This window comes from Saimiri boliviensis, chromosome 1 (assembly GCF_048565385.1).
Source record: "Saimiri boliviensis isolate mSaiBol1 chromosome 1, mSaiBol1.pri, whole genome shotgun sequence".
Taxonomy (NCBI): Eukaryota; Metazoa; Chordata; class Mammalia; order Primates; family Cebidae; genus Saimiri; species Saimiri boliviensis.
In genome coordinates this window covers 164,177,411-164,321,589 of record NC_133449.1, presented here as the reverse complement: position 1 = coordinate 164,321,589, position 144,179 = coordinate 164,177,411, and the positions used below count along the sequence as shown (strand labels likewise).

The 144,179-nt window shown below is 40.2% G+C and overlaps 2 protein-coding genes, 1 non-coding gene and 2 pseudogenes across 3 annotated transcripts; 2 read left to right on the top strand and 3 right to left on the bottom strand.

Annotated features, from left to right (window-relative positions):
• Positions 1-4,604: 4,604 nt before the first annotated feature.
• On the top strand, positions 4,605-12,740 carry LECT2 (leukocyte cell derived chemotaxin 2). The gene is made up of 4 exons (XM_003933965.4): positions 4,605-4,855; positions 6,364-6,460; positions 8,249-8,394; positions 12,157-12,740. The coding sequence occupies exons 1-4, from the start codon at positions 4,810-4,812 to the stop codon at positions 12,321-12,323; spliced, it is 456 nt and encodes a 151-aa protein (XP_003934014.1). The 5' UTR covers positions 4,605-4,809; the 3' UTR covers positions 12,324-12,740.
• A 16,511-nt stretch (positions 12,741-29,251) lies between these two features.
• LOC101040694 (protein CBFA2T3 pseudogene) lies at positions 29,252-31,880 on the bottom strand (annotated as a pseudogene).
• A 7,626-nt stretch (positions 31,881-39,506) lies between these two features.
• Positions 39,507-43,583, top strand: LOC101050990 (cAMP-dependent protein kinase catalytic subunit gamma-like; annotated as a pseudogene).
• A 19,941-nt stretch (positions 43,584-63,524) lies between these two features.
• Positions 63,525-138,314, bottom strand: LARS1 (leucyl-tRNA synthetase 1). The gene is made up of 32 exons (XM_039475920.2): positions 138,158-138,314; positions 131,813-131,931; positions 126,994-127,081; positions 125,620-125,700; positions 121,771-121,908; positions 117,607-117,768; positions 111,777-111,889; positions 110,931-110,994; positions 109,564-109,631; positions 109,236-109,461; positions 104,682-104,769; positions 104,523-104,599; positions 103,647-103,700; positions 101,823-101,963; positions 99,221-99,298; positions 94,219-94,304; positions 94,067-94,132; positions 93,872-93,954; positions 93,016-93,154; positions 92,455-92,667; positions 89,758-89,815; positions 86,494-86,557; positions 84,554-84,737; positions 82,992-83,082; positions 81,372-81,512; positions 80,342-80,482; positions 80,047-80,157; positions 77,470-77,580; positions 74,773-74,877; positions 72,436-72,531; positions 70,127-70,259; positions 63,525-63,924 (listed from the first exon to the last, which is right to left on the bottom strand). The coding sequence occupies exons 1-32, from the start codon at positions 138,161-138,163 to the stop codon at positions 63,719-63,721; spliced, it is 3,531 nt and encodes a 1,176-aa protein (XP_039331854.1). The 5' UTR covers positions 138,164-138,314; the 3' UTR covers positions 63,525-63,718.
• On the bottom strand, positions 91,109-91,215 carry LOC120365592 (U6 spliceosomal RNA). Its single transcript, XR_005580483.1, has one exon. It is a non-coding gene; the product is annotated as a U6 spliceosomal RNA (small nuclear RNA).
• Positions 138,315-144,179: the final 5,865 nt, after the last annotated feature.

The following is a 144,179-nucleotide window of genomic DNA, read 5'->3' as shown; positions in this document are numbered from 1 at the left end:
TGTTTAAAATTACACAGAATAATTTTTCTTTTCTTTCTTTCTTTCTTTTTTTTTTTTTTTTTTTTTTTTTTGAGTCCGAGTTTCGCTCTTGTTACCCAGGCTGGAGTGCAATGGCGCAATCTCGGCTCACCGCAACCTCCGCCTCCTGGGTTCAGGCAATTCTCCGGTGTCAGTCTCCTAAGTAGCTAGGACTACAGGCATGCGCCACCACGCCCAGCTAATTTTTGTATTTTTAGTAGAGACGGGGTTTCACCATGTTGACCAGGATGGTCTCGATGTCTTGACCTCCTGATCCACCCGCCTCGGCCTCCCAAAGTGCTGGGATTATAGGCGTGACCCACCGCGCCCGGCCCAATATTTTCTGGTATCATCACAAGTGTTAAAATTGTCCCTATTCTCTGTTTCTTTCTGTGTAAGATTTCTTCATTTGATTCATACTCCAAGTAAAGTCCATATACGGCATTTTGTTGATAAATCCTATAAATCTCCTTTAATCCGTAGATCGCCCCTCTCTTTTTTCCTTTCCTCAGAATTTATATGTTGAAGAAACCAGGTTCTTTATCCAGTAGAACTTCCTACAGCCTGCATTTGGCTGACTGCATTCCTGTGGTACATTTGACACGTGTGCCTATGCTGTATACTTCCTGTAAACAGGTCGTTAGAGCTGATGGCCTTATAAGACCTGAGCCTGATTTTTTGACAAGAATACTTTAGAGGTTATGTTGTCCATTTCCAACAGGAAGTGTAAAATGTCTGATATACTCTCTCCTTCTCTCTCTTCATAATAGTAAGATTGATTAGGTATCAGCAGCCAGATCCATCCATAACAAAGTTTCTCATTAGCTTTTCAGCATTGATGACTCTTGCTCAGATCCTATCCCATTATGGGCTTCAAAACAGGCTCCTGCCGTCTTTTCTGCAGTTTACAGGATGGCACTGGCTTCACAGAGGAAGATGCATTGGGAATAGCTAATACAGAAGGCAGGGAAAACAGGAGGAAAGCAGGCCACAGGCAGGACAGCAATCACATTGCTGGATCAAAGGTCTTGTGCATTTAGAAATTTGAGGGGTGTTGCAAAATTGTGCTCTAAAGAGGTTAAACAAACTTAACACTTTTCAATAAATGCCTGTTTCTACATACCCTTTGCCAGTTTGATAGGTGAAAAACTGCGCCTCGTTCTGGTTTACAATTGTTAATTTTAAGTGCAGTGGACCATATTTTCAAATATATATTGGTAATCTGTATTTTTTCTTTTGTGAAAGTCTGTTGCTATTTTTTGCCCATGTTTTTTTATCATTTGTTTACACCTTTTATTTTTTAAAGAATTCTTTGTATATTAAAGTGGTGAGTTCCTTATCTGTTGTATCATATGTGTTACAGATATTTTTCCCAGATTATTGTCTTTTGACTCTGATCAGGATACTGTTTGCTTTGTAGAAGATTTTTTATTGTTACAATGCATTTATCACATATTTCCTTCATAGCTTCGGGGTTTTTTAACATTCTTTGAAAGTCTAACTGATGACCATTAAAAATCATTCACCAGCCGGGCGCGGTGGCTCAAGCCTGTAATCCCAGCACTTTGGGAGGCTGAGGCGGGTGGATCACGAGGTCGAGAGATCGAGACCATCCTGGTCAACATTGTGAAACCCCGTCTCTACTAAAAATACAAAAAAAAAACTAGCTGGGCGTGGTGGCGCGTGCCTGTAATCCCAGCTACTTAGGAGGCTGAGGCAGGAGAATTGCCTGAGCCCAGGAGGCGGAGGTTGCGGTGAGCCGAGATCGCGCCATTGCACTCCAGCCTGGGTATCAAGAGCGAAACTCCGTCTCAAAAAAAAAAAAAAAAAAAAAAAAAATCATTCACGATTTCTCCTAGTATTTCTATGGTTTCAACTCTTTTCTTTTCTTTCTTTCCTCCTTCTCCCCTTTTGTATACAAATGTTTGGTTCACTTCTATATGGATTGAACCTTTATTTATTTATTTTGAGACTGGGTCTCACTCTCTCATTCAGGGTGGAGTGCAGTGGCATGATTATAGCTCACTGTAACTTCAGACTCCTGGGTTCAAATATTCCTTCTGCCTCAGCCACCCAAGTAGCTGGGACCACAGACACATGCACCATGTCTGGCTAATTTTTAAAATTTTTTGTAGAGGTAGGATTTTGCTATGTTGCCCTGGCTTACCTCAAACTCCTGGCCTCAAGCAATCCTCCTGCATTGGCTTCACAAAGCACTAGAATTACAGGCATGAGCCACCAGGCCTAGATTGAACTTTTATTTCTTGCCAGATGTTGTCTCAATACTGTTAATTGAACAACTTACACTTTCTCTAATCATTTAAAGTAGTGCTTCTATTGTGTACTACATGCTGAATATATTTGTGTCTATTTCTGAATCCCCTGTTTTGTTCCACTTATCTATTCTTTTAGTACATTGACTCAGATCCATGGTGTATTCAATGCTGGCATTCTGCATTGTACACATTAGATGCATCCTTGAAAGGTTGCATGTGAAGCAAAAACAATTGGGTCCATAATCACATTGGCATCCTTTAGTTATTGTTATGTAACATACCACCCCAAAACGCAGTGGCTTCCAGTGATAGCCAGTTACTCCCACACATTCATAGGGTGTGCTAGGCTGGGTTCTGCGGGGGCGATCATGCTCTGCATGGCGTCCATTCCCTTCCTAGGGCAGCAGGATCATCTGCTTCACGGTGATGCAAAACAGGAAAGAGTGTGCAAAGACTAAGGTCCCAGAGGACCCAGGCTTTCCCCACCCACTGCCACTTCTTTCTCATCTTAGTGGTCAAAGTCACACAGCTAAACCCAAAATCAAGGGTGAGGAAAGTTCCCTTTGCCCCCATGAGACATGGAAAAGGTGTCGATGAAGAGAAGGTGAAGAACTGGGACCACAATCCCAATCTCCCACAGCTACTGACCCATAATTTAAATGGGGAGGCTTCCATAGAAAACACCAGGGCCTTGTCTAATATTAAGCTAAAAAAGAGCTGCTAACATATATTTGAAACACACTGAAAATTTAAGTACCTAGAAAAGTACTAACATAACATCCATGTGTCTATCTGTAATAGTTAACAAATTAATATTTTTGCATATTTGCTTGTGATCTTTTTTTAAGAAATAAAATGTTTGAGAGTTTATGTACTCTGTATACCCTTCCATAGTTTTCTCTCACTATGCAGAAGTAATTACTATCTTAAAGGTAGTCTATGCACATTTTTATTATATACACAGCATTCATGAAGATTAATACACTTGTTTTCAAATTTTAAATATTATAAATGGTATGATACTCTATATTAATTCTAAAAGTAGCTTTCAAATTCAACAGTATATCTGGAGATCTAGCTGTATTAATACATATAGATTGTCTTCTTTTAAATTGTTATATTTTACTCCATTGTATGACTTTATTAGTCTGTTCCTGCATGGCTGTAAATAAATACTTGGTCGTGCGGTGGCTCATGCCTGTAATCCCAGCACTTTGGGAGGCCAAGGCAGGTGGATCATAAGTTCAGGAGTTCAAGACCAGCCTGACTAATATGGTGAAACCCTGTCTCTACTGAAAAAAAAAAAAAATTAGCCGGGCATGCTGGCGGGCACCTGTAGTCCCAGCTACTTGGGAGGCTGAAGCAGGAGAATTGCTGGAACCCACGAGGCAGAGGTTGCAGTGAGCCAAGATCACACCACTGCATTCCAGCCTGGGCGACAGAGAAAAACAAGAAGAAGGAGAAGGAGAAGGAGAAGAAAAGAAGAAGAAAGAGAGAAAAAGGAAATACTGTTCTGCAGGTTGTGGAGAAATCGTGAATCATGGCAACCTCTTGGGAGGTCTTAGGAAACTGATAATCACGGCAGAAGCTGAAGGGGAAGCAGGCAGTTCTTGCATGGCTGAAGCAGGAGGAAGTGAGAACAGGGGAGATGCTACACACTTTTAAACAACCAGATCTCACCATAACTCACTCACTCACTATAATAACAGCACTAAGGGGATGACACTAATGTATTCATGAGAACTCTGGCCCCATAATCTAATCACCTCTCACCAGGCCCCACCTCCAACACTGGGGATACCAACTCAACATGAGGTTTGGGTGGGGACACAGATCCAAACCATATCAATGACTGTACCATAATTCATCTTTTTTCTTTTACTGATGGATGCTTTGAATGGTGTTAACTTACCATTATCCTTAACAAGAAAACATTTAAAAATCACATTTAAGGTAAATACATGCAATTTTGTAACAATATTAAAGTTATTTGCAAATATTACACCGATGAAATATAACTAAACTGATAATCCTAAAACACCTAAGGGATATATTAAGGAATATGTTATGAAGGGCCACACATTATTAATAATCAATTTTCTTCCAAAATATGTCCTATTGAAGAAATAAAAGATCTACCAGCAGACAGTACTAAACATTCCATCATTCACACGAATATTCTCCTACAAGCCACAGCCCAGAAGACTGTCAGTACACACCTAGCCTTATCGTTTTCTGTTAATATTTAGTCAGTGCTTCCAATATAATTGGCTGCTTCTTCAGATCAAAGGCTTTTACATAGGTCCCGCATGCAAATCAAATAGCTATCCGTGGAATATTAAAACTTGACTTGCTCCATTCTCTTATACTTTTTGTGTCTCACGCTAAAGAAACGAGAGATGCAGAATTCTAAGGCTAAATAGCTAGGAAGTACTCATTCAAACTTGAATATTCTTCAAAAAGAGTGTGGGGGCAATTCTAATCGGAGGAAGAAACATAAGGGAAGTCGACCTAGATGTTTTCCACCAGAGCCCTCCTTTTGGCTGGTCTGATTTCCACCGGTAAGTCGAAAGTGCAATTTTAGAATGTTTGTTAACTTTTAAAAACTGATTTCAGGGGGAGATTAAAAAGTCATTAATAGCACAATCACAACAGATACATGTATTTGGCTTTTAAAAATGAGATTGAAATGATACATGGTCCTGAGGATGTTCTAAATAATTTACAATGAAATGTTCTTGTACTTTAATGAGGGAAGCATAGGAGTGGGTTGAGAAGACATGACAAAGCCTTTCAATCTTGGTCTGGGACTTACTGAAACAAAACTAGATAATAAAAAGTTGACATAAGAATTTGATTCTGATTTTGATCACAATCAAATTCTGATATGGATATCTAATACAGAGACTAGTGTGGATTAGGACAAAGGGAATGCTCCCTTAATACTCATAGAAGGAGAAAAAAGTGAATCAATTACTACACCGTCTGATATTTGCCTCAATTCCCAAGGATAAATATTAGTTTCCAAAGTGATGGGATTATATCTTGATCAAGGTGCTGACTTGGAGCTTGGCTACAAGGCATAAAAGTTTTGAACCCACCTTTTAAAAGTATTTTAAAGAATAGGCTTTAACGGCCGTGTTCCGTAGTTTCTCTTCACAGCATATGTATTAACAAAGAGTAAAATGTCTTTAAATAAAATCAGTAGTCAAATTACCAGGCTGTTGCTCTTGCTTGTTTGTTTCAAAGTGCAAGGCTGAGTGTGCTCACTGTATCTCTCTGTGAATGTTAACACCGGAAACCCAGGACGTTTAATTCAATTGAACACTTGTCAAGTGCTTGCTATACTAAAGAGACATTTTGCCTAAAACAAAGTTTGCACCAAGTCCACTGAGAAAGCAGCCTCTCCTCCAAGTTTCATAATTTTTCATATAATTGGTTCTACTCCTTTTCCCACCTTCTCTCCTCACCTCAGTCTAGGCTAACTTGGATTGACATTTCAGAATATTTCTAAGAATCTCCCTCTTCTATGTTTGCAACTATGAAAGAGAGTTATGTAGTGTTAAACAAACTTGTCTAGTTCAGAGTTTATTTCTCCTTTAATTCTAACATTTGGTAGGATTTGATTAGTAGAACTAACCATTTCAACATTACTTTAGAACTTCTCAAATTATTTTCTGAGCCATGCTGTTTTATTGTTTTTGCTTAATCTAACAATAGTGATCCCCATGCCAGTAATGAGCAAAGAAAAATAGAAAAGCACCACTGATACCATTTACTAATGGATCTGAAGCAAAGTATATTGATGGAGACTAACGCTTATAAAGAAATACATTCACTGATATGCTAACGTCACGAAGCAGGATTCTGTAGCCAGGGAAAAAGCCAATTTTACATCTGAATCAGGATATAAAATTCTGGAAGGACAACCTACCCACAGACTACAGAAAGTTCCAGGAAAGTTACAGTGAAAACAGAATTGTCAGGATCCAGTGTGTGACTAATATGGCAAATGGAGATTATAAATGTCTGAGGCCAGGAGCTCTGCTCTCACATTTCTCCTTTGTAGCACTGGCCGGGCCATGGGCTAATATATGTGCTGGCAAGTCTTCCAACGAGATCCGGACGTGTGATCGCCATGGCTGTGGACAGTACTCTGCTCAAAGGTATGGGGTTGCACAACCATCCAACTCTTTGGTCCCTAAATCTTTTTTTTTCTTTTTAATTTTTTTAGATGGAGTCTCACTCTGTTACCCAGTCAGTCGCCCAGGTTGGAATGCAATTGTGCCATCCGAGCTCACTGCAACCTCCGCCTCCTGGGTTCAAGTGATTCTCCTGCCTCAGCCTCCTGAGTAGCTGGGATTACAGGTGCTCGCCACCACGCATGGCCAATTTTTGTACTTTAAGTGTAGACGAGATTTCACCATGTTGGTCAGGCTGGTCTCAAACTCCTGACCTTATGATCTGCCTGCCTCAGCCTCGCAAAGTGCTGGGATTACAGGTGTGAGCCAACACACCTGGCCCCAACCTCTTTTTTTAGTCTCCTTGCCCAGCGTTGTCTGCCTCAAAGGCTTACAATTCTGACGGTATGAAAAACCAGAGATGTAACCAGTTACATCACTGTCTTTGGAGCAGCTTCCAAGAACTCTGCTTCAAGTATGGGCTGTGAACTGGGATCCAAACATGGAGGAAGGAAAAGAGCAGGGAGCAAACACATTTTCCTTCTGAATGTCTTCACACATTGACTTATCTCGCCTGGTTTTTCCAAAGGGGAATCAAACACGACTATACCATTTTAGAGATGAGGAACCTGAACTGAGTGCCAAAAGGGTAAGGGACATGCCAAGCACTGTTGGAGATGGTGAAGGCTGCTGGACCTGAACTCAGGTTTTTGGTTCCTCTTCCTACCGAACCACAGTGTTACTGGCCCAGGCTCTGGAGGTTGAATATTAGAAGCTGACCCTAAGCAGGTGAAAGAGCACCACTATCTCTTCCAGACAATGAAGTTCACACTTGTGAATTTTCAGTTATACCCAATATCACCTTGGGGGTCCCACTCTGATGAAATAGCCATGTGTCAGTCATTTCAACGATCTCCATCCTAACTAGCGGGGAGCTCTCACATATACAGATACTACTTACAAAGCAACCTCAAATACTGAAACAGGACTAAGAGAAGGGAAATATGGGAAAATGTCCCCTTAATCGCCAAAATTTAGACTCAGCTCATACCGTAAAGTGTACGCACTTAACTGATACGGTAACCTCTTGGCTCTTGTCTTGAGCCTGCTCAATGTTGCTCTGTACATAATTGTAGCAATCCTGGTGAAGCTGGTTGTTCAGGTGGCAGCCTATTAGAAGGGAGGAGAGGCTGGTGAGAGCAGGCATAGTGATAGCAGCACGAAGCAAGAGCTGGGGGCTTGCTAAGACAAACTCAAGACACATCACAATCTGGAGTTGTTTTGTTTGGGCTCCATGCACTTTAATAAACCCAGGAGGTATCACTCATTGTATTAAAATACCATATGTAGTAAGTGCTGTTTACAATCACTTTTCTAGATCACTGAGAGAAAAATAAGACTAGGGCAACATGCGTTACGTTCTCGTAAAAAGACAGCTGTTTTCAAAGTGGGCTTGAAGAAGTCAAGATCTAGGCATCTAGAAAATGCGCTTACATGGACTGCCTCATTCCCCCCAGATGCCATACAGTAATAGTCGCTAATATTTATTTAAGGCTTACTGTGTACCAATTACCATTTTAAATACTTTCATCTTTGCAACATGGTTAGTAGCACCTGCAGAAGGTATTGGGCTAAACAGAGTGAGAGATACTGGGATATCCCAACTAGTTCTGGCAGTTTCAAGTTGTCGTAGCTGGTTTGGGATCAGAGGGCTAACACCATGTTCCTGGGCCATACAGCTCCCCAGTCTGTTCATTCTTATTTACATCCTAGAAGTCAGAGGCCTCACCAGGGTGTGGACGTCTTGTGCTCTGCTGGATCTACTGTGTACGCACCATTCACCGGAATGATTATGGGCCAGGAGAAACCTTATCAAAACAAAAATGCTATCAATAATGGTGTTCAAATATCTGGAAGAGGTAAGACAGGTAGAGTCTACACCTAGGGTGGCTACTGGAGATGCTGATGCTTATTTGTTTAATGCAGGTCCCATACACAGAGATTTTGTTTTTCTCTCAAAATGATAAAACCTAGAACAGAAACGATATAGACTATACCAAACTAGCTGATGCATTTTTTAAAAACTTTTATTTTAGGTTCAGGGCTACATGTGCACATTTGTAATACAGGTCAGCTGCATGTCACAGGGCTTTGGTATGCAGATTATTTTCTCATCCAGGTAATAAGCGTAGTAGCCCATAGGTAGTTTTTTATGATCCTCTCCTGCTGATGCAATTTCGAGGTCTTTGCACCACTTTCCCTGAAAACTTCTGCTTCATGCACACACTCCATGAAACTCTACAGCCAACTGGAGGCATTCCTTCCTGTGGCCCATGTGGTTTTGCTTAACAATCTATAAACAAAGCCACTTTCAGCAATGCTAACCATAATGGATAGATACTTCCATCTACTCAAATCCCACAAATCATAAATGCTGGCGTTTCTGCAAGAGTTGAAAGTGAAATATTTTTGAAAGCTACTAAGTTTTAGGTAAAGCTAGGTCTCCTGGTACTCCAGGTATTGGCTTTGTTATTTGATTGTTTCAATTGCAGCAAGGTATAAAATACACACATAAAAGTGCACAACACATCCATGTACAACTCCATGAACTTCATAAAGTGAATACATCTGTGTAACCAGCACCCAGCTCAAAAAAAAGAACATCACCAGCATCCCAGAGATCCCTTGTGATACCGTTTAGACATTATTCCCAGCAAGGTAATCACTATCCCAAGTTCTAAAACCATGTATTAGTTCTGCCTGTTTCTAAAAGTGGTATAAATAGAATTAAACAGCGTGCCTTCATTTTGTGTGCCTTCTTTCATTCCACATCATGATTGTGTAATTTATGTTTTTATATCCACATTCTTTCGGTTACATGATATTCCATTATATGCATATACTTTCATCTATGTATCCATTCTTCCTTAGATGGACCTTTGGGTAGTTTCCGGTTTTAGGTGATTGTAAAATTGCTGCTCTGAACCTTCTTATACCTTTTAATGAACATATATGGGCATTCCTATTGGGAGTGAGTCCAGAGGAGACCTGCCTCACCAAGGCTGTGAGAGGTGTCTTGTGAGGGAACCCACATCCTTGAGGAGCTACGCACTGGTTGTCCCCTGTGGGCCCAATGTCACAAGAGAAACTTCAGCCATTGAACTGGGTCCTCTGAAGTGGCCCTTAACAGGCAATGCCAAGGTCACCGAGAGCAGAAGCAGTAATTGGATTCATCTAAACCTTAGAAATTTGCGACATTGGCTAGCAATCACTGCGACCCTGGAACTGAATAGATGAGCAGCCAACTAAAGACTTACTGGACTTGTATGAATGGAAATGCTCTAGGTCTGATGAACAAAATGCTGACTTCAGTCATCACAATAAGGGGTTGCAATCCCCAGTAAATTCCCAGGCTTGAGTCGGTTCACAGTCCCAGAGCCTCTTGAGTGAAAGGGAGGCTCAGTCCTTTTGAGTAAGGGTCCTGCCATGCAGCCAAAGATTTATAATGTAAACCTTACTTCTAGCTATCCCCAAAGGGACCTGTAATGGTTTAGCGGAATGACAGCACATTGGGGAAGAAATTATTAGGTTCTTCAGAGATTATTGGATACTTGCTCAAAACTGACACTAACTCCAGGAGATCTAAAAGGCCACTGTGGTTCACCAGACTAGGGACTTATAGTCAGGTGGTCAATGTAGCTTTTCAGCAGGGTCCAGCTTATAGTAAGCCCAGTGCAGCCTCAAATCTACCAAGAGGTTATTTCCCCAGTTCCGGAATGCAAAATTGGAATAGACTTTCTTCTTCTTTCAGGTTGCCTTGGCAATTCTTGGTCATTTGCATTTCCAAATAAATTACAGAATCTGTTCGCTAAATTCCACCAAAAATCCTGACAGGGCTTTGACTGAATCTGCAGTAAATATACAGATCAAATTGATAATCGTTATTTTTAAAGCAGTGAGTCCTCCAGTCAATGAACATCTTATATACTCCATTTACTTAGGTCTTCCTTCACTGTTACATTAATGGTTGTTGTCGTTTTCCATGTAGAAGTCTTGCACATCTTTTGTTTAATATATATTCGTGAAACCTACCTGATGGAGTTTTCCCTCTTCTACAGTGCAGCCATCCAGTGGAAATATAATGCAAATCATACATAGAATTTTAAATTTTCTAGTAGCCATAATAAAGCGGTAAAAAGACACATGGTATTTTAATATTTTATTTAACTCTAGTTTTCAAAATATTATATCAATATGTAACTTTTGAGCTATTTTACATTTTTAAATACTAAGTCTTCAAAATCCATTGTATACTTTGCCATTAAAGCACATCTCAATTCAGATTAACTACCTTTCAAGTGCTGAATAACCACACGTGGCTAGTGGCAACCATATTGGACAGCATAATTTTACAGTCTTATTTTTATGCCCACTTGACTGGTGTGCAGCGCCAGTAGTGTATTTAAGTCTCCTATTATTGGTGAGTTTCTATCCATGTCTCCTGGCGTCTTGTGGTCTCTGCTTTACACAGACGACTTGTGTTATTTAGTGTATGGATACCTGTAACTGCTATATCTTCATTGTGAGTTGCGGCATTTACCCTCTTACATTCTCTTCCTTTGTCTTGTTTCAGTGCCTTTTGGCCTGAATTCCAGTCTCTGGTAACAGGACGATAGCCCTTGTTTTCTTATTGCTTGGCAAATCTTTGTCCAGTTCTTCACTTTCATCTTTTTCAATCGCTGTGTTTTATTCTGTACAACATAAAACTGGGGTTTGCTTTTTAACCCAACAGGAAATTTTTTTAATAGATAAGATAAGCCTATTCACATGACTAATATGTTTGTACCCAATACCATCATTTTATTATAATTATTGTATTAGATTCTATTTCTCTACTTTGTACCCAGTGCCATTATTTTATTTTATAATTATTGCATTATACTCTGTTTCTCTACTTGGGTCTTTGCCTTTTTAGTTCTTTTGATATTTTGCAAGATTTGTATTTTTGTTCCAGTTATTTTCATTTCTCTTTATTTTAAATGTCCAATCATTTTATTAGAATATGTCTTGGAGCTGGCATTGCGCAGGGTTCACTTTTTTGTTTTTGTTTTTTGTTTTTTGTTTTTTGAGATAGAGTCTGGGTCTGTCACATAGGCTGGAGTGCCATGGCACAATCTTGGCTCACTGCAACATCCATCTCTGGTGTTCAAGCAATTCTCCTGCCTCAGCCTCCTCAGCAGCTGGGATTACAGGTGCCTGCCACCATGCCCAGCCAGTTTTTTTCTTTTTCTGTACTTTGAGTAGAGACAGCATTTCACCATGTCAGCCAGGCTGGTCTCGAACTCCTAACCTCATGATCTGCCCGCCTTGGCCTCCCGAAGGTGTTGGGATTGCGGGCATGAGCCTGGCCTTAAGGATTCATTCACCTTTTCTAACTACCTAGTATTTTCCCACTATTATTCTTCAATGTCTTTATTAATGTTTCATTTGAATCTATTCTTCCTTTGGCATCTTGTAATTTAGTCTGCCTTTGTAATATCGTTCTGTCATTTTCATCTATTCCTCTCCTGAGTTCATTCAACTTTATTTCTTTTTTTATTTTTTGTACATTTGTTATTTTTAAAACTTTAGATACAAGGTTACTGAAGCCCAGATAAATAATTATACTTATTTTCTTTTAGGTTTTTGTGTCAAAATGCTCCACATTAAGCCAATTAAGTATAAAGGTCCTATTAAGAAGGGAGAGAAACTCGGAACTCTACTGCCCTTGCAGAAAGTTTATCCTGGCATACAATCACATGTGCACATTGAAAACTGTGACTTGAGTGATCCTACTGCATACCTGTAAATGGAAGGCAAATGGTCAGATCTTCAGAATAAAAAATCATCTTCTTAAAAACCTGGGTGCATATCCTGCTCCTCAAGAAATTGGTGTTCACAAAGGATAAAAGCTTGAAGGGATGGATACTCCATTTTTCATGATGTGATTATAATACTTTGAATGCCTGTATCAAAACGTTTCATGTACCTCATAAATATATATACCTATGTACCCACACAATTTTTTAATTAAAAAAAGAATTCGAGTTTATAGAAACATGATAAATTCAAGAAAGAAACATTTTAACTCATTGTCACTCTGTTGTTCAAGAGAACTGCTTTCTTCAGGGTCTTTGATCTTTCTGTCACCTATGGAATATGGGTGGTTTTGTTTTTTAGATTTCTCAGTCCCGAAGATCTAAGATAAATAAACAAGGAAACTTAAGCTGGGCCAGGCTGCATTTCTGACACCTTTAAAACTAGCGACCTTTCTGCTTGAAAATGAAAAGCCTATGGTGCAAGAACAGCAAGTGGTTTACAATGCTAGATGTAGTATACATTTAATACATATTCAGTGAATAAGTTGAGTTTAGGTGGTAGACTCTCAGCAATATCCTCAGGTTTGTCATATTGGCTGGAGAGAGAGCTGCTTTCACGGATAATACAGGATTTGCTGGTATTTCCAGCCACACTCACCCACGTGGTTACGAATGATGGCAGGCCAAGAAAACATTCCATATTTCAACAGGGCTGCACTCCAAGAAGGACTAGAATGAGAATGAGGCCTACCTTTATCTGAAGTGTCTCATGGAACCGGGCCTGCCATCTAGCCATATGCATATTACAGCTGCTTATTTCTATACATAGTTGTATTATATCTATGTTACTCTCTTAGTTATATCGACAACAGGTACTAAGAGGAAACAAGACCATACAAATGTCAAAGGGACCAGAAATAATTCTGGCTCCTCAGAGTTTAGCCAGTCAGTAAGAAATGAATAAGTTGAACTAATCACTCAGGAAACTTTCTTCATGAATTTCTCCTTAAATTTGTTTGGAATGAAGAAAATGACAGCAGAGTGATTACATTCTTATGTGTAGATTGTTAAACATAATTAACTGAAACGTATTATTAGAGAAATGGTTGCATTTGTGCATCAGGACATATGTATAAGAATGTTCATGATATCACTATTTTTCATAGCAAAACCTTCAACAACCTAAAAGCCCATCAATAGTGAAATCAATAAGTAATGTCAAAGTTATAGAATGTAATAGTCGACAACAGTCAGGATAAATGAACTCCAGGTAACCATAACAACCTGAATGAATCACAGCAATGTAACTTTAAGTTTAAAAAGTCCAAAGAGGGCAGGACATGGTGGCTCATGCCTGTAATCCCAGCACTTTAAGGGCTGAGGCGGGTGGATCACGAGGTCAAGAGATCAAGACCATCCCGGCCAACATGGTGAAACCCCGTCTCTATTAAAAATACAAAAATTAGCTGGGCGTGGTGGCAGAAGCTTGTAGTCCCAGCTACTCGGGAGGCTGAGGAAGGAGAATTGCTTGAACCTGGGAGGCGGAGGTTGCAGTGAGCCGAGATCACGCCACTGCACTCTAGCCTGGTGCCTGGCAACAGAGCAAGACTCTGTCTCAAAAAAAAAAAAAAAAAGTCCGAAAGATCACATAATACATGATACTCTTTTTATAAAGTTAAAACAGTTAAAATTAAAAAACAACAATACTTTCAGCCTTTTCAATCTCTGTGTTTTATTATACAGCATGAAATTGGGGTTTGCTTTGAAACCCAATAAGATATTTTTAATAGACAAGCCCATTCACATTAACAGATATGACTCATATATTTGTCCCGAATACCTTTACCTTTTTATATAATAAACTTATATAAAACTTTATATAATATATAAATTTTATATAATAAAATTATATAAAAAGGGAAGCAAGAAAATAATGAACCCTAACTAATTCATGACTAGATGGAGGGGGCCACATAGAAAGATTTAAATCACTATCAATGCTGTAGTTTTGCAGTTGGGAAGTAATTGCATGGGTAGTTATTCTTTTTTTTTTTTTCTTTTTTTTTTTTTTTTGAGACGGAGTTTCACTCTTGTTACCCAGGCTGGAGTGCAATGGCGCAATCTCGGCTCACCACAACCTCCGCCGCCTCCTGGGTTCAGGCAATTCTCCTGCCTCAGCCTCCTGAGTAGCTGGGATTACAGGCATGTGCCACCATGCCCAGCTAATTTTTTTTTTTTTTTTTTTTTTTTTGGTATTTTTAGTAGAGACGGGGTTTCACCATATTGACCAGGATGGTCTCGATCTCTTGACCTCGTGATCCACCCGCCTCGGCCTCCCAAAGTGCTGGGATTACAGGCTTTAGCCACCGTGCCCGGCCTAGTTATTCTTATGAATAACATATCACAGAAGCAACAGGACTTGCAGGTGGGTGGCCAGGAAGAGAGTGAACGATGACTCTCAGATAGTTGAGAATTCTATGTCACACAATTCGCACCTTCTTATATCTATTAGGTTGGTGCAAACGTAATCGCGGTTTTTGCCGTTACTTTCAATGGCAAAGTATATCTCGCACTGTCTGATTTGAATAGGCATCTCCCTGGTACCAAATAACTTTAGGTTGTTTCCAGAAATTTACTTTCAGAAAATAAATGCCGTACTCCACGGAGGACACCCAAAAAAGGAAATAGCACATCAGCTCTTCAAGGCAATTTTAAAAGAAGCTCTAAAATATTTGCACAATAAAATCTATGCTTAGTTTTCCAAGTAATAATCCTTCCAATTATTAGGAGGCAAAACACAGGTGGATATGGATACTGCTTTAAAAACTAGACTCGTGACCTGGAATGGAGAAATTCTCAAGGTAGAGCAGGAACGCTGCCTTCCCCTCAGCATTCTCACATCTGCTCAATGGAAATGGAAACTTCGGGCCAAAGGACTTCTCTCTCAGGAAGAACTGGAATACAGCGCCCTCTAGTGCAACAAATCCCTGTGGGGTTTTTTTGGTTTTTGTTTGTTTGTTTTGTTTTTTTACCCTCTGTCTTTAAGGTTTAGATGCCAAACGTTTGGCTTAAGTATAAAAATATTACAAAGGTTTGAATGACAGAGGAGTAATAGTATGAAGAAACTTACTTTTTGTTAGTAACCGTGATGATAATACATACTTTAAAAATCGTGGTGTCAGATATTCTGTCGGGTTTGATAGCTACACATTAATAACGTGAATAAAATCAAGATTTACTTTGAAAAATGTTTTGAATTATCTGCAAGAGATAAATTTAACAGACGAAAAAGGAGAGAGGTGGCCAATTTAAGAGACCAGGCGACAAAGGGAAGAATCCTTGCATCCATTTGACAACATTTATCACACTCTGTGGCATGTTACAGCAATCACACACCTGTTTCCTCTGTGCTATGTTATTCATAATAATAAGTACCCATAGAAAATCGGCTTCCCTCCTGACTAACCTCTCCCATATTCTGTATAATACTAATGAGGCCGGCAAGGATCACACGGAAGGAAAAACAAAAAATAGGAGCATCTTATTTTTGTATTTCTTCAGTCCAAGCTACAATAAGACCTTTCCTCCATTCTCTCCCTTTACCAAATTTTTGCCCACAAAATTATTATAATTTCTCCAGGATCCTCTAACAAATGCAAATGTTTTTAACATGAAAAAGTTTGCTCACAGAACTCAAATATTCTTCAAAGACTAAAGTTTGAAATCCATCTGATGTCAAACTCCTTTATCTAGAATCCACTAGTTTTAAGCAAAGTACTTTTAATATACTTCCAAAGTAAATAGAGACATTTTCACTAGATGAAACATTAAAATGATAAGTTCTTATCTTGCTTTGGGCTGTTGTCGTCCCCTATGACATTTTACGCTTCCATTTACTTACCCAGTAAGTCAGGCCTACCAGAGAAATGTACATGAGTGCATGAACTTAGAGTACTCTGAGTTTTGCTCTAGGATTCATTATAGTGCTCAGTTCACTAGGTTCAACTACTGGGCCACTAAAAAGCATGATTTAGAGCAGCAACTTCTCATACTATGCAGAAGAGGCCAATGGTACTCATCATCTCTCCATGCTAGTCTGCAATGGGGAGAAACTCACCGCATCTTCCCTTCTCTAGCCCCTCTCTGGTTTGCTCTATTATGCTCAGTGCAAATTCCACTGGCATTCTATCACCTGACCATCCCAGTAGGCAGACTCCCAACCCCTCCAAGAATGTGTCATGATAGAGTGATCCCAAGTGAGACCAGAGGCTTATCCCTTCAGAATGCCCACCACTGCTCTGATCCCCAACTCCGACTCTGTTAAGCTATTTTTGTTGGTCCTCTGTCTTAATCAGCATTTTTTTTTTTTCCTTTGTGCCGGAGTCTCACTCTGTTGCCCAGGCTGGAGTACAGTGGCGTGATCTCAGCTCACTTCGACCTCCGCTTCCCAGGTTAAAGCTACTCTCCTGCCTCAGCCTCCTGAATAGCAGGCGTCTGCCACCACACCTGGCTAATTTTTTGTATTTTTAGTAGAGATGGGGTTTCACCATATTGGCCAAGCTGGTCTCAAACTCCTGACCGTGTGATCCACCCACCTTGGCCTCCCAAAGTGCTGAGATTACAGGCGTGAGCCACCACACCCAGCCCCTAATCAGGTTTTAAATCCCCTATTATATGTTGCTTTTGTATCCTCCTGAAATCTTAAAGTATAAATTATATAATCTGCAATTATTATATCATCCAGTCCTCAAAAAACTGTATTTTTTTAAACAGTAAAATCAGCTTCACTAGCATTTATGGAGTAGTTACTAACACAGCAATACTATTCTGAGAGGAAACACAGGTAGACACGAGCAGCCTTAGAGCTTACAGTGAGAAGTAACATGATACAGTGGTGAGAATGTACGCACAAATATAGTCTCTCTAAATACAGGGATATAAAAGTGCTATTCTTTAAACTGTCATTTACACATCACATTGTATTCTAATTGCTTAATAGGTAAAAATACTTAAATGTTTTTTCTAATATCCCAAACTGGAAAGTGATGAACATATTTAATTCTCTCTCTTTTCATTTTACTTGATTTCTTAGACAATTCAGATACTGTGGGGGAACATAGGGGAACAAGCTTGAAAACCAAAGTACTTACGTAAAATTTATTGAGTGCTCACTATGTGCTAACTACTAGCATGATAGATTCTGGGGATAAAACAGTGAGCAAAAACCAGCAGGGATCTTGCGCTGATGGAGTTCACAGTGCAATGGAACAAACCGGTAATAATCAGACCAGTCAATGATGAATTATCACAGGAATAAGTGCTACACAGAAGAGCTGGGGTGCTGAGTGCACAGCACAGAGGGCACAATGTGGACCTGGCCTGTGAGCAGGGAATGGACCGGGCATCCAGGAGGGCTTCCATGATTAAGGACACACAGCTACAGGAAAAATCTGAGGAGCACAGAGTACGTCAGGCAGAGAGAGGTAGGGGCAAATTCCTTGTGACTAGAGGGTGCAAGACAGTTCCAAGGAACTGAGAGGAAGTGGGAACCACAGGGCAAGGGACAGCTTGATGGGAAATGAGGCAAAAGAAGCAGGGAGGGACCAGATCTGGCAGGACCTTGTGGGTTGTGGTTAAGGATAGATCTTTACCCTCAAGACAATAAGCAGCCACTAAGGAGTTCTGCCTGTGTTGCTAATTAAATTCTAAGACCACTTATGCAGAGCATCTGGCGTAGTCCCAGATCCGTAGCAGTAGGCAGCGATTCCTGATTCCCTCCCAAAGGCATCCCGCAACATTTACTGCTTTATCCAAATAGTCTACCAATTAGCAATCAAAATGAGTATCTCTCATATTTTCACATCAGTATCACTGTGAAATAAATTAGTATGTTTGAGTCTTAATGCAATGTCCATTATCTATCAATATGCAAATACAATCAGCCTTTGATATCCAAAGGTTCTACCTCTGAAACCAAAAGCAGATCAAAATGCGGAATTCAATGGATGTGAAACCTGTGGATAGAGGGCTGATGTTTTGTACATATGGGTTCCAAAGAGCAACTGCAGGACTTGAGTCTGTGCAAATTTGATATCTGTGGGGGTCTGAGGACCAATTTCCCATAGAAACCAAAGCACAACTATATATACAAAAAGCAATTGTAGTTTTATTCTCTAGAAATGAACATTCTGGAAATGAAAGTAAGAAAACTATTTCATTTATAACAGCATCAAAAAGAACAAAATAATAATAATAACTCCAAGAAGTGAAGCACAAGATATATTCTGAAAACAATAAGATTATTGGAAGAAATTTAAAAGAACCTAAACAAACAGAAGTACACCACGTGTTCTTTAATATGGGAAGAACTTAGTATTATCAAGATGGCAATACCTAAAATTCATTGAAAACCTTAATATAATCAAGATGGCAGTATTCCCTAAGTTGATCTGCAGATTCAATTCAGTTTCTATCACAATTCAAGTTGCTTTTGTTCCCAGAAACCAACAAGCTGGCTCTAAAATTCATATGGAAATAGAAAGGATTCAGAATAACCAGAGCCATTTTGTAAAAAGAAGAGCAAAGTGGAGTACTCCCACTTCTAGATTTCAAACCTTACTACAAATCAACAGCAATGAAGACTGTATGTACTGGCATGGAACAGACGTATAGGTCAGTGAACCAGAATTGAGAATCCAGATATTAATTAATTTTTGACAAGGGTGCCAAGAAAATTTAATGGGAGAAAGAGTTTTTTATTTTTTTAATCAACAAAAATTTATTTCATTAAGCATGAAATTACATTAACATTTGCCTACAATCACAGCAAGTAAGAAAACAAATACTTTCAGCTTTCTTGCTGTAGTACCGAATGTTCAGTGGCAGGCTCACTAGAAGGCGGAGTCAACCCTGACGGGGACTCGAGATCAGTCACGACTACTTGGGGGGAGAACACAAAGACCACCAGCTTTCTTGCTGTGCTGCCAGATGTTCTGTGGCAGGCAAACTGAAGGTGGAGTCAACCCTGACGGGGACTTGAGATCAGTCACAACTACTTGGTAGGAGAATGCAAAGACCACCTGCTTTCTTGTCATGATGTCAGATGTTCAGTGGCAGGCTCACTTGAAGGCAGAATTAACCATGACAGGGGCTCGAGGTCAGTCCCAAGTACTTGGGAGGAGACCACCAACACCGCCAACTTTATTGCTGTGATGCTGGATGGTCAGTGGCAGGCTCACCTGAAGGCGGAATTAATCGTGATGGTGTCTTGAGATTAGTCACAACTACTTGCGAGGAGAACACAAAGATCACCACCTTTCTTGTTGTGCTGCTGGATGTTCAGTGGCAGGCTCACTTGAAGGCGGAGTCATCCCGACGGGGACTTGAGATCAGTCACAAATACTTGGGAGGAGAATATAGAGACTGCCAGCTTTCTTGTTATGGTGTCAGACGTTAATTGAGTGACAGGCTCACTTCAAGGCAAAGTGAACCATGATGGGAACTACAGATCTGTGCAAAGTACTTGGGAGGAGAACATAAGGACCACCAGCGTTCTTGCTGTGGTGCCAGAGGTTCAGGAGAAGGCTCACTTGAAGGTGAAATGAACCCTGAGGGGTACTCAAGATCAGTTACAATTACTTGGGAGGAGAACACAAAGACCACCAGCTTTCTTCATGTGGTGCTGCATGTTCAGTGGCAGGCTCACTTGAAGGTGGAGTCAACCCTGACGGGGACTAGAGAACAGTCAAAACTACTTGGGAGCTGAACCCAAAGATTGCCAGCTTCCTTGCTGTGATAATGGATGTTCAGTGGCAGGCTCACTTGAAGTTGGAGTCAACTCTGATTGGGACTCGAGATCAGTCACAACTACTTGGGAGGAGAACAGAAAGACGTCCAACTTTTTTGTTGTAGTGCCGGATATTCAATGGCAGGCTCACTTGATGGCAAAGTCAACCCTTAAGGGAACTTGAGATCAGTCACACTACTTAAGAGGAGAACACAAAGACTGCCAGCTTTCTTGCTGTGGTGTCAGATGTGCATTCAGTGGCAAGCTCACTTGAAGGCAGAGTCAACCCTTATGGGGACTCGAGATCAGTCACGACTGCTTAGTAGGAGAACACAAAGACCACCAGCTTTTTTGCTGTGGTGCTGGATGTTCAGTGGCAGGCTCACTTGAAGGCAGAGTCACTCCTGACTGGGACTTGAGATCAGGAACAAATACCAGGGATGAGAATATAAATACTGCCATCTTTCCGCTGTGGTGAAGGATGTTCAGTGGCAGGCTCATTGGAAGGCAGAGTCAACCCTGACGGGGACTCGAGATCAGTCACAGCTACTTGGGAGGAGAACACAAAGACTGCCAGCTCTCGTGCTGTGTTGCCAGATGTTCAGTGGCAGGCTCATTTGAATGTGAAATCAACCTTGACGGGGACTCAAGATCAGTCAGAACTACTTGGGAGGAGAACACAAAGACCACCAGCTTTATTGCTGTAGTGCCGGATGTTCAGTGGCAGCCTCAAACAAAGTTTTGCTTAATGGATAATTAAAGGACTAGAATGTTTTTGTCCAAAATTAATGAGGGCCTTAGGATTCAGTGGCAGGAATGGTGGATTCAGAATTAGAACTTCTCAGTTCTATGGTCATTTCCTAGGTATAAGATTTGGCTCCCTCTCCCTTGACTCTGTAAATTGGAGATAAGTATGCCTGCTTACCTAAACCTTCTTCTGAGGGTTTTTGCACAATCACCTTCAGTTATGCATAAGAAAGAATTATAGAATTTTTGAGGGCTCTGCAAACCGCACCACCTCTGTGTTAGCTCTCCACTTACTCTGTGTGAGTAAGGACCAGGATTTGTGGGAACCACAGTTAATGGGTTGTACTATGGTCAACAACACTAATCAACTGACAGAAACCATTACTGAGAAAACATTTACTGAGCATTCGTTTTATATCAGCCACTTTACTAGGTGACAAAGAACAAAAGAGATTATGGCATAAAAAAAATCAATGAAGGCCGGGCGCGGTGGCTCAAGCTTGTAATCCCAGCACTTTGGGAGGCCGAGGCGGGTGGATCATGAGGTCGAGAGATCGAGACCATCCTGGTCAACATGGTGAAACCCCGTCTCTACTAAAAATACAAAAAATTAGCTGGGCATGGTGGCACGTGCCTGTAATCCCAGCTACTCAGGAGGCTGAGCCAGGAGAATTGCCTGAACCCAGGAGGCGGAGGTTGCAGTGAGCCGAGATCGCACCATTGCACTCCAGCCTGGGTAACAAGAGTGAAACTCCATCTCAAAAAAAAAAAAAAAAAAAAAAAAAATCAATGAAAGTATGCTATGGAAGCTGCTTTCCTACTGGGCACCTTGATAGGTCCTAGGCACAAAACAGTGAAAGAGAGCCCCGTGTGGTATATATAACCTACTAGAAGACAAGCAAACAGAAAATTTAAACATACTGAGGAGGAAAAACACAACACATCAAGGGACACTTGATTTAATCTAGCGATCCAGGATGTATCACTATAGACAGTGATACCTAAAGAAAGTTGTTTTAGTTTCCTATGGTTGCTCTAACAAAGTCACACAAATAGGGTAGCTTAAAACAACAGTAAGTTCAGAATGCCAGACATTCAAAATCAGTGCATACACAGATTGTTTCTTCCGGAGCCTCTGAGGAAAGGCTGTTCCATGCCTTTTTCCCCGCTTCTCTGGGTTCTGGGCAATCCTTGCTTGGGGTTGCTTGGCTTGCAAATGCATCACGCTAGTCTCTGACTCTCTCTTTCACATTACCTTTTCCACTGTATCTCTCTATTTCCATTTATGTCTCCTATAAGGACACTGTCATTGGATTTAACCCCATCTTCATCCAATATAATCTCTGTATCTACTTTAATTACTTCTGCAAAGACCTTATTTCCAAGTAAGGTCATATTCTGAAGTTCCAGATGGACATAAATTTTGGGGAGGCATTATTCAACCACCCCAAAGGAGAAGGAATCATTTAAAAGGTGATTTTGACACTTTTTGACAGAAAGAAGACTCTTGTCAATTAACCTGAGGGATTCAGACTTTCTTCTGAGAGTAACAGAAAACAGTGAAGTGTGATTCAAGCAAAGGATTGACATGATGAGATTCTTTAAGCAAAATTATCCTGGCCTTGGGCAGAGGACCGGGTGTGAAGAGATTACAGGGCAAGAGTCCAGTTGGAGGCTGCTGTTGGTGTGAAGTGAGAGAAGGTGATGATTTGAGTCACAGGAGTGGCAGTGGAGGGAGAAAAAAGTAGCAGACTTGAGGAAAGAAAGATTTCATCAGTAAGGACTTGCAGGAGTTAAGGGAAAGGCGTAGAGTTATAGATTGTTATACAACCTATTTTTTGACAATTATTTTTCTTTGTCTTAATAGCTGGCTATATTTCCCATTGACTACAGTGATTTTCCTCAGAGATACAATTGCTTATTAGAAAAAAGTGACAGCACTGGGACAATTTATTTGAATACTGCTGGGTTAATTAGAATTACTTTGTCTTCAAGTAACCATAATTGAATTTGAAGTAATGTAAAAAATAAATAAATAATGGGATGTGTCTACTCACCTCCCAGGAAGTGAGATATAGGCTTGACTAGGTCTAATAATTCAAATGCCATCATCATAATTATTTTTCTTTCCCTTAACTCTACTTTTTTCTCCTGCTAGTGGGAACAAAGGATACTGTAGTTCTAGCTCACATCAACTGTAGACTCAAAATCTCCCAGAAGAGAGTCTCCCCAACTAACTTTGTTCAGTGTCTTGGAGAAAAATCGAATTGTTCCAGCTTGGATCTTCTTTCTACCCCCAAACCAATCCCTGTTCTGCAGTGAAAGGAATACTCTGTTAAGCCTAGATCATGAGTCTAAGTTTTTAAGTGAATAAGCTTCATCTGAGCCTCATGGACTAAGCAGATTACTACAAAATTAGTAAAAGAATCTTCCTCAAAAGGCTGTGAAATGCGTAAAAATAAAACTAAAGGACATTTAACACACACACCTACACTGCAATGGTGTCAAGCAATCATTTTAAGACAGGGAAAAGATAAGACTATGAATTCATAATCTATTACATCAGTTTGTGCTATTTCCTAATTCATCCATCTGTCCATTCATCTATTTATCCATTCACAACATGTTTATGAAGCACTAGCCATTTAAAAAGGGCCAAGAAAATCAACGCAGAATAACATGATATTTGTCTTCAAGTTCCTTATGATCAGAAAGGAAAACAGATGCTTCATAACTTCTAGGCAAGCCTGAATAAAGTACCTAACAATGGTAGAAATAACAAACTTTCAAAACATGAAATATGAGATAAATATTCCATTTGGAAGTTCGAGAGCAATGTTGTGGGGGAAAACAAGACATTTCAATGGGGAATTAAAAAACATAAAGAAGATTTTAATAACTACAAGACTGTTCCAAACTGAGGGAATAGTAGGAATAAAAGCCTAGAGTGTGTTAACTTGCTTAGTGGTTGAAGAAAATGATAAGAGACTGTATGGCCAAATGCAGAATGTCTAGAGGACTAAGAGAAAGGAATATGACCAGAAAGGTAGTTGCTTGGAGAAAAACTACGGAGGATCTTGGAATGCAGAGCACAGAATATCAACTATTTTTTTAATAACTATTTTGGAGCCAGTACAGTTTGCTGGTAAGAAGTTGAATAATCTTTGAAATAATCTGTGTTTCAAAAGTTAACTCAGAGAAAAATAGCTTGCACTTTTGGGTGCTGTGCTCCCCAAAGTCAGTTCAACTATTTTGACCTTTCCATTAAGCTTTTACATTTCTGGAAATCTGGAAAGAAATTTGGTATTTTTATATACTTAAAAACCACTTTATCTGAAGAAAAGAGATCTTCAGTAGCTGAGCACTTTAGTAGTAAAAGTTACAACTGCAGTCTGTCCTAGAGAGGAAGCCAGACCTCTGCAACTGCCTGGCCTACACTGCTTCAATGTAGTCAAGACACGAAGTTGCAGCAAAGTCATGAAATGGAGTCACAAACACATTCACGTTCGTACCTAGTGCCATTGGGGAAAATTTCCAGACCCTTTTAGCACTCTCAGAGCTTTTGTTCGATAGAAAATAAAACTGCAGGCCAGGCGCGGTGGCTCAAGCCTCGTAATCCCAGCACTTTGGGAGGCCGAGGCGGGTGGATCAGGAGGTCAAGACATCGAGACCATCCTGGTCAACATGGTGAAACCCCGTCTCTACTAAAAATACAAAAAATTAGCTGGGCATGTTGGCGCGTGCCTGTAATCCCAGCTACTCAGGAGGCTGAGGCAGGAGAATTGCCTGAACCCAGGAGGCGGAGGTTGCGGTGAGCCGAGATCGCGCCATTGCACTCCAGCCTGGGTAACAAGAGCGAAACTCTGTCTAAAAAAAAAAAGAAAGAAAGAAAGAAAAAAGAAAAGAAAACTGCATTTTATCAGTTAGTTTGTGAATATATGTTTGTTCCATTTCCACCTCTGTTAAACATGCCCTCATTCTCAGTCTCTTTGTCAAGAGAAGAGAAAAATGTAAGGAATTTGTGCTGGGGGATATGGGGGTAGTAATCTTAAAACAACTGCACTTTAAAAGAAAGTGAGAAAATGTTTATCTTCCGATTTTACTTTTTTTCTTTTGAGGACAAGCGTTCAAAGACATCAGCATACAGTTGTGAGTTGATATACACCATGCGGGAAAGAAAGTCAATGAACCACAAAGTCATGGAGAATGGCATTTCTCCATCTGCACTGGTGATAATGCATTTCATATAACCACACCACCCCTTCCGTGAAGACACAAGCAGCCCCCACATGTGATGGGATCCTTTTGGTTGGCAAGTGGGATGTGAGTGAGAAGCCCTTTGAATATAAGGCATCAGTTCTCACTTTGGAAGGTCTGGCTTACACAGCCACCCCAGCCAATCCCACACATTCTCACGATCACCATAAGGAGAAATTCATAGAGTGTTAAAATAAGAAGAAACTTTGTAGACCACCCATGTTTTTTTTTTTTCATGGAGAAAATGAAATCATTGAAAGATGTCATTTATTATATGTATATAGGTGAAGATTTATGACAGAACTACAAATTCTGAAATATATAATGTCTTGTATGTGATAGCACTGTATAATCTAGGAAGCATCTTCATGCCCAGTCTCACCTCCAGTTCTCATAGCAAGTCACTGAAATGTGACTTATTCCCACTTTACAGATAAGAAAATCGAGGCTTAGGGGGGCTAAGGTAACTTCTCTAGAACAAAAGAGACAGCAAAAATTGAGGTGAAATTGAAATTGTGATATTCTGAATAATAAACCACAGCTCTTACCTTTATATTGTATTACCTCTCAAAAAATTTCACCAGATTATCCCTTGTTTGGTGTTTGTTATTATAAGACATTCCAAAAAATAGTTTCCTAAGATTTCCTTGAGTTTCTAGGAAAGCAGCAGCACGGAGTTTCCAGTGAGTGCAAAACTGCATGGGAGTAAACATAAAATAGCTGTTAGTACTGTTTCTATAACAGAATGAGGATAATACAAATGGGGACAGCAGACAAAGACACATTAAATAAACAAAGAACAATTCAAAGTGGGCCACAGCTAACTGCTAAGTGGTTATGGCAATATTTGATATAAAAATTAATAGAAAGGAGTAATGATTAAACCTAAAGAAATCAGGAAAGGCTCACAATGATTCTAAGAGAAGGATAAAAAGCTAGGACCTCTGTAGCATGCAAACCTTAGCACAAGAACCCAGCACTACCAGCCTGTGACTTTTGGTAAGCCATTTAAATCCTCCAAACCTCCATTTCCTCATCCATAAAATGTGATAACTCCTATATCTGAGGGCTGTGGTGAGGACCGAATGGAATAAAATATGAAACCCTTAGCATAAGACTTGAAACAGAAATATTTCTATAAGGCTTTAATAGGCATGTGGAATTGAGACCGACCTGGCTGGAAGGGGAAGACATTAGGAGCAGCTTCCACTTGGCTCATGTGCTGATGAAGCGAGAACACAGCTGTGACCTCTGTGCCTGGCTTTGGCATGCTGCTCAGCCGGCTGCAGTTTGCTTGAGCTGACTTTGGCTGTCTTGCAGGAAACTAACAGACAGGTGTGAAAAGCTCTAGGCTAATTGTCACGCCAAAGCTGTCAATATTTGCAAATGAGTGCTTTTAGAGCTTAGGAAAAGCTCAACCCTGGATTTATAAAGGAAAACAATGGAATGCTCTGAAACCAAACATCACTACTTCTGAGGCAGTGATGGCTAGACACAGGAAGTAATCTGGCTCCTATGAGAATGCCAAAAATTTTCCTGGTGACATGAACAAACCTCCAGGACAGATTCTTTGTTTTCTTGCAAGTGATCACTTAGAAAGCCTTCTTGGTCATACTAGTGCAGTTAAAAGACCTATTTGATATTAGTTAATTCTACCATGGATAGAGGTAATGAAATAGAAAAACTACAGACAATGACGGTAAGTGCTTGGTTTAGTAACACGTATTTCAGGCGTCCCCAAACTACGGCCCCCACATGCGGCCCCCTGAAGCCATTTATCTGGCCCCCCACTGCACTTCAGGAAGGGGCACCTCTTTCATTGGTGGTCAGTGAGAGGAGCACAGTATGTGGTGGCCCTCCAACGGTCTGAGGTACAGTGAACTGGTCCCCTGTGTAAAAAGTTTGGGGACGCCTGATGTATTTTACTGAGGAACAGTACAACTCTGGAAAAAAAAAAAAAAAAAAAACTGAAGAGGTATGGAAAGAGGCTGGAGGGTGTGTTAGACTTCTGGGCTGCCATAACAAAAACATCACCAAGTGGGTGACAAACAACAGAAATTTATTTTCCCACAGTTCTTTGTGCTAGAACCCTAAAATCTAGATGTCAGGGTTGGTTTCCTCTGAAGTATCTTTCCTTGGCTGTTTTTATATTCACATGGTGTTCTCCTTCCATGTCTGTCTGGGTCCAAAATCCTCTACTTGCAAGAACATCCATCATATTGGGTGATGGCCCACATTAATGATCTCATTTCAATAGAATTACCTCTTTAAAGATCCTATATCCAAATACAGCCACATATTGAGGGACTAGGGATTGAGACTTCAACACAGGAATTTGGGGAAGATGCAATCCAACCCATAGCAAGCACACTAACAAAAAAATGCAGATTTCTTTACAGATCAGAAAACGAAGTTGGGGGTCCATTTTTTGGTTGAAGAGACAAAATGAGAGAACGAGAAGAAGGCATCATCAACAGGATGGCAATCCAGAGCCACAGTGAGCATCCAGAAGGAGTTTCCTGTGACAGATGACAGATGACAAGTTCAGGCAGTAGTCATGTATAGTTTTGAGTCAAATTGTTCTCATCTCAAGTAACATGGCTTTATATATCTTCAATTTTCAAGTAAAGTTTACTATCCTGCTGCAACTTGGTTTCAGTCTCTTGTTACCACTATGTTGAAAATAAAGGTAAGTGCTATGTCAACATTTTAAGCAAAACAAAGAGGAAAGAGTTAAATGACAAGGAGAACTAGAGACAAGCATCCAAAAATGGTAGGGTGAGGAGTTAGAAGTAACAATTCAGAGCGAGAATGATAGAAGTCAACCAGGACATGTGAGCACGCTTTGGAAATATTTAGATATGTTCCCAGGGGTTGGAATTTTTGTAGTCATGCAGAATGAGGTTGACTTCTTCCATTTTGTATGAAGTCGACCTGTTTAAAAGGTCCTAAGGGAGAAACTATGATTTCTCTAGAAATATGTAAAAGAGGGTGGAAGATTTAAAAATGTAGACGTTGACACATCAGTTAAATAGCTTTTTGTTGCTATTGTCTTTACTTTCAACGTTGAGCTCTTGCACAATGCTTCCAGCTTCCAAAAATGCTTTTCTTTAAGCCAATACTTTCAGAAGATATTCATTTGGAATTGTTTTGGGTAGTACAGCAGAGCTCCCCTCTAACTAGGAATAGAGTAGAACATGTGTGGGCAAAATCAGGAAATCCTACCTTGAGCCACAGGGTAGATGAGTCTAAAAGGTTTTTACAATAAGGACAGGAAGGCAAACTCAAACTGTGAGCAGGTAAGTCCTCTACTCAAAAATTCCATGACGGCTCAGTTCATTATCATGGAATTCAGTCTCCTCATCATAGCCTACAAACCCTCACCTGGTCTGTCTCAACCACTGCTGCAACCTCGTTCTGCACCACCCTTTCCTTCTTCACACTGTGCCGTCTACACTGGCCTTCCTTCTCCCCTTTCAACATGCCAAGTTTACTTCTGCCTTAGGGCCTTCGTCTAGGGGTCCATTCTATGCTTCTTTTTCTTTCTGCAGATCTTCGCACAACTTCTCCTTCTTGTCATTCAAATCTCAACTCAAATACTCCCTTCTTACATGTGTCTTTTATGATTAAGGAAGCCACCCTCCTATCTCATTCTTCTTAATGATTAATTACTATCTTATTTATTCATGTATTTGTTGTTTATTATCCTTTGGAATAGAGGCTTCTTGAGGGAAATCACCTTATTTTCTTGTTCTCTGCTATGTTCCCATCAGGGAAACCTTTGTTCAATGAATAAACGAATGAGTGACTATCACCTTTATCCATGATCAAGGACATAGCATCCATACATGCACAAACCTTCTCATGCAAATTGGAGAACCAGATGTTCAAATCATTCATCTTTAGCTAAAAGTTTAATCTCTTTCTTACTAATCTTTTTATTCACATTACTTCTCCTCCAGCCCCCAAACACAGCTTCAAAATAATTTACAAATCATTGAATCACCTGACTTGGAAGAGCAATTAAAGGATACAGTGCAGTTATCCTACTAGGTCTTTTATATGCCATTGCATTGTTTCTAGTAAGAGGTTTGGTTTTTTTTTGTTTGTTTTTTTTTGGGGGGGGGGGGATTTTGATTTCTTGTGTTTGCTTTTTTGGATTTCCTTTGGAGCAGAGGTCTGTCCGGTATCCTTGGCTGGCTAGCCAGCAAAGTAGTTCACAAGCATGCTTCCTTTGCTTTTATAAAAAACTTTTTGGATTTTTACTTAAAGCCAAAGAGTTTAACATTACAGGGAAAAAAAAAAATCTGAAACCAGTAATGCTTCTTGAATCAGAAACTGAAAGCTTTCTTTCCGTCTTCCAGGATCTGCCTCAGGCCCCTGGGGGAGGGGCCCAGCTGACGCTCAGATCTCTTGCTATAAAATCGGTTTTCTTTCCCCCTTTTCCATCAGGAGAGGGAGTGCCCCCACAGTTTTCTTTGTCCATTTTTGAGTAGTTCTTTTGCCAACAAACGAAACTCCCCAAAATTCTTTGCTGAAAATGTAAGCCACCAATTAGAACTTATCATTGAAGAGAAAGTGTGTGATAGTCACAGAGAAAGAGGGGAAAAGATAGAGAAGGGGGGGGTGGGGAGAGGGAAAAAGGAAGAGAAAGAGGCGGGCAGAGCCAACGCTCCTGCGGCAACGCTCTGCCATCTAAAGCTCAGTCGAGGCTTCTGAGGCTGCCTGAGGAGAGAGGCGGCCAGGAGGTCTGTGCGTGGAATCATCAGGTAGCTGAGGCAGGTGCACTGAATGCAGTTCTGTTGATTCTGTCTTCTTTTGGAGAGGGGCAGTAGCATCACTGACTCTAATTGGTCGGCTCCCCGGGGCCGGGCAGGGCGCAGCGTCTGGCGGGCCGGGCATCGGGCATCTGGAGGGCCCAAAGCTGGGTGGGGTCAGCAGGGTACTGTGTCCAGCAGATCGGGGGCCGTTCGGGTCAGCGGGGCACGGCGTCCAGCGGGCCAGGCAGGCTGGGGCAGCCGGGGCGAGAAGGTCCCCCGCAGAGCCGGCTTCGCTGGGGCTGGCAGCACCCATGGGCAGGGAGGGGTCCAGGCCGTTGGCGGTGTCGGGCGGTCTGGGAACTGGATCGGCCGCCAAGGCCGCAGGGCTCTGCAGGCTCTGGCCGCACGCGTGGTGGTGCTTCTCCCAGTCCGGATGCTGGCACAAGGACCCGCAGTAGCGCGCTGCGTTGCAGCCGCTGCACGTCTCGCTGGCCTTCCACTCACAGTTCCAGCAGCTCTCGCTGGAGTCCTCCTGCTGGTTGACTACAGTCAGCGCGTCCTCGGAGGCCTGCCGCTTGGCCTTGGCCAGGGCCCGCTCCGTCTTGGCGCGCCGGGTGGTGATGAGCTCGTGCGCTTTGCGCTCTGCGTCCGATACGGCTTTCTGCAGCTCTGACCTCGCCTGGGCTTCACCTCATTCACCGCCTCTTCCTCTTTCCTCCAGATGTCCTCAGGCAGGTAGCCGGTGAGGGTCCTCGGCAGGAACTCCCGGGGGATGTCTAGCAAGACCCTTCAGGGCCGGCAGAGCTGCTGCGGGGCCGGGCGGTGGCGGGAGTGGGGCCCTTCTTCACGTCCTCTGCATCGCTGTGGCGCCGCTCGCAGTGGTTGAGCTCCTCGCGGTCAGCCTGCTGGCACCTGCGCAGCACCGTGAGCGAGCGCCGCGTCTTCTCCGTCATGTCCATGATGCAGTTCAGGAGGTTGTTGAGGTGCTTCGACTCTTCCGCCCACTCACGCTCTGTGAGCTTGTGTTCGATCACTTCCTCCTGCCGGGACCCAGGCACCGCGAGCGGCCGCTGGCGCTCCCGCAGCTCCTGGGGGTCCGGGTGGCGGTAGGGCTCTCGGAAGTGGTGGGCCACGGCCGTGTCTTCCAGGCGGTAGTGCGGCGGCAGCGTGGGCTGTGCCAGCCGGTTGCTGGGGCTATAGCTCTGGGCAGGGTTCAGGGTGCATGGCCGTTTGCTGAGGGGCTCGGGGTGCAGCGGGTCACGGTCCGACCCATTCTCTTTGGGCCTGTCGGGCGTCCTCCTCTTGCCGTTCTCGTTGACTTCCAGCAGCAGCTCTGAGGAGTCGACGGGGGAGGAGGCACTGGCGTCCAGCAGGAGCTGCTCGTGCTGGGCCAGGTCCCGGGCAGGCGTCTGCTTGGCCAGCTGGGCACAGTGCAGGAGCTCCCGCTGTAGCAAGGGCAGGCGTGCCTTCAGGAAAGGAATGACGAACGGCCGCAGAGGGAAGTTGGTGGCCTCCTGAAGCTTGCAATGAAACTCCTCGATCGTCAGCGTCGAGTTCACCAGGCCCAGCACCAGCGTGCTCACGCGCTCCCCGATCTCCGGGGAGATGTCGCTGCCAAACTGCTGCAGGGTGGTGAGGAAGCGCTTGAGCTTGCTGAGCTGCCGGGCCCCGCAGGCTGGGGGCAGGTGCTGTGTGGACAGGGAGGCTGTGGACGAGGTGGCCGGGCCAATGCTGAAGCCGTTGGGTGTGGACGGTGCACCGATGGCTGTCGGCGAGGGGCTCCTGCCGTTCATCAAGAGACAGACCATAGACTATTTTAAGCAGCCATGAAAACGGCGGTAGGACAGCGCTGCAGGCCGGTCCTCTAGATGTGTGTGTGACATGAAGGAGGGGCGGGAGGGGGAGGTGGCTCCCTGGGACGTGGCAGGCGGTGGGGGCTGCATACTGGGGGATGTGGACCGAGGCTGTGTCTTCACCTCCGCTGGGGAGTCCAGCATCGCTGAGGCCTTAGCCTTCCTGTCCACTGGGGCTGTCTTGCGCCTCTTTCTCTCTTGTGGACGCTCCAGGTGAGCTCCAGGAGGGCTGGGCTTTTCTGCCTGATCAGCCAGTGCCTGCCACACCCCACACCAGAGGCGCTCAGCAAACACCTGCTGCGTGGTGACCGAGAAAACCCGGAGAAGCACAGCCCACTGACGACCGACAGGCCCAGCCGAGGTGTCCTCCGGAGACACTATCATCCGAAGGTCTGGGCAGGGGCCTCCGGAAGTGCTGCGGGGTTTTTTAGTGTCTATGGGAATACTTCTAGTAAAGGACAACACCCCCACCAAAAACGTGTCCAATTTATCAGCTAAAAACTTCCAGTGTTAGAGTAGTTACAAATAGAAAAAATAAAATTTCATTTTATTCTTTCCTTTTATTTAGTTTTTCACTCAACATTTATTTATTTATTTATTATGTAAGCACCTCCTGGCAAAGAAATACTTTATTGTAGGTGCTACAACATAGCAGTGGGTAAGAAAAGCAGCATCTTCCTTTAGAGTGTTCAGGAAGCTGGGAAAATAGACACTGTGTACATAATTCCAGGAAAAGCACGGGAAAAGGAGTAGAGAGGAAATAGCTGGAGAGGAAGGGAGGAGCTTGCATGAAGCCCAGGGGATAAGTATGGGTCAGATGGCACAAGGAGGAACACCAAGGAAGTGCTTGAAGAAGAAAGGGCAGTTCCAACCAAAGGATAAACATATCCGGAGTTTCCAGAACTAGAGGAAGGAAACTAAGTATGCGGCCAAGGCTGCAGCATGAAGTTATCTAGCCGCATGAGTGTTCACCTCCTCAAAGAACCCCGCTACAGGAGAAGCAAAGACTAAGGGGCAAAGCAGTGGGACTGGAAGCGGGGAAAGAATAGAATCAGCCGGGCGCGGTGGCTCAAGCCTGTAATCCCAGCACTTTGGGAGGCCGAGGCGGGCAGATCACAAGGTCAAGAGATTGAGACCATCCTCGTCAACATGGTGAAACCCCGTCTCTACTAAAAATACAAAAAATTAGCTGGGCATGGTGGGGCGTGCCTGTAATCCCAGCTACTCGGAAGGCTGAGGCAGGAGAATTGCCTGAACCCAGGAGGCGGAGGTTGCAGTGAGCCAAGATCGTCCCATTGCACTCCAGCCTGGGTAACAAGAGCAAAACTCCGTCTCAAAAAAAAAAAAAAAAAAAAAAAAAAAGAATTATTCAGGTCTAGGTAGGCCACCTAAGACTCTGAACTCTATTTAAAGTGATGTGAAGTTATTGAAGCGTTTTAAGCAAGGGAAAGACATGAATTGGAGGGAAGCAAAAGTGAACTGGGGAGACCACTTATGAGGCTGTGGTAGTGGTCCAGCAAGAGACAAAAATGGCATACACTAGAGCGGAGGGGAGTTGAGATGAAGAGAAATAGACTTAAGAGATATTTGGGAGGTAGAACCTGCTTGTTGATACTAGCTCCCTTTACTCTATTATACAACACAAGTAGCTCCACGTGCCCACCTGACCACACTCAGCCTTTTGAAGAAAGACAGTGTCATTCTTTTTTTTTTTTTTTTTTTTGAGACGGAGTTTCGCTCTTGTTACCCAGGCTGGAGTGCAATGGCGCGATCTCGGCTCACCGCAACCTCCGCCTCCTGGGTTCAGGCAATTCTCCTGTCTCAGCCTCCTGAGTAGCTGGGATTACAGGCACGCGCCACCATGCCCAGCTAATTTTTTGTATTTTTAGTAGAGACGGGGTTTCACCCTGTTGACCAGGATGGTCTCGATCTCTCGACCTCGTGATCCACCCGCCTCGGCCTCCCAAAGTGCTGGGATTACAGGCTTGAGCCACCGCGCCCGGCCAAGACAGTGTCATTCTTATCTGCTCTCCTAACTTTGACTTATCCAAGTAGCAAAGCCATGGCTATTTCAGTGGTCATCTATTGACTACGGACTGACATCCTCTACCATTCTAGTTATTTTAGTCCAAATATACACTCTCTCAATATGCATTGGTGGTATATCTCATGATGCCTCCAAGTATGTATATATCAACCCTCAGGTGGTAAAAAAAAAAAAAAAAAAAAAAAGAAAAGAAAAGGAAAAAAAAAAGCAAAAGAATGATAGCTGGGAGAAGCAAATTCAGAAGACTAGAAAAATAAGAGAAATAATTATTTGGTTCTGAAATCTTCAAGAACCAATCATATTCCATTAGACTTCAAGACTTGTTTTGGGAATCAAATGTACAGTAAACTTCTTTGCATAATATGATATGACAGAAGAATAACCAATAGATTTTGATACTAAAAACAACTTTAGAAACAGTACTCAGTGAAGTGAAAATTATTCCTGTCTTAAAAGATGGGCCTATTTTTCTTGTGATCACAGAAGGGGGTGATTGCTGGAGCAGAAACACAGCCAGGTCCATCAGAAATACCGGTCACAGGAACACATTTATTTTGAACCAGCATATTCTGTTGACATCTCCCCAGAAGAAAGTACAAGAAACTGACATTAGCTTTAGATCTAAGTTGAGATGGCAGCATGAAATCATATGGACATTCGGATGTTATCTTCCCCAAAGAGTTTCATTTTATATAAATTGCAGGAAACCTGACACACATATTAAAATTTACTATGGTTGAATGAGAGCCAGGGGAAAAAAAAAAAAAAAAGAAAGGAAAAAAATGTTGCTTCTAGTAATAACATCCATTAACACCTGATACATGTTTTGTTCTCTTAGGGGCATTTCATGACATAGATTTTCACATCCAACCAAAATGTTTTATTTTCAATGGAAAAACAGCAGATGTATTCAACCACAGAAGATTTGGCTTAAGTAAATGAAAATCCTGTTTCTCTCTCTGTTTCTCTCTCTCTCTCTCTCTCTCTCTCTCTCTCTCTCTCTCTCTCTGTGTGTGTGTGTGTGTGTGTGTGTGTGTGTGTGTGTGTCTTCTCTTAGAGTTCACCTTTATCATCATCAGTCCAATGCAGTCAGTCATTCATGTGTAACATTTATGAAAGTGTCTACCTTGAGCAAGAGCCTTCAAACCCAATGCCTGTTCAATGAGAATATCTCAGGACACCTGAGGAAAAACCCTTTGAGCTCTTCAAGCTCATTTGTCTGTCACAGCCCACAGTGTTTCCAAACACACTGCAGGAGTGAAAAGCTTAAAACTTGCTATTCTAGGTTGCTTTGCATGGTCATTTCTAACTTTGACCTAAGATTCCATGTGTAGATGTTAAAAATAAAACTTTGGGAGAATGCTTACTCATACATTACTGCAGAAAACATAAACTAGTACATCCTCTACCAGTTTATGGCTGGTAGAAAAACTTGAAAAGTTATTAAAAGCTTTAAAAATGCCCAAAGTCCATTTGTCCAATAAGATCACTCCTAGAAAGCTATCCTATGGAAATATTCAGAGACTAGAATTATATGTATGAAGATAAATGTAACCATCAGTTACAAAATATGATCAGTAGAAGAGTAATAAATTTAAATATTTATTTAACTATTTATTTAACTTCTTCATTGATGCATTGATATGCACCTCATAAAAAAGATATTTTCAAAGGCCCATCCTACGAGGTTTGGGCTTAAATGAAGAGAAGACATGCAACTATGGACATTGATGTCCATTTTATATTTTTAAATTATATATGTAAGTATAACAACATATATAATATATAGCAAAGTCGAAATCTGATTCACCTTGCCTAACCCAGCACCTAAAAGAAAGAATAGTAGATACCCACTAAATACTTGATGAATGTATGCATGAATGAATGAATGAAATACTCTATTATACAAAGAGCTACACTTGCAGGTTAGAGTCAATTCTCTATTGCTGTGTAAAAAAGAATCTATAAACTTAATGGTTTAAAAGAACAATTATCTCACATTTGCTGTGGGTCAGAAATCCAAGCATGAATGTGCTAGATCCTCTGGCCCATGGTCTCTTTAACGTGGCTGCAATTAAGATCTTAGCTGGGGCCAGGTCCAGCGGCTCACGTCTGTAATCCCAGTACTTTAGGAGACTAAGGCAGGTAGATCACCTGAGGTTGGGAGTTCGAGACCAGCCTAACCAACATGGAGAAACCTCATCTCTACCAAAAATACAAAATTAGCCGGGCGTGACGGCGCATGTGTGTAATCCCAGCTACTCGGGAGGCTGAAGCAGGAGAATCGCTTGAACTTGGGAGGCAGAGGTTGTGGTGAGCTGAGATCGTGCCATTGCACTCCAGCCTGGGCAACAAGAGTGAAACCCCATCTCAAAAAAAAAACAAACAAACAAACAAAAAAGATGTTAGTTGGGGCTATAGTTACATTGAGGCTCAAATGAGATAAATCTACTTCTGAGCTGACTCACAATGTTGATGGCTGGATTCAATTCCTCCCTAGTTATGGCCTGAGACTGGCTTTTGTTTATCAGCACAAAGATATGTCTTCATATGTCAGTTCACAATATGGCAATTTGCTTCTATGAAAGAGAGCGAGAGAGCAAGAGTGAGAGCGAGCAAGAGACCGAGAGAGAGAGAGACAGAGGTATGCAAGCCATCCTTTTTATAATCTAATCTCAGAAGTGATATTGTATCACTTTTGCCAAATTTTGTTCCTTAGAAATAATTCACTAGGTCTATCCCACACTACAGGGGAAAAGATTATGTAATGTCCCTTATGAGTGAAACAAACAATAAAGACATTGGAATTTTTTATCAAAGCAAGGTTATTTCTCATTAGGGTTATCCGAGAGGACTTCATGGACTTGGCATTGAAACTGAGATTTTAAGAATGGCTTGCATTTATGAGTTTGACTCTTTTAGATTCCTCATGTAAGTGAGATCATGCAGTTCTCATCTTTCTGTGTCTGGCTTATTTCGGTTTGCATAATGTCCTCCAGGTTCATCCATGTTATCCCAGATGGCAGGATATTCTTTTTTTAAGGCTAAATAGTATTCCATTGTGTTTGTAGGCATATATATACATACTTTCCACAGTTTATTCTTTCATCTGTTGACAGACATTAGGGTTGTTTCCACGTCTTGGCTATTGTGAATAATATTGTTATAAACATGGGAGGCGCAAATATCTCTTTGAGATATTGACTTTATTTTTTTAGATATATACTCAGAAGTGAGATTGCTGGATCATATGGTAGCTCTGTTTTTAATTTTTTGAGGAATCTCCATACTGTTTTCCATAAATATCTATACCAATTTACATTCCCGACAACTGTGTGTTCCTTTTTCTCATATCCTTCCCAACAATTGTTATCTTTTGTTGAACTCATAAAAGCAGAGAGGAGAATGGTGGTTGCCAGGGGCTGGGAGTGGGGAAATTAGGAACGTTGGTCAAAGAGTACAAAGGTTCAGTTATACAAGATGAATGAGTTCTGGAGATCTAAGCTATAGCATGGTGACTATGGTTAATAATATTATATTGTATACTTAAAATTTGCTAAGAGAGTTGATCTTAAGTGTTCTTATCACACTTCACAACATCATAATTATGTGACATGATTAATATAATAATTAGCTTAATTGTGGCAATTCATTTTACAATGTATATGTATATCAAAATGTCAAATTGCATACCTTAAATATTGACAATTTTTATTTTTCAATTGTACCTCAATAAAGCTGAGGAGAAAAAGAATGGCTTGTACTTAGGCAGAGAAAGAACAAAAGGAGGATGTTCATGTATAAGAGTCATGAAATACAGTACGGAAAAAAAGGGAAAAAATGGCAATGAATGATATGATTTTAATGTTAGTAATTGGCTCCAGCTGAATGTTTATGAAGAAGAATGAATAGAGTTTATGTCTCCAGGAAATAGTCCAATGGCTTCCTCATAGTAGATACATGAGAAACATTTGTTAAATAAAGAAGTAAACTCCCAGGACTTTTTCTATATGCACTTGAAAAGATACACAAGATCATGAAACGAGCCTTTTAAATGTGTATTAACTCAATCATCTGTGTGACTTCTGTGAGCAGTCAGGGCTCCAGCGGTTTTCTGAAACACACAGTTCACGGTGGGACTGGGACCCTTGCAGGTCTTTCAGCTGCAAATAGGGAATGAAAGATCAACCACAGAGGAAACTGGCAGCTTCAGGTTGGTTTCAGGGTTGTGGGAGAAGGATAGGGAAGACAGCAAGAAGTGGGGGTGCCAAGATGAAGGGCACCAGTGATGATAGAATGCAAGAAGCTGCATGTTTTGCCACAAAATCTGCGTTATCTTGTGTGGTTGGCAGTATTCATAAAGCTCTAGTTGTATCTCACTGATTCCTTGCCTTAGCATGGACCACACTGTATGTTATTTCACGTATATCAATTATACATACATATATATATATGTATATATACACATATATATATATATAAAGTCCTAATTAAAGTGTCTCTGGCTTTGCGGGATGAGATTCAAGACATGTTAATTATTTTCTGTTGTGACTATGAATAATGATGATGATGATGTTGTTGCCAAAAGGCTGAAGGTGGGCAACAGTCTTGGTGACTGGCAGCCATCCTCACTACCATTAGCTCACACGTCTTTTCTTTGCCCAGAATGACAAAGTTGAAAGTTAAAAGTGTGTGTTCAAGGCCGGGCGCGGTGGCTCAAGCCTGTAATCCCAGCACTTTGGGAGGCCGAGGCGGGTGGGTCACGAGGTCAAGAGATCGAGACCAACCTGGTCAACATGTTGAAACCCCGTCTCTACTAAAAATACAAAACATTAGCTGGGCATGGTGGCGCGTGCCTGTAATCCCAGCTACTCAGGAGGCTGAGACAGGAGAATTGCCTGAACCCAGGAGGCAGAGGTTGCGGTGAGCCGAGATCGCGCCATTGCACTCCAGCCTGGGAAACAAGAGCGAAACTCCGTCTCAAAAAAAAAAAAAAAAAAAAAAAAAAGTGTGTGTTTGTATGTGTGCATATGAAAAAAAAAAAGTACCTATTTTTTAATGGAAACTGAGAAGCTTTTCTTCCTAAGCCAAAGTACAAGTTGAGGTTTACACACACATTTGCACACATGTACATGCATGCACATATATGCACACACACACACTTATTTACCACCCCCTACCTCCGATGGGAACTTGAAGTCTGTTCAGTGACCATGATAACAAGAACTATCTCATTTATTGAAACCAATGAATTCTGAATTTTGCTTTCTAAGGGGCCAATAATTATTTCCCAATCATTATTGTTAAAGGAGATGGTAGAATCCAAGGAGTTCCAGAATCAGAAAGTGATATGGAATGCTCTCCTAAACTCTATTTCAGCCCCAGGATATACACAAGTAGAGACAGAACTAACCACTGATGTTAAATGCCTCCACAAGGAGACAGAACTTCAATTTTCAAAGCATAACTAAATTAATAGGCAAATCCTCCATGCATATAAGTAAGGAACCCAAATGCATATCATTTTCATTTATCTGGAAGTATTTTGCTTGCTTGACTGCTTTGGTGTTTGTATCTTGGAAGGGTGAAGAAGGCAGCTACAAGGTTTAGAATATTGCTGTCTTTTTTCTTAGTTTTAAATCTCTGGCCCAATTCCAATATCTTACTTTCACATTTTCTGTGTTTTTCTTCTCATCTATCCTATAACGAAGCCCTGCATTGCATCAGCATGAAGAAAAGCAAGTGCAGCAGTGTGGAGCTACATCCTCAAGATGGTACAAGTCTCTTGGGAAGCATTAGTTTTTTGATGTATAATCCAATGTTCTAAGTAGGAGATTTTTATTAAGCACGTATTAAAACACTTTCCTTTTGCTTTAGGCTCCGTATCAGTGTGATTAGTTATTATGGAAAGGTGAATAGAAGTTTCTAAGTAAATGCTTCACTTTTTCATCTCTGCTTATACTAGTGCCTAAATCCAGAGAAATTTCTTTTATCTAGCTCAAGGAAAATACTATCACAACTGATTAAGTTCAAGATGCAACTTGAACTTTATGTTTTGCTTTTTAATGGACCCAGTGTTCAAACAGTCTTCTTTTTCTTTCTTTCCCATTACCTTGCAGACCTGTGAGAGTGGTAAGTGAGAAAATGCTGTATTCAGAATTTAGGAGGTTCACACACAATAATTTTACTCTGTCTGCTCCAGCCAAGAACATAAGACTCTAGGGATTTGGGTCCAAAAGCAAAAGTAATTCTAGTCAGGATTATATAACCAAAGGCTGAATGATTATAATTTGCAATTTATGGAGGAAGGCCTTAATTGCAGCTTTCATTAATTTTTTAATATCTTAAATCACTATTTTCTGAATGTGCTTTCCTAAGTTTCTATAACTGGATTTTTTTTCTTTTTTTTCTTTTTTTAAGTAAACCTATAAGTGCTGAGGAATATATTGGTAGGAAATCTAGCATATATTTTCTAAATGCTGTTTTCTAATGTTGAGAAGGTTATGCTGATCACCTTCTATGTGTAAAACACAATAATAAGCCATTTAAATCTGAAAATTTTAATAAGTATTTAGAGTTTAATAGTCACATGGCAATATTAACATACATTTTTCAGTAGATATTGAATTCCAAGCTACGAAAATGTCATTTAAACTGAGATTTAAAGGCTGAAAGGGACCTAGCTGAATAAGACACTTCATTTACTTCTTTAAATATATATTTTTAAATTTTACAACAGACAGGGTTTTGCTGTGTCACCCAGGCTGGGGTGCAGTGGCTCAATCGCAGCTCACTACAGCCTCAACATCCTGGCCTAAATAATTATCCCATTCAGCCTCCTGAGTAGCTGAACTGCAGGTACAAGCCCCCAGTGTCTCACTATGTTGACCATGCTAGTCTCAAGCTCCTTGGTTCAATTGATTCCTCCTGCCTCAGCCTCCCAAAGTGTTGGGATTAGAGGTGTGAGCCACTGCTCCTGGCCTATAAGACACTTTAACATAAAGAGATATAAAAGCATCCTTCAGAAATCTCTTGACTGTCACTTGTTCAGAGAAGACTTCCCTTGATTCCCTCAATCTAAATAAATTTCTACCTTTCATATTACTTTCTTATTATAATTTATTTATTCATATCCATTTATGTGATTGCTTAGCCTCTCCTCCATTGTTAGAGTATAAATGCCACAAAGGCAAGTATTGTATCTGTTTTATTTATTTGTATAGCTTAGTACATAGTCTGGTAAATAATGGTGTTCCATCAATGTTCATAAATAAAAAGATTAAAGACTGTTACATATAGGAAGCATAGCTATAATTTATTGAGTACTTACTAGCTGCTAAGCACTTAAAAAAAAATCTCATTTAATCATCTTAGAGTGCTCCAAAGTCGATGTTAATTTTATGTATGAGGCAACCTAAATTCAGAAAGGTGAAGTAAACTTCCTAGTCTCACAGCTAGTAAGTGGCAGAGTTAGGATTTAACCCAAAATCTAGTCTTTTTCTTATTGTAATAGCTATACTGCATGGTTCCTCTCTCCCTCTTGCCCTTCTTCCCCTGTAGATTATAGCTATAATCTCTTTATTTTAGTTACTGCACAGTAAATTTTCCATAAAATAATATACCACATTTAATTATTGTGTTATATTTTTTATGTATACTTGGCTTCATTCTAGATTTTTTTCTATTATGGATTTAGTTTTCTGACACGGTAGTCTTCCCGTATCTGTGAGGAATGCATTCCAAGACCCCAGTGGATGCCTGAAACTAAGAGAGTACCTAACCTTATATATACTATGTTTTTTCTATACATACACACCTATGATAAAGTTTAATTTATAAAATAAGCATAGAAAGTTATTAACAATAACAAATAATAAAATCGAACTATTAAAACAATATAATAAAAGTTAAGTGAATATTGCCTCTCTCTCTCAACATCTTATTTTACAGTGCAGCATGTAGCTGAATCTGCACAACGTGAAACTACAGGTAAGGAGAGGACTACCGTAGTTTGTTTAGAACATTGGCTTATATGCTGTCAAGGGAGACAAAAACTGTAATTTTTACTTCTCATACTATCCTCATTCATTTTCAGTTTCTATCATTTTCCAACTAATTTGAAAATATAATCTTTCTTATCATGAACCTATTGTTATTATTACCTGAAAGAAACTGTGTAGGATTTGAGTGGTTTTTTTCTTAATGTTGATGGAACTTACTTGTCCTGGTATTTTCTTCACAGGGAGATTTTCAAGTATTAATTCTTTATTAATTGTAGGACAGTTTAGGTTTTCTATTTCTTCTTGTATCAGTTACTGGTCAGTTGCATTTTTTAAACTTTCATCAACATTTTAAAATTTATTTCCATGAAATTGTTTAGTATATATTTTATTTTTATTTTTAGTTTGTTCCATGTGTGTAGTTATACCATGTTAAATCCTTAGTATCTTCATTATTAATTTATTGCTTCTCAGTCCCAAATCACCCTCCTTTTTGGGATGCTGAAGCTAGACCATACAGATCAAATTTCTTTTCTAGCTGGCCTTGTTATGCTTTGACAATAAGGGTCTCTCAAAGGAGACTGCAAGACTGGAGGGAGAAGTTACCCACTTCTTTCTGTTTGTTTTTCTGCAGTAGCAAGTTGTGGGGTGCATGGCTGATCCCAGTCCCAGGAATGGCAGATCAGTTTGATGTGAAGCTGATTTCCTCATCAGTATTCTTCAACACAAGAGCACATTGTTCTTGTGGTTCTGGTGAGTGACTCCCAGCAACTTCTGTGGCAGCTGATGTGGCTGTGGAAAATCTCTGCCATCTCCCAGAGGGCTAAGTCATAGCTTTACAGGGCCTCTCTTTGAAGCTTCTGTTTCTCCCTTACTCATTTTTTCAGTCAGCACTAAGGACAGCAGCTGCTCTCCGTAGTTACTCTCTCTGTTGTGTCAGAGTCTTTTTCTCTTCCAACTAGTTCACCACCTTTTCATAGGTAACAATTCATGCAGGCGATCGACTTTCCATTCCTCATCAACTCCAGTCTCCTTCAGGGACAACTCCAACCTGTACCTGGTGATGAAGTATGTGCCTGGTGGGGGGATGTTCTCCCACCTACGACACGTCGGAAGGTTCAGAGCCCCATGCCTGTTTCCATGCCGCCCAGATCGTCCTGGTCTTCCAGTACCTGCACTCGCTCGACCTGAAGCCCAAGAACCTTCTCATCGACCAGCAGGGCTACCTGTGGGTGACAGACTTTGGTTTTGCCAAGCGCGTGAGGGGTCCGCACTTGGACCCAAGTGTGTGGGACCCCGAAGTACCTGGCACCCGAGATCATCCTGGGCAAAGGCTATACAAGAAGGCCATGGACTGGTGGGCCCTAGGGGTGCTCACCTACGAGATGGCCAACCAGCTGATCCAGGTCTACGAGAAGATCGTCTCTGGGAAGGTGCGGTTTCCCTCCCCCAGCTCTGACCTCAGGGACCTGCTGCGGAGCCTACTGCAGGTGGACGTCACCAAGCGCTTCGGGAACCTCTGGAACGGAGTCGGCGACATCAAAAACCACAAGTGGTTTGCCACAACCGGCTGGACCGCCATCTATGAGAAGAAGGTGGACGCTCCCTTCATCCCGAAGTTCACAGGTCCTGGGGATGCCAATAACTTTGACAACTACGAGGAGGAAGCGATCTGGATCGCCGTCAACGAGAAGTGTGTCAACGAGTTTTCTGAGTTTTAGGGGTGTGCTTATGCCCCTGTGGGTTTTCTTCTCTTTTTTTTTTTTTTCCTCTTTGGGTGGTTGGCAGGGTTGGACTGAACAGCCAGAGGGCCCGAGAGTTCCTTGCATCTAGTTTCACCCCCCACCCCGCCCTCCAGGGTTGGGGTAGCAGGAAGCCCAGATATTTAGAGAGACAGAAACACCAGCTGCTCCCTCACCCCCTATGCCTTCCTGGGCCCTCTGTGCTTCTCCCTTCCTCCTCCCACAGAGTCCCCCTTGCCCCAGTCCACTTCTACCTGTTTTAAACGAGTTTCTCAGCTCTATTCAGGCGAGGTCTTGCTGATGTATCCAGGAACAGGGTGTGGAAAGAGGGGCTCAGACTTAACTCCAGCACGGAACAGGCATCTCTTGCTAAGAGAGGATGAATGAAAAGCGCACCTGCCTTTCAGAGTGATCCTGCCTGGGAAGGAGAGAGGTTTAGTGCCATGTTCAGTGGACTGCTTGCTAAAATTAAAAATTTTAAAAATTAAAACAATTAAAAATAATAAAGTAAAACAAAAAATAATATTGACATGTAGTTTTCTTACTTTTTTGGTTGTTCTGTCCTTTTCTGGTTTGTGTATCAGGATAGTGAGGGCCTCTTAGTGAGTCTAGAAATATTCCCTTCTCACTAATTTTCTTAAGTAGTTTGAGGAGAATTGGAGTGGGTCCTTCCTTAAATGTACAGTAGAATTCAGTACTAAAGCCATCAGGCACTAAACTTTCCACCAACAGAAGACATTTTATTACTGATTCAATGTCCTTACTTGTTATTGGTCTATTCAGGTTTTCTATTTCTTCATTATTCAATTTAGAAGAGTTATACAAGTTCAGGAATGTTTCCATTTCTTGTAGGTTACCCATTTTCTTGGCATATAATGATTCAAATTGGTCTCAGACTCTTATGTTTCTGTGATTTCATTGGTAATGTCTCTTTTTTCATCTCTGAGTGTTTGAAGAGTCTCTTTTCTTCTTAGTTGGCCTAGCTAAAAGTTGTCAATTTTGTTTATTTTTCAAAAAACCTCTTCGTTGTTTCATTGATTTTTTTTTGCACTTTCTGTCTCTATTTTATTTATTTTTGCTCATATCCTTAGTATTTTCTTCCTTTCTTAATCTTGTGGTTAGTTTGTTCTTATTTTTCTAGTTCCTTCAGGTGCCTAATTAGGTTTTTATTTGTGATCTTTATTATTTTATGATGCAGGTGTTTATTGCTATAAACATTTTTTAAAATTGCTTTCCATGTATCCCAAAAGTTTTGGTACACTGTGTTTCTATTTTCATTTTTCTCCAGAAATTTTTAAATTTTCCTTTAAATTTCTTCATTGACCGAGAGAGATCCAAGATAGCTGACTAGCAGCAGCTCAGGATTGCAGCTCTCAGTGAAGGCGCAGGGAGTGAGTGGATGCCAGACTTCCAGACAAATTTTTGTTGCCTACGGACCAGGAGATTCCCAGTGGAGGAGCCCCACGGGTCACCGGCGTAGCTGTTTTGCCAGATTTTCAGCGCAGCGGTTCTCAGTGCAGAGTATAAGGGACTGGGTGCCCTTTTAGTTGGCATTTGGAGCTCCAGGAAGGCAGAGTCGCCCATTCAGCTGATTGAAAAGGGGACTGAAGCGGGGAGCCAGACCGGGAGATTCCCAGGCAGAAAAGCGCATGAATCTCAGGGCTGCTGTTCCAGCTGGCGTGGTGGCCAGCATGGGAAATTGCATAGATCCCTGCACCTTTTCGACGGGTGACTGGAGCACCTGGGAGAGAATCAACTGTTCAATTAGGAAAAGAAAAAAAGGGGGCTCCGCAGTGGGGAGCCAGGTGATTGGGCTTGGCTGGTCCCACCCCCACAAAAAAACAGCAATTGGAAATGCTGACAGTTGAGAGTTTCACAGCAAGCACAGCTGAACCTGGGAAGGTCCAGTTCTGTGGGGGAGGGGTGTCTGCCAAAGGAAAACAAAGAAACAGAAACAACATCACCACCAACAAGCTGGACATCCACTCAGAGACCCAATCTGAAAGTCAGCAATTACAAAGACGACAGGTGGATAAATCCACAAAGAAGGAAACAAACCAGCACAAAAAGGCTGAAAACATCCGAAATCAGAATGCCTCTCCTCCTTCAGGGGATCGCAGCTCCTCATCAGCAAGGGAACAAGGCCTGATGGAGAATGAATGTGATGAATTGTCAGAATCAGGCTTCAGAAGGTAAATAATAAGAAACTTCTGTGAGCTAAAAGAACATGTTCTAACCCAATGCAAAGAAACTAAGAACCTTGAAAAGAGGTTTGACGAAATGCTAATGAGAATAGACAATTTAGAGAGGAATATAAGTGAATTAATGAAGCTGAAAAACACAATACGAAAACTTCACGAAGTATGCATAAGTTTTTTTTTTTTTTTTTTTTTGAGACAGAGTTTCGCTCTTGTTACCCAGGCTGGAGTGCAATGGCCGATACCGCAAACTCCGCCTCCTGGATTCAGGCAATTCTCCTGCCTCAGCCTCCTGAGTAGCTGGGATTACAGGCACGCACAACCATGCCCAGCTAATTTTTTGTATTTTTCGTAGAGACGGGGTTTCACCTTGTTGACCAGGATGGTCTCGATCTCTTGACCTCGTGATCCACCCGCCTCAGCCTCCCAAAGTGCTGGGATTACAGGCTTGAGCCACCGCGCCCGGCGTATGCATAAGTTTTAACAGTTGAATTGATCAAGCAGAAGAAAGGTTATCAGAGGTCGAAGACCAACTCAATGAAATAAAACAAGAAGACAAGATTAGAGAAAAAAAGGTAAAAAGGAATGAGCAAAGTCTCCAAGAAATATGGGACTATGTGAAAATACCTAATCCACGTTTGATAGGTGTACCTGAATGTGACGGAGATAATGAATCCAAGTTGGAAAATATTCTTCAGGATATTATTCAGGAAAACTTTCCCAACCTAGCAAGGCAGGACAATATTCAACTCCAGGTAATACAGAGAACACCACAAAGATATTCCTCAAGTAGAGCAATCCCAAGGCACATAATTGTCAGATTCACCAGGGTTGAAATGAAGGATAAAATGCTAGGGGCAGGTAGAGAGAAAGGTTAGGTTACCCACAAAGGGAAGCCTATAGACTCACGGCAGATCTCTCAACAGAAACCCTACAAGCCAGAAGAGAGTGGGGACCAATATTCAACATCCTTAAAGAAAAGAACTTTCAACCCAGAATTTCATATCCAGCCAAACTAAGCTTCATACGTGAAGGAAAAATAAAATCTTTTGTGAACAAGCAAGTACTCAGAGATTTCATCACCACCTGGCCTGCTTTACAAGAGCTTCTGAAAGAAGCACTACACACAGAAAGGAACAACCAGTATCAGCCATTCCAAAAATATACCAAAAGGCAAAGAGCATCAACATAATGAAGAATCTACATCAACTAATGGGCAAAACAGCCAGCTAGCATCAAATGGCAGTATTAAACTCACATATATTATTATTAATCCTAAATTTAAATCTACTAAATGCCCCAATCAAAAGACACAGACAGGCGAATTGGATAAAAAGCCAAAACCCATCGGTATGCTGCATCCAGACCCATCTCACATGCAAGGATACACAAAGACTCAAAACAAAGGTATGGAGGAATATTTACCAACCAAATGGAGAGCAAAAAATAAAAATAAAAATAAAAAGCTGGAGTTGCAATTCTCACCTCTGATAAAATAGACTTTAAAGCAATGAAGATCAAAAGAGGCAAAGAAGGACATTACATAATGGTAAAAGATCAATGCAACAAGAGCTAACGATCCTAAATATATATGCACCCAATACAGGAGCACCAAGATACATAAGGCAAGTTCTTAACGACTTACAAAGAGACTTAGACTCCCACACAACAATAATGGGAGACTTTAACATCACATTGTCAATATTGGACAAATCAACAAGACAGAAAATTAACAAGGATATCCAGGACTTGAACTCAGACCCGGAACAAGTAAACTTAATAAACATTTATAGAACTCTCCACCCCAAATCCACAAAGCATACATTCTTCTCAGTACCACATCACACCTACTCTAAATGTGACTACATAATTGGAAGTAAATCACTCCTTGGTAATTGCATAGCATTTCACAGGTTTAAATGAAATATTGGTTGGCTGCTTATATGTTATTTTCCTCCCTTATTCCTTCCTGTCTCCATTGTTAAGCACAATTATTGGCATAAAAGAGGTTTTCAATACCCATTTTTAGACTGCCTTCTAGCCTGGGCAATAAAGCAAGACTCCTGTTCTCTCTCCCCCTTTCTCTTCCTCTTTTTTTCTCTCTTTTATTCTTTTCTTTCTTTTTTTTTCTCTTCCCCCCCCAAAAAAAAATCTTCATTGACCTATCAGTTATTCAGAAGCATATTATTTAACTTCCTTGTATTTGTAACTTTCCGAATTTCCTTCTTTTGTTGATTTTTGGTTTTATATTATTGTAGTCCAAAACAGACTTAAAAATATTTTTATTTTCTTAAATTTGTTAAGGCTTGTTTTGTGGCCTTACTTATGATCGCTCCTGGATAATGTTTCTTGTGGTGATGAGAAGAATGTGTATTCTGCAGCTGTTGGGTTAAATGTTCTGTAAAAGTCTATTATGTTTATTTGGTTTACTGTGTGGTTATTAGCTGATGTTTATTTCATCGTTGTCTAAATGATCCATCCACTGCTGAGAGGGGAGTACTGAAGTCACCAAGCACCCATCCCTCCGATATTCTTGTTGAACATAAATGCAAAAATACTCAACAAAATAATAGCAAGCTAAATTCAACAACACATTGAAGAGGTCATCATATGCTATGATCAAGTGAGATCCACCTGAGGAATAAAGGATGGTTAAACACCTGCAAATCACTAAATAGAATAGAATGTATTGTATTGTATATTTCTCTTTTATATCTAATAATAATTGCTTATATATTTGGGTGCTTCATTGTTAAGTGCATATGTGTTTACAATTATGACAACTTCTTGTTGAACTGACCCCTTTATAATTTTTCCTTTTATAGTTTCTAACTTAAAACTCATTTTAGCTGATGTAAGTGTAGCTACTCCTGCTGTCTTTTGGTTTCCAAATGCATAGAATGCTTTTCATTACTTCACTTTAAGTCTATGTGTGTTCTTGTAGGTGATGGGAGATTTTTGTTCATTTGGCCACTCTCTCTATAGCTTTTAATTGAAGAATTTAATTTATTAACATTCAAGGTTATTATTAATAGTTAACAACTTATTCCTACCATTTTGTTATTTACTCCCTGGTTGTTTTATACATCATTTGTTTTATTCTTCCTCTTTTATTATGTCTCTTTTTGAAATAACAAAAGTTTGGTGGTTTCCTATAGTAATAAGATTTCATTTTTATTTTTTTCATTGTGTATGTATTGTGATTTTTTTTTCTTTTTGTAGATACAGTGGGGCTTACATAAAAATCTTAAAGTTACAATGAGTATCCTAAACTAATAACTTAACTTTGGTTGCATACAGTTACTTTAGATTTTTCCCTTTTCCTAAATTTGTAATTTTGTTGCCTTAATTTAGATCTTTTAATATTCTGTGTGCCCCTTAACAACTTACTGTTGATCATTTTGACTTTTAACCTTCAAACTGAAGATCAGAAAGATTATTTGCCACCATTACATTAATCAATGTGTCCCTTGAGACTCATGGATCCAGATGTCTCTATCTCTCCCAATAGTTGGGGAGCTTTTAGCTTATTTTGTTAAATAAGCTTTCTGTGCCTTCTCCTTTCTCTGTTTCCTCCCTCTGAAACTCCTATACTGCCAACATTTGTTTGCTTAAGCTTTATTTACTCTTTCATTCTTTCTTCTTCTCTTTTCCTTTATTTTAAAAGAGCTGTCTTCAGGTTCAGAAATCACTTCTGGTTGATCTAGTCTGCTGTTGAAGCTATTATATTTTTTATTTCATTTGCTGATTTCTTCCATTCCAATTTTTAAAATCTATTTCATTTCTGAATTTATTTTATGTCATTAATTATTTTTCTGGTCTTTTTGAATTGTCTGTATTCTCTGGCATCTTTCTGAGTTTTCTTAAGATAATTATAGTTATAATATTTTTTTATTTTTTATTATACTTTAAGTTCTGGGGTACATGTCCTTTTCAGGAAATTCATAACCTCCATTTCTTTGAGATCAGTTATTCATCTCAAATACTGAAGAATTATTTTGCTTGTTAGGTAGTGTCATATTTCTTTGCCTTTTCATGTTTCTTGTGTCCCTGTGATGACACTTTACATCTGGTTAACTGGTCACTTTTGTGTTACATACACTGGCTTTCAAAGAAAAAGACTTTCACCTACAGATGTGTCTTAGGGTATCAGTTTGGTAGGGTATGTTGGCTTTGGGTCCAGCTGGATGTAACACTGTAATTTCAATGCATTTTTTTTTTTTCAGCTGTAGTCAACTCAAGGAGGCCGGTGAGTGCCTTAGTGGTCTAGACTGCAAGAGTTAGTGTGTCTGGTCCCATGGCTTTGGGCAGGGACCACCTGGAAGCAGCATGTCTGGCTGGAGTGCACTGGTGGCACATGGAAGCCAGTCCACAGGCTCAGGGTGGGGCACCCCTGGAACTGGCATACCTGGCTGGTGAGCATGTGGAAGTACTTTAGGTCTGGTCTACAAAGAGTCTGAGGTTCCTTAGAAGTGATTCACCCAGCAGGTGAATGCTGCTTTGGTGACAGGAGCTGAATTACTGGCTCAGGTTGGGGCTCCCTTGGGAGCAGTGCACTTCACTGATGAACCTACCAACTATGTCTGCAGCTAGGCCAAATTTGGCTCCTCCGTGGAGCAGGATCACCTGTTCCTTTGGGGACAGGGTGCTGTATGGGCTCCAGTGCTTGAGCACTGAACTTAGGCTCTGAGAGGCAAGGATCAGGGTGATGCATTCACTAGAACATGTAAGGCATAGGACCTTGTAGGCAGCTTGTTCTGAGGGTGTAGGTAGCTGTAGTAGTATAGCAGGAGAATGGTGCAGCATCATGTGTGAACATGTTGTAATGGCAGCATAGCATCTATAATGAGATGCAGTAGCTACTAGCTTCCAGAGCAGGATGCATTCTAGCGGTGGCTGTAGTTTCAAGATGGTGCTATACAGCTACAGCTTGCATCATGGGGCAAAGGGAGGACAATGTATGTTCCTTCACTGGGGCAGTGCAATTGCATGGGCATAGGGAAGTTTTTTAAACTGGGTTCAGGGATTCTAGGGACTGCAGGATTCCCAGTAGCAAAGACTACAGATGTCTACAACATTAATGAGAACTGCTGGAGCCTTCAGCTTGCTTTTTCCCTACTGAATGAAGTGCCTTCTTTTTCTGAGCTAATCTCATCTGAGAAGACATTGCGGTAGAGGCAGAACATTTTGTTTGATTCCATATGTCACCCTCTTTCACGGTATCTTAGTTGCACAGGCTTTCCTTCTCTCCCTGCTGTACCCCAGTGCACTCCTTCAACCACTCCAGCTTAAATATAGTTCTTTGTTCATTGTTTTCATCATTTTTTGTGGGAGATACAGGCCTTAGGTTCCTCTAGTCAGCCATCCTACTCTACCACCTTCTATGCTATGAATTTAACTGTGATCCTAGCCAACTTATTCTTCAAGCCAGTCTTAGATGTATATATGCGTATATATATACTTGTATATAATATATATACAGTTTATATGTACATATAATTATATATACAAGTTGATAAAATATATATAATATATAATAGTACATATTATATATTATATATATGCAAATATATATGCAATTATAAGTATTAGCATTTCTAAAACCTCCTTTTGTTGTTGATACTATTTTTTGTTTGGAGAGTATGTCTACCAGAGTACACAAAATATATTCAGAAGTAAGATTCCACTGAATCAGGAACTTCTTTGAAAACGAGAGAAAAAAGAAAAAAGTACAGAAAAATTAGCAAAGGTAGCAATAATCATGCTTGAGGAATTTGTGTAGTTTGTAAGTATTTAATTTACTGCAAGCAAGCATCTTCTTTATTGAGGAAAAAATGTGTTACAGCAGAATTGGAAAATGGAAAAGCAAATCTGGTTAGCTTCATTTCATGTAAAACAAAGTAAAATATAAAAACAGAAAATTGGGTCAGTTTTCCAAAAGCTTATTACAGTTTAAGGTCTTTCTTTGTCTTTTTTAATGGGCTTAAGTTCTGGCCTTAATCTTTGGGGACAGAAAAAAGTATATGTTAATGTATAGGTTTAGCCCTTAAACAGTAAGTGAGTTTTAGAAGCAATCTCTTTGGTGGTCTAATTGTCTAGGCCTTAGAATGACTTTCTGGGAAGACAGACAGGGAGAAGTAATTTCCATCATGCCTGCCAGGCACCAAAGGGAAGATTCTTTGAATACTAGCTCACCTGCAGCACAAGACTTCCTAAAGGAATAGGGAATTCATTTCGAGCATTTTATTAACTGCCTCACCTGTATCTTTTCTGGGAAATTTTAAAGCCAGGGATGCAACACATCAGGTTACAAACTCAAATACTTAAAGTGACCTGGGAGATAAGGAGTCTGGTATAAATAAAAATCATTTATAATTATTCAATTTGTGCCTATTATTAATATATATTTACTTTTATTTACTGAAAACATACTTAAGATACCATTAAGTATAAACATTCGTAGCTCACTAAGTAATCACAAAAATCAGTATGTTAAAAAGGAAAACTTTTCTAATATGAAAACTTGATCAGATCAAATTATTTCAGGAAACAGATGCAAAGAAAAAAGAGTTTAATTTAAAATAACTTTATGGATGGACTCTTCTATGTGAGTATAGACTGGGATGAGAAAAACAGAGACGTAAGTCATTCTGAAAGTGGCAATAATGTGCCCACCCTTAAGCTAGAAAGGGAAGGAAGCAGAAAAAGTGTTACCAGACCCAGAAGAGCTGAGCCCATGGATGGGTGACTGAATGTGGAGGCAGGGGCTGCAACGCACATAGTTCCTGCCAGTAGCACAGCAGAGCAGAAACGCTAGTAAGAGAAGAAAAAAATAGCCCTCCCTTTCTCTTCTCCCAGTTTCCAATCCCCTACCAATATCTCCCACAATCCATAGAGATCAGCCTTCCTGGGGCAAAGCACAGAGGAGGGAAGGTCAAGATATATTTATCTGGTAGAGACAAATCAGGAATAACCAGCAAAGCCATCAACCATTCTTTCTGTCTGTAAGCTCTGCAAAAATTAGACTACCGAAAGTTTGTTCACCCAGTAAATCAACAAAATATCCTGTCAAAGACGGACTGAGTTGTTCACACTGGGTTATGTCTATCATTTTAGTGGAACTGAGCATTTGGTTTATTCAAAAAGGTAATTGGCTACTTGATTTCAAGGGATTTACTGGCTGTTTACTGCTTACCTTTTTGATGTTCCTTTACACAGTCAGTCCCTCACATTTTCCATGATATAAGGATTGTAATTCAGTCTTCCAAAGATCCATCTGGTTCCCAGACATTTCTCCTGAAAATGCATTTTGCTTTGGAAATAGAACTGAAGAGTTAAAGGCTCCTAGACCACTGTAGCACATTTCATCAGCTTGGTAAGTGACTCTCCTGATTCCTATTGCTTGAATGGGCAGGCAGTTTCATGTAAACACATTATGCCCTTTCCTGTGGCAGAAGTATGCTACTAAAGAGAGAGGGGAGAGAGAGAGAGGCATAAAAAATGAAAGGTACTTAAGCAAGCAGGACTACTTACTATTGTACTCTCTAAAAGAAAGATGGTTTCAGTGAACACGATGTCTGGAACTTTAGTTTGCTCAAATTAAAGTGGAACATAAAAATAAGAAGGAAAGAAATGTAATTTCCATTTAAAGTTGATATCAGTGGTAGTTGTACACTATTCTTTTGTCATACCTTCAGGTGACGGACCTGCAGTGCTGCAGAGCTGTGGTAATTCAAAGGTAGCCAGGGGCAAGAGAAATATAAAACTCACATCTGCCAAGATAGATCTGAGCAGTGAGTTGGCCAGAAAAACGTGGCAGGAGAAATACTAGGATGCAGCCTGAAGAAATAATCAATTGCAATTAATGGTGCCTGCCTCCATAACAGGAAATGGAGAGGAAAGAAGGTTTTGTATTTTTTTTTCTCTGAGAAGAGTTGTGGGAGGATGAAACTTAACAGTGACTATTCAATCCTTTTTGATTCTTGTGAAGTCCGAAAAACTATTTTGCCATTTATATTTCAAAAGAAAAATTGTGTCCTTTTGTATTTTCTCTAAGAAGAAAATATAGACTTGTCCCTCTCTCTTACTACATAAGCTAATTATAGTTTTGTTTTGTTTTTTTAATTCAAAACCATATGAATTGTGCTTTTTTTTTTTTTTTTTTTTTTTTTTTTTTTTGTAGCAAGGATTTTGCCTCAGAGGGGTAAATAGAGCACTGGACTCAAAATAAATATTCCTGATTTTATCTTGGTTTTTCTGATTATTAACTGGGCATCAGGCACCAGACATAGAACGCTGATTCCTTCAGCTTGGAAAAGTTTTACCTAAGAAGAGATGCTGAATGAATCTTAATATCAAAACTCCTTTTAGAAAATGCATCATCACCTCTGTGACAGAATCCAAAATATTGTCCTAGTTTCTGTCTTTTGCATTTGCCCACACAAACTTTTATGGATCTTAAATTCTGTTCACCTGCTCTAACCTCTGACTGCATTCCTCTGGGAGGAACAGGTCTAATTCTTATTCCTAGTTTCTGAAACATAGTCCCTGAGAGATTTAGATCTAACTCTTTGAGAAATATAGACAATTATAGTTCCATATAAGGCTATGAGAGAGTTAAATATGCTGAAGTAAATAAAATGATATAAAACATAAAAGAAAAAAATTAATCAATTAGATTTTATCAAAATTTGACTTTTTTTCTTTCAAAGACATTATTAGGGAAATGAAAAGAAACGAATGGTAAAAATAATAGAAATACATTACCTGACAACAGTTTTATTCAGAATATACAAATCAATGATAATAATAAAATTAATAAAAATTGGCCAGAGAGTTTAGTATAATTCACAGAAGAAAATACATGCATTGCCAAAAATCACCTAAAAAGGTGCTCAGCGTCATTACTCATCAAGGAATTGCATGTGAACATGACATCTGGAGATTTAGTCTGCACTAGTCATCTAGTTAACACCACAATGAGATATCACTTTACACCCACTAGAATGTCTGTAATAAAGACAGGGAAAAAAAGCATTGATGAAGATGTGGAGCCACTGAAACTCTTATACACTGCTTATGGGAATATAAAATATAACAGCTCTGAAAAAAGAGTTATCAGTTTCCTAAGAAGTTAAATATGATAAGTCTCAGCCATTACACTTCTAGGTCTCTACCCCAAGAAAAATAAAAGCACACAAAGACATGTACGTGAAGGTTCACTGAAGCTTTATTTAGAATAGCCAAATACTGCAAATAACTCAAATGTTCATCAGTAGGTGAAAAGTGGATAGACAAAATACGGCATACCCACAAAGTGAAATACCGCTCACCTATAAAAAAAAGAAAAATCTACTGATACACATAACAAAATGGGTGAACTCAAAATCATTATTCTGAGTGAAAAAAATCACATACAAAAGAGCACATAGTGTATTGTTCTATTTACATAAAATTATTAAATACGTAAACTAATTACAGTGAGAAAAAGCAGACTGGTCGTTAAGAAGAATGCAGGATGGAGTGGACTGCGACGGTGTGTGAGGATCATTTGGGGATGACATAAATACTGTGTTTTGATCCAGGCAGTGGTTTCACAGGTGTGTCTATCTGTCACAACTCACTGAATGGTACACTATAAATGTATGCAACTCATTTGAAGTGAATTATACTTCATCCAAGTTGACTTAAAATAATAAAATAAGTAAAATGCTGAGCTCCCAGCTTGGCTCAAAGTGAAATAGCAGAGGAATATTATCGTTCTTATTATTTCTGCTATAATTATTATCATCACTACACCATTGACATCTGAGATTTGTAGCTTGTTTCCATTCTGCTTTGTGCTCAGTGGATAAGACAGTATTAGGCCAAAGGTAACCCTTCTGAATTACTTAAGAAAAACTCTTCTTTCCTAAAAGGGTAAGTGGAGGATCAAATGATGACATCTTATATGTAGAGGTAAACTATAAATACTAGGTTTGGTAGCTTTATCATTATTAGTTTACTCCACTGATAGCCCATGAGGAAGCCAGCACTGTTTCTGATGAAAAAAAATTATAATAAGTGAACTAAAACCCTGTGAATTTCAAGCTTTTTCTTTGCCCTTTTCAATGTTCCATCTACCAGTTGCAACTTGGAATTAGCAGATCTAATGGACATTGAGTGGGCTTGGATTCGAAGTCTGGGTCTACCTCTTACCAGCTGTGTAAGCTTCAAGGTACTTAACATCTTTCAGACTCAGTTTATCATCTTTACAATGGGCTGAATAGTATTGCCTGATACAGTGGTGGTGAGACTTAAAATATACATTTATATTGCGTAACACCTTTGATGGAGTGAACTCATAGCAGATGGTAGTTGTTCCTATACTTTGCCCCATGGTCAGATATTACATGTATTTGTTTAGCCACAGTGAGAAGCCAACCCTGGAGCTATGGATCCATCTGTAGTGTGTGACACATCGTTGAGGTCTTCATTTTGCATCTGTACTTCCTCACTTTGGGCTTGAGATATTGCATGCTAAAGGTCAGAGTGGAACAGGGTCATACTCTGCATTCATCATTCACTCCTCTCACTGCAGGTAATTTCCTCTGTTCATGTGCTGTTAATGATGTGATTATCAGTTCTGGTGGCCAAATATATGACCTACTCATAGCACTGAATCACGCTCAATTCATCTCTCTCAACAGCTTCAGATGGCATCTCAACACTCATTGGTAATCAACAGGGAGAGATTTTTTTTTTAAATAAAAAAGACTTCTTCAATCAACTTCAATAATTATCTCAATAATAATAATTCTGAATCCTCTCCATAACCCATATGGAAAACTCTAAGATCATGAAGAAAAGAGATGCTAATTAGCTGTTTTCACTTTACCTAAAAAGAAGAGGACCAAAGGCATTCAGTCAGGAAACTAAAATCACATCTTCAAAAGCAAGTTTGATTAAGGAAAAAGTAAGACAAGCATTCAGGACTTGCTGCAAGGAAGCAAGAACTGAAGCAAATGTTAATGCCCATAAAATGGGTCAAGGCAAATGATTTAAAATTATCCTAAATTTAGAAAAATATAGCGAGAAGTTCTTTGCTTTAAGTGAAGACCTCAAAGCATCATTGTGTTATGCCATACAATACAAATAAGGATTTTTTTAAATCAAAGACTATAATGAAGGTGTTATGTTGTTTTTAGTTAGAAGACTCCAACTTGCCTTTCATATTGCTTAATCTGCAGAAATGGCAATATTTCGAGTGTTCAGTCTTTCTTTTCTTCTTTTTTTTTTTTCTTTTTAAAAGAATAAAGAAGAGGAAGAAAGAGAAAGAGGAAGAAGGAGAGAGGATGGGGGTATTGCTTTATTGCCCGGGCTAGAATGCAGTCTAAATATGGGTATGCCTATAATTGTCCTTAATAATGGAGACATGAAAGAAAATGAGGGAAGAGAATAGCAAACAAGGAGCCAACCAAGATTTCTTTTAAACTTCTAAGTTGATATGATGTGGTACTGATAAGAGTGTATATTTTGTATATTTAAAGTGCAGAGTTCTATAAATGTTAATTACATTTACTTGTTCCAGATCTGAGTTCAAGTCCTGAATATCGTTGTTAATTTTCTGTCTCATTGATCTGTCTAATATTAATGTTGAAGTCTCCCACTATTATTATGTGGGAGTCTAAGTCTCTCCATAAGTCCCGTACGTCTGCGCATTCCTGCATTGGGTGCGTACACATTTAGGATCTTTAGCTCTTCTTGTTGTTGCATTGATCCCCTTACCATCATATAACGTCCCTCCTTGCTTCCTTTGATCTTTGTCGCTTAATTGCAACTTCTGCTTTTCATTTATTTATTTCAGATCTCCGTTTGGTTGGCAAATCTTTCTCCATCCCTTGTTTGGAGTCTTTGTGTATCCTCGAATGCGAGATGGATCTGGATGCAGCATACCGATGGGCCTTAGTTTTTTATTCAAATTGCCTGTCTTTGGATTGGGGGATTTAGTCAATTTAAATTTAGAATTAATAATAATATATGTGAGTTTAATACTGCCATTAGCTGGCTATTTTGTCCATTAGTTGATGTAAATTCTTCATTATATTGATGCTCTTTTTGATAATTTTTTTAGAAAGGCTGATACTGTTTGTTCCTTTCATATGTGTAGTGGTTCTTTCAGAAGCTCTTGTAAAGCAGGCCTGGTGGTGATGAAATCTCTGAGTGCTTGCTTATTCACAAAAAACTTTATTTTTCCTTCACATGTGAAGCTTAGTTTGGCTGGATGTGAAATTCTGGGTTGAAAGTTCTTTTCTTTAAGGATGTTGAATATTGGCCCCCACTCTCTTCTGGCTTGTAGGGTTTCTGCTGAGAGATCTGCTGTAAGTCTGATAGGCTTCCCTTTGTGGGTAACCTGACCTTTCTCTCTGGCTGCCCTTAGTATTTTCTCCTTCATTTCAACCCTGGTGAATCTGACGATTATGTGCCTTGGAGTTGCTCTTCTTGAGGAATATCTCTGTGGTGTTCTCTGTATTACCTGGAGTTGAATATTATCCTGCCTTACTAGGCTGGGAAAATTTTCCTGAATAATGTCCTGAAGCGTATTTTCCAGCTTGGATTCATTCTCTTCGTCACATTCAGGTACACCTATCAAGCGTAGATTAGATCTTTTCACATAGTCCCATATTTCTTGGAGACTTTGCTCGTTCCTTTGTATCCTTTTTTCTCTAATCTTGTCTTCTTGTTTTATTTCATTGAGTTGGTCTTCGACCTCTGATATCCTTTCTTCTGCTTGATCAATTCGGCTGTTAAAACTTGTGCATACTTCACGAAGTTCTCCTATTGTGTTTTTCAGCTCCATCAATTCACTTATATTCCTCTCTAAATTGTGTATTCTTGTTAACATTTCGTCAAATCTTTTTTCAAAGTTCTTAGTTGCTTTAGATTGGGTTAAAACAAGTTCTTTTAATTCACAGAAGTTTCTCATTATCCACATTTTGAAGCCTGCTTCTGTAATTGGAACACACTCGTTCTCCATCAAGCCTTGTTTTGTTGCTGATGAGGAACTGTGATCCCCTGCTGAGGAAGAGGCGTTCTGATCTTGGGCATTCTCAGCCTTTTTTGGCCGTTTTCCTCCCTTCGTTATAAATTTATCCATCTGTGGTCTTTGAATTCACCGTCTTTGTAATTAGGTTTCTGAGTGGACGTCCAACTTACTGATTCTCAGCGCCGAAATCTGAGCAACCCACTGCACCGACCAAATCAGCGGCATTAAGATTAATGGTGCTTTTCCGACTCTGCACCAAGAACCGTCGCTCCAAGGCGCCGGCAAAACCGCCTCGCTGGTCACAAGAGTCGCGCTGGCGACCCGTGGGGCTCCTCCGCTGGGAATCTCCTGGTGCGTGAGCAACAAGAATTCACGTGAAGGTGTGGCGTCCTCTCATTCTTAGCGCTTTCAGTGGGAGCTACAATCCCGAGCTGTTAGTGATCAGCCATCTTGGATCTCTCTCCGAGTGTTCAGTCTTTCAATGAGTAATGACGACAATAATGTGCCTGTCACTCCAGGAAAGCTAAAATGAACCATTATGGATCCCACTACAGGCAGAACCTTGGGTCTTGATGGACGTCCTGCAGAGTTTTGGGTACACTTACCAAAAAATGCTCTTATGTTGTATGTAGATGCACTTAACGAGGCAAAGGATAATGGATTTCTTTTAGGTACAGAAAAGCTGCTAAAGGAAATAAAATTGGGCTGGAAAGCTGGGAATTATCAGGCTTTTGTCCTTCCCAAATCAGAACTCTATCATCCTTACAAAAATGTTAGCAATGTGGCTGAGAAAACCGACACAAAGTAATTACTACATTATTTAATAACCTTGCTCTACTTAAAGAAAATTCTTCTGTGAAACCTGTGGAACTCTACACATTAATTTATCACAGCATCTTTAATCCTAGGACCTGAAAAGTACAATGGCTGAATTATGAGGCCTTGCCTTGTCTGTATAATGAGATGATTGTTTCATTGTATTTTATGTATCATAAATCCTAAAGCTACTTTTAAAAAGTAATTGTATAGAGAAATCTGTCATTTTCGTCTCTCTGTTGTCTATTCTTTATTCTGTTAATAAAATCTGGATGTTCCAAGATACTCCCACTACCTACTTCTTAGTCTATATGATTTCTAAGACAGGGGATGCAAATTCTACCTTCACAAGCTCTACGCCAGCAAGTAAGAATCCATATTGTGTCTGTAGACCTCAATACAGCCATCACATGGTTAGAACATGCTAAAATTGAAGCGAACACAGAGAAGGCAGGGAGATGGAGGAGGCAGGAGCACATTGAAGGGTGGGAGTACAAAGAAGATGACAGAAAGGAAAAAAGGAAAGATGTTTGTGGAAATTTGCTAATGTCACAAGGTTTAGATGTATTTAGCTTAATCTTCATCAAGTACTCTGATGTAAGCATACATGGCCTATGTAAAGATAAGGAAGTAAGTTCAGAAAGGTTGAGCAAAGTCTCCAAATGTTAAGTGGTTGAATTAAGACTTGGATCATATTTAGTCTGACGCCAAGGACTATTCCGCTGCATTGAAGAACCTTGGAAGTGAGTTACGCATCCAGATGTACAGTGAACTGAGCATCTATTGTGCTCTATGGACAGAGGCTACAATAATGAGAGAGATAGACATGCTTACCTCCAGGAAATTTGTGTTTAGCACTGGATGGTAGACAATATAGTAGTAGTTACATGGCATTGTGATGAGTGTTATAATTTGAGGGCCCGGACCCAATCAGACCTGAAGCCAGAACACTTCTAGATTTCCTCATCGTAAAAACCAATAAATGTCCTTATTTTTTTATTTATATTTTTTCCTTAAGCTAGATTGAGTTTATTTCTATCACTTGAAACCAAAAGTATCCTGGCTAATAGAAGAATGAAATTTTTATACTTTAAAGTTGGATTGACCAGCATCTAGTTAAAAAAAATGTTAAGTTTTCTTCATTTAGAAACTTACTTGAAGATATATCCTGGTTTTTGGGTCAGTGTCATGCCCATCAGAGAAGGGTGATGTTAATGAGCTAGTGATGATTAAGAACTAGAGATTTCATGGAACTTAATCCTTTTATAGCCTGAGAAGGGCTGTAGGAAATACATTAGACCTAGAAGGAAGATAACTTGGAAATTTTTTTTTTTTGCTAAAAAAATCCTGCCTAATTTCCATAGGCACAACAGGAAAAAAAAATAAAAAAAACTTTTCAGTGGCAGGAATAAAAACTACATGGAGGAAAAAAAATTAAAAGATGACTTTTTAAAAATGGTACTTTTATGTGCCTCCCCTCCCCCGCTGCCACTGCCCACAGTACTTACAGGAAGGCAGTAATTATACTGAGATCTAAAAATGTGCAGTATGTTTGATTAAAGGTCATGCAAACACTAAAATATTCACCAAAAATATGTCTGAGACAAAGAAATAGAGATGACCCACTCTTCTCAAAACCACTCAAGTATACTTATGAGCTTATTAATGGCTGGTGATTCCAATTTTCCCTTAAGCATGTATGGGAAATATATAGCAAGGTGACAAAAGCTGAGAAGTATATTATTTTTGGAATCCATCATTGCTTTATGGGCTGTCAAAAGAAGTCCTTGCAGCAAAAGCCAAGCAACAGCACACCTCCCACATTCAGCATTAGACAGAATGGAAAACAATCACGGACCCCTATCCTGTCTTGAGCTAGTACCTGCCTAACTCTCCATTTCCACTAGCCTAGGCTCTCAGGCACTAAACTCTCACCATATTGAATTGTGTGGAGCTCCTCAAAATTATCTTGATGCTTCTTAACTCCAGATTTCTCCATTTTTCCAGAAAATCCCCTTGCTATGACTCCTGTAGCCTCACCAAACACATTCCTTTTTCACCTAGCTAATCTCTGTATCTACTTTTTTCCTCTGGGAAGCCTTTCTTGACTTTCCTGATTAGACTGGGGACTATTCACTAATCCTAGAAGCTTCCCGAATTCTGATTCCACATTCCCCAAAAGCACTCATCACAATACCATGTAGCTGCTACTATATTGTCTATCATCCAGTGCCAAACTACAAATTTCCTGGAGGTAAACATATCTTTCTCTTGTAGTCTCTGTCCATAAGCACAGGTTCATAGGCTCATAAAATGAACACTATTGATTTTTTGGTTTTTTCCTACCAAGCACAGATAATTTTCCTAAGTTAAACATGAGTAGGTTTGTGTTTAGGCACCAGAAAGCATTACTTAATTTCAGGAATAATTAGGGCTTTTCAGACAAAAGAGGACAGCAAAACAAAGAATCAATTGCCCCAAAGGAACTAATACAAAGGACATGTTTACAGCCTACATTAATCATAAGCCAATATGCCTTGGTATCATCTTCTTCTTCAATGGTAAAATTCACTAAAGACTTACTGCTTGCTAGGCACCATGTTATATTTATGATTTTCCTAAATCAGTTCATCTAAACATCTCATGATAAGCCTATAAGGTACCAGTATTAGTTCCATTTTATAGATGAAGAACTGAGGCTCTGACTAATTGGCCAAGGTCACCCTAGTAGCAAAAAGAACTGGAAATCTAACGTAGCTAGTCTGATTTCAGAGTACGTACTCTTATCCCACTACGCTATACGGCCTGTCCCTAGCAGATAAGTGATTATTTGCACTTGATGATTTCTAAGGATTTTCAGTTCTAACATTCTATGACTTGCTTCAATAAATCTGTGATAAAGCAGACAGCTAGGCCTAGAAGTCTCTAATTGTGGAGAGCAAAATAAGGAAGCTCTATAAACTCTATTTACATAAACTCAAAGTTAGTATTCAGGTTCCTTTGGGTTATCAAAATTGTTCTTTCTCCATGTTAAACCCATCAAAATTAGAAATGTTTCTCCTGTTATTCAATGCCTTACATATTTTCCTCATATGAAGACAGATGGCACAGATAATATTAAAAGACATTCCATCAAGAAGAATAAATCTGTAATACAGTCAGCATGACTTTATTTATTATTTAATTTATTTACTGAGACAGATTTTTGCTCTTATTGCCTAGGCTGGAGTGCAGTGGCGCAATCTCAGCTCACTGCAACCTCTGCCTCCCAGGTTCCAGGAATTCTCCTGCCTCAGCCTCCAAAGTAGCTGGGATTATAGGCACCTGCTCCCATGCCAAGCTAATTTTTGTATTTTTAGTAGAGATGGGATTTTACCATGTTGGCAAGGCTAGTCTCAAACCCTGACCTCAGCCGATCGTCCTCCCAAAGTGCTGGGATTATAGGTGTGAGCCACCACACCTGGCCAGCATGACCTTTAAACACAACTGGACTCCAGACAAATTTAGTAAATGCAGATTTCTAGGGGTGGAGAGGAATGCCCAAATTTAGTGTAGGTGAAATACACTGCTTATAAACTATTAATATTAGCCTTGAAGAGCCATTATTGGTTCTTAGTTAAATATATTAAAGCTCTAAAAAGTCTTATAAAATGCAGGACCTATTTGTTCTTTATACAAAATATTTAGTAATCAAAGTCAAGTCAAAATATTCTCAATCATTCTTTTAAATCATCATGAAAGTTCTCTTCATTAAAAAAAATGAGCTGATAATTTACTATTCTTCTTTTAAAAAAAAAAAGCTAACTCCATAAATGAATATACAATAAAAAGCTGTTAGGTGCACCTTAGCCGTCATAAACAGTGTAAAGCACACCTCATAAAAGAAGCGAAACTTCTAAGAAATAGCAACAATTTGTTTTCCTTAAAAAGTTTGGCAAAAACCATTTCTTAGACACCCAAAGAAAAGGAAAAAAAATTTATTAGGTTCAGGAATTAAAGACGACTTGGCAGAATTATGGTTACATGCAGAATTGACTGGTTAGAAATGAAATCAATCCATTTAGGTCCAGCCTAAGGTTCTGATAGCCAATTAGTAGGCACAATCAGAGTAGTAGTATTCCTAGAAACCAGGATAAATCTCTCATGTGCATGAGTTTAATGAACCAGATAGATTATCGTATCGCCTATATCCACCCTTATCCCATTCTCAGTCAGATGAATTTTCTTGCTCATGAGGTCCACATCAAAAACAGCATGCTCAGAAATGGGGGTCTTCTCGGTGTGCTCTTTTCCCAGGACAGGAACTCTTCGAGGCCCCCACAGTGGATCATCAAATCTCATGAGTTTCACTTTGGAAAGGTCTACAACAAACCAAATTATCAATATGAGCATTTAATTACAGTCACTTACTCAAACCCTGGAAGCAGTCTGAGAACTCACATTTTAAACACACTGGTTGTTGGATCTAAACAAAAATATTTTCTTCAGATTATTAAATAAAAACCATGCCAGCTGTGGTGGCTCACACCTGTAAGCCCAGCACTTTCGGAGGCCGAAGCAGGTGAATCACTTGAGGTCAGTAGTTCAAGATTAGCCTGACCAACATAGCAAAACCCTGTCTCTACTAAAAATACAAAAAAAATTTAGCTGGGCATGGTGACAGGTGCCTGTGATCCCAGCTACTCAGAAGGTCAAACAGGAGAATAGTTTGAACATGGAAGGCAGAGGTTGCAGTAAGCCAAGATTGTACCATTGCACTCCAGCCAGGGCAATAAAAGCGAGACTCCATCTCCCAAAAAAAAAAAAAAAAAAGAAAGAAAAAATCAATCTCAGGAGCAAAGCTAAAATGTAGCAAATCTTCATCCCTTTTCAACTTCTACCCAGATCAACGGAGATTATGACATCTCCTAGAATTATAGACTAAGAGAAACAAAGAACTGAGTGTATTTTTTAGCATTACCCTATAAGGTCTCTCAAATCATTTTTATATGCTTCAATCAACCATTGTACAGAACATCAAAAAATCTAAAACTTATTCCTTTCTTGAGCTTCCTAGAATACATTAAACCCGCAAGAGCTGTCGCTTTTCTTGGAGATACTTTTGGATAAATAATTACCACTTCAAGAAATGGCATTACCAGTTTCTCATTTGCTCAAAATCTGAAAGTGTTTGTATTAACAAGTTGATGAGACAAGGAGAGAGAGGAAAAAGCAGAGAAAGGACAGAAATTTAAGCTTTCGGAATTTTAAGCTTTAGGATGAGCTCCAATACCCACCTTGCTTGAGATTTTTCTAATCTGCTCTTATGTAAACTGATAAAATAACTCCTGACAAAAAAAAAAAAGTGCCCATCCCTTTTAATTGAACAATCCTGCCAACAATTGAGCCCAAAAGAAGTATATTCAGCAATTCTGAGACTTCCCAACATCAAATGGTTTTATTTCATACGGCAGAAAAATACCAGAAATGACTACAAATGCTGATTCTGGGTTTGTAACTCATTCTGAGTGTAGCATGGCTAGTTACACTTAATCTGTTCCATAGAAATAGAAGATATTTTCAGAATTACTTTCCACCCCTTTGTGAAACAGACCTGAGCTACACTCCCTCATGTTGAGTTGCGATTACAAAGCTTAGCATAAGAGGGATAAGAGATAAAAGAAGACATTAATGCAGCTGGCGGCTATGCCAAGAATACAAGTTATCTGTGCATTCTGTTCTCTTTGGGAAACAAAGACCAAAGGACTCCAAGTTTAGAGAAGGGGCTTACAGAACAATTACCTGCAACTACCACAAAAGCAAACCCTGCCTAAGAGTCTTTGGAAAGTTTCTGCAGGGACCATACAGTCTATTCCCAGACTTAGTACAAGCCCTGAAAATCAAAATGGGAAGGGAGCAGGCACAATCTTCATGAAAGCCATGATCTTATTTTGGGGAAGAATACAATTCATTTTAACAGCTATTGCAATTCAACTTATACATCAGTGGTACCAAATATTTTGCTATAGAAGCAGTGACAAATTCTATCAGCAGCTTTTATGCATAAGGTCTCTTTTATCGCAGATCTGCCTCTGCCTCTCTCTCTCTCTCTCTCTCTCTCTCTCTCTCTCACACACACACACACACACACACACACACTTTCTGTCTAAAACAGACCTCCCTCATCATTCCAAGCAATTCTGAAGCAAACTATTTCAAAGAAACCTTAAAACTCAATCAGGCTTCTAAGTGACAAAACATATTTGCTTTGATGTTTCACCATGTTGATCATTACTGTCCATGGATTCTTAGTGGTTTAACTGCCTTTATCCCAGACTTCTCTTATCATTGAAACTGTTGAAATTTAAGTCTGCAACTGCATAAGATATAAGGCTCTTAGAGAAAACATGAGAGTGATTTTAAGTCCCTAGGGACTGATAATGTGAAATGAAGGCCTTCACCTCCAAGTTATTAGTTCATATATGGCATGGGTTGTGAATGATTCAAATTTATTATCATCAAATAGTTTACTCAGTGGCCTTTGGGGAATGAAATGATAGTTTTAGTCCAGTTCCTCCCAGGCCTAGATCATAATCACCCTCAATACAATTGGCACTAATTGGACAACTTGCTGGCTATTGTAGCAAACAGACCAAGAACTATGTTACTGAATTTATTTCCTCTTCCATCTCATATACTCAATATACTCAGGCCCTTTAGATATCAAGGCATCCTGAGGATTTTTAGTAAAGTATCAAGGTTGGACCTCTTCTGCAGATACTTATACAAATAGCAATTTCAAACGCCCTCTAATGGTTCTATTTCCTAAAATTTATAGCAGCTACTAACATCAAACTTAAAATACTTTAGATGGCCGGGCACGGTGGCTCATGCCTGTAATCCTAGCACTTTGGGAGGCCGAGGTGGGGGATCACAGAGTCAGTAGATCAAGGCCATCCTGGCAAACACAGTGAAACCCCATCTCTACTAAAAATACAAAAAATAAGCCAAGCGTGGTGGCGTGGGCCTGTAGTCCCAGCTACTCAGGAGGCTGAAGCAGGAGAATCGCTTGAACCTAGGAGGCGGAGGTTGCAGTGAGCCGAGATCATGCCACTGCACTACAGTCTTGGGCCAAACAGCGAGACTCCGTCTCAAAAAAAAAAAAAAAAAACACACTTTAGATAATATTTTTCACAGCTAGTATGACAAAGGAGATAAGAATTATCCCAAAGGCTTAATGAGAAAACACAAGAGATAGGAATTCTGCAGAGCCCAGTCAGTGCTGTATTTGAGTACATTTGAAACAGAGGTAAATTTAACATAATACAATTTTCAGTGCAGAAATACATCCTTTCATGTGCTATAATCTCATAACGATTCTATCCAGGCCGGGTGCAGTGTCTCACATCTGTAATCCCAGCACTTTGGGAGGCTGAGGTGGGCAGATAACTTGAGGCCAGGAGCTTGAGATGAGCCTGACCAATATGGCGAAGCCCTGTCTCTACTAAAAATACAAAAATTAGCCGGGTGTGGTGGCGCATGCCTATAATCCCAGCTACTCAGGAGGCTGAGGCATGAGAACTGCTTGAACCTGAGAGGTAGAAGTTGCAGTGAGCTGAGATAGTGCCACTGCACTCCAGCCTGAGTGACAGAGAGACACTCTATCGCAAAATAAATAAATAAATATAATCCTAACCAGTGGGTCCACACAAATATCTATTTTCTTTAAAAGCCACTATCAGGCTCTTTCTGCTTCTTGTGGTCTATAAGTTCTGAGGAAGAAAGCTATCATTCTATGGTACCTAGTTCACTGAGAGGACATAATAAACGCAACTAACACTATGATGAAACTTGAAGATATTTTGCTAAGTGAAGTAAGCTAGACACAAAAGGAAATATATTGTATGATTCCACTTATATGAGGTACTGAGAACAAATACACAGAGGGAAGAAGTAGAACAGTGTGGTACGAATGTAAATTTGTATAGCCATTATAAAAAACAGGATGGAGGTTCCTCAAAGTACTAAAAATAGAGCTACCATATGATCCAGCGGTCCCACTACTGGATATATATCCCGTAAGCAATGAAGAAATGAAAAAATGAAATCAGTATGTTGAAGAGATATCTGCACTCCCATATTTATTGCAGCACTATTCATAACAGCCAACACATGCAATCAACCTAAGTGTCCATTAAAGGATGAATGAAAAGAAAAATGTGGTATACAATGAAATATTATGTAGACATTAAAAAAAAAAAAATGAAGTCCTGTCATTTATGACACCATGGATGAGGCTAGAAGGCATTAAGTGAAATAAGACAGACATAGAATGACAAGTATCACATGATCTCACTCACATATATGGAATCTAAAAAAGTTGATCTCGTTGAAGTAGAGAGTAGAATCGTGGTTATCAGAGGCTGGGAAGGATGGAAGAGAGAGGACTGGAAGGAGCTTGGTCAACAGGTACAAAGAGTTAAATAGGACAAATAAGCTCTACTGTTCCACTGCACAGCAGATGACTACAGTTCAAAATAATATATTGTATATTTCAAAACAGCTGTAAGAGGAGCTGCTCAGTGTTCTCACCATAAAGCAATGATAAATGTTTGAAGTCATGGATATGTTAATTATCCTAATCTGATCAATACACATTTTATAAATATGTATCAAAAACTCACACTGTACTCATAAATACGTATACTTACGTGTCAAAAATAAAACTTAAAAAGAAAAAAGAAAGTAGAGCAGTGATTACCAGGGACTGGAGGGAAGCAGAGTGGGTGCTATTATTTAACAGGTACAGGGTTTCAGTTTGGAATGATGACAAAGCTGTAGAGATGGATGGTGGTTTGGTTTCAAAACAATGTGAATGTATTCAAGCCTCCTGAACTGTACACGTAAAAATGACTAAAGTAGTAAATGTTAGGTGTATTTTACCACAATTAAAATACATGTCTATAAACAACAACATCCGTAACACTAGTACACTGTTGCTGTTGATGCTCCACACACAGGAAACAAAAGCAACTCATTATTTCCCTCCTTCCATACCCTTCCCCTTCCCTTCATGGGTATAATGTTCAAGGCCCTATCCAAACAATATTTTCTCCATAAATTAATCCCTGATCACTACAACTGGAAATAATCTCACATTCCTCTGTGCTATACATTTTATCTGTACCTTTCTTATGGCACTAAGAAATTTCTCCTTACATTATCATACACTTCAATAGCTTAGTTCCCTACTCCTTCACCAGATGTAGCTCCTAGTGAACAACACCCTGTGGACTCCCCCCAGCACATACAAAGGAATCTCTACACAGTTGTCTCTACAAACACTGGTAATGTCTCAATAAATGTCCACAGAAGGGAAACAACTTCCAAAAAACACAAAATGCATGACAGAATAAATTCCAAAGAGCTATTTCTAGTCTATTTTAATTAATGTTACTACTCTAATATAGTTTCATAAATTAAGTTACTGTTTGGGATTTATAAATCTTTTTAGAAAATTTTTATAGTGATAGAAAATTTTTATAGTGATTTATAAATCTTTTTAGAAAATTTTTATAGTTTATACTAAAAACCAAACAGTCTTGAATAAATTTTTAGAAATTTTTTAAATTTTAAAAATTTAAAATTTTAAATTTTTAAAGTGGCCAATCATCTTTTGATTGTTATCAAAAAGAAAAAAGAAAAAAGAAATTTTTAGAAAATTTTTAAATTTTAAAAATTTAAAATTTTTAAAGTAGCCAATCATCTTTTGATTGTTATCAAAAAGAAAAAAGATAATACAAAATAGACAATCACAACATTAATTTGTTTTCATAGCTCAGAAGAAAAATAAGAGAGACATTCTATCTCCCTTCACACTCTGCTTACCCGAGGAACTGGCTGGATGGTTAAAGAAAAGCCATCAATTATTACATTGAATCTAATCACAAAAGATGCAGACTTAATCTAGATAGTAAGTTAAAATTACTGACATATTTTACCTGATAAGCTTTGGAGTCAGACCTATTTGAATTCCAGCTCTAGAGTTTACTAAACGAACTTTGCAAGTTACTTAGCATTTTTGAGCCTCCACTTCATCATTTGTAAAAGGGAAAAAATAAGAATACCCTGTGTATTATAGAATTGTAAAAGGATTAAATGGCTAATACACGAAAGACACTCAATAGCTTGTACTCTCAATAGCTTGAACAGACCCTGCTGGGCAGGTTAGTTTAGAATATTAAAGGTATGTGTTCCTTAATTCTGAGTATCTCTGAGAGACAGAAATAACTCACTACAATTTTAGAGCTAGAAAGAGAGATGGAAAAATGTCTAATTCCTCTATTGTCTTCACATTAGTAAACAAAAAATAAGTTTTGAGCTTTAGTGACATGGCAAAGCCAGCAAGCTACCTAGCTACAGAATCCCAAAAAGAGTAGTTTTCTTGATTCTGAACCCAATACTTTTTCCCTAATAATACACAGCTGTCCATAAACAAGGCGGTTTCTTTTCTTTTTCCTTTCTGCTTAGAACTCACCTAATCTACAAGCTACTGACAAATAAGAGGCTCAGGGAACAATTTACCTTTAATTCCTCGGTTCATTTTCATTAAGCGCCTGATTATAGAATCACAGTTATCTCCTTGCCTGATTTCAATTTTGGTTGAGAAGTGGCCATTGGATGGCTGGGGATTCACTAGAGAAACAGACACACCAGGCTAGGAAAACAAAAAGAAAATGATTGTTATAGGAAATGAAACTTGAATGCTGCCGAGGGAGGGGGAATCTCTGCTATGTTTTTCAATGCCCAATGAAAGACAGATCTAATTCTGGTATTTTAAAATCATGACTAAGCCATACTCAAATAGGAAGGATAAGCTGTACAAGCTCATGCTTATAACCAAATGCCTAGGTAAAGATGACTAAAACTACATATATCAACACTAATGATGGACAATAACAGTAATTACATTTTCTCTCCCACAACCACCATCATTCACTGAATCCCTACTATGTATAATGTCGATAAAGCACTTTATCGACATTAGTTCTATATCCCTGAAGTAGTTCTTTTGGACCCTTTTCTACAAATGAGAAGCTGAGAACCAGAAAGACTAAAAATCAGCACAAGGTCACACAGCTCATAAGTGGCAAGGCCAGCATTAACCATAGTTCTATGTTGTACTTGCAGAAGCTACATAGTCCAGAACCCTATTGATTATTTCTAAGTGGAAAGAAGTCAACTGAGTCTTGTGAAAGATTTAAATACATAGTATCTTAACAGAATACTTGAAAATGGCTTGAAATAAATATATTTCTATAAAGAACACTTTCACATACCTATCTTCATGGCTCAAATGACTGAACTATTAAAAGCTACCACATCTTAATGTAATGAGAGTATTTCTTACATGATGCTAAATTCAGGACATACCCATGATCATGATTTCCTTATTATTTTCAAAATAGGCCTTTTCTGTTTGCTGGGTTTTCAAATGTGGCAAAAGTAACAAAACATATCTAAGTCCTCTGCTTATCAAGACAAGGAGGACATTTTATAGATTCTCACGATTGCAGTCTCCTGGACTTTGCTAAATGCTGCTGATATGAATGGATTCTTTGAGACTAAAAAACAGAATCTCCTTCCTCAAGGATCTAGATCCAGATATACCATTTGACCCAGCAATCCCATTACTGGGTATATACCCAAAGGATTGTAAATCATTGTACTATAAAGGCACACTCACATGTATGTTTATTTTGGCACTGTTCACAATAGCAAAGACTTGGAACCAACCCAAATGCCAATCAATGATAGACTGGATAAAGAAAATGTGGCACATATACACCATGGAATACTACGCAGCCATAAAAAAAGATGAGTTCATGTCCTTTGCAGGGACATGGATGAAGCTGGAAACCACCATTCTCAGCAAACTAACACAGTAACAGAAAAACAAACACCACATGTTCTCACTCATTAAGTGAAAGTTGAACAATGAGAACACACAAACAGAGGGAGGGGAATATCACATCCTGGGCCTGTTGCGGGTGGGGAGCCAGGGGAGGGATAGCATTAAGAGAAATACCTAATGTAGATGACAGGTTGACAAGTGCTGCAAACCACGATGGCACGTATATACCTATGTAACAACCTGCACATTCTGCACATATATCCCAGAACTTAAAGCAGGCATCCCCAAACTTTTTACACAGGGGGCCAGTTCACTGTCCCTCAGACTGTTGGAGGGCCGCACATACTGTGCTCCTCTCACTGACCACCAATGAAAGAGGTGCCCCTTCCTGAAGTGCGGCGGGGGGCCAAATAAATGGCCTCAGGGGGCCAGGCCGTAGTTTGGGGACGCCTGACTTAAAGTATAATTAAAAAAACAAAACAAAACCAGAATCTTCAAAACCTCTTTAACTTTGCCAATAATGGCCAAAAACTAAGGGGTTAAAAAAAAGCTATTCCAACATAACTTAAGATGATGCATCAATCCAGTTTATACTAAAAACCAAACAGCCTTGAATAACAAGCCAAAACTCATCTGAGGTTTAAAAGCTCCTTTTAACTGTTTAAAAAGGTCCTAAATTTCCTGTGTTTTTAAATAAAAACCAGATTTTGAAAATCATAGTTTTATTTTAAACCCCACAAGTAACATCTGATAGTTCCTACAATAGTAAAGTGAGGAAAAAGTTAAGTATTGCACCGACCAGGGAATTAGGACACTTCAGGTACAGCCCCATTTCTATGTGGCATACAACAAACCAACCACTTAATTTCTCTGGGCCTTACTTTGTTCTATTTTTTAAATAACAGGTTTCAATGTAATGATCTCTAAGGTCTCTTCTGGTTTTAAAATGCAGTGATTCAGTGAGATTCCTTTAACTTACTTCTATTCTAAAAACATTAAGTGGTTTCCCAGGACAGCAGTCTTCTCTGACTTTATCTTCTGCTTCGGAGGCAAACTTGACTTCTATGTGTTCTAGCTAAATAGAGGGAAAAAAATGGAAGTTATTAGTGTCACTTAATGTGATTCAAATTAATCATCACCTCATTTCACCAAGAGCAAAACTAGATTCCCCACTTAACATGAAATGGTCTGCGCAATTTTACTATTTTCCATATAAATATTAAAGGAAATCTGTAATCAGTTATTCAACATTTATTTTACATGTCTCATAGTATTGTTATTTATATAGTCATGTTTATGATTTTCTATAATGAAATCTGGCATCTATCTGCCATATAAGAGAAAATGGAAATCAGCATAAGAGGGTTCCACTTAAGACAAACAGAAGTTCAGAAATTTATCATTTGAGAATAAAAGGCTTCCGCTTACATAAATGGAAGAAAAGCTCAGAAATATAAAATAGTGCATATGTCTGAATATAAGATGACCCTAAACATGAGATGTGTCCATCCTGTCCAAGTGAAAAGATCCAAGAATTTTTTTGACCTACATGAATATATATGAACATTTAGATATACATAAAATAGATGTCATTTAATGTTTATTAATTTCATTAACTCATTCACAATAAAATGCTAAATAGAAATAACTTTATACTCCATATTTCACAAAACAATTTTACTTAAACTCCAAACCTGCATTTTTTTACTTTAGTGTCTTCATTATTACTAGGGCCACATTTTTTTTTTTTTTTTGATGGAGTCTCGCTCTGTCACCAGGCTGGAGTACAGTGGTACGATCTCGGCTCACTGCAATCTCTACTGCCTGGGTTCAAGCGATTCTCTTGCCTCAGCCTTCCGAGTAGCTGGAACCACAGGCACGCCCCACCATGCCCAGCTAATTTTTGTATTTTTAGTAAAGACAGGGTTTTACCATGTTGGCCAGGAGGGGTCTGGATCTCTTGACCTTGTGATCCACCCACCTAAGGCTCCGAAAGTGCTGGGATTACAGGCGTGAGCCACTGCGCCTGGCCTAGAACCACTTTTTGAGTGCTCTAACAGTTTCTAGAGCAAATGACTTTTCCTTTTGCCTAAGTTGTCTGAGGCTAGCATATTTACAATCTATTTTTAAAGTTGTGACTGGGGCACAATGATTGGAAGCGGAGAAAATCAGATATGTAAAAGCTATTGGTACTCTTCTAGTTCTTGGATTGGGTAGTAGATTCATGTTCATTTTATTATAAATTGGGAGAAAAAAACATGACAAGATATGGAATCATCATAATATATCATGAGCCAGAGATTATAATTAATCCAATTCTGCAAATCAAAAAGGGAAGAGGAAAAAAGGCAGCAATTCAGAGTACTCTATGACATGAGAGGCTTGGAAAGCATCTGAATATAAGGTTTCTTAAAAACAATTCATGGCCTGGAGCGGTGGCTCACTCCTGTAATCCCAGCACTCTGGGAGGCAGAGGCGGGTGGATCACGAGTTCAGGAGTTCAAAGCCAGCCTGACCAAGATGGCAAAATCCCACCTCTACTAAAAATACAAAACTTAGCCAGGCGTGGTGGCAGGCACCTGTAATTCCAGGCTGCTCGAGAGGCTGAGACAGAGAATTACTTGAACCCAAGAGGCAGAGTTGCAGTGAGCCAAGGTCACGCCACTGTACTCCAGCCGAGGCGACTGAGACTCTGTCTCAAAAAAAAATAATAATAATTTGCAGTAGAATATCCAGACATATACAGTTAGTTTTTTTTTTTTTTTTTTTTTTTTTTTTGAGACGGAGTTTCGCTCTTGTTACCCAGGCTGGAGTGCAATGGCTCGATCTCGGCTCACCGCAACCTCTGCCTCCTGGGTTCAGGCAATTCTCCTGCCTCAGCCTCCTGACTAGCTGGGATTACAGGCACACGCCACCATGCCCAGCTAATTTTTTTTTTTTGTATTTTTAGTAGAGACGGGGTTTCACCATGTTGACCAGGATGGTCTCGATCTCTCGACCTCGTGATCCACCCGCCTCGGCCTCCCAAAGTGCTGGGATTACAGGCTTGGGCCACCGCGCCTGGCCAGTTTTTAAATGTATAATGAATTATATGTAAATTAGAAATAATTGATGAAAAAAGATGATAGATCATATTTTTCCTGCAATTTTTATACTCACCCATTTTTCTCTCTGCAAAAATATTTTTAACTGACATATTTGTCAAAGATACTAAACACAGAAGATGGAAGTTTATAAAAAGATTTCTTATAAAAAAAAAGAGCTGGATTATGGTTTACTATAGTTGACTAATTATGACAATCCCTGGCCCTCTTACCTCAAGGGAATTAGTCAAGTAGACTATATTCTCCATAAGCACAGCCTTTTCATCAAATTCTAATTGCAAATCCAGAACACGAGGCCCCACCTTCTCCAGATTTTCCTAATAGCCAAAATGGTATAGAAAAACAAAATCACAGTAAGAATATGTTGAAAACATATTTCCTCCAAAGTAATCATGCCTCTCTCAATTGATAAAATCTTCAGATTTCAGCAGTTAAAGGAAAGGCCTTAGACTCATAATTTCCTTTACCTACATTTGCTTGTTAATGAGATTTACTGGCTCCAAACAATTATCATTTAAAGTATGATAAGATGATGGCAGCACTGAAAAGATGGGAAGGCACAAGGTTTTCAGATTTATAAAATAAATATGGTTTTCTGATTGTTTATTTAGACTGACTTAATAGGCAAGCCCAAAGAATTCACTTTACAGGATCAACCAAATGTATAAAAATATCCCTTTAGGTAACCAAAAAATTTTTTTTAATTTTCTGAGATACCACCTTCTTAAAGCTGTTTCAGAAAAAAGTGAATTAATACCAAACAAAAAATCTTAAAGCTGTTTCAGAAAAAATTGAATTAATACCAAACAAAAAATCCCCAAAGATGTTCCTGCAAAGTTTAAAGAAAAAATAAAGTCATACTACATGAGCATTCAGATAATCCTATGGCATGTAAAAAATAATTTCTTGCTGGGCGTGGTGGCTCATGCCTGTAATCCTAGCACTTTGGGAGGACGAGGTGGGTGGATCACCTGAGGTCAGGAGTTCAAGACCAGTCTGGCCATCATGGTGAAACCCCATCTTAAAAAAAAAAAAAACAAAATAAAATAAAAATTAATAAAAATAATTTCTTATTCTTTTCTTGGATAGCCAATATTTGCTAAGCAAAATAGAATCCTAGAGAGCCAAGTACATATGCATAGATATAACTGCCTAAAACATGTTATACTTACATGAAAAGTGACCTGACATTATTCCTGCTACTCACTGTTTTAACTTACTATGCAAGTTGTTTCATTTTCCCATGAAAAGCACTAAAAAGTCATTTTTTTATTCCCAGATTTATTAATCCCTTTCAAAGTTTGCAAAACCACTAATTTCCCTGGCAAATCACCAACATAGTTTTAAAAATATATTACTACTCAAACAGTCTGATGCTGGTTTTTCTAATTTAAATGAGATCCTAAAGAAGCCAGCTCTCAAATCTAATATCATTTTACACACACACACACACAAACACACACACACTATACACACACACACACACACACACACACACAAACACACACATATATATGTAACTACTTTTCAAATACGTTTCCCTGGAGTCTTTTAAAACATGTCATCAAAATTAATTGCCTTTGCAACCAACAAAGGAATATTTTGTTGGATCCACATGCTGACAGTGATTCAGCATTATGACCAATGACACTAGCCATTAGGGAACCAATGAACTATGAGCATACCAGCAGTCATATTACACCTTGATTGCTGTAGGTCAACCCAGGACTCTAAATTACTTCTGAAACTTAAAATACCCTGAGGATCAAATAGTGACTTTGGTCTAAGAGAATTAAAAAGTTTATCCAAGAATACCAATCTATTATAATATTGGAGAAATTAAGAGGTTGGTCTCCATGTGGCATCTGCAGTCAAGGAGACACAAGAATTAAAGGACAATACACAAATAACTACGATATGTTTAGCAGGCTGGAAGATACCTAATTTGCATTTTTAAACAACATTTACTGAGTCTACTTCTTGACTGGTGCTATTTAAGTGTGTAAGGTACGTTATTTACTCCTCACAGCACTCCTGAAGTTTGGTTCTATAGTATCCTCATCTTATGGATGAAAAATCCCGTGGCTCAGAAAATTTAAGTGATTTGTATAAGGTCTCAAAACTAAGAAGTGATAGATACACAGAATTTCAACCAAGATTTTTCTGGCCCCATAACCTGAGATCTTAAGCAATATAAGCCTTCTTTCAGTTTCTTTTTGTCAAAAAATCAGTAATACATCAGTTATGCATATGAAGAAAACTAAGAGTCTACCCAATAATTCTCAATGATGGGCCAGTGGAAGGTGATTCCACCCCCAGCGGACGTTTGGCAATGTCTGGAGATATTTTTCACTGTCATAACCAGCAGGAAACGGAGTTCTACCAGCTTCTAATGAGTAGAAGCCAGGGATGCTGTTACGTATCTTACAATGCACAAGAAAGTGCCCCACAAGAACTATCTAGCCCAAATACCAATAGAGCTATGCTGAGAAACCCTGATCTAACTACTATAATTGACGTTTACCCTGTTAAGCTATACCTATACAAATATTAAATCCTGGTTCCAGGAACAGGGTCTAGGAAATGTAAGCCACTATAAGCCTAATGTAAGCCAGAAGAATATGTTTCTTTCCCAAACTTGAAAGAAGGGAAGGTAGACTATGAAGGGACTAGTTCAGTGCAGCAATTCTAAACCAATTTTTCTTCCATAATATATAAATTTTCACATACTCAGCAATTCCACAAGTAAATCCAAAATCTGATAGCTCATTTCTCACAACCATTGATTGAAAAGTGCTGTTTTAGCAGATTTCTGGCAGGAGACTATGTTCAAGGCTTTTCCTCATCCTTCTGTTGTCCTATCTAACCATTACTCATGTGGTCACAGCTGCATAAGGTCCACAGCTTACCTTAATCATGGCAACAAATGGCATGACTTTCTTCATATATTTCTTCAGTTCTGGCATACTGCCTAGTTCACTAGCAATGACTTTGTTATCAGGCAGTTTTCCATTATTGGCCTAAAAAAAGGAAAGAGAGAGAATCATGTAGAAAAAAAAGTCTCAAGAATAAGGCAGAATAATAGATGTGACTATAGTCTGTCAGGGATAGAATGGTGGCCTCTATCAGTCTCCTCAGAGAATAGCAGAAAAGTGTCCAGCCCTAGCATCATGGGGAAGTGAAAGCTGAATAAGCAATGCAGAATGAAGTCTCCTATTCCCTATAAATTGACGACACGTACTTTTTAGTTTAAAGGAGAAAAAGAAGTGATTTGTGTTGAATATTTCTCCTGTTCAGAAACTAAATGGTCTTATAAAAACTTGTTTGTTTTCAAACTTTTAAAAGCATTTCATTAGTCATATTAAAATAAAAAACTACACAACCATCATAGAATTTTATATAATGTCTGCTTTTGGACACTCTTCCTTATAAATTATTACAATTGTGAAAAGAATCCCTAGCTATTAACCTGTTAAAAATATCATTTCTAGCCGGGCGCGGCGGCTCAAGCCTGTAATCCCAGCACTTTGGGAGGCCGAGGCGGGTGGATCACGAGGTCAAGAGATCGAGACCATCCTGGTCAACATGGTGAAACCCCGTCTCTACCAAAAATACAAAAAATTAGCTGGGCATGGTGGCGTGTGCCTGTAATCCCAGCTACTCAGGAGGCTGAGGCAGGAGAATTGCCTGAACCCAGGAGGCGGAGGTTGCGGTGAGCCGAGATCGCGCCATTGCACTCCAGCCTGGGTAACAAGAGCAAAACTCCCTCTCATAAAAAATATATATATATATATATATATATATATATATATATATATATCATTTCTATCTACTCAAAAATAAATATCTATCATCTATCACTAGTGAGTACAATCCAAGTGTGCTTTAAATGAATCTAAATTCATTCTTTCTACAAATATTAATCGTCCCCTCAAAAGAGTGAGACACAAAGTAAGTGGTCTTTTCAAAGTTTTGGGTGACTTATTTTCTCCTTATTATAAAACCAAGGTTTGGTAATGAATCTAAATGAAAACAAACATATTTTCAAATAATCTATTTACTTTCAATTCTAACCTTTACTAAAGTATACAGGAAAAAAATATTCTATTTGTCAACATATTCCTCTGAAACAGATAAAAAAGAAAAAGGGCGGGAAACACTCCTTTGCCTTATGTCACCAAAAAGATGCTATATTCAAATAAGAACACTTTGTGATTATACATAAACATTCTTTTCATTCTTATGGATGAAAACATACAAAATCTAAAAGAAGGCTGTTAATGCCAAAAAATACCATTGTTTTCAATTATCTAGCCAATGAACACCAAGTAAAAATACAATGTCAAAAAGAACAGAGGTGATGGATTTTTTTAATACCTAGGACATTACATACTCTACTTGGATTCTTTCATTGCTTCCTTGAAATTGCTGGTATGAATATATATTCCACTGAGGCAGTTTTACTTTTCTACCAACCAAAGTAGATTTTATCTTTTATTTACCTTAATTCAAAATCTACAAGCTGATTCTAAAGGCCACCTTGTATTTCTATCATACATAATCAAAGGCTGAAGCCGTTCTCCATAAAAAGACTCACAAGGAATACAAAAACATTTGCTCTTCTCTTTCTACCAAATTTTACAAATGTAAAAGTAGCTTTTCTTAGCATTTCTTATATGAAAAGTATTGAAGCAAAATTTCAATAACCATCTAGAAAATAAAAGCTAAGAATTTTTTCTTTGTTTCTGCTTTACGTTTTGACCACTATCCCTCCTATTTTGTATCCCTCCTATTTCATCTCTCACTTTTAAGTGCACCTTAGTGGTCTGCATCTACCAATAACTGTTCAATAATCCCTAAGCAAAAAAGCCAAAGTCCACAACACATACTTTGTTTCCACATTTTTAATGTAGAAGAAAAACAGATTTTTTTCTTTTCTTTTCTTTTCTTTTCTTTTTTTTTTTTTTTAGAGATGGGGTTTCACCATGTTGGCCAGGTTGGTCTTGAACTGCTGACCTCAGGTAATCCACCCCGCCTCGGCCTCTCAAAGTGCTGGGATTACAAACGTGAGCCACCACACCAGGCCGATTTTTTTCTTTAACGAAAACTTAAGTTATTGAGTTCCCTTTAAATAGGATTATCATTACCTGGCACAGCCAAAAATGTCTTCAAGCTCTGCATTCCTATAGGTAATTATCAAACCGAATCACATTTAAAACATATGAAAACCCCCACTTCTTCTGATTACATTCAACTAGATCCAAGGTATTTTTGTATAAACGTTTCAGAAACGACAGAAAAACAGCAGCTTTTCCTCAACATAAATTTAAGAGCCACCAAGAGTAATAAAGTATGCTCTCTTCCTATAGGAAATGAAACAAAGCTGACTATCTTTCTTCGCCCAGACATTGCCAACATCCTAAAAACACAGACAGCATACAACAGTGTTGGGGGCAGCGGAGTGGGGAGTCTACTGAGAGCATCACCTCAAAGTGTTTACGTAGAACAGACAGGGCGGTATGTTGCCAAGGTGGATAGGTCTTCGCCACATAGATGGTGCAATGTGAGGGCTTCTGCGGGGGTTGTCTGTCAGTCTTCTAGGTAGTAAAAGAAAGAAAAACATTCAGTAGCTTTTATATAAACCAAAAATGAGAAGAACCCTCCCCCAATATACACCACCACTGTCTTCGCCATTAATGAAAATCTTTTTAACTTTCATTACTGTTAAGTGTTATCTGACCAATAACTTTTAAGGAATGAGCTTTAAAAAAAAAAACTTACCTTCCCTTTAGCTGGCATCATATAGGTCTTGAGTCGTAGTCTAAGGTCATGTGTTACTTCCATGAGATACTGTGAGGAGCGTATTAAAACTTCATCCACAGGACCTGCCACAGGCCATGAAGCATTCATAATTGAGTCGGGCTTTTAGAAAAAGAAAAACAAAAAAAAAGTTCAGTGAGATTAGACAATATAACTATTTTATGGTTCTTGATTATAGTTTCATATCAAGGATACCATCTGTAATTGTGTGCTCGAAGTTCAAACTTGACTACACATAGCATACTTCCACAGCCCCTGATCTAATGTTTCCTAGAATTCAAGCTGTGAAGTCTGACTACATTCTTAATTAGCATCCATTTGTACAAGCATATTAATATCCATATACATATGCTCACTTTCAAAGAAAATTATGTAATGCTAATTTGCCTAAATTTAATCATTATTATATAAATTATGCATACACTCAGTTTTTATCCTGTTAATACATCCAGTATTCAAGTATGGCTATTTGGTATATAGATCATGAGCACATTTCTGCATTGTTCATGCATTAAAAATGCAAAAGAACCCAACTAATAAGATTGGAAAGTAGTTACTAAACCAGTCAGTCTATTTATCTGCCAGACTAGTAGAAATAATTGAATTTATATTTACAGTAAGAATACTAATATAACATCTCTAAATATTAAGTCCTATGTATGCCAGAAGTTTTATATAAAACAAGAATATTTATGCAAACATACACCTATATCTCTGTTTATAAGCAGCTCATAACAGTTGTTTATGTATTTCTTAATATTTTCAACTTTTAAAAATATGTGTATACTGTGTGTATATAAATAAGGGCACATATATATCCATCTCAATAGGAGATAGCTCTGGTTTAACCTGTCACAATTATGATGCTGAATCCAGCACTATTCTTGAATTAACTGTTTCAGACTTTCTCTCTTAAATAACAATGTTAGCACATTTACTTAATGAAGTCAAAATCAAAGCCACTAAAAATATTTTAAATGCATAAAGGTACCTTTCCCAGGAGCGTCCAGATGTGCTCACACAAATGTGGACAGAATGGAGCCAGGAGAAGTGTCTGAACCTCAATAAACCGGAACACAAGTTCTCTGTGCATACCTTCCACAGCCAATTCACGGTACTTATCTTTTGCGGCCTGTAAAATTTGAAATTATTTACCATTTCCCTCACCTTCTTTAAAATAATTTTTTTTTTAATTTCAGTATCTTGGTTTTAATATTTGTGTGTGTGTGTGTGTTAAGACAGAGTCTCACTCTGTTGCCAGGCTGGAGTGCAGTGGTACGATCTCGGCTCACTGCAATCTCCGCCTCCTGGGTTCAAGCAATTCTCATGCCTGAGCTTCCCGAGTAGCTGGGATTACAGGCATGCGCCACCATGCCCAGGTAATTTTGGTATTTTTAGTAGAGACAGGGTTTCACCACGTTGGCCAGGATGGTCTTGATCTCCCAACCTTGTAATTCACCAACCTCAGCCTCCCAAAGTGCTGGGATTACAGGTGTGAACCCCTGCATGGCCAGCTTTGATATATTTTTAAGTTTCCAGTCTTGTAAAAATCCATAACAAAGGCCAGGGGCAGTGGCTCGCACCTGTAATCCCAGCACTTTGGGAGGCCGAGGCAGGCGGATCACAAGGTCAAGAGATGGAGACCATCCTGGCCAACATGGTGAAACCCCGTCTCTACTAAAAATACAAAAATTAGCTGGTGTGGTGGCGCATGCCTGTAGTCCCAGCCACTCTGGAGGCTGAGGCAGGAGTACTGCTTGAACCCGGGAGGCAGAGGTTGCAGTGAGCTGAGATCGTGCCACTGCACTCTAGCCTGGCGCCTGGCGCCTGGCAACAAAACAACACTCTGTCTCAAAAAAAAAAAAAAAAAAAAAAATCCCTAACAAATTACTGTAAAGGTTTTACTTTAAGAATTTGCAAGTATTTATCTTTGTCCAAAGTACATGGCAGTTTTATACTAATAATTTTCAAAATAAGAATTTTTTTACAGACAGTTTGTAACTGAGACATAAAAGCTGAACAACTTTTTTAACTGTTTATTAAAACTGCTCTTAGCAGCATATAGAATATTAAATATAAAAAAGACTATAAATACAACACATTACTATGCTCAGCATTTATCCTTATTTAACCACATCTCTGAAAACCAAGTTATATAAATCTCAATGTGATCTTTTACATAGCTCATCGAGTAAAGCTACATTTTTACTTTAAGCACTTTAAATGCCAAACGAGGAAATACTGACACCTTGTGGAAAACCTCAGAAAACACTTGCTCTCAAACTAATGGCAATTGATCGCAATTTTGCCTTAGTTTTTATCAATTTTGAAATGTTTTCCTGGAAAGTATAGCTGAATTTTAGATCTAATCTCCTTTATATTGATGTTCATGGCTTAACTAGGAGCAGAATTATTTATATTAAGAGAAAAAATACCAAAGAAAATAAGCTAAAAATCCCAATTTATTGAAGAATTTTAAAGTTTTCTGGCAGGATTTTCATAGTCTACACTTTAGGCAAGTAATTGTGCTATAGCAGGAAGATAAAAGGAGGAAAATACAGAATGTTCACATTGACATGTTTTATAGCTACCAAAAGAATCAACAGCCTACCTGAAACTCAAAAAATCCTGTTTTCAAAGCTTCTTTAAACATCATCTTTTCATAGTTTTGATCTGTTTTTATAATTCCTGCATTCAATTCACTAGTGAGTAAGGGGAAAAAAAGGTTACTGAGTTTAAAGGCACTTATACATAGGTATACAAAACTGCTGCATATACAAATAGGCAGTAAAATGAGAACAATGTCCAAATGATTTAAAACTGCTCATCACAACACCATCTTTGCATTCCTTAAAACAGACTATGGCAGTCCCTCTATTCTCTCTGCATCCTTAAGTACTGAGATCTGACACTGCTTACAGCTCCTGTTTATGACATAGTAAATGATGCTTGTTTAAAAATTTCTTGATGGACACTTTATTCTTATAAAGCCCAAAATGCAATGTGTGAAAATAGCTTAACTAAGGCTGTAGCCAGGTTTGGGTTTTTTGTTTTTTGGGTTTTTTTTTGAGACAGGGTCTCTCTCTGTCACCCAGAAGAGTGCAGTGGCATGAACACAGCTCACTGTAGCCTTGAACTCCTAGGCTCAAAGGTTCTCACCTCAGCCTCCCAAATAATAGGACTACAGGCATACCCAGCTAATCTTTTTTTTTTTTTTTTTTTTTGGTAAAGACAGAATCTTGCTTTGTTGCCTAGGCTGTTCTTGAACTCCTGGGCACAAGCAATCCTCCCATCTCAGCCTCTCAAAGTGCCTGGTTTACAGGTGTGAGCTACAGTGCCTGGCCATAGTCAGGTTTTAATTGTTGCATCTACAATAACTAATACTGGATATTAGAAAAAATATTTCTTATACCAATCCAGGTCCTTCTTAATTTGGCCTAATCTGGCCCCAACCTGTTTCATCTCCTACCTCTGCCCACCAGATAATATATTTCAAATAAATATCAGACCCTTTCCATGGCTTATCCCCACTTTCTCTTCTCCCTGAAAACATTGTTTATTTTTCAAGAAACCCAGAATTCACATGACATCACTGAATTCTCCTTAACTCTATTATTGCACTTAGAAACTGATTGGGGGAAAAAAAAAAAAAAACAAAGAAACTGATTGGGTATTTGTCTCTCTTGCTAGACAGTAAGGAAGAATCATGTCTTATTATCTTTGCAATACCATTGCTTAGGATGACTCTAAAAATAGTTATCCTTTTCTTTTAATCTACTTTTCCTTTAACCATTTTGCCCTGTTCTAAAGCAAGACAGCATGGCAAAACGGTTATGAGAACAGGTTTTCAAGACAGACAGATGCAAGTTCATATCCCAAGTTTGCAACTACTAGCTTTGAAGCATGTAAGGAAATACTTAATGTTCTAAGCTTCAGTTTCTTTATTTATAAAACAGAGCTAATTATATCTATATTATTTGAGGTTGCTTTGAGGCTAAAGTCAGATAACGGACACAAAATACTTAGCATAGCACCTGGCACAAGTAAGCCTTCAATGAATACTAGCTATTATTATCATTAATTTATTTTATTTGAAAAAAGAAAAAGAAAACTTTAAAATGCACCAGGACTAAGTAATTCTAAAATACAAAATGATTGGGATCTACAGATTACCTGGCAAAAACTCTGTCATTGAAAGTGTCAGCAGGACCACTTCTTAGGCTGTCCCAGTTGGCAACCATTTCTTTCACCCATTCTACCCAGGTGTACAGACGAAGGATACCTGCATCTGCCATGGCTTCCACAAAGTTGGCATCTTCTACAGTGTCACCAGCATCAGCCAGAGCCAAACGCATTCCTGGAAGAAGAAAAAAAGTCAATGAATTAAAAATATGGTTACTGTGTATCAATTGTGTCCTATGTGTCCAGCTGGGTACATTGCAAAGCCCATATATAAATTAACAAATGCTTTAAAGGACTGTCCCACATCAAAAACAAAACTTAAAGTCACCAAAAGGTAGCACACCTAACTGTGATGTTAAAATATTCGAACCATCTATATTGATCTGCATCTGCTTAGCATCATTATATGTTTCTTCTCAGGCATGTTGAGTTAATGAAACAAAGTGATCTTTAATTAGGCCGAGACAGAAAATGATAAACTGGGGATAGAAATAGATATACATTTCTATGTGGTTCTCTTAACATCTCAGCCTCATTTAGAGGTGGCATAATACATTTTAATGCATAAGAATACATACTGGTACCTTATATGTACAAACGCATATGAATTTTTCTGAGTTTTAAAACTAGTTTCTTACAAGTTTACCACTAATAAAACTTTACTTTTTCAAATCTCACCTCTTAGTACTACCGAAATCTTCCATTCTAAAATATTGGAAAAAAAAACAAAAAAAACAAAACTAAATGTCCATCAATTAAACCTTAGGACATTCCTATAATGCAGGCGTCCCCAAACTTTTTACACAGGGGGCCAGTTCACTGTCCCTCAGACCATTGGAGGGCTGCCACATACTGTGCTCCTCTCACTGACCACCAGTGAAAGAGGTGCCCCTTCCTGAAGTGTGGCGGGGGGCCGGATAAATGGCCTCAGGGGACCGCATGCGGCCCGTGGGCCGTAGTTTGGGGACACCTGCTATAATGGAACACTATATTGTTAAAAAAAAAAAAAAAAAAAAAAGAGGGAACTCATTATGTAGTTTTCTGTCTTTAGCTTTGGTGTCCAATCAAAACATTCAAGTTCTACCATATGCCTTTTTCACTTAACAATTCATATTTGTATACTAACCCATACATACACATATCTATGTCTATTTTTATATCTATATACAAAATAAAAACCATAAGCTCATACTTTTATCACCAAATCCAATCCAACCCCATAGGGCTCATTCTAGCATTCTCCCTTTATTTATTTATAGCTTCTTTTTCTGATAGTGAGCTCTGTGAGGCAGAGATTCTCATTATCTACCTGGTTACTTATTTATTCAATCCTAATATATACACATAAAGTAGTTTCATAATTGCTTATATATCTTGTAAGAAACAGACTAACTATAGTATTTGGATACAGTTCTTTCTGCCGTTGGCTTTGGTGTCCAGTCAAAATACTGAGAACACAAACTGCATTAGCCTTGATCAATAAAAAGTACCATGATGACCAATGACTAATCATATAAGACATTAATGGTTCCTTCAGCACAGTGCATTTCTTCTCTTGACAAAGTAATAATAAAATGTAACAGGACTCTGTCTCAGTTAAAAATAATGGAATATAAAATACAGAGGAAATATCTTGGAAAACCTTCTACATACTCAACATCTTTACAAAACAAGTCTTGAATCTTAGCGATGATAGTGAGTTCATTAAAAGAAGACTCAAAGTAACTTCCACTTGATATGTTCCTGAATACATCATGTCAGCAATTCTTATATTTTAAATATTATGTTGCTCATCCACAAAGGAAACATTAATATTTTTAAATTTTGTTAAAAAGCAAAACAGAGAGTAAAATTAAAACACCAATTTTCACTTGTCTTCTATAAGGAGAGCTGGACCCTATGGAACAGCAGTAAGAAAAATGTTTACTCACCATCTGCTGAAAATTTGTCAATAGCTTGGGTCAAAGTGAGGAAGTTGCCTGTGGATTTTGACATCTGAAAGAGTCAGTGATCAAGCATTAATAACAGTAATATAAATAAAATAAATCAAATCAACCAAATAAAATTAACTAGGTTGGTCATGACCAGATAAAAACAAAAAGGAATTTGAAATACAGAAAGGAAAAGATATATTAATTTTAGAGAGGTCAAAACTGAAGTTCAGTCAATAAGTGACTTGTTTGGGTCACTCAGCTATCAGTGACACAGCTAGAAGAGGACCTCCAGACTCAGGCTCAGTCCACTGTGGCTTAGCCTATACTCCAGGCCTCCCCAAACTTTTTACACAGGGGGCCAGTTCACTGTCCCTCAGACCGTTGGAGGGCCGCAACATACTGTGCTCCTCTCACTGTCCACCAGTGAAAGAGGTGCCCCTTCCTGAAGTGCAGCAAGGGGCCAGATAAATGGCCTCAGGGGGCCGCATGCAGCCCGTGGGCCGTCGTTTGGGGACACCTACTATACTCTCTCCTGGTAATTGGGTTAGAGATGTGTAATGACTCTACTATAACTCTGGAACACCAGCTGGTTACCCACGGAAGAGCTTTACAGCAATTAAAATCATTCTGAAATGGAATGGACCAGCTCATGAGGCTGGAGTTCGAATTCTAGGAACCCTCCTATCATTAATTAGGGTCACAATAATCGGTTGTTCAAGTTGTGCTCTGCCTGAGGGCAACGCAACTGAAGAGGGGCCGCTCACAGCCTAGCAATCTTTATTGTTTCAAAATGCTGATGTCAAAAGGAAATGATGATTGTATCAGTTTTCTATTATACTACATGGCAATACATATCTTGTTCTAATAAAATCAATATAGTACAACAACGTTCAGACAGACCAAAGAAAACGTCATGTTCTAAGAGGAATAATATATACATTGTTCCTCTTTGACTTAAACAAAGAAGAAACGAGTTCAATAATTAAGTTCCTTGTTGATCTAACAAAATCTATTAAAATCTCCTGTGCTTCTAAACAGCAGTTTTTCAGTCTAATATACAGATAATCTTGAAGGAATTTTTTAAATTACCTTTCAATATTACGGCACAGGATCAGTCTGATGTTACATAATGCAATTTATGTCATCTGCCATTTGTTTAAACCTACAACTATTTTCTTTCTTTCTTTCTTTAATTTTTTTTTTTTTTTTTTGAGACAGAGTTTCACTCTTGTCGCCCAGGCTGGAGTGCAATGGCACATTCTCAGCTCACTGCAACCTCTATCTCTCAGGTTCAATTGGTTCTCCTGCCTCAGCCTCCCGAGCAGCTGGGATTACATGTCTGGCTAATTTTTTTGTATTTTTAGTAGAGACAAAGTTTCACTGTTGGCCAGGCTGGTCTCAAACTCCTGACCTCAGGTGACCCACCCGCCTTGGCTTCCCAAAGTGCTAAGATTACAGGCATGAGCCAACGTACCCGGCCCCCTACAACTGATTTTCATTATGACACAGCACTTTTGACAACTAATACTGTCATTACTATTCAGTTGGTTACAGCAAAATTCATTGGTTGTAACAAATCCAATTTGTTACCATTTTTATTAATGAGAAATAAATAATACTATAACTTTTTTTAAGTCAAGGAGGGGGTGCCTTCTCTAATTTGCACAAAAGTATTATAGGGGCAAATGAGGGGTCTGTCAAGTTTGCAGAACTTCCTATTGAGGATATTGATTAGTAAAATAAATTCCTATGAAGTCTGTTTTAAAAACACACACACACACACATATTATTAACAGTAACAGTAGTGATAATAACAGTAGAAGCATAGAGAGGACTACTATACTGCTTGAGAAGGAGCATTAAGTGACACCTAAAAATCCTACAGACTCCAAAATTCTATCTTTCCACTAATTTAGTGGCCAGTCACAGTATAAAACAAAAAGCACCAAACCATTTTCTCAAATTAGTAAGAAAAATAGCTCTTCCTGCCAGCTTGGATCCTGTGGAGGCCTACTGGGAAGAGGATTTCTAAAAGGAAATATGTCTGGAAGGCTGTGGTCCAAGACCATTTTTGCTGGCTATAAGCAGGGTCTCTGTAACACACAGCTCTTTGTAAAACTGAAGGTGCTGGCTGGGAGCGGTGGCTCATGTCTGTAATCCCAGAACTTTAGGAGGCTAAGGTAGGCAGATCACAAGGTCAGGAGTTCGAGACCAGCCTGGCCAACATAGTGAAATTCCATCTCTACTAAAAATACAAAAAATTAGCCAGATGTGGTGGCAGGCACCTGTAATCCTAGCTACTCAGGAGACTGAGGCAGGAGAATCACTTGAACCTGGGAGACAGGGGGAAGCAAGCCGAGATCGCGCCACTGCACACCACCCTGGGCGACAGTGCGAGACTCCATCTTAAAAAACAAAAAAAAAATTAAGGTATTTATACTCAAGATGAAACAATTCTATTTGGGAAGAGATGTGCTTATGTATACAAAGCAAAGAATATTACAGCGACTCCGGGCAGCAAACCAAACCAAACCAGAGTAATCTGGGGAAAGGTAACTCGGGCCCACAGGAACAGTAGCATGGTTCATGCCAAATTCCTATTGGACACAGAATCTGAGTGATGCTGTACCCCTCAAGGATTTAACCTAATGAAAAGTCAATAAATAAAGGTGAATTTGTTAAAAAAAAAAAAAAAATGTCAGGCTCGGTGGCTCACGCCTATAATCCGTGTACTTTGGGAGGCCGAGGCAGGCAGATCACGAGGTCAGGAGTTTGAGATCAGCCTGGCCAACATGATAAAACTCTGTCTTTACTAAAAACACACAAAAAAATTGTGTCACCTTTTGCCACTCTAAATACAAGTGTTATAAATAGGCAACTTTTCCCTATCTCTCCCTTCAATTAATACTACCTATTCCCCTTGCTCAATTTTAAAGATAAAAATCAATTTATGCTTAGTCCTAAATATGCTAATTGGAAGGTTTTTAACTCTGATTAATTCATATTATTTCTTATTTATTAATTTTTTTGGTAGTGGCTCACTATATAGTTGAGGGCTCACTATATTGTCCAGGCTGGTCTTGAACTCCTGGACTCAAGTGATCCTCCCACGTTGGCCTCCCAAAGCTCTGGGATTACAGGAATGAGTCACCATATCCAGACACATTATTTCTTACACACATTTTTTTAAAAAAGTGCTATACCCTAAATCTGAAAAACCTTCCACAGAATTTTAAATTTTCAAGATGCAACAAGCTTTACCTTCTCAGAGTTCAGGAGGAGATGTCCATTTGCTCTCACAGCTCTAGGCCATTTGTCACTTCACAGGTAAATGTTTAAAGACGGAAAATAAGAGACAAAGAAAGATGATAGTTCAGGCTTAAAATTCTGAGGTGAAAGCTAATCGACTCATAAAGGTTTGCTAAGATAAATTTTGTACAAGGATATATACTGTAGTCTTTTGTAATGGGAAATGAAAACAAACCAAAGGACTGGCTACACACACCATGATACAGGTACACAAGCATGTTAACTACTTAGGTGGGGCTACACATACAGATACAAAAAGATCTGAAAAATATGTGTGAAAACATAAGGCAGAACAGTATAAACAACATGGTTTCTTTGTATACATTAAAAAATAAATAGATATAACTCGATCAAGACAGTTGCAGATGAGCAAAATGAAAAAAGAAAAAGAAATTTAAAAAATTTTTTAAAAGCAAAAGAAATAAAATTTTAGGCCGGGCGCGGTGGCTCAAGCCTGTAATCCCAGCACTTTGGGAGGCCGAGGCGGGTGGATCACGAGGTCGAGAAATCGAGACCATCCTGGTCAACACGGTGAAACCCCGTCTCTACTAAAAATACAAAAAACTAGCTGGGCCTGGTGGCACGTGCCTGTAATCCTAGCTACTTAGGAGACTGAGGCAGGAGAATTGCCTGAGCCCAGGAGGCGGAGGTTGCGGTGAGCCGAGATCGCGCCATTGCACTCCAGCCTGGTTAACAAGAGCGAAACTCCGTCTCAAAAAAAAAATAAAATAAAATTTTAAAAATAAAAAAATAAATAGAGTTATAGGATGCTGGTATGTAAAAATCACAAGAAAACAACAGCATCATGATGAGTTTTGGGAAATAGAGCAGTGTGCAGGAAAGGGTGAAAGTTCACTTTTAACTTTTCACCTTTATGTACTCTTTAAAATTTCAAACTATGTACATGTCATTCATTCATTCTAGCAATGAGATCATATGGGAGGTTGACAGCAAGAGTTCTGGAGCCAATCTCTCTGGATTTCCATACTGTCATTTATTAGCTGGGTAGCTTCGGGTGATGATTTATTCCTCTATTCCTCAGTACAATTCCCTGCCTACAGAAAATTAATACTGAAGATCCTCCTCGAAAAGCTGTAGTGAAAGGAATTACTTAAAGTGATTTAAAGTACCTGACATAAGCATTTGATGTTATTACTTATCCATAATTTTTAAAAACCTAATAAATGTGAAAAAAATTGGTGCAAAGGGATGAAGACTCAACTTATTGGTAAAGAATACTTCTGGGATATCCAATTTGCCTCAAAATACATTTTATTTTTTATTTTATTTTTTTCTTTTTTTTTTAAATATGGAACGCTTCACGAATTTGCGTGTCATCCTTGCGCAGGGGCCATGCTAATCTTCTCTGTGTCGTTCCAATTTTAGCATATGTGCTACAGAAGCGAGCACAAAATACATTTTAAACAATAGAGAAAAATACTAGGAACAGGTGCAATGGCTCACACCTGTAATCCGAGTACTTTGGGAGGCAGAGACAGGAGGAACACTTGAGTCCAGGAGTTTGAGACCAGCCTAGGCAACAAAGTGAGACTTCATCTCTACAAAAAATAAAAAAACTTAGCCAAGCATGGTGACATGTGGCTAATCTCAGCTACTCAGAAGGCTGAGGTGTGAGGATCACTTGAGCCCGTGAGGTCAAGGATACAGTGAGCCAAGATCATGCCACTGCACTTTAGCCCAAACAACAGAGCCAGACTCTGTCACAAAAATAAATCAATCAATTAAGTAATTAATAATACTGGATGACAAGTAGTGTAAGAACCACATTAAATTTATTTTATTCCTCTGGGCCAAGCACGGTGGCTCATGCCTATAATCCCAGCACCTTGGGAGGCCGAGGCAGGCAGATAACCTGAGTTCAGGAGATTGAGACCACCAGCCTGGCTAATGTGGTAGAACGCCGTCTCTACCAAAAACACGAAATTAGCCAGGCGTGGTGACACACGCCTGTAATCTCAGCTACAGGAGGCAGGAGAATCACTTGAACCTGGGATTCCATGCCACTGTACTCCAGCCTGGGCAACAAGAGCAAAACTCCACCTCAAAAAAAAAAAATTTTTTTTAATTTATTCCTCTACTTCAAAATCTTCCTTTTATTCCTTATTCTTATATTCTAAATACAAGAAGCCACAAAAGATTGTGTTGGTTTTATGAAATAAAATTTGAACAGAGTGAGGTTTGTTTCCTCAGCTACTTGAGAGACTAGAGGGAAAAGTAGAGACATATCTAGGTAAAGAGGGAAAAGGCTAGAAGGATTACTCTGAAGAAACAAACTCTAGTCAGAATGTTGCTACAACTAATGACAGAATCTTGGGGCTCTCTGCTCTAAAGAGAAGGTTCCTTCCAATTCTAATGTTCTAGAATTATTTCTGTATCTAACAGGTCAAATGAATTACTAGCAGACCAGGAATGCACCTGAGATGATGTGCTTTGGTGCCTTGGGTAAGTATGTGGATTTCTGGGTATAACAGATAGGAGGTAACCTTTCTGCTTCAGTACATATTTAAGATAAGAAAAAGAACATAACTGGCAAATCTCCCCTCCACAATAATTTCTTAGATATTTGAAGGCACAAGACACCGCCATTGACAACCAACAAATTTAGTCCACACCTATTTTAGTATTCACCTTTGTTCCGGCCACATAGCCACATGATTATAAAGGTAGTATGAAAGATGATTTGGAACAAGATCCTTGCCAGAGACTCGAAGATCAACAGGATACCAGAACTCAAACTCCTGCTTTAACTGATCTAATTTTTCCTTTGGGATCTCAGTCTTAGGAAATGGAGCATCCGTGAAGAAAACATAATCCCACACTTCCTTGGTCATCTGTTGCGGTCTGTATTAAAAATAAAACAAACTATTTTATATATATATATATATATATATATATATATATATATAATTTCTTTGAAAGAATCAATACCCAAATCTGACGATGAATTAGGAATCTCTTTCTTAATGTAGTTACAAGAACAAATAAGGACAACAGCTTCCATAAGACTGAAGAGTACATAATGATAATAAGGAGCTATTTATTAATTTTTCCCAGTTCAATAGTAAAAAAGCAAAAACATTACAACTAAATTCTGCTAAATAAATTCTTATGAAAACATTTCAATATGTAAATCAAAGATCACAACTCTTACTAGCAAATTATGCTCCTTTCCCTTATCTGTTTACCAACCTAATGCCCAGCGGAGACTCTGCCTGTCCATGCAAGTCACCCCCCTGCAACAGGTGTGCGACTGTGTAAAATGCCATGTAAATAGTGGAGTCAGAAAGTGATTCAATCAACCATTGCTCATCCCAAGGCAGGCGAGTGCCTAAAATATAAAAAGTAATGCATGAGGAACCTAAGACACATTTCATCTATAGAATCCACATTTTTAAGAAGGCTTTAGCATTTACAAAGATAACTTATTTAGGAAGCTCTTAAATTATTCTTGATTAATAAAAATAAAATAGTAGATAAAAGACAAAATGGTCCAGGCATGGAGGCTCATGCCTGTAATCCCAGCACTTTGGGAGGCTGAGGCAGGTGGAGTCCAAGACCAAACTGGCCAACATGGTGAAACCCCATCTCTACTAAAAATATTTAAAAAAATTAGCCGAGCATAGTGGCAGGCACCTGTAATCCCAGCTACTTGGGAAGCTGAGGCAGGAGAATCACCTGAACTCGGGAGGTAGAGGTTGCAGTTAGCCAAGATCACATCACTGCACACCAGCCTGGGCAACAGAGCAAGACTCTGCCTCAAAAAAATAAAAAATAAATAAATAAATAAAAAAGACAAAATGGTTGAAGCTTGGAGTCTCTCTATAAAAAAGTCATACCATAAAACCTACATAGATTAGAGAGGACATAATTTCTACCACCAAGTAGATGATAGAGGACTACATCCTAGTTTTCCTGACCATCTAACCAAAACCTCTTGCTTTCAATTCAGAAAACACTAGAACTGAGGGGAGCGGAAAGGTAAAAACATGTATTTTCTGTGTAACTGGCAAAGTTATCCAAAGAGAAAAATTTAAAGTTTGTTTACCTAAACCGTAAGTTCTTGAGCACGCATGTTCTTGTAGCCAAGCTAAGGTGGCTTCAAAATTCCTCCTGGTCTCCTCACAGAATCTAGAAAAAAGCAGAAGACAAAGTGTCTGTATCACTTCACTTCTTTGTTTCATTTCAACTTTATTGTTTCCACATTTTTCATCTTCTTTTTCCTCCCTTTCTCCCATCTTACGTTTCCAGGTTCTTCAAGCATTGAGATGTCTGTTTCTTCCAGTTCTCTTCTCCATAATCCAAGTACCTGGGAGTGGACAAATGGATTTTTTTTTTTAAGTCAAAGATGAGCAAATTGACTACGGGAATTATCTTGCTATAAGAGAGACTAACCACTGGTCACACAGAGCCACGACACATTCATCTGAAGACCTGGACATCACTTGTTTCTCTGGTTCCATGTAAATAAGTGCATCTCCCTAAAGGAAGGTAAATAAAAACGTATTTAGATACTATGTCAAATCAATCTTCATTCCTCAAAGATGATAAAAATTTCTTCAGAAAAATGCTATATCACCAATAACTGAAACCCCACATTTTCATTACGTCTTCCCCATCTTCCCCAGGTCAGTTATCTTCTACCTTTTCCTTTATATAACACTTGCTTTTAAAAGGCATGAATCTTCATCAAGTGGATCACTTTCTCCAGCTACAGATTATCTCGTTTAAGTGAAAAATAAAACAGTGAACAAAGAGGAAAAAAAACACAAAAGATGGTTAGAAGTTTTGAACCCTAAGGTTTGAAAAGTTAGGCTTCCTATGACAGTTTTCCGGGGTTTTTTTGCGGGGTGGGGAGGGCATGGTCCTATGGAAGCTTTTAAATCCTTCTTATAAACTGCTTAAAAATAAAAAAGATACACAAAGACGAAACATAGAAAATCTTGTTACTGAAGATTTATAGTGCCATGAAAAATTTCCACTAGAAAACTGACCATGCTTTTGATTTTTTACCAAATATAAATCTCTCTTAATGCTACTATGATCCTAAATATTTTAAGCATAAAAACTGATCATGCTTTTGATTTTTTACCAAACATAAATCTCTTTTAATGCTATTATGATCCTAAACATTTTAGGTTAGGATAATTTTTAAAAACAAAGTTCAGCATTATTATTCATAAAATGATTCCATGCTCTGTTTTTAATGCAATTCTTCTCACTGAAATTAAATAGCTGGGATTTGGTTTAAAGATGGTAACTTAAAAACAGACATTTAACTCCCTCTCAAAATACCAATAAAAAGACAACAATGAGGGTTTTTTGGTTTTTTTTTTTTGCAAGTGGTATGAACCTACAAACTTTGGCAAAATGAATGAGAGAAAAGTATTCACTGAATTTTTAAAACAAAAAAGCGACATGAATGAGAAATTAGCAGAAATTAAAAAGCTATCTGAATCCTAAGACAACAATAGAAAAATCTAAGAAGCAATCCAGTTTGTACTCTAGTACCCCTAAGAGACTCAGAAATTGGTGGAATTAAATAGCTCTAAAAATAGAGGTAAGGTGAGACTGAAAAGAAGAGCATCAACTAAAGTCATTTAAAGAAGTGGGTATCCTGGAAGTGGTGAAAAAATAAAAAAAAATAGAGGTTAGAACCCCATATACTGCCCCTACCTGTGCCAGAATTTTAAAAAAAAAAAGGCTAATTCTCTGGAAAAGATAAAAAAAGTCTCTGAACTACAGAGAAAGTTAAAGTATCACAGTAAAAACAAGGGAGTTAAGCGGAAGTCAGCATACCATGTTGGTACACATTCCTAGCTATCTTCGCCCATTCAAATCCCAAAATGCTCAGTTGCTTAGATCTTTTTTCTTTTCTTTTCTTTTCGAGACAGTGCTTTCTCACCCAGGCTGGAGTACAGTGGTGCCATATCGGCTCACTGCAACCTCCGCCTCCCAGGTTCAAGCAATTCTCGTGCCTCAACCACCCAAATAGCTGAAATTACAGGCAGGTGCCACCACGGCCAGATAATTTTTGTATTTTTAGAAGAGACAGGGTTTTACCATGTTGGCCAGGCTAGTTTCAAACTCTTGACCTCAAGTGATCTGCCCACCTCAGCCTCCAAAAGTGCTGGTATTACAGGTGTAAGCCACCATGCCTGGCCACTTAGACCTTTTGAGCTAGAGATTGGAAGAATCCTCTGTAAGGAAATCTAACAAACCCAAACGCAAATACTAAAAAAAATTAACATCCAGGAGTCCCCAAGGCCCAAATGGCCCTTTCTAGATCTCCCCCAGTGAAGCCCAATGACAAGTCCTACCCATATGCAAAAACAATTCTATTACATCTAAATACATTACCTATCAACAGCCTTCCTCAGAGAAATAAGATTAAGATGTTCCGTCTATGAAACAAGAATAGCATCCTACAACAAAGGACCAATCAGCCAGGCATGGCAGCATATGCCTGTAGTCCCAGCTACTCAAGAAGCTGAGATGTGAAGATCACTTGAGCCCAAAGCCAGACCAGCCTGGGCAATATAGCAAGATCATTATTTAAAAAGAAAATCAGGCCGGGCGCGGTGGCTCAAGCCTGTAATCCCAGAACTTTGGGAGGCTGAGGCGGGTGGATCACGAGGTCAAGAGATCGAGACCATCCTGGTCAACATGGTGAAACCCCGTCTCTACTAAAAATACAAAAAATTAGCTGGGCATGGTGGTGCGTGCCTGTAATCCCAGCTACTCAGGAGGCTGAGGCAGGAGAATTGCCTGAGCCCAGGGGGCGGAGGTTGCGGTGAGCCGAGATCACGCCATTGCACTCCAGCCTGGGTAACAAGAGTGAAACTCCGTCTCAAAAAAAAATAAAATAAAATAAAAAAAGAAAAAGAAAATCAATCAGAAAGCAAGAATCAATTATTGGACTGGCCCAAAATTAGTAATTGTTGAATCTGGGTGATAGGTATACAGGAATTTATCATACTACTCTCTACTTTCTTATACATTTGAAATTTTCCAAATAAAGATTCTTTAAAAATAAGTTCTTATTAATTTGTATGCATACAAACACAAATAGTAAATAAAAGCACATAGTAAACAAAAGCTCAAGAGGAAAACACTGAGGGACTATCCCACCAAGAGGACTAGCAGGACTGCCAGGAGCTAAGAGGTTCAGTATCTGAATGATAGGAAATCAAAAAGTGAAAACAGAGAATAAGAAAAAAATAATCAAGAAGTGTTCCCCAAATTGAAGAACACAAGTTTCCACATTGAAGGGGTCCACCAAGCACCCAGTAGAATGAATGAAAATTGACCTACACCAAGGCAAATCATGAAATTTCAGAACACTGGGAGAAAAAAAGATTGTACAAGCCTCCAAAGTCAGGAGAAACAAGTTACTTACAAAATCATCAGTCACTACCAGAAGAGTTTTCAACTCTTAATAGCATCAATGAACCAGAAGACAATGAGGTAATAATGTCCTCAAGTCTTTAAGGGAAATTATTTCCAATCCAGAATCCATACCCAGGCAATCCAATATAAAGATAGAAGACATATTTCAGACATGAAAAGTTATAATAATTTACCTTCCAGACACCCTTTCTCAGAAAAGCTCAGAGGCAGGGCTTCACCAAAATGAGAAAGAATACAAGAAAGACGCACACATGGCATCAAGGAAACAGGAGATCCAGCTCAAGGGAAGCAAAGGGGATTCTTAGTAATATTGGAGGAACATCCACGATAACATCTGTGCATCAGGACACTAAGCAACAAGTTCAGACTAAAGCCAGGAAGCTCTGGAAGAGCTTTCTCTGAGACAGAACTGAAAGCATACTGATGTGTTTGAACTGAGTGAGAGAATACACAGTTGGGAAAGAGTTGAGAAACAGAGTATTGATATTTTAAAATAAGAATTTTAAGGCCAGGGCATAGTGGCTCATGCCTGTAATTCCAGCACTTTGGGAGACTGAGGCGGGCGGATCACCTGAGGCCAGGAGTTCGAGACCAGCCTGACCAAAATGGAAAAACCCTGCCTCTACTAAAAATACAAAGTTAGCCGGGCGTGGCAGTGCATACCTGTAATCCCAGCTACTCGGAAGGCTGAGGCAGGAGAATCGCTTGAACCCAGAAGGTGGAGGTTGTGGTGAGCCGAGATCGCGCCATTGCACTCCAGCCTGGGCAACAAGAGCAAAACTCCATCTCAAAAAATAAAAGTTAAGAATTTAAAAAAATAAAAAATAAAAAATAAGGCGGGCGCAGTGGCTAACGCCTGTAATCCCAACACTGTGGGAGGCTGAGGCAGGCAGATCACGAGGTCAGGGGTTCGAGACCAGCCTGACCAACATAGTGAAACTCTGTCTCTACTTACAAATACAAAAATTAGCCAGGCATGATGGTGCGCACCTGTAATCCCAGCTACGTGGAAGGCCGAGGCAGGAGAATTGCTTAAACTGGGAGGTGGATGTTGCGGTGAGCCGAGAGTGTGCCGTTGCACTCCAGCCTGGGCAACAGAGCAAGACTCCATCTCAAAAAAATAAAAATAAACATAAACATAATCATTAATCCCAGGGAAAATCAAGAGCTGAGGATGAAAAATTATTGTACACTACATTAGGGATGAGCCATGTCTCAAAAATGTAAATAATGACTATTGATGTAACATTACTTACTGCTACAGTGTATGGAGAAGACAGCGTATACAGCAGTATATACCAATAAATGTGGGACGTAAGAGAAAACAAAAAGTAGGGAGAAGAGTGTAACCTTGACCTTCCTCCTACTCCTTCTAAGAGTAGGTCATCAGTGGCTGATGCCTAACCCTAGGGGAAAAAAAAAAATCATACTACAAGCATTTAGATCAGATATCTATAAGAGATGAAAATCAATACTAAAATGGTTACATGTTAACCCCTGCAAGGAAGAGATATTTAAATTACAGAAAGGTAATGAGGAAATTTGCTGCTTTTTTATTTCAAAAAGCCTAACAGACTTATTGTCTCTGTATTATGGGTATAGGAAGTTGTCAAAATTAAAAATGTAGGAGTTAACTCAGCTAATTAGAAGAGAGTCATAACAAAAATGGAGGATGAGAGGGTGACAGTAAAAAACACCAAAGAGGGGGTTGTAACTACTACCAGTATCTACAATGGCCACTGCCAGAAGTATCATCCAAATTCTCTACATATGCTATGCACACATTGACTTTAGAACACGACCTTTAGCATCACTATAGATGGGATGTTCAAGTTAAATGAATTGCTAAATAGGTCTATTTTCTGCCGCAAAACTATGTATCTTTATCACAGCCCCAGGTTCTCTATAGAACTCACTGCTAATAACACTGTCAAGTCTATTAATTAACAGTTCTAAAACAGCCTTCAGAGCATAGTCTATCACGTACAGTGTCAATCATCTTTTTCTGAATCGTCTTCTTTACATCTTGAACCTTCTGTCCTTTAAATCCATCCACCAACATGACCTAAAAGGATGAGAAGGGAGAAAAACACATATAAAACAATTAGAATCTGCCTTGAGTTTCTTTCCTAATTTTCCCTAATTAATTTGCTCTGCCCACAGAAATTTTTGTAGTATGAAATTTATCATATTTATAACAATAATTTTTCATTTTGGCATAGCAGGGTAATATTTATAACACACTTATCTTTCTGTCAGTAACTGAGATACCTAGTGTGAGCATGATTAGGAAGGAATACTAACTTCCACTTCTTAAGTTTCCACGTGGACAGACTTCAACTACACTAACTCATCTCATTCCTGATGGTTTCAGAAAGAACTAAGCATATTCAGCTTCATCTAATTTAGGCTCCTCTTTGTAACCCCGCCTGCTGCAGGTGAGTATTCTTTGCCTGGCCATGTGATAAACCTTGCTCTTAGAAGGAGGCCTACTGTTTCACCTCTATCTTTTTCTCGGTAGGCCAATTACATTCTAGGGCAAAGTATTAGCTTATCCATTGTTGCCACCAATTAAGTCTCAATCCCCTTTCAGCTTTCTTAGGTAATAAAGCAGATATTTTCACCTTCATCCACATGACTCTTGTATTTCTCTCAAATTGTTCTATCTTAGGTAGAAAAGACATGCGTTCTTTTTTGACATTCTAAACCTCTAATGTACCAAAATAGTTCAATATCTATTTAATCCAACATAATAAAATTATATTTAATGACCATTATGGTGTAGTTAACAATACAAATCCAAATTAGCTCGGCATGGTGGTGCACGCCTGTAATCCAGCCACTCGAGAGGCTGAGGCAGGAGAATTGCTTCAACCCAGGAGGCAGAGGTCACAGTGAGACGAGACAGAGCCACTGTACTCTAGCCTGGGCAACAGAGCAAAACTCCGTCTCAAAAAAAAAACACCACAAATCTGGCCAGGTGCAGTGGCTCACACCTGTAATTCCACACTTTGGGAGGCCGAGGCGGGCAGATCGCTTGGGGTCAGGAGTTCAAGACCAGTCTGACAAATATGTTAAAACCCCATCTCTACTAAAAATACAAAAATTAGGCTGGGCGCAGTGGCTCACTCCTGTAATCCCAGCACTTTGGGAGGCCAAGGCAGGTGGTTCATGAGGTTAAGTGATAGAGACCATCTTGGCCGACATGGTAAAACCCTGTCTCTACTAAAAATACAAAAAATTAGCTGGGCATGGTGGTGCGCACCTGTAGTCTCAGTTACTTGGGAGGCTGAGACAGGAGAATTGCTTGAACCCAGGAGGCAGAGGTTGCAGTGAGCTGAGGTCACACCACTGCACTCCAGCCTGGCACCTGGTGACAAGAGTGAGACTCTGTCTCAAAAAAAAAAAAAAAAAAAAAAAATTAGCTGGGTATGATGGTACGCGCCTGTAGTCCCAGCTACTTGGGAGTCTGAGGCAGGAGAATCTCTGGAACCCAGGAGGTGGAGGCTACAATGAACCAAGATCGTGCCACTGCACTCCAGGCTGGGCAACAGAATGAGACTCCGTCACACACACACACACACACACACACACACACACACACACACACCAGGCAACCCTCCCCATCCCCCTACCCACCCCCCCACGCCCCCACACCCCCACACACCAGGCAATCCTCCCCAGCCCCCCCCACCCCACCCCACCCCCCCAACCCCCCCCCCCCACACACACACACACACGCACGAACCAGGCTACCTAGTTTGAATCCCTGGCTAACTGACTAATCTTGAGGAAATCAGTTAATCTCTTTGTGCCTCCATTTCCTCATCTGTAAATCGGGGATAAGACGGCCTACACTTCAGAATGGGGTTATTTTCAGAATGAAGTAAGCCAATATATAAGTGACATGTAAGTGTTGGCTTTTATCATCACTCAAAATATGTGTCACTTCAATAAAAGATATATAACCAATTCTTGGTTATCCAGAAAAATGAAGGAAAGCTGAAACTAAAAATCATACTTGTTGATGTCCTTAAAAATCTTAATTTAAACCTGAAGCACCTAACAACTTGTTTAAATTTTTATGTTCTCTAGCCTAGCCTTCTTTCCATAGAAATGTAAACCACATTAACATACGCACAATTGGGGATAAGAATGGTTCAGAACATGTTTGTTGAGCTCAACTGGCATTTAGTAGACATTAATAAATAAATTAATGGACCGAATAAAACTGCTTATCTAAAATATAAACTCCTTAACTAAAAGAGCAAAAGAAGGGACCAGGTGTTCTCCATTCAATAAACCTTTGAAGTTTACTGCATAACAATATGAACTAATTTGAAATATCATGTCAAGAAGTTCACTCCATAGAGATCCCTAGAGGGCATGAAAAAGACAATTTCTGAAAATGCTTTTAGGTAAAGGACATGAAAAAAAATAGAAATTTGGAAACAGAATACATTCTCATATTAAGCTCTTAAATCAATGTACAGCTAAAACTATGTTAAATTTTTCTACATTTTTTCTAATTAAGAAAGCCACAGAGCATGGAGTAAATCAAATAAAAACAAAAAAAAATTATTACTTACACCATCATAAAATCCTTTTAGATATAACTTCTCCTTTGCTTCTGCAAGTTTTTCTCTGTCATTCTGGCTCTGAATTTTCAACTCATCACAAATAGTTACGGCAGAAAGACTTCCAAAACCTGGGATTTCAATGACTGGCACCTGCAGCAAACAGCAATCAGGAACCTGTTCACACTGACTTAACACACAGCCCTATGGGGCACAGTCCTTTTGCCTCTAATGTCCATTAAAGACATTTTGGATTTTATATGTCATTACGACACTGCCACACACTAAGCAATCACAGAGAGACTAACTTCCAGATGTAAATTTGTCCTCCTGCTCTCCACAGGAACCAGCCCTACTCTGTGCACCAACCCTCTTCCAATGCCCTGCCCCTACCACACACCCCTTTCCCAGCACTCTATCCTCTGCTGGCATATAATTATCTAAGTAATTCATGCTGAAACTAGCAAAATATATAAACCAGGGGCCCCCAATTACAGGGATGCTGACTGGTACCAGTCCATGGCATTAGGAACCAGGCCACACAGCAGAAGGTGAGCAACAGGCAAGCATCATCCCCTGAGCTCTGCCTCCTGTTAGATCATGGGTGACATTAGATTCTCACAAGAGCACAAACCCTATTGTGAACTGTGCATGAAGGGATCTAGGTTGCACACTCCTTATTGAGAATCTAATGCCTGATGACGTAAGGTGGTACAGTTTCATCTCGAAACCATTTCCCCACCACACCCTGCCAGTCCATAGAAAAACTGTCTTCCACAAAACCAGCCCCTGGCACCAAAAAGGTTGGGGACTACTGAAGTAAACAACTAATTTCATGGATGGTTGTGCTTTTGGTTTACGTTAATTACACTGGATCCTTCATGAAATGAAAATCACTTGCCGGTAATTTAAAAGTTTTTCTTCTACAGACACTAATATGAAAATACAAGAAACATAAAACAGAGTTGCACAGGATTTTGTTGAAGTTATTATGGTTACAAATAAACATTCATGCATAATAGGGCAAAATTTTGTCTTTAGAAGTCAGGAAATTGATCACACTAGCAAAGCAAGCTACTATAAAATTGGTGATGTTAAAAAGCTATTTGTAGGCCAGGCGCAGTGGCTCAAGCCTATAATCCCAGCACTTTGGGAGGCCAAGGTGGGCAAATCACCTAAGGTCAGGAGTTCAAGACCAGTCTGGCCAACATGGTGAAATCTCCTCTCTAGTAAAAATACAAAAATGAGCCAGGTGTGTTGGCAGACACCTGCAATCCCAGCTACTAGGGAGGCTTGAAGCAGAAGAATTGCTTGAACTAAGGAGGCTAAGGCTGCAGTAAGCCAAAATCACACCATTGCACTCCAGCCTGGATGAAAATAGTGAAACTCCATCTCAAACAAAAGCGCTATTTGTTCCAGAACTGCAGATGCCAGGTGATAAGAAAATAATTGTTAGTTTTTCTTTTGCTCTTATCTACCATAGCAGATATCAAAGATAAGTGAGTAAATCCTTAAGCAAACTCTCTCTTATTTTCATACTCCACCAATTAATTTTGTTACAAGGAAAACATGTTAGCGCTTCTTTTTCTCTGATAAAGAGATGGATGTGAATATTCTGAATTATCTACATCAGGCGTCCCCAAACTACGGCCTGCGGGCCGCATGCAGCCCCCCGAGACCATTTATCCGGCCCCCCGCCACACTTCAGGAAGGGGCACCTCTTTCATTGGTGGTCAGTGAGAGGAGCACAGTATGTGGCGGCCCTCCAATGGTCTGAGGGACAGTGAACTGGTCCCCTGTGTAAAAAGTTTGGGGATGCCTGATCTACATACTCACCGGCTCAAATGGCAAGACCATGTCATCTCTAATTCCATACTTTGCTCGTAAGGCCTACAAAAAAATTTGCAAGTTAACACTAATGATCAACACTTTACTGGTAAAATCATTGAGAGAAGCAACCCCCAAACTTTCTTAAAACTATTATTTGTTCTCCTCTCCATAGAGAGCAATTTTCTAATTTTACCAAATATTTTAAGAAGGGGTCTGTAACCTTCAAAAATGTAATAGCTTAAGTTATAATGAACAGCCTAAATGATGAAAATGTATAGCCAAAAGCAAAAATGTACAAAGACATACACATATCACTTAAATTGAGGTTCATATGCTAGATTTCAATGAAAATGTGAATATCAGAAAACTTTTTCAAAATTCTGTGAAACATAATTAAAATTCAAACCACAGAAAATATATAAACATCAAGACCAGGTTAGAAGTAGCAGTTTAAAAATAAATGCATAGCCGGGTGTGGTGGCTCACACCTATAATCCCAGCACTTTGGGAGGCTGAGGCAGGTGGATCACGAGGTCAAGAGATTGAGACCATCCTGGTTAACGTGGTGAAACCCCGTCTCTACTAAAAATACAAAAAATTAGCTGCGCATGGTGGTACGTGCCTGTAATGCCAGCTACTCAGGAGGCTAAGGCAGGAGAATTGCCTGAACCCAGGAGGTGGAGGTTGCAGTGAGCCGAGATCACCCCATTGCACTCCAGCCTGGGTAACAAGAGCGAAACTCCGTCTCAAAAAAATAATAATAAATAGTAATAATAAATAAATAAACGCATAGCTTTTTAGCCTAGTCCCACAGTGCAGTTCAGCAGTACCTAAGCAATGAGATGGGAGGAGGAAATACAAACATGAAACTCAGATACTTACTTGCTTTTTCTTCAGGTCTCTGAGGGCAGCATTATCATCAGGGGAGTCAGAAGGAACACTTGTAACCACACCAGTGCCTTATAAAACAAAGTGTGGAATTAGTAACTAGAACCAAAATGTGATTACCAAAATATTTGTAGAAGTACATAAACTCTTTACCTTTATCCTCCTTAATAGTTAGCATCGGGAGAACATAAATCACCTTATATGATGTTAAAGGTGCAGAAAGTGATGCACCAAGAATTTCCTGCATAAGAAAAGAAACCAATATAAAAGGTGAAGAAATTCACTGTGACCATTAAAATTAAAACTATGTTAATATTTTAAGCCCTGAGAAGCTAGTAATCAAAAATGTATCGGAATAAATTCAAGAAGTATATTGTATAACATGATGACTATAGGAAATAGCAATGTATTGTATACTTGAAAACAGCTGTGTAGATTTTTTTAAGAGACAGAGCCTTGCTATGTTGCCCAGGCTAGAGTGTAGTGGCTATTCATAAGCGCTATCACAGCATTCTACCGGCTCAAACTCCTGGGCTCAGGCAAGCCTCCTGAGGTCTCAGCCTCCCAAGTACCTGGCATTACAGGTGCACACCACTGCGCCTGACTTAGATTTTAATTGTTCTCGCCACAGAAAATACGTAAGGTATGAATTTGTTAATTATTTTAATGTAGCCATTTCACAATGTACATATACATCAAAACATGTTGTGTACCATAAATACAATTTCCATCAACTAAAAAATGAATATAGGCCAGGCATGGTGGCTCCCATCTGTAATCCCAGCACGTTGGGAGGTCGAGACCGGTGGATCACCTGCGGTCAGGAGCTCGAGACCAGCCTGGCCAACATGGTGAAACCCTGTCTCTATAAAAACACAAAAAATTAGCCAGTCATGGTGGCCGGCGCCTGTAATCCCAGCTACTCAGGAGGCTGAGGCAGGAGAATTGCTTGAACCCAGAAGGCGAAGGTTGCAGTGAGCTGATATCGTGCCACTGCACTCCAGCCTGGGTAACAAAGCAAGACTCTGTCTCAAAAAAAAACCAAAAAAAAACGGTAACAACAACAACAAAAATGAACATAAATAAAATACATATGAAGTAAAAAAAAAAACACATTCTTTTATATCTACCAGAGGAAAAATAATTTTATTTTTATTTACTAATTTGTTAATTTGTTAATTTTTATTTACTAATAGTTAATTTGTTGTTGGAAACAACAAAAGCTTTCAATGACAGAAAAAATGATTTAACAAAATATGCTACAGGAACAAGAATGGATACTACATATCTATTTAAAATAGTAATTATGAAGACAAAAGAATAGTTCTAATTTCACTTGAAAAAAATCCAAAAGATAGCCGGGCACAGTGGCTCACATCTGTAATCCCAGCACTTTGGAGGGCCGAGGCGGGTAGATCATGAGGTCAAGAGTTCAAGACCAGCCTGTAATTCCAGCTACTCGGGAGGCTGATGCAGAGAACTGCTTAAACCCAGGAGGTAAAGGTTGCTGTGAGCCAAGACTGTGACACTGCACTCCAGCCTGGCAGACAGAGGGAGACTCCATCTCAAAAAAAAAAAAAAGCAGGGCGTGGCTGCTCATGCCTGTAATCCCAGCACTTTGGGAGGCCAACGTGGGTGGATCATCTGAGGTCAGGAGCTCAAGACCAACCTGGCCAACATGGTGAAACCCTATCTCAAAAAAAAAAAGAAAGAAAGAAAGAAAAAATCCAAAAGATTAAGCAATTTTAGACCCAAATTCTCAGATGATAAAGAATTTGCAGCTGTTTGCTCTAGCTAAGTAATGTCCTTTTCCTTTCCATATAATTCCCATCCATCTCATTTTATTCATGTATGTACATATAACCTGCCTTTATATGGATGACAGCTAAATATAACCATTTTAAAGGTTGAAACTATTTTGCAATTTTTTTTTTTTGAGACAGAGTTTTGCTCTTGTTACCCAGGCTGGAGTGCAATGGCGCAATCTTGGCTCACCGCAACCTCCGTCTCCTGGGTTCAAGCAATTCTCTTGCCTCAGCCTCCCGAGTAGCTGGGACTACAGGTGTCCACCATCACGGCCAGCTAATTTTTGCATTTTTAGTAGAGACGGGGTTTCACCATGTTGACCAGGATGGTCTCAATCTCTTGACCTCATGATCCACCCGCCTCAGCCTCCCAAAGTGCTGGGATTATAGGCATGAGCCATTGCACCCAGCTATTTTGTAATTTATAACATCCATTCCTCTCAAATTAACAGGGAGAAAAGCTGCATTAAGAACAGGATAATACAGGCCGGGCGCGGTGGCTCAATCCTGTAATCCCAGCACTTTGGGAGGCCAAGGCAGGTGGATCACCAGGTCAAGAGATCGAGACCATCCTGGTCAACGTGGTAAAACCCCGTCTCTACTAAAAATACAAAAAATTAGCTGGGCATGGTGGCGCGTGCCTGTAATCCCAGCTACTCAGGAGGCTGAGGCCGGAGAATTGCCTGAACCCAGGAGGCGGAGGTTGCGGTGAGCCGAAATCGTGCCATTGCACTCCAGCCTGGGTAACAAGAGCAAAACTCCGTCTCAAAAAAAAAAAAAAAATGAATAGGATAATATGTGTGTCCCTAATACAGTTCCCAAGAACTTCTCAAACAAAATTCCAAAATTAGGAACTAAGGAGATGTGGCAGTGCTGCTTATGACAAAAAAAAAGGCAGGAAACAATTCAAATATCCATTAATAGAGAATGGTTAAGTAAACTGTGGCACAGCCAAACAATAAAATACTATGTAGCTATAAAAAAAATAAGAATAAAGCTGTTTATGTACTGGTCAAATGATTGCCAAGAGATAAATAAAAAAGCAAGATGTGGTACAATGTATATAAAGTATATTGCCATTTATGTAAAAACAGAGGGAGAAAGAGTATGTGCATATTCACCTGTGTTTACATGAAATATTTCTAGGATACACAAGACATAGATATTACTAACTACTTCTAGAGTGGAGAACTTTTATATCTTTTTGTGTCTTTTGAATTTTGAGATTTGCAAATATATTACAACCAAATAAAAAGAAAGTATAAAATAAAGAATAAAAGAGTTCAATTTAAAAGAATTGAGATGGTACTCTACTCATATTTTTCTTTTAAAAAGCTATTTAAGGCTGGGCACAGCGGTTCATGCCTGTAATCCCAGCACTTTGAGAGACCAAGGCGGGTGGATCACAAGGTCAGGAGATTGACACCATCCTGGCCAGCATGATGAAACCCCCATCTCTACTAAAGATACAAAAAAATTAGCTGGGAATGGTGGCGCACACCTGTAGTTTCGACTATTCAGGAGGCTGAGGCAGGAGAATTGCTTGAACCCAAGAGGCAGAGATTGCAGTGGGCTGAGATCTCACCACTGCACCACAGCCTGGGCGACAGTGTGAGACCCCATCTCAAAACAGAAAAAAGTTATTTAAGATACCAAAGAAAAGATCAGCATTTACTCAATGGAATAAAACACACTCAGAAATACTTATGATAAAGTAGATGAGGTGTGTAGCCATCTAGATTTAATTAATATCAACCAAGACTTTCTTCACCAAAAAAAAAAAAGCACAATTCCAAATTTAGTATTATCAGGAATTCAGGTAATAGTATTTTAAAAATAATATAATGCCTAATGTAGTATTAAATATCTTGGGGAAGACTGCCTATATTTTCAACCAGATATTTATTGAGTTAAAACATAAAAATCAAATATGCTATTTTCGTGATACAGTCACACAATGACAATGAATACTACACAACAATTAAAAAAAAAAAACCCTCCTACCACATGTATGAATCACACAAACATAATGTTAAGAAAAAAAGCCAGACACAAAACAGTCAGACTGTACAATTCCATTACGTAAAGTTCAAGAGCAACAACTAATCTTTGGTGAAGTCAGAGCAGTGGTTACCTGTGGAGGAGAGAAGTGAGTACTAATAATATGGACATGAGAGAGCTTTCTGGAGTGCTAAAACCTTCTGTATCTTGATTTAGGTGTTGCTTATGAAAGTATGTATACATGCCGGGTGCGGTGGCTCACGCCTGTAATTCCAGCACTTTGGGAGGCCGAGGCGGGTGGATCACGAGGTCAAGAGATCGAGACCATCCTGGTCAACATGGTGAAACCCCGTCTCTACTAATGGTGCAAAAAATTAGCTGAGCATGGTGGCGCGTGCCTGTAATCCCAGCTACACCGGAGGCTGAGGCAGGAGAATTGCCTGAACCCAGGAGGCGGAGGTTGCGGTGAGCCGAGATCGCGCCATTGCACTCCAGCCTGGGTAACAAGGGCGAAACTCCGTCTCAAAAAAAAAAAAAAAAATACAAAAAAATTAGCTGGGCATGGTAGCACGTGCCTGTAATCACAGCTACTCAGGAGGCTGAGGCAGGAGAATTGCCTGAACCCAGGAGGTGGAGGTTGCGGTGAGCCGAGATCACGCCATTGCACTCCAGCCTGGGTAAGAAGAGCGAAACTCCGTCTCAAAAACAAACAAACAAACAAACAAACAAACAAAAAAAGTATGTATACATATGAAAATGTACCAAAATACACACTATTTACACACTTTACTGCATGTATACCTCATTTTTTAAGATTTAAATGCTCTTTTCTTGACATACACTGTTAAATTTTTCCTTGAAATATGTGAATTAAAATAAATATATCTGCTATCCAACTTACCTCCCCCATTAATTCCTTAACAACAGGCACCACACCATTGTCTTTGGTAAAGCCCTGGTAGGACATATTCCTGGCTGCTCTTTGGGTACAGATGAATATATCACCATGTACTGTCTCAAATCCAATGTACTTCATATCAGGACGAACCCAACAATTTGTCTGCCCAAACATGGTCTCAGGTCTGAGAGTAGCAGCCACCAAGAAAATATTTTTACCTTTCAGGCCACTAAGAAGAAAAAACAAATACTGATGTAAAAACATGTTGTCAACTCTATAGTAACTATCCGATGGTTCAGAAATGATGAAGCAATTACTCTGGCAAACCTACCTTAATTTAGATGGGTATGGCTCAAGCACCTTCAATTTGACTAAAGTATATTCCTGAGGTCCAACACCCTAAGCAAATAAACAATACAAAAATTTGAAGGGAAAAAACACTTGACTTAAACCTGCTAATCTATGTTAGAGATCTGATTCAAATCCCTAAAATGAGTTCCTGCATTATTAGAATCATTTTTCTTTCCAGCAAAGAGATTGCCGGTGGTGTGCTAACCATATCCACACAGAAGTCCAGTATGTAAGAAGAGATTTGGAGTAATCACCCAAAATAGTGCTTGCCAAAATGGAGGTAAGAAGACACAATCAACCCTAATTCCATCCCAGAGCACGTCCCACAGAGTAGTCATCCAAGAAAGACACTGGACCAGAGGTCAGGGATAACGTGTATTCTAAACTTAGTTTGCTCCCTTACTAATGGTTTGACCCAAGGTAGTCACGCTCTAAGCCTTTCTTTCCTCATCTGTAAAATAAGGATGCTGTGTCTCAGATAGGACTGTCCTGAAGAACACAAAAGATAATGGATAAAAACTGCTTTGAAAAATCTATAAAGGATTATTGAAATCTAGGATACTGCTGCCATTGGCTATATTAAAACTTTACTGGATCTTCTTAAGTCTCTCAAATCTTTTAAAATTTTGACCAACTCTCACTTTGATAAGTTATATCAAAATTGAAGGCTGATTTTGAAAATATCTTCAAAGATGGTAATTAAGAATGATGCAATCATAGAGAATCATAAGGTCAGATGCTGGCATTGTCACCGATTTCTACTGTGCCATGGATTTAGCCAAATCGCTTATCCTTGATTTACTCAAGTATTTCAGAGAACAACGTGTTTTACAGGAATGTAGGATGAACTTCTAAGCATGGCTAGAAGTACTTTAGAAATATGCAAGAAGGCACATGATCAAAGCAAATATAAATGGAATCTGTGTACATCAAATGTTAGTCACATATCTCATTACTTCTCCCCATGCTTTCTTTTTAGAGCTGTTTATTTTCCAAATGGTGCTTCCCAACATTAGCATGCATATAAATCACATTGAGAGCTTGTAAAAAGATAATCCTGGGCCCCATCCCCGGAACTTTTGATTCAACAATTTTGGAGTGAGGCTCAACAATGTGCTTTCCGGTAACAAACTGATGCAGCTGTCCTCAGACGACTCTTGGGGTAGCCAGGTACTACACAAGATATAGATACCTCTATTGATACTCTGACTCTTCTTCATACCCACCAGAGTATCAGGACTATATCCCTCAGCACTGCAATCAAGTTATTTTTAGGTTTCCATTTCTTAAACTCTATGGTCATATTAAGGATTATTATAATAGCAACTCTATCTCACAAATAATCACCTCTCCGGTTTGTCTATCATGATCCATGCAAGGCTGTCCATCTTTTGGAGAATAAATGGTATATCTAAAAAATAAACAGTAAGTGACAAACATTATTATAATATTTACATTTTTATCCTAACGTATTTGCCAGTGTTGCACCTAACTTCTTACACGTCTTGTAACTAAAACTTCTGAGTAGATATCTATATCTATTATGTGTACTCTTACAGTAGAGTTCCACTGTCAACCTACTTATTTAATGAAAGCTTTCTACCTTCATCAAAGGTAGTACCACTGAAAAATACACGCTGATCTTGGCTTTGTGGTATGAAACAGAAGATTATAAAATGACTTCAGAAATGAAACTATCAAGGAAGTTGATTATGTAAATTAATCAAAAAAGATAACTTATTTTCACTTCTTTAGTAAGATAATGAAAGCCCACACTCCCATTCTCCCTGGTTGTATCTGTCATAAACACTACGCAGCTCAGAGAAATTAAGACACTGGTAAGGAAAAAAGGAAAACAAAGGATACGAGAGAATAGAAACAAAAAAAGTATTTTAAAAACAGAAAGATAATGGAAAAAGGTAGGTTATGAGGTATTTACTTATTCATTCACATAAGCAATCCTCCTGCCCCATCCTCTCAAGTAGCTAGGACTACAGGTGCATGCTACCATGCCTGGCTAATTTATATATATAGAGAGAGAGATATGGTCTCACTATGTTGCCCAGGCTGGTCTCAAACTCCTGGCCTCAAGCAAGCTCCTCACCTCAGTTTCCTAAAGCACTGGAATTACAGGCATGAGCCACCATGCTCAATTGACTTTTGCTTTATTATGCTCAAGTACAACAAACTTACCGCTTCCCAAATTTAATTTTGTTTCTTTCTCTTAATGTTAAAAATTGCCATCTGACAAATGAATCATAGTAAGGATTAACATCAGTGGTAATGAAGGAACGACGCCAGTCTACCTATAAAAAGAAAATTTTTTTAAAGGCAATTCTTCAGAAATATGCAAATTTTGTAAGAATAAGAATTCCTATGAAGCAATTATTTACTCTTCTAACCTAGAATTAGATCAACTACTAAAAAAATTTTTCCAAGTTCCAATATTTATTTTTTTTTGAGACAGAGTCTTGCTGTGTCAACAGGCTGGAGTGCAGTGGCGCAATCTTGGCTCACTGCAACCTCAGCCTCCTGGGATCAAGTGATTCTTCCACCTCAGCCTCCCAAGTAGCTGGGACCACAGGCGCATGCCACCAAGCCCGGCCAATTTTTGTATTTTTGGTAGAGATGGGGTTTCACCATGTTGGCCAAGATGGTCTCGATCTCTTGACCTTGTGATCTACCTGCCTCGGCCTCCGAAAGTGCTGGGATTACAGGCGTGAGCCACCACGCCCGGCCCAAGTTCCACTATTAAAAATATATCACAATTATTACCTTAATTTATTAAAAGTATGTTTTTAAGCATATACATTTACATACTGACAAACGTATAGAAGCTATAATAAATTAAGAAGAAACATTTAATGCTACTTTTATGTATTCCTAAATATTCAAGCTAAACTTGGGCTTCTTCATATTCTTTGAATAAAACTCCTTTCTAGGCCGTGCGCAGTGGCTCACGCCTATAATCCCAACACTCTGGGAGGCCAAGGCAGGTGGATCACGAGGTCAAGAGATCGAGACCATCCTGGTCAACATGGTGAAACCCCGTCTCTACTACTAAAAAATACAAAAAATTAGCTGGGCATGGTGGCGCGTGCCTATAATCCCAGCTACTCAGGAGGCTGAGGCAGGAGAATTGCCTGAACCCAGGAGGCGGAGGTTGCGGTGAGCTGAGATCGCGCCATTGCACTCCAGCCTGGGTAACAAGAGCAAAACTCCGTTTAAAAAAAAAAAATGTATATACCTTAATTTTAAAATACATTATTGCTATAAAATGCTAATAATCATCTGAGCCTTCAGTGAGTTGTAATCTTAGTGCTGATGGTGAGTCTTGCCTCAATGTTGACGGCTGCTAACTGTTCAGAGAAGTGGCTACTGAAGGTTGGGATGGCTATGGCAATTTCTTAAAATAAGACAACAATGAAGTTTGCCACATCCATGGACTCTTCCTTTCACAAAAGGTTTCTCTGTAGCATGCAATGCTGTCTGACAGCATTTAACTCACAACAGAACTTTCAAAATAGGGAGTGGGCAGGGCACAGTGGCTCACGCCTGTAATCCCAACACTTTGGGAGGCTAAGGCAGGTAGATCAGCTGAGTTCAGGAGTTCAAGGCCAGCCTGACCAATATGGAGAAACTCCGTCTCTACTAAAAAAATAAAATAAAATGAAATAAAATAATCCAGGCATGGTGGTGCATGCCTGTAATCCCAGCTACTCAGGAGGCTGAGGCAGGAGAATCACTTGAACCCAGGAAACGGAGGTTGTGGTGAGCCAAGATTGCTCCATTGCACTCCAGCCTGGGCAACAAGAGCGAAACTCCATCTCAAAAAAAAAAAAAAAAAAAAAAAAAAATTGAGAGTGAATCCTCTCAAAACCCACCACTGCTTTATCAACTAAGTTGATGTGATATTCAAAATCCTTTGTTGTCATTTCAACAATGTTTACTGCACCTTTACCAGAAGTAGACTCCATCTCAAGAAACTACTTTCTTTTTTTTTTTTTTTTGAGACGGACTTTTGCTCTCGTTACCCAGGCTGGAGTGCAATGGCACGATCTCGGCTCACCGCAACCTCCGCCTCCTGGGTTCAGGCAATTCTCCTGCCTCAGCCTCCTGAGTAGCTGGGGTTACAGGCATGCGCCACCACGCCCAGCTAATTTTTTGTATTTTTAGTAGAGACGGGGTTTCACCATGTTGACCAGGATGGTCTCGATCTCTTGACCTCATGATCCACCCGCCTCGGCCTCCCAAAGTGCTGGGATTACAGGCTTGAGCCACCGCACCCGGCCTCAAGAAACTACTTTCTTTGCTTATCTGTAATAAGCAAATTCTCATCCATTCAAGTTTTCTCATAAGATTATAGCAATTCAGGCTTATCTTCAAGCTCCACTTCTTTTTTTTTTTTTTTTTCTTTTTCTGAGATGGAGTTTCACTCTAGTTACCCAGGCTGGAGTGCAATGGCGCGATCTCGGCTCACCGCAACCTCCGCCTCCTGGGTTCAAGCAATTCTCCTGCCTCAGCCTCCTGAGTAGCTGAGATTACAGGCACGCGCCACCATGCCCAGCTAATGTTTTAGATTTTTAGTAGAGACGGGGTTTCACCATGTTGACCAGGATGGTCTCGATCTCTTGACCTTGTGATCCACCCACCTCGGCCTCCCAAAGTGCTGGGATTACAGGCTTGAGCCACCGCGCCCAGCATAAAGCTCCACTTCTAATTCTAGTTCTCTTGCAATTTCTACTACATCTGCAGTAACTTCCTCCCTTGAAGTCTTGAACCTCTCAACGTCATCCATCAGAGTTGCAATCAGTTTCTTCCATATCCTGTTAATGTTGGTAATTTGACCTCTTCCCATGAATCATAAGTGTTCTTAATGGCATCTACAACAATGAATCCTTTCCAGAACATTTTCTATTTACTTTGCCCAGATCCATCAGAGGATTTACTATCTACGACAGCTATAGCCTTATAAAATGTATCTCTTAAATAAGACCTCCAAGTCAAATGATTCCTTGATTCAGACTGCACGATAAATGTGTTCACAGGCATAAAAACATTCATCTCCTTGTACATCGTCATCAGAGCTCTTGGGTGACTAGGTGCATTGTCAATTAACAATAATAATATTTTCAAAGAAATTTTTTTTCTGGAGCAGTAGGTCTCAGGAGTGGGCTTAAAACCTTCACTAACCATGCTGTAAACAGATGTGCTGTCACCCGGGCTTTATTTTTCCATTTATAGAGCATAGACAGATTTGGCACCATTCTTAAAGGCCTTAAAATTTTCAAAATGGTAAATGAGCACTGGTTTCAACTTAAAGTCAGTAGACACATTAGCCTTTAACAAGAATCAGCCCATTCTTTGAAGCCAGATGCTGACTTCTTTCTAGCTATGAAAGTCTTTTTTTTTTTTTTTTGAGACAGAGTTTCACTCTTGTTACCCAGGTGGAGTGCAATGGCACGATGTCGGCTCACTGCAACCTCCACCTCCTGGGTTCAGGCAATTCTCCTGCCTCAGCCTCCTGAGTAGCTGGGATTACAGGCACGTGCCACCATGCCCAGCTAATTTTTTTTTTTTTGTATTTTTAGTAGAGACGGGGTTTCACCATGTTGACCAGGATGGTCTCGATCTCTCGACCTCGTGATCCACCCGCCTCGGCCTCCCAAAGTGCTGGGATTACAGGCTTGAGCCACCGCGCCCGGCTATGAAAGTCTTATAGCATCTTATTCATTGGAAGGAAGATGTTTTGTCTGCATTGAAAATCTGCTGTTTACTGTAGCCACTTTGATCAATGATCTTAGCTAGATCCTCTAAATAAATGTAGACGCTTGCTGCAGCTTCTCCATCAGCATTTTTTCTTCACCTTGTACTTTTCTTTGTTTTTGTTTTTGTTTTTTTTTAGACAGAGTCTCGCTCTTGTTGCCCAGGATGGAGTGCAATGGCACAATCTCAGCTAACTGCAACCTCTGCCTCCTGGGTTGAAGCAATTCTCCTCCTTCAGTCTCTCAAGTAGCTGGGATTATAGGAGCCTACCACCACACCTGGCTAATTTTTGTATTTTTAATAGAGTTGGGGTTTCCCCATGGTGGCCAGGCTAGTCTCAAACTCCTGGCTTCAGGTGATCCACCCACCTCAGCCTCCCAAAGTGCTGGGATTACAGGCATGAGCCATCACGCCCAGCCTATACCTTGCACTTTTTTTAAAAAAATTTCAATGATTATGCCATGAGCCTTGCACTTTCATATTATGGAAGTGGTTTCTTTCCTTAAACCTCAAGAACCAACCTCTGCTAGCTTCCAAGTTTCCAACTTTTCTGCATCTTCCTCACCTCTCTGAATTTACAGAATTGAAGAGTTAAGGCCTTCCTGCAGATTAGGCTATCATGGCTGGTTTGATCTTCTATATGGACTAAACTTTCTCCATATCAGCAATAAGGTCATTTCATTTTCTCATCATCATGTGTTTACTATAGAAGCACTTCTAATCTCCTTCAAGAACTTTTCTTTGGTCCAGGCACCACGGCTTACACCTATAATCCCAGCACTTTGGGAGGCCAAGATGGGCGGATCACCTGAGGTAAGGAGTTCTAGACCAGCCTGACCAACATGGTGAAACCCTATTTCTACTAAAAATATAAAAATTAGCCAGGAGGCCAGGCACGGTGGCTCAAGCCTGTAATCCCAGCACTTTGGGAGGCCGAGGCGGGTGGATCACGAGGTCAAGAGATCGAGACCATCCTGGTCAACATGGTAAAACCCCATCTCTACTAAAAATACAAAAATTTAGCTGGGCATGGTGGCGCGTGCCTGTAATCCCAGCTACTCAGGAGGCTGAGGCAGGAGAATTGCTTGAACCCAGGAGGTGGAGGCTGCGGTGAGCCGAGATCGCGCCATTGCACTCCAGCCTGGGTAACAAGAGTGAAACTCCATCTCAAAAAAAAAAAAAAAAAATTAGCCAGGCATGGTAGATTCCTCTAATCCCAGCTACTCGGGCAGCTAAGGCAGGAGAATAGCTTGAACTCGAGTGGTGGAGGTTGCAGTGAGCTGAAATCACACCACAGCACTCCAGCCTGGGTGACACAGTGAGACTCCGTCTCAAAAAAAAGAACTTTTCTTTGCATTCACAACTTGCCTGACTGTTTGGCAGAAGAGGCCCAGCTTTTAGCCTATCTTGCCATTCAACATGCCTTCCTTACTAAGCTTAATCAGTTCTAGCTTTTTACTTAAAGTGAGAGACGTGCAACTTTCCCTTTCACATGAACACTTAGAAGCCACTATAGGGTTAATAACTGGCTTCATTTCAAAATTGTTGTTTATTAGAAAATAGGGAAAGCCAAGGAGAGAAAGAGGGAAACAACCAGTCAGTGGAGCAGTCAGAACACAAACATTTACCGATTTTTCTTTTTTTTTTTGCAGCATAGTCTCATTTTGTCACCAACGCTGGAGTGCAGTGGCACAACCTCAGCTCACTGCAACCTCTGCCGCCCAGGTTCAAGTGATTCTCCTGCCTCAGCCTCCCGAGCAAATGGGATTACAGGTATGTGCCACCATGCCCAGCTAATTTTTTTGTATTTTTAGCAGAGATGGGGTTTCACTGTTAGCCAGGATGGTCTCGATCTCCTGACCTCGTGATCCACCCACCTTGGCCACCCAAAGTGCTGGGACCACAGGCGTGATCCACCGTGCCTGGCCAAACATTTACCAATTAAGTGTGCCATCTTATAAGGGTATAGTTCATGGCAACCTAAAACAATTACAATAATAACATCAAAGATCACTGAACATAGATCACCATGACAGATAATAATAAAGTTTGAAGTATTACAATAATTGCCAAAATATGACATGAATTAAGCAAATGCTGTTGGAAAAATAGTGCCAATAGACTTGCTCAACGAAGGGCTGCCAGAAACCTTCCATTTGTAAAAAGCAAACAATTCCTGGAAAGCACAATAAAGCAAAGCACAATAAAACAGCGCACGCCTGTAAATGCTTTCCTCCTATTTTCTTTATAGACCTACCTTCAAACCCATTCTCTTTAGATCCTGAAGGGCCAGTGGTGGAAAATAATCAAGCCAATGTTCTGCTTCAGAAAATTTTACTATCTCTTCATCAGACAGACCAAGGGATTTCATAATGCCCCACTGGTATTTAGAAGATCCAGCTTTAGCAGCAGCTTTACTCTGAAAATAATGGACAAAAATAAACTCGACCAAAGAATAATCAACATCCCAGGAAAATGACTCAAGATCAAAAAAAAAAAAAAGGAATAACCAAAAATTGTCTAACATCCAGAACCACAGTAATTTTAAGTCAATAATCCCATTTGGTAATTTTTTTTAATTCTAAAATAATGCTGCTGATAGAAGACGAAAGAAATTAGTTGTACTATTTAGTGTGTCAAACTGTATAGCCAGGATATCTGCCAATACACTGGCACCAATAAGGATGGCAACGTAAAGAACTACCTATCATGAAGATAAGATCTCAGTGCCAAACCTTCTGTTTCCTTTGTCCTAATACAACGTGTACCTTATTTATCTATAAAGAGGCTACTCACAACACTTTCTTCCTTTTCCAGTAATTATGAATATGAAAAAGACAACCAAATGCCAGAAGTTGAAGGTAAGAAATTTGGCTAAACTTTAACACTACAATGAGGCAGCATAAGAAAATGTTGGGGGGAAAGAGAACTGCTCTATATGGTAAGGTGCTGGTAGGAACATAACTCCAGGCATTTTCAAACCCACAGAACTATATACTACAGATAGGAAACTTTCAACCAGGCAGAGTAGCTCACACCTGTAATCCCAGCACTGTGGGAGGCCAAAGTAGGCAGATCACTTGAGGGCTTGGAGTTCAAGACCAGCTTTGACTAATGTGGTCAAACCCCATCTCTACTAAAAATATAAAAATTAGCTGGAGGTGGTAGCACACACCTGTAATACTGGCTATTTGGGAGGCTAAAGCATGAGAATTGCTTGAACCCAGGAGGAAGAGGTTGCAGTGAGCCAAGACTGACTGCATCACTACACTCCAGCCTGGGTGACAGAGCAAGACTCTCTCAAAAAAAAAAAAAAAAAAAAAAGAGCAAATTTTATGGTATATAAATTTTTTTTAATTCAACCAGAATGAGGCCAGGCACGGTGGCTCACGTCTGTAATCCCAGCAACTTGGGAGGCCGAGGTGGGCGGATCACGAGGTCAGGAATTCGAGACCAGCCTGGTCAGCATGGTGAAACCCTGCCTCTACTAAAAATACAAAAAAAATTAGCCAGGCATGCTGGCACATGCCTGTGTAGTCCCAGCTACTCGGGAGGCTGAGGCAGGAGAATCGCTTGAACCTGGCAGGCTGAGGTTATAGTGAGCCGAGATTGAGCCACTGCAATCCAGCCTGGATGACAGAGCAAGACTGTCTCAAAAAAAAAAAAAAATTTTAACCAGATATTGGAAGAACCTAAGGTGGAATGCAGACTGTGACAAATCTATCTAACTGCATTACAAATATATGATATAACCACACTAAAGGGAGAGGGAAGAAAGGAGGTAGGCAGTTTTGGAAAACAGTGTGTTAATTAGATTTTAAAGACAAAAAGAATTACACACTAACACTGTACTTTAATCAGTAAAACTGTTTCTCCCAGGGATATTGGTTGGCAATTCTGAAACTGCTTTACTAGTAAACTAGGATTGAACACATAAATAAATATACTTGAGGGCCTGGAGTTCAAGACCAGCTTTGGCTAATGTGGTCAAACCCCATCTCTACTAAAAATACAAAAATTGGCCGGGCGCGGTGGCTCAAGCCTGTAATCCCAGCACTTTGGGAGGCTGAGGCGGGTGGATCATGAGATCAAGAGAGCGAGACCATCCTAGTCAACATAGTGAAACCCCGTCTCTACTAAAAATACAAAAAATTAGCTGGGCATGGTGGCGTGTGCCTGTAATCCCAGCTACTCAGGAAGCTGAGGCAGGAGAATTGCCTGAGCCCAGGAGGCGGAGGTTGCGGTGAGCTGAGATCACACCATTGCACTCCAGCCTGGGTAACAAGAACGAAACTCCGTCTCAAAAAAACAAAAATTAGCTGGATGTGGTGGCACACACCTGTAATCCTAGCTATTTGGGAGGCTAAAACATTTTTTTATAAATATTTTTTTATAAATTTTTTTTTTTATAAATAAAAAAATTTAAAAAACCAAATAGATAATGAGAGCCAAGTTTCTCACTATTGTAGTAAGAAGTCACAAATTAGCCAAGGGAAAATGCTAGAATGAGGCCCATGGTGCTAAGATGGAGCCAGGGGTATGAGTATAAACTTGTTTTTTAATATACATACAAATAGATAATGAAATAGAAACGATGTGTGTATACATGGCTTAGCAGACATAAATATATTTCTTTGCTCTTTCCACTGAGAGTGCCTAGAAGCAGTGATACCCCAGGCAATCAGCACACCCAGCACTCAGACCTTAGTTTTTGAATATCATTCTTCAATAAAAGAAACCTTGGAGAAGTGGTTGATTCCTTGGTTGACTCATGGAAAATACAAGATAAGCCTGGAACAGCTTATGACACCACAAAGTAAGAAAGTGCTTTGAACAAGGGAAGATGACAGAATGTCTAATGGATACAGGAGCCAAGCTAAAAGAACTCCCAATGGCCAAAGCTAGAACAATTTATTTATTCTAGCTTTATTCTAACAAAAAAGAACAATTTGAAAACAAATTACGGTGTTGTTAACAACCACACACACACAAAAAAAACAACCCAGTAGTAGCCAGGCACAGTGGTGCAAGCCTATAGTTCCAGCTCCTCAGAAGACTGAGGTGAGAGGACAGTTTGAGCCCTGGAGCTGAAGGCCAGCAACATAGTGAGACTCCATCTTTTTTTTTTTTTTTTTTTTGAGACGGAGTTTTGCTCTTGTTACCCAGGCAGGAGTGCAATGGCGCGATCTCGGCTCACTGCGACCTCCGCCTCCTGGGTTCAGGCAATTCTCCTGCCTCAGCCTCCTGAGTAGCTGGGATTACAGGCACGCGCCACCATGCCCAGCTAATTTTTTTGTATTTTTAGTAGAGACGGGGTTTCACCATGTTGACCAGGATGGTCTCGATCTCTCGACCTCGTGATCCACCCGCCTTGGCCTCCCAAAGTGCTGGGATTACAAGCTTGAGCCACCACGCCCAGCCGACTCCATCTCTTAAAAAACAAAAAGCTCAATGGTATTGGCTTATAACCTAAAGAATAAAGTATCTACGAATCCATATGACGTAAAAAGGATAGAGTAAGTGGGGGAGAAAGGACAGCTCTTCCTTTCAGAAGAATTCTAGATAACAAATGTAGAAAGAATGAGGAAAATGGAAAATCACCATTAGAACACCACAGTAATAACTGTTGTAGGCAAGATCCACTGACGAATGCTAAAATTAATGAGCAAATATTTTAAAAGAAACACAGTATTATTTCTACGGCCTCAAAAGATCTCTCCCAAAATATATAGTAATTACAAAAGGAAAAACAAAATCTTTGTAGAAGAAAAACCTGGCAGAAACCATCTTAACCAAATGATCAATGTTAACATCAACAAGATGACATATTAATATCATATACTTCCTAATATTTGAGAAGGACAAATTCCTCTCTAACAGTCTTCCTCCAAATCAGTGACCTCAATCTAACGATGAAAAAGCATCAGACAAACAAAATGAGGCATAATCTATAATTATCTGGCCAGTATTCGTTAAAAGAGTAAGGGTCATGGAAGAAAATGAAACAGAGTAAAGATTAAGGAAACACAGTAAGGAGACACAACAGCTAACTACAGTGTGGGATCCTGAATTGGACCTTGGAAGAAAAAAGGAAATTAGTGAAAAAGCTGGTAAAATCTAAAAAAATCTGTAGTTTAGTAAATACTACTATACTAATGTTAATTCCTTAATTTGAAAAATAGTATCATAGTTATATAAGAGGTAACATCTCTAGACTATCTTGCAACTCTTCTGTAAATCTAAAATTAGTTCAGAAAAGATGATAAAGGCAACAAGAAAGAAAATAATTTTTTGCTTTGATACTTTGTAAAAATCATCTACTACATTTTATGTGTCAGGCACCATGCTAGTACTGGGAATGCACATATAAATCAGAAAAATAGAAAATTTCAACCAACATAAATATCAACCACCATCAAACCTTTTTTCCTTTAGCTTTATCTTTAATTACTGTATCTTCCGTTTTAACATTGGTTTCTTCCTCTTCCTCTTCTTCATCTGGAAAATCAGGGGGGCAACCATACAGCTCTATTTCTCTTTTCAACTTATCAGCACACGCCTACAATGAACATTAAGAGATACTGAAGTTCAAAATTCAAGGTAGACACAATTTCGGTTTTTTACTATTTTTATTGCCAACTAAAACCGACTCTGACATTTTTTGCAATATATTGATATATATATCAATGGAGGCTGGAAGCAGTGGCCTACACCTATAATCCCAGCACTCAGGAGTTCAAGATCAGCCTGGCCAACGTGATGTCTCTACTAAACATAAAAATTAGCTGGGTATGGTAACACATATATGCCTGTAAGCCCAGCTTCTCAGGAGGCTGAGGTGGGAGGAACACAAACTGAGGAGGCAGAGGGTGCAGTGAGCCGAGATCACACCACTGCACTCCAGCCTGGGTAACAAAGTGAGAATGAACCCCATGTCTCAAAAAAAAAGAAGTATATAAATCATGTATGTCAAAATTCACCTGATTTATAAATTAATATTTTACCTCATTTACTCAACAAGCATTTATTCAACACCTACTACTGTAGTATACTATTCAGTGTAGTATACTATATACTGTATATATTAGATGTAAAAAGATATAGAAAAAGTGTTATGATTTTGAATAACATTGTTTCTCAATTTAAAAATTACTGTCACATATACTCTTATTAGTTATCGTCACAAGCCTATCAAGTAGTTAGGATACGCATTAAGCCAGAAAACAGAGATGAAGTGATTTATCCAATGTTTTACAGCTAGCAAAGTTACAGAACACTTAAACCCAGACTTTCCACCCTAGCTCTTATCAATTATATCATGAGTCCACTGCCAAAAACAAAGATGACACCAAGTAAACACTATTAAAGTTATGAGAAAAATAAGAAATAAAGAAGTGGCTGGGCATAGTGGCTCACACCTGTAATCCCATCACTTGGGAGGCCAAGGCAGGTGGATCACAAGGTCAGCAGATCAAAACCATCCTGGCCAACATGGTGAAAGCTCATCTCTACTAAAAATACAAAAAAATTAGCTGGGCGTGCTGGCATACACCTGTAGTCCCAGCTACTCGGGAGGCTGAGGCAGAAGAATTGCTTGAACCCAGGAGGCGAAGATTGCAGTAGGCCGAGATCGCGCCACTGCATTCCAGCCTAGGCAACCGTGAGATTCCATCTCAAGAAGAAAAAAAAGTAAAAAAATTTTTAGTAGAAAAGGCTTCTATTTAGAAGAATTTCAATCACTAATACAATAATTAAAATAGGCAAGGATGATTAAAGGATGCTAAAACCACTGGGTTTTTAGTAATAGGACATTCACAGGCTCTCAAAGCGTTATCCTATACATTATTTTTTAATTCCTTTTTTTTTTTGAGATGAAGTTTCACTCTTGTTGCCCAGGCTGGAGTGTGATGGTCTGGTCTCGGTTCACTGCAACCCCTACCTCCCAGGTTCAAGCGATTCTCCTGCCTCAGACTCCCAAGTAGCTGGAATTACAGGCGTCCATCACTAAACTCAGCTAATTTTTCTATCTTTAGTAGAGATAGGGTTTCACCATGCTGGCCAGGCTGGTTTCAAACTAACTGACCTCAGGTGATCCACCCACCCCAGCCTACCAAAGTGCTGGAATTATGGGTGTGAGCCACCATGCCCTGCCTTACTTTTTAAGTTTATAGGGGGAAAAGTAACCTAAAGAATGAAGCAATCTGACAGGGATTAACTTAATTTCACTAAAATGGGACAAATCGCCATTTTATATGCTTTTGAGGTGATGCAATGGGAAGTTTATACCTCACCAATGAAATATTCTTATCAAAATATTTAGCCCAACCGTAATCATGAAGAAACAATCAAAAAACTCATATTATGGGACTTAACAACTAGCTTAGACTTCAAAAACATCAATATCACAAAAAACAATTAAAAGATAATGAAAAGAATGAATAACTAAATTCAATGTGTGCTCCACAAAATAAAAAGTGAAAAACAGCCGGGTGTGGTGGCTCATGCCTGTAATCCCAGCACTTTAGGAAGCCAAGGCAGGCAGATCACTTGGGGTCAGGAGTTCAAGACCAGCCTGGCCAACAAGGTGAAACCCTGTCTTCACTAAAAATACATAAAAATTAGCCACACATGGTAGCAGGTACCTGTAATCTCAGCTATTTAGGAGGCTGAGGTAAGAGAATCGCTTGAACCTGGGAGGTGAAGGTTGCAGTGAGCCAAGATCACACCACTGCACTCCAGCCTGAGCAACAGAGCAAGACTCTATCTCCAAAAAAAAAAAAAAAGAGGGAGAGAGGGGGTGAACAGATGGAAAGGATATTTTGAGACTACAGAAATTTGACTACAGATTAAATGATAACATCAATGTTGAATTTCTTGAAGGGGATAACAGGACTCTGATAATGCAGAAGAATGCCCTTGTTCTCAGAATACATGCTGAAGTATTTAGCAATGAAATGTCATGATGTCTGCAACTTTCTCTCAAGAAGTTCACAGAAAAAGAGAAGGGCCAGGCATTGTTGCTCACACCTGTAATCCCAGCACTTGGAAAGGTTGATGTAGGTAGATCACCTGAGGTCAGGAGTTCGAAACCAGCCTGGCCAACATGGCAAAATCCCATCTCTACTAAAAGTACAAAAAAGCCAGGCATGGTGGCGCGTGCCTGTAATCCCAGCTATTTGGGAAGCTAAGGCAGGAGAATTGTTTGAACCTAGAAGGCAAAGGTTGCGGTGAGCCATGATTGTACCACTGCACTCCAGCCTGGGCGACAGAGCAAGGCTCTATCTTAAATAAAAGAAAAAAGGAAAAAAAGAGAGAAAAGTGTGCATGCATTCATACTGAGAGACAGAGCTAAAACAAATATGGTAAATGTCTACACTTGGTACCTACAGGTGAAGGGTGGAGGGTGTTCATTTTACTACCATTCCACTTTCTGTAGGATTGACATTTTTAAAAATAAAAGGTTGGAGAAGGCCAGGCGCAGTGGCTCACACCTGTAATCCCAACATTTTGGGAGGCCAAGGCAAGTGGACCACCTGAGGTCAGGAGTTCGAGACCAGCCTGGCCAACATGGTGAAACCTCGCCTCTACTAAAAATACAAAAATTAGCCAGGCATGGTGGCGGGCACCTGTAATCCCAGCTACTCAGGAGGTTGAGGCAGAAGAATCACTTGAACCCAGGAGAAGGAGGTTGCAGTGACCTGAGACTGCACTATTGCACTGCAGCCTGGGCTACAAGAAAATAAAATAAAAGGTTGGAGAATAAACAGAAACAGGATTTAAATTTCCTAATCCTATTACATTAAGGGAATCCTTTCAACTCTACTTTTCTGTCCTATTCTTCATTGAGAATTATTTAAAATACAAACTTAAGACAAATGAAGATATTTACAAAAATGATCAAAATACGATACAACTGTTTATTATTTTATGCCGGCATATTATATATGTCACAAATGCACAATGGCTGTACATTTTTCTTTTCAGTAAAATAGAATTAGTTATTACCTAATTCTAACACAGACATAAATATATAAGGTAACCAAAAGACATTAAAATAACTTAGTAATCACTTAGACTGTAACGGGTGCCCTTTATTTAAGCACTTCTTCAAATGTTTCATTTTTAAATTAATTTTCATTATAATAAATTCAACTCATTTCATACTTTAATGTAGCAATACTTGAAAATCCTATTTTAAGGTCTTGAATTGGGTTATTACTATTTGTTCCAAACTAGAAAGAGTAGAAACCAATCCTATAAGCAATCTTACCTTAATAGGCATGCCAGTGCAGTGCAGGCCAAAGGGAAACAGACAACATTTTCCTTTCAGTCGTTGGTACCCTACAGCAAACTACAGAAATAAAATTAAATTCAATTTGCAAATTTAAATGCCAAATAGAAAATGTGAGCTTTTCACACAAAACAATTAGTGTAGTTTTTTTCTTCACATCCTCCTTTAGAATGCCAGTTAGACTTTAGGCATTCCAAAACTCACCAACGTAGGAATTGCTTTTGAATATGCATACATGCCCAGAACCTTGCACACATACACACATAGCACAGGAAAATTAAATATAAAAATTGCTTAAGGCTGGGCACCGTGGCTCAAGCCTGCAATCCCAGCACTTTGGAAGGCTGACACGGGCAGATCACGAGGTCAAGAGATCCAGACCACCCTGGCCAACATGGTGAAACTCCATCTCTACTAAAAATACAAAAATCAGCTGGGCGTGGTGGTGTGCGCCTGTAGTCCCAGATACTAGGGAGGCTGAGGCAGGAGAATTGCTTGAACCCAGGAGGCGGAGGTTGCAGTAAGCCGAGATTGTGCCACCGCACTCCTGCCTGGCACCTGGTGACAGAATAAGACTCTGTCTCAAAAAAAAAAAAAAAAAATTACTTAAATATAAAAATTGTGCTTTAGCCAGGCGCGGTGGCTCAAGCCTGTAATCCCAGCACTTTGGGAGGCCGAGGCGGGTGGATCACGAGGTCAAGAGATCGAGACCATCCTGGTCAACATGGTGAAACCCCGTCTCTACTAAAAATACAAAAAATTAGCTGGGCGTGGTGGCGCGTGCCTGTAATCCCAGCTACTCAGGAGGCTGAGGCAGGAGAATTGCCTGAACCCAGGAGGCGGAGGTTGCGGTGAGCCGAGATCGCGCCATTGCACTCCAGCCTGGGTAACAAGAGCGAAACTCCGTCTCAAAAAAAAAAAAAAGCCGGGCGCGGTGGCTCAAGCCTGTAATCCCAGCACTTTGGGAGGCCGAGGCGGGTGGATGACGAGGTCAAGAGATCGAGACCATCCTGGTCAACACGGTGAAACCCCGTCTCTACTAAAAATACAAAAAATTAGCTGGGCATGGTGGCGCGTGCCTATAATCCCAGCTACTCAGGAGGCTGAGGCAGGAGAATTGCCTGAACTCAGGAGGCGGAGGTTGCGGTGAGCCGAGATCACGCCATTGCACTCCAGCCTGGGTAACAAGAGCGAACTCCATCTCAAAAAAAAAAAAAAAAAAAAAAAAAAATTGTGCTTTAAGGAATTCTAAGTCCTCTTAACAGGAAATAAATTCTATAGATGCCATTTTCTTCAAAACAATGTTTGTTAAACACCTTCCTCCCCATTATAGCAAACATAGGGAAACTTTACCTCACATTTGGATAAAGAAAACGTGTGTCCCAAATGAAGGCGTCCATTCATATATGGGTATGGGAAGGTTACAAAATACTTGCCCTTGCTGCAAAACAATAGTATAAAAAAGAACGTTTAGAAGAATAAATGTTAAATTTCTTATACATTAAGGAAGTGGGATGAAGGAAATGCTTTAGTTACTGAAAAAATATTTAAAAGTAAATTTATAAATTAAGAAATTTAAAACGTTCTGAAATTGAAAATTACTTTAAGATTTATAAATAATAAGACATTTACAGGTGGCTATTAAGAATTATATAGCCTCGGCCGGGCGCGGTGGCTCAAGCCTGTAATCCCAGCACTTTGGGAGGCCGAGGCAGGTGGATCACGAGGTCAAGAGATCGAGACCGTCCTGGTCAACATGGTGAAACCCTGTCTCTACTAAGAATACAAAAAATTAGCTGGGCATGGTGGCGCGTGCCTGTAATCCCAGCTACTCAGGAGGCTGAAGCAGGAGAATTGCCTGAACCCAGGAGGCGGAGGTTGCGGTGAGCCAAGATCGCGCCATTGAACTCCAGCCTGGGTAACAAGAGCGAAGCTCCGTCTCAAAAAAAAAAAGAATTATATAGCCTTGGGAAGAGGAAGAAGGAGGAGGAAAGAAAAAAAAAAAAAGAATTATATAGCCTTAAAACAAATACCAAAGGTTTAATTTAAGCTAAAATAGTTGAGTAAATGCCCAGATATGGTGGCTCACTCCTGTAAATCCAGCACTTTGGGAGGCCAAGGTAGGCAAATGACCTGAGGTCTGGAGTTCAAGACCAGCCTGGCCAATACAGTGAAACCCCATCTCTACTAAAAATACAAAAAATTAGCTAGGTGTGGTGGTGGGCGCCTGTAATCCCAGCTACTCGGGAGCCTGAGGCAGGAGAATCGCTTGAACCTGAGAGTTGGAGGTTGAAGTAAGCCGAGATCGCACCATTGCATTTCAGCCTGGGCAACAGAGAGAAACTCCATCTCAAGAAAAAAAAAAAAAAAAAAACTTGAGTAAAGATAATATACTAGGTCGGCCATGGTAGCTCACACCTCTAATCTCAGCAATCTGGGAAGCCAAGGCTGGTGGACTGCTTGAGGCCAGGAGTTCGAGACCAGCCTGGGCAACATGGCAAAATCCTGTCTCTACTAAAAATACAAAAACTAGGCTGGGCACAGTGGCTCACAGCTGTAATCCCAGCACTTTGAGGCCAAGGCAGGCAGATCACCTGAGGTTGGGAGATCGAGACCAGCCTGACCAACATGGAGAAACCCTGCCTCTACTAAAAAAAAAAAAAAAAAAATATATATATATATATATATATATATATATATATATACAAAATTAGCCAGACGCGGTGGTGTATGCCTATAATCCCAGCTACTCAAGAGGCTGAGGCAAAAGAATCACTTGAACCCAAGAGGCAGAGGTTGCAATGAGCTGGGATTGTGCCACTGCACTCCAGCCTGGACCAAAGTGAGACTCTGTATCAAAAAAAAAAAAAATACTAAAAAAAAAAAATTATTTAATACCTTTATGAACCTTGGCTAATTTAAAGTTTTACTGATTAAATGAGATTTGTTTTTACTAGACACTGGATATACATAAAGCAATTCAAAGTCCTTCAAGTAATATTAACATCTTCAATATTACATATGTGGTAGATTCACTTTAAAAGCATCCTTCAAAGCTATTTATTATATTATATTCTTTTTAACCGTTTTTTAGTTGTTTTTGTAAAGACCAGGTTCTCACCATGTTGCTCAGGTTGGTCTCAAACTCCTGGCCTCAAGCAATCCTCCTGCCTTGTCCTCCCAAAATGTTGGGATTACAGGCATGAGCCACCATGCCTGGCCTGCATTCTTTATTCCTATGAAGTATATCTAGCATACATACTATGTTATGAAGCATAATACAATGAACACTTGTAAATACACCATCTGACTTATGAACCCACTGAAACTACCTGTTTCCTCTCTACTATTCCACAAGAGATAACCAACATTCTGAAATTTGCTTTTGCCGTTCCCTTGTTTTTGAATAGTTTGCATACTTGCCAGCACCCTTAACCAATTATTTAGTTTCGCTCACTTAGGAGCTTTATACCAAGAATGGCATACTTCACACAGGCTTCTGCAATTTGCCATCTCCACTTGACATTATATTTCTTCAATGTTACTGCATACACTGAATTTAGTGAATTCTCTTTCACTAAACAAAGCAGCTTTTTCAGTTCACTTTTAATTATTTTAAATTATCTTAAAGTTGACCAAACTTCTAGAAGTAAATAGAAGCTTCAAATTATAGCTTAAAGTATAATACTGGAGACAGAACTACAGCAATTTCTTTTTCTCTTAAAAAACAATCCATTAGGCCGGGCGCGGTGGCTCAAGCCTGTAATCCCAGCACTTTGGGAGGCCGAGGCGGGTGGATCACGAGGTCAAGAGATCGAGACCATCCCGGTCAACATGGTGAAACCCCGTCTCTACTAAAAATACAAAAAATTAGCTGGGCATGGTGGCGTGTGCCTGTAATCCGAGCTACTCAGGAAGCTGAGGCAGGAGAATTGCCTGAACCCAGGAGGCGGAGGTTGCGGTGAGCCGAGATCACGCCATTGCACTCCAGCCTGGGTAATGAGAGCAAAAACTCTGTCTCAAAAAAAAAACAACAACAAAAAAAAAAACAATCCATTAGAATATAGCTTAATAAGCAAGGAGAAAAGACTTTGGAATCAGAAAGTCCTAAAAACTAGCCCAGGCCCAGTCAATTCCTGGTGATATAACCTTGAACTGGTTACTTAGCCTCTCTGTGACTCAGTTTTCTCAGTTGTAAAAGAAATTGTAAAAGTTGTTACCCTTAAAGGATATTCAGAAGATGGGCCAGGCACGGTGGCTCAAACCTGTAATCCCAACACTTTGGGAGGCAAAGGTGGGAGAACTGCTTGAGCCCAAGAGTTCAAGACCAGCCTGGGCAAGACAGCAAAACTTTATAGAAGAATTTTTTTAAAAAGGCTGGGCCCAGTGGCTCACACCTGTAATCCCAACACTTTGGGAGGCTGAGGAAGGAGACTCAGTTGAACCCGGGAGGCGGAGATTGCAGTGAGCTGAGATTGTGCCACTATACTCCAGCCTGGGCGAGAGAGTAAGATTCCACCTCAAAAAAATAAATAAATAAAAGATTAAATGAGCCCAGGAGTGGTAGTTCATGTCTTATAATCCTAGAACTTTGAGAGGCCAAGGCAGAAGGATAACTTGAAGCCAGGAGTTTGAGACCAGCCTGGGAACATAGCAAGACCCTGTCTCTATAAAAAAACAAATTAGCCAGGCATCGTGGTGTATGCCTGTAGTCCCAGTTACTCGGGAGGCTGAGGAAGAAGGATTGCTTGAGCTCAGCAGCTTGAGGTTACAGTGAGCTATGACTGTGCCACTGCACTCCAACTTGGATGAGAGAGCAAGACTAAAGAAAGAAAAAGAAGATTAAATGAGAATATACATGTAAAAAACTTGTTACATTTGCTAGCACACAGTAAAGTGTTCAATGTTTTTTTTTTTTTTTTTTTTTTTAGAGACGGAGTTTCGCTCTTGTTACCCAGGCTGGAGTGCAATGGCGCGATCTCGGCTCACCACAACCTCCGCCTCCTGGGTTCAGGCAATTCTCCTGCCTCAGCCTCCTGAGTAGCTGGGATTACAGGCACGCGCCACCATGCCCAGCTAATTTTTTGTATTTTTAGTAGAGACGGGGTTTCGCCATGTTGACCAGGTTGGTCTCGATCTCTCGACCTTGTGATCCACCCGCCTCGGCCTCCCAAAGTGCTGGGATTATAGGCTTGAGCCACCGCGCCCGGCCAAGTGTTCAATGTTAACTTACTATTACTGTTGTTTTTATTACTGTATTTATTTCCTTTGAAAAAAAGCACATTTTCTTACATCTCAACATATACAAATCTGGGATATATCTTATAATTGATGCATATATTTATTGTGGCACTGTTTGGGGGAGTTATTTTGTTTTTGTTTTTCCCAAATATCATGTCATTATGTTTGGCTTTAAATCAGTATTATTTTAGCATCAAGGCAATGCAGTATTTATTAAATAATATCTTCAACATTTATATTTTTACAAGCATTAGGTTTACTCGTAAAGAAAAAAACATAAAAATTTACATTTTCTGTCTTTGGAGATAATAAACATATAAGTCTAAGAATAATTTCTTTTTATCAGTCAGAAAAAAAAAAATCTCAAAACATCCTTCTTTGTCAGAATGTGTAAAATACTGTAGTCTTTAAAAAAAAATTTTTTATTTAGAAAAAGAAATCTTTAAAAATCCCGTAAGAAAAAAGATCCTAATTCATATGCAGAAAGTGAAAGTCACCTATGGCAGGGCACGGTAGCTCATACCTGTAATTCCAGCACTTTGGGAGGCCAAGATGGGCAGATCACAAGGCTAGGAGTTCAAGACCAGCCTGGTCAGTATACTGAAACCCCGTCCCTACTAAAAATATAAAAATTAGCTGGGCGTGTAGCATGCACCTGTAGTCCCAGCTACTTGGGAGGCTGAAGCAGGAGAATCACTTGAACCTGGGAGGTGGAGGTTGCAGTGAGCCATGATTGGGCCACTGTACTCCAGCCTGGGCAACGGAGTGAAATTCCATCTCAAAAATAAAAAAAAAAAGTCACCTCCTTCACCCTCTTTCAGGCATTATAAATACAATCTGCCTTATGGGTTGCACCAAGCTGTTTCTGTACTATAAAGCCAACTGTTTTAGAAATACGACATGCAAAACTTCACAAACTATTATTACTCACTTGGTCTGTTTCTCTAAATTAGATGCATTGATCTCAAACACTCTCTCAGTATCCCATTTCTGTTGGATTTCTTTCTCAATCTTCTTCAAAAAGTCCACTTTGGCTGTTCCTTTTCTTTCCTATTGGACATAAAAGAGAGAATAATCCACTGAATATTTCAGCAGGCTTGCTTTAAAAAAGAATTGGGTTCACAGAACTGAGCTGCTCACTGATAGATCAATTTTTCCACGGTTATCTTGAAATTTAAATGTACATTAAAAATTAGGATTATCAGCCCTGCGCAGAGGCTCACGCCTGTAATCCAAATACTTTTGGGAGCCCGAGGCGGGTGGATCACTTGAGATCAGGAGTTCGAGATCAGTCTGGCCAAAAGGGCAAAATCCCCTGTCTACTAAAATACAAAAATTAGCTGGGTTTGGTTGTGGGTGCCTATAATCTCAGTAACTCGGGAGGCTGAGGCAGAGAAGAAAACTCCGTAATATGAGCTTCATGCACATAAAAGGTTCCTTTAAGAACCAAAGGAGGCCAGGTGCAGTAGCTCACACCTGTAATCCCAGCACTTTAGGAGGCCTAGATGAGATCACCTGAAGTCAGAAGTTCGAGAGGGAAATCCCTTCTCTACTAAAAATACAAAAATTAGACAGGCGTGGTGACACACGCCTGTAATCCCAGCTACTCGGGAGGCAGAGGCAGAATTGCTTGAATCCACGAGGCAGAGGTTGCAGTGAGCTGAGATCACGCCACTGCACACCAGTCTGAGCAACACAGCAAGACTCTGTCTCAAAAAAAAAAAAAAAAAAAAAAAAAGAACCAAAGGAAAATAAACAAGTAAATTTTTATTTCCATAAATGCTGACCAGATCATAACTGGTATGTATAGAAATCATATTAAAATATGAATCTGCTGGGCATGGTGGCTCATGCCTGTAATCTCAAAACTTTGGGAAGCTGAGGCAGGAGTACTGCTTGAGGCCAGGGGTTCAAGACCAGCCTGGGCAATACAGCAAGACTGTCTCTAGTCTTTTTAAAAATAAAATAAAATACAAATCAGGCCAAGTTAATCCCCCTTCAGAAGCTCCCTATTGCTCTCAGAATAAAGTCCATCCTCTTAAACCTACCATTTAAGACCCTGCTTGTCTCATCTGCCAGATCACTCCTTCCTTCACTTCCTTCCATTCCCCTACCCCCATTCTAGGACTATCTGTATTTTGCCAAATGCGGCCTTTATTTAAGCTAACTGGGCCTCTATGTAAACTATCTGCTTTGCCCTCAGACTCTACCAATCTCTTCACTTAGCTATCTCATCCTTCAGGTCTTAGCTAGTCACCCACCTTGACTCCCCAAGAGTTCATGTGATATCCCCTCTTAGTATGTGCCCACCCGCCAATATTTCCCCTTTGATGGCACTAATCACACAGTGATGTCAGTATCTGGTTCCTCCACTGGACTATAGGTTGGTTCATGGTGGGAACTCTATCTCATTTCTTATCATATCCTCAATGTCTACCTTACAGTAGATCTTCCATAAATATTTGTTGAATATTTAAATATTTTAAAAGAGAATAACACATTGCCAGCTTTTGCATATTGTGGCCATAAAGAAGCAACATGAATTAGAAAGTGGGCTGTATATTTGAATCAATGTGTTAAGAAGTCTGGGCCAAGTGCAGGGGCGCATGTCTGTAATCCCAGCACTTAGGGAGGATTGCTTGAGACCAGAAGCTCAAGAGCAGCCTGACCAACATGCTGAAACCCCATCTCTACTAAAAATACACAATTAGCCGGGCATGGTGGCACTTATGGGAAGACCCCATAAGTGCCAAGGCAGGAGCCAAGAGCCTCAGTCTATTTCCATATACATAATGAAGAAGAAAGTAATTAGAAATACAACCTTAGTAGTTGTTATTCATAGGTAATCTTAGTTATTCATAGATGATCTTAATTCTTTTACTAATGCCTCTCAGGTCTGAAGTGTGAAGCTGGAGCGACACTGTGAAATGAATGACCCTAAAGCAAGCCGCTTTAAGCCCTCTGTCAGGATTGACTGCATAAGGGCTGCTGGAGGGCACCTCAGCTGAGCAGCAGTGCCAGTGCTGGGAAAGCGCCTGCTGTTTAGCCAGCTAGGGAAGGAGCCACCCAAAACATCTGAGATGTCTCCTTCCCAGAGGAGTTAGGAGAAAACTCTGCTTCTCCAAGCTCTTGTGGTAGGTCTGACGCTGTCAGGCAGGCCTGCAGACAACCGGGGGCTTAATTGTCTCTATGTGATGCTGTGCTTCAGCGGTCACTGTTCCATGTCAATCTCATGATTTCTGCACCTGGTTCCTTTTTTCTTATAAGAATTAATCAGTAAAAGTAATGTAAATCTTAACGTCTGTGACAAGTATGGAAAAAGTGTTGATGTATTATGCCCCTTAGCTACAGAAAATTCCTGAGCCCCTACCTGTCTGGCACGTGATGTACTTGACCCTATCACTGCCACACCCTTCTACCCTGCCCCCAGTCTCCAACCACCAAGGCCACGCCCTACCTTCCCTGCTCCAGCTTTTGTACTCAATAAAAGTCAAGAGTACGAGGACACTAGGGACGACTGCTGGACTCCGAGTTTCGGTTAGCGGTGGAATCCTGGGCCCAAACTTTCTTTTCTCTATCTCTGTGTCTTGTGTCTTTTATTTCTACAATTTCCCATCTCTGCCCCAGCAGGGAGGGACTCACAGAACCCTCTAGGGCTGGACCTTACATAATCCCAGCTACTCAGGAAGCCGAGGCAGAGTAGTTTGACCCCAGGAGGTGGAGGTTGCGGTGAGCCAAGATCACATTGCACTCCAGCTTGAGCAACAAGAGAGAAACTCCATCTCAAAAAAAAAAAAAAAAAAAAAAGGAATCTGGACTCTTTACAAGTTTAAAACAGTGGTTGCATAAGGTATTTTCTTTTCTAAGAAAGAATAAGCCTGCACATCTGTTCGTCCTTTTCTGTTCCTGCTACCAAAAAACCTTCATTTAGAATATCAACTCGCCGGGCGCGGTGGCTCAAGCCTGTAATCCCAGCACTTTGGGAGGCCAAGGCGGGTGGATCACGAGGTCAAGAGATCGAGACCATCCTGGTCAACATGGTGAAACTCCGTCTCTACTAAAAATACTAAAAATTAGCTGGGCATGGTGGTGTGTGCCTGTAATCCCAGCTACTCAGGCAGGAGAATTGCCTGAACCCAGGAGGCGGAGGTTGCGGTGAGCCGAGATCGCGCCATTGCACTCCAGCCTGGGCAACAAGAGCGAAACTCCGTCTCAAAAAAAACAACAAAAAAAAAAAATATCAACTCCACTGCTCCCTCTCACTCCAAAACCTTTTCTTAGTAAGTAACTTGGCTGGATGTAGCACCTCCTGCCTATAATTCCAACACTTTGGGAGGCTGAGGAGGGAGGATTATTTGAGGCCAGGAGTTTGAGACCAGCCTAGGCAACATAGCAAGACCTCTTCTTTAAAAGAAAAACCATTTTTTTGGCTGGGCTAGGTGGCTCACGCCTGTAATCCCAGTATTTTGGAAGGTCAAGGCAGGTAGATCACCTGAGGCTAGGAGTTCAAGACCAACCTGGCCAACATGGCAAAACCCCGTCTCTACTAAAAATACAAAAATCAGCCTGGAGCGGCGGCACGCACCTATAATCTTAGCTACCTGTGAGGCAGAGACAGGAGAATTGCTTGAACCTGCATGGCGGTAGTTGCAGTGAGTAGAGATCGAGCCACTGCACTCCAGCCTGGGCGAAACAGTGAGAGCAATCTCAGCTCACTGAAACTTCTGCTTCTGGGGTTTAAGCAACTCTCCTGCCTAAGCCTCCGAAGTAGCTGGGATACCGGCACACACAACTACACCCAGCTAATTTTTGTATTTTTAGTAGAGACAGGGTTTCACCATGTTGCTAGTCTGGAACTCCAAGCCTCAGGTGGTCCACCCAACTTGGCATCTCAAAGTGCTGGGATTATAGGCATAAGCCATCATACCCAGCCTGTGAAATATAATATCTAATATCTTTACAGGGGAAAGGACCCACAAAGACAAAAGTATGTAGGGCCTCATGAAGCCTAGTTGTATCTCCTACCCTGCGGTCACGAGTAATATGAAATTTCACTGTATTTATTTGTGTGTCTGTGTGTATGTGTGAGAGACAGAGGATCTCCCTCTGCCACCCAGGTTGGAGCACAATGGTGCAAGCACAGCACACTGCAGCCTTGACCTCCTGGGCTCAATCAATCTTATCAAACAGCTGGGACTTACAAGCACATGCACCACCACACCCAGCTGGTTTTTGTATTTTTTTTGTAGAGACAGGGTTTTGCCATGGTGCCCAGGCTCGTCTTGAGCTCCTGGGCTCAACCAATCCACCAGCCATGGTTTCCCAAAGTGCTGGGATCACAGGCTTGAGCCACCACACGCAACCAAATGATCCTTAAGACATTTACACAGTTGGACTGTAAATTCCCAACAGGGAGGAACTTTTAAAAGCAAAAAAAAAATTTTTTTGAGGCAGAATTTCGCGTTTGTTCCCCAGGCTGGAGTGCAATGGCGCCATCTCGGCTTACCACAAACTCCGCCTTCCGGGTTCAAGCGATTCTCCTGCCTCAGCCTCCCAAGTAGCTGGGATTACAGGCACTTGCCACCACATCCAGCTAATTTTGTATTTTTAGAAGAGACAGGATTTCTCCATGTTGGTCAGGCTGGTCTTGAACTCCCAACCTCCAGTGATCCACTCGCCTCAGCTCCCAAAGTGCTGGGATTACAGGCGCAAGCCACCGCACCCAGCCAGGAACTTTTAAATTCTTTATAGTCTCTTTAGCACCAAATACAATGTCATAGGCACATAAGTTATGTAATGAGTATCTTTTACCTAAAAATGACCATGGGCAGGGTATGGAAAAGCTGAGGCCTTGACTCAGGTCATGGCTGGCTGCAGTGAGCTATGACTACACCACCGCAATATAGCCTGGTTGATAGAGAGAGTCCCTGTCTCAAAAAATAAAAAATATGGCCAGATCATGCCACTGCACTCCGGCCTGGGTGACAGAGTGAGACTCCACCTCAAAAAAAATAAAAATAGGCCAGGTGCGGTGGCTCACGCCTGTAATCCCAGCACTTTGGGAGGCTGAGGCGGGTTGATCACGAGGTCAAGAGATCGAGACCATCCTGGTCAATATGGTGAAACCCCGTCTCTACTAAAAATACAAAAAATTAGCTGGGCATGGTGGCGCGTGCCTGTAATCCCAGCTACTTAGGAGGCTGAGGCAGGAGAATTGCCTGAACCCAGGAGGCGGAGGCTGCGGTGAGCCGAGATCGCGCCATTGCACTCCAGCCTGGGTAACAAGAGCGAAACTCTGTCTCAAAAAAAAAAAAAAAAAAAAATTAGCCGGTTGTAATGGAGCACGCCTGTAGTACCAGCTGTGGGGAGGCTGAGGTATTGCTTGAGCCCTAAGGTCCAGGCTGCACTGAGCCATGATCACGCCACTGCACTCCAGTATGGGCAGCAGAGTGAGACCATCTCTCAAATCTTAAAAAAAAATTTAAAAATTGCAACTGTATTCCCCCACCATACACTCCCTAGCACCTCTTCTTGCTCTGTTTTTCCCCATAGCATTTATCAGCACCAGACACAGTATTTTACAATAGATTTTACCCACACACATAAACCCTATGAAAAGAGAGACTTTTGTATGTTTTACGGAGAGGCACTCAATTTTTTTGATTGGAAGTAGGAATCAATGTTACATACTCCTCTCTCCACCTCTGACTGATTGATTGATTGATTGACGGAATCTCATGCTGTTGCCCAGGCTGCAGTGCAGTGGCGCAACCTCCGCTCACGGCAGCCTCTGTCTCCCGGGTTCAAGCGATTCTCCTGCCTCAGCCTCCTGAGTATTACAGGAGAGATTACAGGTGCTCACCACCCCGCCAGGCTAATTTTTGGATTTTTAGTAAAGACGGGGAAGCGGGGGGGGCGGGGGGGGGTCTCGCCATGCTGGCCAGGCTGGTCTCGAACCTCGGCCTCCCAAAGTGCTGGGATTACAGCCGTGGGCCACGGTGCCTCGGCCCTCCACCTTGGTTTTAGAAACTCCAGAGAAATAACAAATACGATATCCAAGTACTCCGTAAAGTTAATAGGTATCAGTTCCTGGTTCATCATCTAGCAAGAAAAGGCAGAGTCTCCAGGACAGGCATGCCGTAACCGTGGGGCGGTGAGGAAGCGCTCTCCTTTAGAAAAGGGCTCTTCCCTTCAGGACAGCACATGGAGAGCCCCTACAGACTGGCCAGTCCGGCTCCAGGGCCCAATCCAGGGGACTCTTCCCGCTCAAACTCACCGCCATGGCACCGCCCAGCCGACTCTGCAAATGCACGACAACGACCCTGGCGACCCCCACAAAAGATCGGTTACAACCTTTCCCCTTCCTCTCGGTGACGCCAGGCCTCCCCCTACACTAAAGCATACGCTTCACAACTGCTGAGGCAATCAACCCGTTTCCTACTAACTACAGCCGAGGAATCCCACAGCCCGCCGGGAATTGTAGTTCCCAGACCACACGAGCAGACGCACAGCGTGCGTATACTGACTACAATTCCCAGAGGAAAACGGGTTACCAAAAGTCTACCCGATAGGCCCACTCAGAGGGGAAGCGGCAGTGATGTCACTAGTATGCTAAACTACAAAGTCCATAATGCAGTGCGGGATCGCAGAACCCAGCGAGTGCCTCTTGGTTAAGGTGTGGGTACGAGGATATAAACCTTTTCACCCCAGTGGAGTTAGTTGTATGTCAGGATGCCAGGATACGCAGCTAATTACTATTCGGTGACTGAGGTGCTACTTATGGCCTGCCACTACGCACAGATATTTATTACTGTCCGCGGCATTCAACAGCTCAGCATGTAGACATTGTGTAACCGCGTATTAACAATCTCTTTTTTTTTTTTTTTTTTTTTTTTTTTTTTGAGGCGGAGTCTCGCTCTGTCGCCCAGGCTGGACCGCAGCCTCTGCCTCCCTGGTTCAAGCAATTCTCTTGCCTCAGCCTCCCGAGTAGCTGGGACTTCTGGCGCACGCCCGGCTAATTTTTTGTGTTTTTTTTAGTAGCGACCAGGTTTCACAGTGTTGCCCAGGCTGGTCGCCAACTCTTGAGCTCAGGCAGTCCGCCAACCTCGGCCTCCCAAAGTGTTAGGACTGCAGGCGCACGCCACCACGCCCGGCTAATTTTTTGTATTTTTAAGTAGAGACGGAGGTTTCACCGTGCTGGCCAGGATGGTCTCGAACTCATGACCTCGTGATCCGCCCTCAGCCTCCCAAAGTGTTAGGATTACAGGCGTGAGCCACCGTGCCAGGCCAACAATCTCCATTTTTTTTAAGCGGGAGACTGACTGAAAGCCTACTCCCATTGCCTGGCTCAACCCATTTATACTGCTACCATCCAGGGCCGCGTGCAGTGGCTCATGTCCATAATGCCAGCACTTTAGAAGGCCGAGGCAGGCGGATCATGAGGTCAGGAGTTCGAGACCAGCTTAGCCAAAGTGGTGAAACCCCATCTCTACTAAAATTACAAAAATTAGCTGGGTGTGGTGGCACGCACCTGTAATCTCAGCTGCTCGGGAGACCGAGGCAGGAGAATTGCTTGAACCCAGGAAGTAGAGAGTGCAGTGACTCGAGATTGCACCACTGTACTCCGTCCCAGGTGACAGAACGAGACTCCGACTCAAGAAAAAAAAAAATTTTAAAGGCTAGGCGCAGTGGCTCAGGCCTGTAATCCCAGCACTTTGGAAGGCCAAGGCAGGCAGATAACCTGAGGTCGAGAGTTCGAGACCAGCCTGACCAACATGGAGAAACCCCATCTCTACTAAAAATACAAAATTAGCCAGGCATGGTGTGGCACATGCTTGTAATCCCAGCTTCTAGAAACTGAAACAAAAGAATTGCTTGAACCCAGAGGCAGAGGTTGCAGTGAGCTGAGATCACACCATTGTACTCCAGAATGGGCAACAAGAGCGAAACTCGTCCCCCGCCCCCTCCCTTCAAAAAAGACTACATACCATCCGGAGATATACAGTGTCTGATACGGTAGTCACTAGCCACATGTGGCCATTTAAATTCTAATTAATTGCCGGGCGCGGTGGCTCAAGCCTATAATCCCAGCACTTTGGGAGGCCGAGGCGGGTGGATCACGAGGTCGAGAGATCGAGACCATCCTGTCTCTACTAAAAATACAAAAAAATTAGCTGGGCATGGTGGCGCGTGCCTGTAATCCCAGCTACTCAGGAGGCTGAGCCAGGAGAATTGCCTGAACCCAGGAAGCGGATGTTGCAGTGAGCCGAGACCGCGCCATTGCACTCCAGCCTGGGTAACAAGAGTGAAACTCCGTCTCAAAAAATAAATAAATAAATAAATAAATAAATAAATAAATAAATTCTAATTAATTAAAAATAAATAAAATTTAAAATTCATTTTTTTCGGAGCACAGTGGCTCATACCTGTAATCCCAGCACTCTGGGAGGCCTAGGAAGGCGGATCACCTGAGGTCAGGAGTTCGAGATCAGCCTGGCCAAAATGGTAAAACCCCATCTCTACTAAAAATACAAAAATTGGCCAGGCACAGTGGGCTCACGCCTGTAATCCCAACACTTTGGGAGGCCGAGGCAGGTGGATCACCTGAGTTCAGGAGTTTGAGACCAGCCTGACCAACATGGTGAAACCCTTTGTCTACCAAAAATACAAAATTGGCTGGGCGCAGTGGCTCATGCCTGTAATCCCAGCACTTTGGGAGGCTAAGGTGGGCAGATCATGAGGTCAAGAGATCGAGACCTTCCTGGCCAACATGATGAAATCCCGACTCTACTAAAAATACAAAAATTAGCCGGGCGTGGTGGCACGCGCCTCTGGTCCCAGCTACTCAGGAGGCTGAAGCAGAAGAATAGCTTGAACCCAGGAGGCAGAGGTTGCAGTGAGCTGAGATTGCGCCACTGCACTCCAGCCTGGCAACAGAGCAAGACTCCTCAAAAAAAAAAAAAAAAAAAAAAAAAAAGGCCGGGCACAGTGGCTCACGCCTATAATCCCAGCACTTTGGGAGGCCGAGGCGAGTGGATCACGAGGTCAAGAGATCGAGACCATCCTGGTCAACATGGTGAAACCCCGTCTCTCTACTAAACATAGAAAAAATTAGCCGAGCACGGTGGTGCGCGCCTGTAGTCCCAGCTACTCGGGAGGCTGAGGCAGGAGAATTGCTTGAACCCCGGAGGCGGAGGTTGCAGTGAGCCAAGATCATGCCATAGCACTCCAGCCTGGGTAACAAGAGTGAAACTCCGTCTCAAACAAAAAAAAAAAAAAAAAAATACAAAATTAGCCAGGCATGATGGCACATGACTGTATTCAGCTACTCAGGAGGCTGGAGTAGGAGAATCACTTGAACTCGGGAGGCGGAGGTTGCAGTGAGCTGAGATCGCACCACTGTGCTCCAGCCTGGAAGACAGAGTGAGATTCTATCTCAAAACACACACACACACACACACACACACTAGTTACTCACATGCGATAATTTATTAATCCAGTAAACAGTAAGCATCTACAATGCACTTTAAGGGATTGTGGACTTTTAAAAGGGTATGGGGGACCCAGCCCAGATGTGTGTCTACCTAAAGGATTAAGGGAATACACACACACACACACACACACACACACACACACACACACGGAGCTTTTTTTTTTTTTTTTTTTTTTCATTTTTTTAACAACTAGTTTTGAAATGCAAATTTAACAGTAGCCTAAAACCATACTTGGCATATGATATAGGCTCAATACAAATTTGCTGGATGAAAGGAAAAAGTTAGAAGGAACCTTAGGCTACCAGTGGCTCTCTTGCCTCTAGGCTGTCTCCATCATCCATCATTTTCCATACCCTCCATCATTTTCCATACCCTCCTCATTTAGCTATCAACCATTTAGACATCACTTACTGACAGCCTAAGTCTGAGTTAAATGTTCCCCCACTAGATGTTCCCTGAAGAACCCCTTTCCTTGGAAATTTCGTCTCATGAATTGCCTGTTTATTTATCACTAGACTAAAATCTGCATAATAGCAGAGACTGTGCCTAGCACAATGTCAGGCAGATAGTAGATGTCTTATAAATATTTATTAAATGAATGAAAGAATCCTCATCCTCCCCAGCTCTTATTACTATAGCTATACTTTCCTATCCCAGTTCTGCCCTAACCAGTACTATTTTCATCCCTTTGATTCATCACCTGCCAACCCACATTGGTAATTGAAACCAGTCATACAACAAATATTTATTGAGTACCTCCCATGAACCTGACACAGAGCTAGGATAGAGTCAGGAACGAGGCAGACCATGGTTCCTTCCCACATGGAGCTTACAGTCTAAAGGGCATGAGACATTAAATTAGAAAATAGCCAGGCGCGGTGGCTCAAGCCTGTAATCCCAGCACTTTGGGAGGCCGAGGCAGGTGGATCACGAGGTCAAGAGATCGAGACCATCCTGGTCAACATGGTGAAACCCCGTCTCTACTAAAAATACCAAAAAACTAGCTGGGCATGGTGGCGCATGCCTGTAATCCCAGCTACTCAGGAGGCTGAGGCAGGAGAATTGCCTGAACCCAGGAGGTGGAGGTTGCGGTAAGCCGAGATTGCACCCTTGCACTCCAGCCTGGGTAACAAGAGTGAAACTCTGTCTCAAAAAAAAAAAATTAGAAAATAAACAAGTAATTATTTGGTTAGAAATTACGAAAAACCTGACTTCATGTCTCCAAATTCATCTTTCGTAACTTTCCTATTTAAGTGACTAAGGCCGGGTATGGTGTCACACACCTGTAATCCCAGCACTTTGGAAGGCCAAGGTAGGTGGATCCTTTGAGCCCAGGAGTTGAAGACCAGCTTGGGCAACATGACGAGACCCTGTCTCTACAGTGTTGTGCGTGCTTGTGGTCCCAGCTTCTCAAGAGGCTGAGGCGAGAGACTAAGGCAGGAGGATCACTTGAGCCCAGGAGGTTGATGCTGCAGTAAGCCATGTTCAAACCACTGCACTCCAGCCTGAGTGATAGAGCAAGTCTGTCTTAAAAAAAAATAAAAAAAGAAGTGACTAAGATTCCTCTTTTAAGGATCATTTAAATCCCACTCATTCAACAAAATGTATTTAGCTTCTACTATGTACAAGACACTGTTCTAAATGCTGGAGATATAACACTTGAAAAAGAAAGGCACAGCTGACCGTGGTGGCTCAAGCCTGTAATCCCAGCACTTTGAGAGGCTGAGGCGGGTGAGTCATCTGCGGTCAGGAGTTTGAGACCAGCCTGACCAATATGGTGAAAACCCGTCTCTACTAAAACTACAAAAATTAGCCAGGTGTGGTGGCAGGTGCCTGTAGTTCCAGGTACTGGGTAGGCTGAGACAGGAGAATCGCTTGAACCCAGGAGGTGGAGATTGCAGTGAGCTGAGATCGTACCACTGTACTCCAGCCTGGGCAACAGAGTGAGACTCGATCTCAAAAAAACAAAGAAAAAAGAAAAGGAAAAAGACAAGCACTACCACATCCTTCAGAGAGCTTACAGTGTTGTGTAAGGGTCAGACATTAAACCAGTGAGAGCAATGGGAAGCCATCGAAGGAGATATATATATATGTACATATATATTGAGTCAGAGTTTCACTCTTGTTGCCCAGGCTGGAGTGCAGTGGCATGATCTCGGCTCACCACAACCTCTGCCTCCTGGGTTGAAGCAATTATCCTGCCTCAGCCCCCTGAGTAGCTGGGATTACAGGCACACGCCACCACACGTGGCTAATTTTTGTATTTTTAGTAGAAATAGGGTTTCACCATATTGTTCAGGCTGGTCTTGAACTCCCCACCTGGTGATCTGCCCACCTCAGTCTCCCAAAGTGCTGGGATTACAGGCATGAGCCACCACGCCCAGCCCATCAAAGGATTTTAAGCAAGGAAGGGACATGGGCCTATTTGTGTTTTATAAAAATCATTCTGGGGCTGGGCGCGGTGGCTCATGCCTGTAATCCCAGCACTTTGGGAGGCTGAGGTGGGCAGATCACGAGGTTAAGAAATAGAGACTATCCTGGCCAATGTGGTAAAACCCCGTCTCTACAAAAAATACAAAAATTCACTGAATGTGGTGGCATGCACCTGTAGTCCCAGCTACTTGGTGAACCGAGAACATGCCATTGCACTCCAACCTGGGCAACAAGAGCAAGAAAAAAAAAAATTCTGAGAAAGAATTGGAAAAGAACAAAAGTAGAAACAGAGGCTACTGCAGTTGTCCTGGTGAAAGGTGATGGTGTCTTGGACTGTGGTGGTAACCAAGATAGAGAAAGGTAAATAGATTC

Coding starts and splice junctions, on each gene's coding strand:
- LARS1 (XM_039475920.2), bottom strand. Junction 103,701..104,522: donor GAGACCTGAAGAAAAAGCAA/GTAAGTATCTGA, acceptor ATTTTTTTGTAG/GCCTTACGAGCAAAGTATGG. Junction 94,133..94,218: donor GTGGCTCTGTGTGACCAGTG/GTTAGTCTCTCT, acceptor GTCCACTCCCAG/GTACTTGGATTATGGAGAAG.
- LECT2 (XM_003933965.4), top strand. CDS start 4,810: ATGTTTTCCACCAGAGCCCTCCTTTTGGCTGGTCTGATTTCCACCG. Junction 4,856..6,363: donor GGCTGGTCTGATTTCCACCG/GTAAGTCGAAAG, acceptor TCTCCTTTGTAG/CACTGGCCGGGCCATGGGCT. Junction 6,461..8,248: donor GGACAGTACTCTGCTCAAAG/GTATGGGGTTGC, acceptor TTTACATCCTAG/AAGTCAGAGGCCTCACCAGG.